Source organism: Acomys minous (assembly GCF_964271855.1).
Source record: "Acomys minous genome assembly, chromosome: 6".
In the NCBI taxonomy this organism is placed as follows: Eukaryota; Metazoa; Chordata; class Mammalia; order Rodentia; family Muridae; genus Acomys; species Acomys minous.
Genome location: NC_140487.1, coordinates 82,588,260 through 82,725,331, shown reverse-complemented (window position 1 = coordinate 82,725,331; position 137,072 = coordinate 82,588,260). Strand labels below are relative to the sequence as shown.

General features: G+C 44.0%; 2 protein-coding genes and 1 pseudogene across 9 annotated transcripts; all 3 read left to right on the top strand.

The window, feature by feature from the left end:
• Positions 1-16,461: 16,461 nt before the first annotated feature.
• On the top strand, positions 16,462-75,373 carry LOC311599893 (uncharacterized protein C1orf141 homolog). Of its 5 annotated transcripts, none has more exons than XM_084785985.1 (10): positions 16,489-16,592; positions 19,488-19,626; positions 25,088-25,179; positions 31,297-31,454; positions 36,513-36,622; positions 49,229-49,293; positions 62,526-62,667; positions 70,634-70,703; positions 71,839-71,998; positions 74,467-75,373. In XM_084785985.1, exons 3-10 carry the CDS (start codon positions 25,105-25,107, stop codon positions 75,022-75,024), a joined length of 1,338 nt encoding a protein of 445 aa, XP_084642111.1. In that variant the 5' UTR covers positions 16,489-16,592; positions 19,488-19,626; positions 25,088-25,104; the 3' UTR covers positions 75,025-75,373. The 5 variants fall into 5 exon arrangements, with proteins under 5 accessions (XP_084642112.1, XP_084642111.1, XP_084642110.1 ...); XM_084785984.1 differs by lacking the exon at positions 16,489-16,592 and adding an exon at positions 19,162-19,352; XM_084785986.1 differs by lacking the exon at positions 19,488-19,626 and having other exon boundaries at positions 16,462-16,592.
• LOC311599069 (dnaJ homolog subfamily B member 6-like) lies at positions 25,282-26,500 on the top strand (annotated as a pseudogene). Its single transcript has 2 exons — positions 25,282-25,289; positions 25,816-26,500. The product of its transcript is annotated as a dnaJ homolog subfamily B member 6-like (transcript).
• A 13,250-nt stretch (positions 75,374-88,623) lies between the features above and the next one.
• Positions 88,624-134,121, top strand: SLC35D1 (solute carrier family 35 member D1). Of its 3 annotated transcripts, XM_084785982.1 has the most exons (13): positions 88,624-88,842; positions 88,900-89,209; positions 89,800-89,833; positions 89,937-90,023; positions 90,582-90,649; positions 92,682-92,753; positions 93,706-93,774; positions 96,673-96,775; positions 100,069-100,161; positions 117,265-117,332; positions 118,434-118,512; positions 123,745-123,827; positions 133,870-134,121. In XM_084785982.1, the coding sequence occupies exons 2-13, from the start codon at positions 89,007-89,009 to the stop codon at positions 133,976-133,978; spliced, it is 1,068 nt and encodes a 355-aa protein (XP_084642108.1). In that variant the 5' UTR covers positions 88,624-88,842; positions 88,900-89,006; the 3' UTR covers positions 133,979-134,121. The 3 variants fall into 3 exon arrangements, with proteins under 3 accessions (XP_084642108.1, XP_084642107.1, XP_084642106.1); XM_084785981.1 differs by having other exon boundaries at positions 88,624-89,209; XM_084785980.1 differs by lacking the exons at positions 88,624-88,842; positions 133,870-134,121 and adding an exon at positions 132,664-133,050 and having other exon boundaries at positions 88,876-89,209.
• The last annotated feature ends 2,951 nt before the right edge of the window (positions 134,122-137,072 follow it).

Here is a 137,072-nt window from a genome sequence, read left to right as displayed (position 1 = left end):
GGTCACTGCAATGAAGACATGATGAAGTAATGCTTGAAAAAGGTGAGCAGGGAGCATGGCAACACTGGAGGTTCAAGCTTAATCAACTTGCCACATCTTCTAGATGCGCTGTGGAAATATTTATAAGCAGGCAAGGAAATGGCTCTACAACTCAGTGGGAGGTGGACACCAGCGAGGAGGAGATGACTCAGACTTTGGGTCAGTAAAGAAAGGGGTAGATGGGTTGAGAGAAAACAGATGCTGAGGAAGAGAGCCCTGGGAGAACTTCAAGGATTTAAAATTCAAAAGAGGGCACAGTGGCTCAGATCTTCAGTCCCAACACTTAGACTGAGACAGGAAGATCGCTTTGAATTCAAAACCAGGTTGCCAGATTACACAGTCAACCCCAGGTCAGCCTGGCCTATAGAGTGAGACCGTACCTCAAAAACTAAAAAACACAACAAAAGTAATAAAATAAAATAAAATCAAAATAAGGAGCTTAGATAGATAGGCCAAGCTAAAAGGAAGGAAAGGGGATTGAGCCAAGTATTCACCATATTATAATTAATAGTAATTTATCAATACTTAATTTTGAATTCATTTAAAGATAGTGCTATTTTATGGGTATAGTGGCACACCCTTCTAATCTCAGCACATGGGAGACTAGGGCTGCAAGTTCAAGGTCCAGCAAGGATACATAGCAAATTCAAAGCCAGGCATAGCTACATAGCAAGTCCCAGGCAAGCTAGGACTACTATAAACCATGTCTCAAAACAAAGAAACAAAGATGGTTAGCCCTTAGCATTTTAGGTTTACCTTGAACCAAGTTTACTTAATATGGTATCGCCTGGGTTTTCCTGAGGTGCTTCCTCATGGATGATGAGGGCCATCACAGACCAACAAAATGAGTCCACTCAAGTCACCCATTGTGGGCCGGTGCTTGCAGGGTTACTTGCAGGACATAAATGGCTGTGGCACGTTACACCATGGTCAGCCCTGAGAACAGGACGCCAGAGATCGCGTGCTGAGATTTCTAGGTCCATCTGTCCCAGAACAAAGAACTGAACCAGAAACACATGGAGAGTAGGAGAAACGGGCGATTTGTTGAGGAGAGAACTTGTGAACAGGACAGAAGGGCCAGAGATCCAGAAAGGTCAGCAGCTCGATGATGCCTGGTTGTGACACATGACGGGCCATGCTCATAGTGCCTACCAACCCCCTCAATTATGTGTTGGATATACTCTGTCTCTTACATGTAGATCTTGGTCCAGAATGGACAGGGGGTTCCAGTGTTTCTCTGACACTGGAGGTATTCTGTCCTCAAGTAAGTCTGCACACCGGAAGAAGGCATCAGATTGTGAGTTACCAGGTGGCCCCTGGGAACTGAACTCATGACCTCTGGAAGAACAGCCAGTGCTTTTAACCACTGAGCTATCTCTCCAGCCCCCAACAATGGTCAATTTCATATGCTTCTCTTGCTTTAAAGAACTTCGTTTTTGTTGGTTTTGCTTTTTTATAAGGTTTTTATTTATTATTTGAGAATTTTGTACATGCATATAATGTATTTTTATTATATTCACCTCCACTTTCCCCTAATTCATCCAAGATCCACCCCATACTCCCTTCGCAATTTCACACCCTTTTTTTTTTCAACAACACGCTGAGTTAAATAGTGTGCCCCATATATGCATGTGGGAGCTAATCCAATGAGCAATTGACCTACCAGAGAACACCCTTCACCCCCCATGGTGGGGGGACTGTCGCTCCCTCCTCTACAGCCATCAATAGCTCCCATGCGGTCAATGGGTCTTCATCGGGGCCCCTCCCACTCCATGCTGGAACGTTGACTGGCTTGGCCTTGTGTGGGTCTTACTCGGGCTTCCACAGCTGCTGTGAGTGCATGGTCCTGTCATATTTAGATAACACTGTTCCTCCTGTCTCCCCTAACCTCTGGCTCTTACAATCTCCCCCACCTGATGATGATATTCCTGGTGATATTCTCTGAACCTTAGGAGGAGGGGTTATGGTATAGAAGTACCATTCGTGTCTGAGCAAATCACAGTCACTTGGTCTCTGCACTCCGAACAGAACACAGGTGATAGGGAGGGGCTGATAGGTAGGTGGGGAGTGGGGTGGGAAGATAAGAAAGAGGACGATGTGGCAGAATGGATAATTAACATTGGAATGTTTGCAAAATTTATATCTGGAAACCGGGATAGACTTCTTAAATATGAGCATAAATGGAGTTACCCAACAGCATGGAAATTGTTCTTTCAGGGAGCCACAAACTGCCAAATAAGCTGCCTAGTGTCAAGTATTGGATACTCCTCTTGAAGACTAGGGATTCCAAGAGACCCCTCAAACACAAGCTATTAACATTTCTCTTGGTTGCCCACCAGAACTTGATGATAAGACCCTATTGCTGAAGATGCCACAGATTTTTGAACACTGAACTCAGAGAAATCAAACAGTGCTGGCCTAGAAATTCCTCTGTTAATTAGCTTTCATAGTTCTGGGCTGCTGGGGGAGAAAAGTCATCAACAGTCTTATCCAGGTGTGTGTTCTGCAAGCCATAAAAACAACCAAGCAGGCAAGCTATGTCCATGGGTTCAATAGTGGCAGGGATATTATGGGAGCAATCAATTGCTTTCTGATTAGATTTAAGGCCTATTGTACAGCAAGAAAAATCATGTCCAGTACTCTAAATCCAGCTAAGAAACTGGCTGAAGAGCTCATAGGCTCTAAGGGTGACCTACTATTACATTGTTAAATTGACATGTTATCAAATTGCCTTCTAACTACATTTCTTTAAACCTATAGGTTAGGACATCTATCACTTCTCATCAGAGGTGTGTATATGAAGTTGGTTAAGACAGAGACTCAGTCTTGTTGCCTTTCTCTTCATTGCTCACTGAGAGCTTTTGTTGAAGCTTAAAAATGGTGGTTAATTGTCTATAATTTCTTCCATTCTGATAAGGGCCATAGTCTCTGGCTAAGAAAGACCACAAAACATTTTATTCCCCAGTGGAAGAGGAGACTTTGGATGAGACATCGCTGGGATATCTGCATCAGAGGAATTTAGTTTCCAACTTTCATATCCTAAAAGACACACATACCACAAAAATGTTTAAAGGTCTAAGAAGCAGTTCCATTGAGGTTTTTAATCCAAGTACTTGAGTTTTGTACATGGTGACAGATATGGGTCTAATTGCATTTTTCTACATGTAGACATCCAGTTAAACCAGCACCATTTATTGAAGATGCTATCCTTTTTCCATTGAATAGATTTGGCTTCTTTGTCAAAAATCAAGTGACCATATGTGTGAGGATTCATTTCTGGGTCTTCGATTTGATTCCATTGATCAACCAGCCTATTGCTGTGCCAGTACCATGCTGTTTTAATTACTGTTGCTCTATAGTACTGCTTGAGATGGAATATGGAGATTCCTCTGGAGGATCTTTTACTGTATAGGATAGTTTTAGCTATTCTGGGTTTTTTGTTTTACCATATGAAGTTGAGAATTTATCTTTCTTTTTTTTTAATTTTTTTCCTTTATTAATTTATTCTTGTTACATCTCAATGGTTATCCCATCCCTTGTATCCTCCCATTCTTCCCTCCCTCCCATTTTCCCCTTATTCCCCTCCCCTATGACTGTTCCTGAGGGGGATTACCTCCCCCTGTATATGCTCATAGGGTATCAAGTCTCTTCTTGGTAACCTGCTGTCCTTCCTCTGAGTGCCACCAGGTCTCCCCCTCCAGGGGACATGGTCAAAGGTGAGGCACCAGAGTATGTGAGAAAGTAATATCCCACTCTCCACTCTACTGTGGAGAATGTTCTGTCCATTGGCTAGATCTGGGTAGGGGTTTAAGGTTTACCGTCTGTATTGTCCTTGGCTGGTGCCTTAGTTTGAGGAGAATTTATCTTTCAATGTCTTTAAAATATTGTGTATGTATTTTGATAGGGATGACATTGAATCTGTAAATTGTTTTTGGTAAGATGGCCATTTTTACTATGTTAATTCTCCCAATCCAGGAACAAGGGAGATCCCTCCATCTTTGATGTCATCTTCAAACTCTTTCTTCAGAGATTTAAAGTTTTTCTCAAACAAGTCCTTCACTTGCTTGGTTAGAGTTATTCCTAGATATTTTATATTACTTGTGGCTATTGTGAAGGGTGTCGTTTTCCTAATTTCTTCCTCTGCAAGCTTGTCATCTGTGTATAGGAAGGCTACAGACATTTTGGAGTTAATTTTGTATCCAGCCAATTTGCTGAAGGTATTTATCAGCTGTAGGAGTTCTCTGGTGGAATTTTGGGGGTCATTTATATACACTAGCATATCATCTGCAAATAGGGATAATTTGACTTCCTCCTTTCCCATTTGGATTCCCTTGATCCCCTGTTGTTGTCGTATTGCTCTGACTAGAACTTCAAGAACTATATTGAAGAGATACGGGGAAAGTGGACAGCCTTGTCTGGTCCCTGATTTTTGAGGAATTTCCTTGAGTATCTCTCCATTTAACTTGATGTTGGTTATTGGCTTGCTGTATATAGCCTTTATTGTGTTTAGGTACATGCCTTGTATTCCCAGTCTCTCCAAAACTTTAAACATGAATGAGTGTTGGATTTTGTCAAATGCTTTTCTGTATCTAAGGAGATGATCATGTGAGGTTTTTTTTTCAGTTTGTTTATATGGTGGATTACATTGACAGATTTCTGTACATTAAGCCATCCTTGCATGCCTGGAATGAAGCCTACTTGGTCATGGTGAATGATATCTTTGATATGTTCTTGTATTCATTTTGCGAGTGTTTTTTGTTGTTGTTGTTGTTGTTGTTGTTGTTGTTTTGTTTTGTTTTTAGCATTTTTGCATCAATGTTCATAAGAGAAAGTACTATGAAATTCTCTTTTTTTGTTGTGTCTTTGTGGGGTTTAGGTATCAACATGACTGTGGCCTCATAGAATGAATTGGGTAATGTTCCATCTGTTTCTATCTTTTGGAGTAGCTTGAAGAGTATCTGTATCAGCTCTCTTTGAAGGTCTGGTAGAATTCTGCTCTGAAACCATCTGGCCCTGGGCTTTTTTGATTGGGAGACTATCAATGATTGCTTCTATTTCAATAGGAGAAACAGGATTATTTAATTTGTTTATCTGATCTTGATTCAATTTTGGCAAGTAGAACCGATCAAGAAAATTGTCCATTCCCCTTAGATGTTTATGGCATACATGCCATTAAAGTAAGATCTTCTGATTCTTTTTATTTCTTCAGTGTCTGTTGTTATGTCTCTGTTTTCATTTCTGATTTTGTTGATTTGGATAGTGTCTCTCTGCCTTTTAGTTAGTCTGGCTAACAGTTTGCCTATCTTGTTGATTTTCTCAAAAAACCAGCCCCTGGTTTTGTTGATTCTTTGAATTGTTCTTTTTGTTTCTAATTTATTGATTTCAGCCCTGTGTTTGATTATTTCCAGACATCTACTCCTCTTGGGTGTTTCTGCTTCTTTTTTTTTCCCTAGGGCTTCCAGATGTGTCCTTAAGTTACTTACATGGGATGTTTCCAATTTCTTTATAAAGGCACTTAGTACTATAAATTTTTGTTTAGCACCGCTTTCCATGTGTCCCACAAATTTGGGTATGTTGTTCCTTCATTTTCATTGAATTTCAGGAAGTCCTTAATTTCTTTCTTTATTTCTTCCTTGACTTAGGTGTCATTAAGTAGAGAGATGTTTAGTTTCTGTGTGGGCAGGCTTTTTGTTATTTCTGTTGTTGTTGAAGCCCAGCCTTAGACCATGGTGATCTGATAGGATACAAGGTATTATTTCAGTCCTCTTGTATCTGTTGAGGCTTGCTTTGTGACCTACTCTGTGATCAATTTTGGAGAAGGTTCCATGGGGTGCTGAGAAGAAGATATAATCCTTTGTGTTTAGGTGAAAAGTTCTATAAATACTGTTAGATCCATTTGATTCATGACATTGATTAATGATGTTATTTCTCGGCTTAGTTTCTGTTTGTCCTTCAGTGAAAGTGGGGTGTTGAAGTCTCTCACTATTAATGTGTGGAGATCAATGTGTGATTTAAGCTTTGTTAATAGTTCTTTTACAAATGTAGGTGCCCTTATATTTGGAGCATAGATGTTGAGGATTGTGATATCCTTTTGGTTTTTACCTTTGATGAGTATGAAGTGTCCTTCCTCATCCTTTTTGATTAATTTTGGTTGAAAGTCTGTATTATTAGATATCAAAATGGCTACACCAGCTTGCTTCTTGTGACCATTTGCTTGGAAAATTTTTTCCAGCCTTTTACCCTGAGGTAATGCCTATCTTTACGGGTGAGATGTGTTTCTTGAATGCAGACGAATGTTGGATCTTCTTTATGCAGCCATTCAGTTAGTCTGTGTCTTTTTATTGGAGAATTGAGACCATTGATGTTGAGAGATATTAATGACCAGTGACTGTTAAGTCCCTTAATTTTTGATGTTGGTTACAGTAGAGAGTTTGTGTGGTTGTGTTTTTTGTGATAGTGTAGTTATCTATTTCCTGTGTTGTTTTGGTTGTGGCTTGTTCCTTTGGGGTGGAGTTTTCCTTCTAGTAATTTCCATAAAGCCTGATTTGGGATAGATACTGTTTGAATTTGTTTTTGTCGTGGAATATTTTTTTCTCCATCATGGTTATTGATAGTTTTGCTGAGTATAGTAGTCTGGCCTGCCATCTGTGGTCTCTTAGGGTTTACAGGACCTCCGTCCAGGCCCTTCTGTCTTTTATGGTCTCTGCTGAGAAGTTGGGTATAATTCTGATAAATTTGCCATTAAATGTTATTTGGCCCTTTTCCCTTGCAGCTTTTAATATTTTTCTTTGTTCTGGATATTTTGTGTTTTTATTATTATGTGGCAGGAAGATTTTCTTTTCTAGCCTTATTCTATTTGTTGTTCTGTAGGCCTCTTGTATGTTTATATGCATCTCCTTCAAATTGGGGAAATTTTCTTCTATGATTTTGTCAAAGATATTTTCTGGGCATTGGAGTCGGGCATCTTCTCTTTCCTCAATGCCTATTATTCTCAGGTTTCGTCTTTTCATGGTGTCCTTGATTTCTTGAATGTTTTGTGTCAGGAATTTTTCAGATTTAGCATTTTCTGTGATGGTTGTTTCAAGTTCTACGATTGTATCTTCAAGTCCCAAGATTCATTCCTCCATTTCTTGGATTCTGTTAAAGAAGGTCACCTCTGTGCTGCTTGGTTTTTTCTCTAAGGACTCTCGATCCTGTTTTCTTCTGTGTGTGCCTTTAACACCATTTCAATTTTCATCTTCAGATCTTGAACTTTTTTATTGATTTCCTTCATCTGGTTTGTTGTATTTTCCTGAATTTTTTCCAGTGCCTCTCTATAGCCTTTTTTATGTCTTCTACCTGTTTGGCTGCATCTTCTGCATTTGATTATGGATTTTATTCGTTCCCTCCATTATCATCTTCATTACTAAGGATTTGAGGTCATTTTCCTGTATTTTGATTGTGCTTTCTTTCGGATAGCTGGGATCTAGAGATGCCGAATTGTTTTGATGTTTGTTGGTTGCATTCTTACGCTGTCCTTTAGTCATCTTGCTATCTCTGATGTTGGGTGGTAGCTTCTGGTGTCCTTAACTGGTTGATAAGAGTGGATAGTTGGTGAGTGATTATAGGTTACCAGCCCTTGCCTGTGGGGATCAGGGAGTTCTTCCCTGGTACCAGCAGGTGACCTGGTTTCTGCTCCAGGAGACTTTGCTCTACAACCTTAAGCTCCTGGCTGGGTCAGCAGAGGTAGGCTTCTCCCCGATCCTGTTCAGGCTACTGAGGGGATTCAGACCAGCTGTGTTGGGGGCTGCTGTTTAATTTTCTGTGCTGACCCTTTGGGGCAGTCCAGCCTCTCCCAAGCATGTGGGAGACCCCACCCGGCCATGGGGACTGGCCAGGCTAGGTTTTAACTGCCCAGTTGTCCAGGCCCAAACTGCTGTGTCCTGCAGTCAAGTTCCTGTCCAGATCAGTCTAGATAGCGGACCAATCTAGACTGTGCACCTTTGGCAGTTCAGTCCCACTGAGTTGTGGCTGCAATTCAGACCCTCTTCTAGGCCCCTCAAGGCAGTCCAGCTTCTCCCACGAACATGGGAGTCCCTGCCAGGCTATGGGGACTGACCTGGCCAGATTCTATCAGCCCAATTTTGCAGGCTCTGTCTGCTGAGGCCAGATGCCTGGCTCCAGCCTGGACCACACACGCTGTTGCTGGGCACTGTGTTCACCATCACCTGGGCTTCTCTGTGGTCTTGGGAGCTCTCAGTGGACTGGCATGGGGCGGGTGGGGGTGTCCAAGGATAGATTCACCTGTTTTCCTGAGACTTCCCCAGGTCAGGAGTTCCAGTGTTCCACCATCCCACACACTGCGCCTGGGCTATTGAGGCCAGCTACAGCCACAGGTGGGTTCCATTCTAAAGTCTGGGGAGTGGGTTCAGGACCTCCGTGGGCTGTTGTCTGACCTGGAACCAGGCCTGCCTGTGATCTGCACTGTACAGGACCCTCACTCACCTAGTGTTCTCCAGTTCTTTCAGTCTGTGGTTCTCAGTCTGGTCCCTGGTCTCCGTGCTGTAGATCAGATACAGTGCGTGATAGGCATCGCCGTCTTGGAACTCCAAATCTCTCTATTTTCTACCCCTTTCATGACCACATCGATTACATTTATTTCTCTCTCCCTCATTGTTGTATCTTTAATTGGCATATTGGGACTGATGGTCATACTTGACCAATGGAGCTGCCAGGGATTGGAACTTTTGTTCTATAATTCCAGGTCCATTATTTGGAATTTGGCCTGAGTAGTTTTATGTGACTTGTAAGTGTGAGCACATATGGACAACGCACACAAACACATGCCCATGTGTCTTGGTTAGGCTTTCTATTGCTGTCAAGAGACACCATGACTGTGACAACTCTTATAAAGAAAAGCATTTATTTGGGGTTTGCTTACAGTTCAGAGGTTTGGTCCATTATCATCATGGCAGTGCACAAGCAGACACGGTGCTGAAGAGGTAGCAGAGAATTCTACATCTGGATAGGCAGACAGCAGAAAGAAAGAGTGAGCCACTAGACCTGGCGTGAGCTTCTGAAACCTTAAAGCCTACCCCCACCCCTCAGAGACACACTTTCTCCAATAATGCACTCCCTAAAAGTCTAGGAAGGTCCTTTTAAGTCAGACCACCATGCCATGCATAAGGACAGACTTAAAAACCAAAGACGTCAGTACTCAGGAGGCAGAGCTAGACAGATCTCTGTGAGTTTGAGGCCAGCCTGGTCTAGAAAGCAAGTCCAGGACAGCCAAGGCTACAAAGAGAAGCCTTGTCTTGAAAAAAACAAAAACAAAACAAAAAACCAACAAGAAAAACAAAGACTTTGAAGCTTTTATTCACATCTATCATTTGTCAGGGTATTTTTTAATCTTTTTTTTTATATGTGTATCAGCATTGTGCCTACCTGTATGTATATCTACCACGTACATGCCTGGTTCCTGCAGACAGATCCCCTAGAACTGAGGTTACAGACAGTTGTGAGCCACCATGTGAGTATTAGGAATTGAACCTAGGTCCTCTGAAAGAGCAGCCAGTGCTCTCAACTGTTGAGCCATCTCTGCAGCATCTCATTTGTCAGTGTTAAGTTGACTGTTATCTGATTACTTCCTCAATATTGTTACATAATCCTTAATCCAATATCTGGACTTCCAAAGACAGAACTCTTCACATAAATAAAGTAGAAGGCTTTATGTCACAAAGACACAGTGCCTAACCTCATCACTGCTAGTGCTTAAGCTGGTGAACAGGTGTCAACAGCTCAACATTAAAACAACTATATTTTCCTCTAGTTCTAAATTAGACAAGAGAAGATCATTGAAAACCTTGAGCCTTTGTTGAAATAGGAGAGCACAGGCAGATTGGCAATAAATCTCATACCTTTGTGTGTGTGTGTGTGTGTGTGTGTGTGTGTGTGTGTGTGTGTGTGTGTGTGTAGGGTGCGGGGTTTGAGACAGGGTTTCTTTGTAATAGCACTGACTATTTGCAGTTGTGATCTCTTTTTCTTTTCTTTTCTTTTCTTTCATTCCTTCTTTTCTTTCTTCCTTTTTTCTGAGATAGAGTTTCTCTGTGTAGCCTTGGCTGTCCTGCACTTGTTTTGTAGACCAGGCTGGCCTTGAACTCATAGAGTTCTACCTGCCTTTGCCTCCCAGAGTGCTGGGATTACAGGTGTGTGCCACCATGCCTGGTGCAATTGTAATTTTAAGGTATGACGTTCCCAGCACTCGGTTGGCTGGGGCAGGTGGATCTCTGTGAATTTGAGGCCAGCCTGGTTTACAAAGTGAGTCTAGGACAGCTAAGGCTACACAGAGAAACGCTGTCTCCAGGAGAGAGAGAGAGAGAGAGAGAGAGAGAGAGAGAGAGAGAGAGAGAGAGAGAAGAAAAGAAAGCTTATTTAATAGACCCTGCAATACCATTTAACTAAGTTTTTGAAAATTAAATGTACCTAAGTTTATAAAAACATTTTCAGGGCTTTTACTATATCCCTCAAGTACTTTCATCCATACATACGCATGCGTGCGCGCGCGCTCGCACACACACACATACATACACATACACACACATACACACACATTTTAATCAAGCACGACAAAAATAGTAATTTTATTAAACAATTTAAAAATGAAGTGGTCATGGGATTTGCTAGTTGGTTATTTTAAGAAATTTTACAAACAGTCGAAGTTTTATCCATGTTGTCTTAGGCACAGAGTGACACACAATTACATGAAAACAGTTACCATGAACACACATGACAGAATTTCATTAAATCAGAGTATATTTTGTCAAACAAAGAAGAAATATTTTATCTCTATTGTCTGGGGAGCGGTGGAGGACAAGGTTAAATCTTGGGGAATCTGTAAATCTTCCTTCATTTTCCTGTCACCCTATTTCCTTGGGTACCCTCAGGTGGTGGTGGCCCCTTCCTGCTCTGCATCCTTACCTACAGGATACAGGCATAAGGCTGTTTGCTTCGTTCACAGTGCCCTGGCCTTTGCATTTGAGCAGGTGTGGCCTCTATCCTTCAACTTCTGAGCCTTATCAGAGGTTGTTTTTTGTTTGTTTGTTTGTTTTTAGTAGATGGTTCATGGCACCTACAATGACAAATACAATCATTTGGACCCCTTTCTCTGTTCCTTTTTTTCCCCCTTTCTTTCTTCAGATCTCAGCTGTTGAACACTTCTGAGGCCCCACCTGTAGCCCCTGAAGCTTTCTATGGATGCCAGGCAGGGGCTGACGGATGGATGAAATTTTATCTCGGGGGAGCCTGACCCTTAGTGGATGGGCTTCAGGCTGGTGAGTTTTGTGAAATTTTGAGAAATAGGGCAGGATTTTCTTTCCTCATTTGTGTGACTTTCCTGGCTTTATCATTGTCAGCAGGTTTCTAAGTATAACTTCTTATCCCTGTGATGAGATTCTCCTTCATCACCCTTTATCTGTGCATCCCTGCATCCCTGTGCATCCCTGTGCATCTCACATCCCTGTGCATCCCTGTGCATCTCACATCCCTGTGCATCCCTGCATCCCTGTGCATCTCACATCCCTGTGCATCCCTGTATCCCTGTGCATCTCACATCCCTGTGCATCCCTGCATCCCTGTGCATCTCACATCCCTGTGCATCCCTGCATCCCTGCATCCCTGTGCATCTCACATCCCTGTGCATCCCTGCATCCCTGTGCATCTCACATCCCTGATGTGAGAATCCCAGTCAGGTAGTCTCTGGCCTGGAAGAGCCCGCAGGGCAGGCAAATGGTCATAGAGACTTGGACCAAATAGAGTATTCACACGTCTTCTAGCTTCCTCCTGGATCTTCTGCTATCCCCCAGGGGTACAGAAAACAGTGGTAGGGGAGTGCTGAGCAAAGTTATTCAAGAAGAGTGAGAGGGCTGAGAATCCATTGCCCTGCCTGGCCTGTGCCCCTCACTCCCCAGCGGTGGACTCAGGCATCCAGACCCTGAACAGTACTTGGGCGAGCCTACCAGAAAATATTGCTATTTGTCTTTCATTTTTGTCTCTGGGGCCATTAGAGCTAGGCTCTGAATTCTTGTTTCTGCCTGGGGATGGCCCTGAAGAGCCGATCAAGGCTCATGGACCTGGTGGAAGCAACATAAGAAACTGCTAAGTGTCCATCCAGGTCCAGGCACTGCAAGCAATGGACTCAGCGTTCACAATACACTTGCATCCTCCCCACCCTGCGTGCAGCCTGATTCCCAGAAGACGAATGGTTCTCTATGGCATCATCTGGGTGTAAAGAGTATATGAGCACTGGCATGGCTATTCTTGGATGTCAACTTGAGTACCGTTCAAATTAACTAAAACCCAAGTGGCTGGGTATACCTATAAGGAGTTTCTTCTTCTTCTTCTTCTTCTTCTTCTTCTTCTTCTTCTTCTTCTTCTTCTTCTTCTTCTTCTCCTTCTTCTTCTTAATTAAATTGATGTGGGAAGGTCATTTATATAAAGGACATGGAAGAAGGAAGCTTTCTTTGCCTGTTTGCTCTTGATGGCAAGCTCGTTCCTTCATTGGCATTAGAGCCTACATCTCCAGGATTCTGGCATATACTGAAGACCAGCTGAGACATCCAGCCTCGTGGACTGAACAACTATTGGATTCTTGAATCGGCCATTGGCCGACAGCCATTGTTAGACTAGCTGGACCACAGCCTGTGAGAGACTCTAACAAACCCCTTCCTATATAAAGATTCATGCTATTGGTTCTGTTTTTCTAAAGAACCCTGGCCAATAGAGACATGAACTGCAGCAACTACCATCGCCATCCACATGCCCAAGCTGGGTCATCAAGGCCATCCTAGAAAAAAATGACAACAGGGAGTGGAGATGGGCAGAATCCTGACAGTTTAAGAATATGTGGGGTGAAAAAAAAGAATATGTGAGGTGTTGATAGTGTTAGAGAGCCCAGCAGTTAGGCATCTGGAGACTCTTCACCCCTCACTAACACTGTAGCATCATAAGCTGTGAAGGAAGTTGCATTTGGTAGCCCCAGCTGGTCAGGTCTCCTTTCACACCTGTTCCAGCACTGAACCCATAATCTCCACAGCTGGGTCCCTGGGGTTTATGTGGTTTGGAGGGAAAATATAAGGCGAAGATGAAGAAAGACAGGCAGGAAGGAAGGAAAGAAGGAAGAAGGGAAGGAAGAAGGGAAGGAAGGAAGTCAGGAGGCAGCCAGGCACAAGCACCCTAGCCTCCTTTGAGGACACTAAAAGATTACAGACATAAATACTATCTCCTGTTTGATGACTTACCAACTGCTATAGGCTGATATAAGTGTCCAAAGGCTGATATAAATGTCCAAAGGGCACTGATGAGAGTTCCAGATTACTGTGTCCCACAACAAGGAGATGGACCAGGGATGCACGGATAGCGGTACAAGCAGAAATGATGTATCAAGAAAAAGAAGAGTTCTGAGTAAGAAAGCAGGCCAGTGAGATGGAAAAACATTAAGATCGCAGTGGCACTGGCTCCCTTCAGCCTTTTATGTGTAGACATTGCCCCTGCCACTAAATACATCAGCACCCCTGGAGGCCATGTGTACCTGGGACAGGATTACATGCAGTGGGGTGGGGGAGTGGCTGGGATCACCGGCAAGTGTCTGATGACCGTCCCCACAGTCTTCCACCATGGAGCATTAACAGAAGCAACCTTGTTGAGTGTCTTCTGGGGTTATCACCACTGCTCTGACTTCAGGATGCTAGTGACCACACCGTGCCTGAAGGATGGCGCTCCGCCTTAGAGTTTGTAAATAAATTACGTAAGTAACATAAGAATGGCTGTGAGTGTCACACAAGATGGATAAGAAGAATGATTGTAGCTATTCTCACTTCTGTTTCTTGTGGACATTCAAGAGACCAGAACTTTTGCAGCCACATTCATGTGTGTGCACCTGCATATATGTGCATATGCGTACATGTGGAATCCAGAGAACAGCCTTGGGTGCTGGTCCTTGGGGTGGAGTGGGGTGGGGTGGGGTGGAGTGGGGTGGGGTTCTTTTGTTTTGTTTGTAGTGGGATCTCTGATTTACCTAGAGTTTGTCCACGTAGGCCCCAGGGACCCATTTGTTTCTACCTCCCCAGTGCAGTGAGTCAAGAGGACGCCCCTGCCCTCGGCCTTTTTCACAAGGGCATGGGTGACACAGCTCTGGTCTTTATTTTTGCAAAGTGAGCACTTTCTTACCTGCACCATCGCCCTAGCCCTAAGTGAGAAGAGCTCCCCCAAAGGTCCTGAGTTCAATTCCCAGCAACCACATGCTAGCTCACAACCATCTATAATGAGATCTGGTGCCTTCTTATGGCACACAGGTATCCAAGAAGGCAGAGCACTGTATACATAATAAATAAATAAATCTTGAAAGAAAGAAAGAAAGAAAGAAAGAAAGAAAGAAAGAAAGAAAGAAAGAGCGCGCTGAGCTTGGAACATGCCTGTAATCCCAGACCTGCGAGTCTGTGGCAGGAAGACTAAAAATTTGAGACTCACCTGGTCTAGAGTATCAATGAGAGGAAGAAGAGAGGAAAGGAGAGAAGGAGAGAGGTGTTCCTATTTCTATAAGGAACCCCAACATAAAAGGTATAAATCAGGTCTCAGCAGCAACAAAAAGACAGATATCTGAAATAAGAGAGTGGTGTAAGCATTGGTTTAGTCATTTCTCCTGCGGTGTAGAAGTAATTTCACAGATCTATAACGAGAGTCAAGATGGGCAGAATTAAAGGAAAACCAACATGTTTGCACTAGAGAAACTGTTGTTGACTGTGAAGCCCTTATGCATGCGAGGGGAACACTGCGCTGAGCCAATCTCCCCACCTCAGGAGAGGGTGCATCCGAAGCCTGCAGCGCCAGCAACAGCAGCCGGACTTCCATCCAGGAAGGGAGCACGTGGGGGATGATTTTGCAGCTGTGGTCAGGAGATGTTTGGTATCATTTCAAGTCACATTTTGTTTTTAATTTTTTAACCATCTAAACTTGAGTGTGCTGCCACCAAGTGGTGGGATTGTCTCTAAAAGAACACATGTCTCAGCTTTTTGTTTTGTTTTGTTTTGTTTTTAATTTATTCACTTTACATTCCTGATTGTAACTCCCCTCCCTCATCTCCTCCAGCCCCCAGCCCATGTCTCTGATGCTATATCTTTTAAAACTTTATTTGACTGCATTCAAGACATATACAGAAAAGGGAGGGAGATGGGAGATGGGGAGACAGAGAAATAACACACATTGGCTTATTCTGGGATCCTGTGGGCAAATCTGCCAAAGCCCCACCTATACTCCCTCAATCTACTCCTTGAGGACACCTGCAGCTTTGCTGAAAATTCCTTTACATGCAGCAGCATCTTGAAAATCATCACTATCAACTACACTTGGGCTACTGATTCCAATCAAGCCGTTGCTCTTCAGTGTACGTAGTTTAACGAATAATAGAGCCAAACCACCTTATCTGGTTTATTATCGTATTTCCTGTACGATAAGGATGTAGAACAAGTTGAGTTCGTGATGCCTGTGCGTCGGCTGTGAGTGTGACTAGCAATCTCTAGCTTTTTTTTTTCTTTCCTTTCTCTTATTTTTAGGGTGGCTTTTAAAGATTATTATCTGGCCAGTGGGTGATTGAAGCCGGGGCTTCGCCACCACTGAGCAGGTGCCCTGTCACTGCACACTTTGCCAACCTAACAACCATTTACAGTGTTGAAGAAATTCGTTTCAGAGTGCAGGCCCCTGACATGGTCCCATCATTAGCCCTAGTTGTTTTAAGTTTTCCTTTTGCCTATTCTGATGCATTGATACATTCTCAAAATGTTTACTGAAAGAACTCTTGACTGAAAATTTAATCCATTTTTATATAAAATTATCACCATTCCTGACCAAATGCAATCTGTTTGCAAGGTAGTCACCTTTAGACTGTAATTCTGTGAGACATGTGAATGGTGTGTGTGTGTGTGTGTGTGTGTGTGTGTGTGTGTGTGTGTGTGTGTGTACAAGGCTGATCTTACTATATACATCAGATGCTTCTTGGCCTTGTAGGTAAGAATGGATCTTTTTAATGACATAAGTAATGAAAAGAATTTCCCATTAAATACCCAAATACAGGCTGCCAATTTCCATTCAAATCTGCAAGCTGCATATGAGTTTTAGGCTTCTTATTTAAATTTTCCCCATTTCTGGGAGAAACACAAAAGGAAGAAGGAATTGCAGTAGCAGGCGCAAAGTGACTGCCCTTAGTTCCTTTCTCTAGGACATCATCTCAAGTTAGGCTCCCTCCCTCCATTGCTTCAGCACAGGGAGTACTTGGTAAGCCACGTTGGCTTTGAGTGACAAGAGCTTATGGGTGAAATGCCTTGGCGAGTAAGAATACTAGTCTCAGAATGGAAAAGCTCTGGAGGTGGTTGCTATGGCTACAAGATGCATTGTGATCTTAGCAATGTGAGGAAAAGCAAGCAAGCAAGCCAGAAGACAAAGGTGGATAGACCTCAGTGATTGGAGGAGGAGCTAACAGTCGAGAAGCTCAGAGTCATGAGAGAGCTTTTCTGTGGCCCTTACAGGTGAGACATCTCAAGATTAAATTGTACTGTTCAGGTTGCATTTGAATGTAAAATACTGGCTATGGAATTCGGAGGGGAGTAGCTCAAGTCCTCCTGCAAATGAACTTACAGGTGGGTCTGGGTGAGGACCACCTCACGTTTGTGAAGTAATGGAAGAGCATGCTCCGAGTGAATGAGACTGAAGTGCTAGTGCAGCCAACAAGCTTGTCTGGGTTCTTTGAAAACCCCCCTTTTGTTCTTTCTGTCTTGAAGCTCAGGGAGTTTTATCAACTTTGTTTCTGGTTTTGGCTTCTTGCTAACACACTATAGGCAGAGTGTTTGAGGTGGCTTCCTTGCTTGCCTTTGCAGGGAACAGGAGGCAGGTGACATGGTCAGGACAGCATTTACGGTTAGACTTCCAACTTGCTGAGGGGAAGCAACCTGGACTGGCTAGAAAGAGTTCTATCAAGTCTTGTGGTAAGTGTAGTGTGATTTCACAGCGGCTGTTCTCTGACTGGTTACTCCCCCGTGTTACTCAGTGGTCAGAGGACATGTCCAGGTCTTGCGCTCTTACTCAGAGAATTGAAATACAGGTTCACATAGACTCATGAAAGGAGCTAGGGACCTTTAGTCAAAGCAGACCTATAGAACTGAGGGAGCTGGCCAGCTATCCCACCAGCAAGTGGAAGTAAAAGTAGTTGACAAATGAAGGGCCAGCTCACTGTAATCCCAGCAGCATTGAGTAGAATGTGCCAGACCAAAAAAAAAAATCAAAATATGTCCAGCCTTGTCTGTCACTGGGCTTTCTCCCAGGGACAAATGTTTGAGCTGATGAAGGAAAACAAAAGAAGTCAATTTTTATTTAAGTCTCTGCTTTCTTGGTAGTTGCTTGGTTCTGCTGTTTAAGAGTTTACATATTCTTGGTTTTCCTGAACTCCCTCAACATGCATTTGGAACTTCCTGAAGAAACCTTTCCAGGGAGCCTAGAATGGTGATAAGACTGGGGTTTGCTTTTACTTTTAGTCTCAGGGTCAGGAGCGCATTGTTAAAATGAAATTGTGTCCCTAAAAAATCTGTGTGTGTGTGTGTGTGTGTGTGTGTGTGTGTGTGTGTGTGTGTCTTATGCTTGTAAGTCCCAGCAAGGCTGAGGCAGAAGGACTGACATGAGTTCAAGTCCAGATTGGACTAGAAAATTCCAGATTAGGCTATAATAGCTATAATATAAGAACATGTCTTCTCTCTGTCTCTCTCTCTGTGTCTCTCTCTATCTCTGTCTCTCTTGTCTCTCTTTGCCTGTCTCTGTCTCTCTCTCTGTCTCTCTGTCTGTCTGTCTGTCTCTCTCTCTCTCTCTCTCTCTCTCTCTCTCTCTCTCTCTCACACACACACACACACACACATACACACACACTAAAGAAAAAATCAATAAGCTTGAAACCCAAAATCCAAGTTACCTTTAAAAACTATTTTACCAAGTTTAATCTGGCAAAAGCTGTATTTTTATAACAATCCACCCCACTTGATAGTTCACCCTCCAGAAAGACACTCATCACAAAATAATAGTAGCTGTGGTGGATGCACTGGGTGCTCACCCATAAGCCTTTCTACTTGGAGACATCTCAAGATTAAATTGTACTGTTCAGGTTGCATTTGAATGTAAAATACTGGCCATGGAATCCGGAGGGAAGTAGCTCAAGTTCCTCCTGCAAATGAACTTCAACACAGTGGAAGGGGTGATTCCACGAGTGGATCTTTGTGGTAGGATCTCTGAAGTAGTATGGCATAGTGCTCCACACAAAAGAAAGTGATGTCACCAAGACAGAGAGAGGCGGCCAAGGGAAGGCTGGCAAAGGAAAGCAGCGTTGCACTGGGAGTTGACAGGCACTCTCAATTTGAGGACACTTAAAAAGAGATCAGAGTGGAAGGAATAGTTAAGGGCAAGAACATAGGCAGGAATGGATGGGATGCGCCTGGCAGGAAATGAAGAGGGTATCGGAGGGAGTAAACGGGAAAGGTAGATGGAGCTGCATCTTGCGTTGTCTTTTCTTGGGTATCATCTGAAAACCTGGGGCCCATTCTGCAGATAAGGTGGAGCAAGTCATGGCTTGTGGGCTAGAGCAGGACCTGACCGTTGCTCTATAAGACAGGCTGCCCGAATGGCATTGTGAGTGACCAACATTCGAAGGGCAGGGGACATGGCTAGAGGTAGGAAATCAGTGGGCTAGGAGTGCTGCAGCGACCTGGGGAGGGAAAGCAGAGACCCGAAGGGCTGAAGGGAGACAACGGAGTCAAAACAAGGAGGAAATCAGAGCCCCGATGCTCAAGGAGCAGTGGGACAGCCTTGAGGTGTGTTCTAACCCCAAGCATCTGGAAGGTTGCCTTTGTGACATCTAAGAACCATATATTCCAGAAGAGATCACTGTCCCCAAAGTGTAAGAGCATGAGAGAGCGTTAGACAGAGCTCTGTGGATTTTAGAAGTGACTGCATCTCTCCCACCCCAAGTTATTATCCATCAAAAGGAGCATGCCAACTGCTGACCACAATACTGTTGTTCACTGCTGAGACCCCAGAATGGAGACACAGGCATGCTGAACATGGTGTTCTTCCTTGGCAGTTGTAGGGCATTGTGGGTCTCGTAACACAGAGCTTTAGTTTCATCTCACAGAGGTAAAAAGATAAACAAGAATCTGACCTAAAATTCAGCATAAGACCGTGAGGAAGATAGGGGCAGTAAGGAAGCAAGATCAAGGGAAGCCATTGTACAGAAGACACGGGGTTGCTAGGTGAGGGGAAAAAAAACCAATGACTGTGAGAATCTCATCACTTGCTGAGTTCTGAGGAAGTCAGCGTAAGTGTAGCTGAAGTAAACAGGTGGACCAGGGGACAAACACAGATCTCATTGGTCACATCGTAAACAGGTGGACGGGGGACAAACGCAGATCTCTGTTGGTCACATCGTGGCAGGAATGGCAAAGATGAGGTGCTGTGCAGCCCAAAAAGACGTTTTCTGCTACAGTTATAAAAAGGAGACAGACACACACACCTAGCTTCTAAGTAGTAAGTCTTGTTGTTGTTATTGTTGTTGTTGTTGTTGTTGGGTTGGGGGGGTTGGGTTGGCCTGCCTTCCTGATGAGGTGGGAAGGTGTCCAGGAAACCCACAACTCTGAGGCCTGGGAAGGTACCCCAACTCTGAGGTGGAGCAGTGTCCCAAGGGAAGGGTATTCGAGTCAAGACACCAAGTGCTGTTGTTTGGTTTGCCTTCCTGGTACACGGAAAGAATGGTATCCTGGGACTCGGAAGCTCAGGGAACCACACAGCTCTGAGAAGAGGCTTCCTCTGCAGAGATGTTGAAGCTCCCAGGGAGGAGCTGAGGAGCCAAGAGCATCTTCTCTTCTCCTTTTCTTCTCCTCTTCTGATGAGAGAGTCACACCAGGCATTAAAATCTCTTTAGAGATAAGTAAATCTAGATTTACTGGAGGGACAAATCCAGGAGTGACTGCCTCTGCTCCCAGAAGAAGCAGCAGGGAACTGGGCAGAAACCGCCTTTATATAGGGTTTCTTGGGGGTGGGGGTTGGAGCTTTCTAGGGCAGGACTGGTGGGATTTCAAGTCCTGAGTTTGGGGAGCGTAGGGATTAATGGGCTTTCCTATTCAGGGATTGGTTGATTCTCTTGATTAAGTATTAGTGGGGTTTTGTCCAGACTTTTCACCTCAAATTAGCATAATCTGGAATGAGTCCTTCTGAGGGACTGGAGATGACAGGTACAGAAGTCCGGGGGAGGAGCTGGCATGCTGGAGCATCCTCAAGCAGGAGTCTGGCCACTTTTCTGTGGTGAGGGGCTATAAAGTATACAAAGAGTGCAAAATTTCCCCTGTGAAGGCAGTAGGCTGAAGCAGGAAAGGCACCGTCATGGTGGATAGCTCCCATGGTAGCAGTAAGGCGTCTGAGGCAGGAAAAGTGTCTGCTCCCTCAGCAATAGACTAAGGCAGGAATAGCCACCATGGACAGCTCTCCACAGCCTGGGGCAGGAAGGAGGGGCTGACTGCCTTGCTGAAAAGAAGTAGGTCATCTGGTGCTGTGGTGGGTCACTGAGGCTCTCTCCATTGTGTCGCCTCTCTTCTGCAGCTGGTGGCTTTGATCCCCGCCACTGCAGAATTGAAAGCCCTGCACTGTTATTATGTAGTTTTACTTATCTAACAATTACCCGCCCACTTATAACTGCACAGTTAAGCTTGATAACAACTCCATGGGTTCTATCATCTATACGTTTATTGTTTCAGCTTTTTAAATGGGCCACACCAAAAGGTTAAGTAGCAAGCTCACCACCACACAGCTGTCATGTGATGGAGCTAGGTGTTTAAGCACAGTCAGTCTGACGAGAGTCCATGTTCCCAAGCAGGACACTGATGCTCTTGTACATTTGAAGGTGGGGAGAAAAGAGGAATTGTTTGGTAGTTTGGTGGATTTGTTAGTCCCATTTTGTTTGCTTCAGTTGTTTAAGGTTGGTTTTTTTGTTTTGTTTTGTTTGTTTTGTTTTTGAGAAATTTTGTGCAGGAGTACTGTAGTTACATAATTTCTAACAGCCCTTCCAACTCCTCCCAGGACCCACAACTACCCTCTTGCACCTCCTCCTCAAATCCGCACCTTCTTTTATTATTACTGGTGTGTGTGTGTGTGTGTGTGTGTGTGTGTGTGTGTGTGTGTGTGTGTATACTACAATCTTTTGGGTTCATTTCGTGCTGCTCATAAATACATGTGTTCAGTGTTTGCCAGTGTACACTCTTCCTCTCACTGTCCCTCGAGTCTTCTTTCTCATTTTCTCTTTCAGTGGTTCTCAACCTGTGGATTGTGACTGTTTGGGGGGTTGTATATCAGATATCCTCCATATCAGATATTTACGCTACAATTCATAAGGGCAAAACTACAGTTATGAAATAATTTTGTGGCTGGAGTCAGCACAACATGAGGAACTGTATTAAAGGGTCACAGCGTTAGGAAGGTTGAGAACCACTGGTCTTTTTCATTTGAAGTTTTGGCCCTGAAGAATCTCGTGAGCACACTGTTAAAGGCAACAGCCTTGGGAAGGCCAAAGGCAGTCACAGAATTCACAGCTGTCCATTTTCTCTCTGGTAATTAACCACTTAATCAAGCTGTAAGGGTGCTAGAGACTCAGAGATGGATTCGGTGTGGTTCCTGCCTTCAAGAACTGCATAGTGCGAAGAAGGGAGCCACCAGGCTTTCTTCTGCACACAGACATTGCTATTCAAATCGTGGTGTACAGGGACACCCAGCGGAGGGATTGCTTGATGAAAAGAACTTAGGAATCCAGGGAGGGGAAGACTGGCCCCATAAAGAGAGAATATTAAAGTGAAGTAACCAGTAATAGAAGATGAACACCCATGAGGAGTCACAGTTGCTCCTAGCCACAGTTGTGGCTAGGGAATTGAGTGTGTATGATCACGTGATGCTCAATTCACAGAAACACACTATGAGCCTTACATAACACACCAAAGAGTTTGGTGGTGTTTACTGTGTCTTTTAAGGCCTTGAAGCTTTAAATAGGAAGACAAATCATATTTTTCTTGGGGAAAAAAAACCAATTCAAGCTTATGAAGAATAGATTGGATTCATCAAATATATAGAGGAAATGCCAAACTATCGTAGTAATCTGAACAAGTCGTAAACTTAGGCTACTTGGATAATATAGGAAGAGCTAAGAAGAAAGCTAACATGGAGCCTATGGCAAAGTGCTTGTGCGTGTTTACCTGAGAGGTGAGGGGCTTCTCCAGTAAAGTAGAAAGCAAACCCAGATTTGAAGAAGACCTGCATCAGAGGAACACTTAAAAAAGATGACCAGGGCCTGGAGAGATGGCTCAGTGATTAAGAGCACTGCCTGCTCTTCCAGAGGACCTGAGTTCAAGTCCCCAACAATACATGGTGGCTCACAACCATCTATAATGAGATCTGGTGCCCTCTTCTGGGTGTGTGTGAAGATAGCGTACTCATAAACATTAAAACAAATAAATATATTTTTTTAAAAAATAGATGACCAGAGTCCAGGACTCAATAATGTATGCAGTTGTATGCTGAAAATGCTTGACACCAGCACATCCCACGCACCCCAGTAGATCCCCACACTGGAGACTCGGCAGTCAAGTCCTTGCCAAGCACATCTCAGTCCCCAGGAAAAGAGAGGATTCCCAATCTTCAGTCCCTAGTTTTGACTTTGGAGTTCTGAGGGGATCCCAGTTTTTATTTTTACTCATTCTGTAGCATGGCTGAGGAGGAGGACTGCTATGAGGCCCCCATGTGTGAGCCAGAAGCCTGAGAGATGCTAATGAGATCCCATTGGTTAGAGGAGAGTCTTGGCTGTGGAGATGAACAAATGAAACACCCACATCTTAGACTTCAGCTCCAAAACTATGGCGTAGATAGATAACTCTCTCTTCTTCATAAAGTATTCAGTCTGAGGTTTTTTGTTACAGCACCATAAAGGTGTCTAATGTCCACTAGGTGGCATGGGGTCTTCTGAGATAGAAATGGGGAGGAACTAAAGGAAGCATCAACAATTCATATTTGTAAAGTATCTGAATGCAGGGCAGCAATTGATGTAAAGAGAAGGGCTGGGTGTGTGCGTGTCATCGAGAAAACGGAGTTGAATTAAAAACCCCCTCTTGGGTGGAACATCCACATGAGGCCCAGAGGCTCAACATTTAAAAATCAAGTTTGGAGGCTGGAAAGGTAGCTCAATCGGCGGCAAGAACGCTTGCTGTGCAGGTGTGAGAGCCTGAGTTCAAATCTCCAGCACCTAAAAAGTCCAGCATGGCTGTACTCAGCATTGGGGCATGGGGAGAGACAGGGTCACTGTCAAGCTCTGTGTGGGGGGAATAGTGCAGTGAGTGGCAGAGCAGGACACGTCACATCCTCCTTCAGCACACATGCACATATTGTGCATATATCACACACACACACACACACACACACACACACACACACACACACACACAGAGCCACACCTTCAACATTTTTAGATCTTATCCCAACAGGGTAAGAGGCATCCTTCCCAGCCTACTGGCTGCACTCAGAATGCCTCAACGCTAGTGTCCACTACAGAACTGGGTAATTATCAGAGTCCACCCACACAGAGGTGAATTTGGTCTCAAAAGATCCGAATTTATCTCATTCAGTTCATATAGACAGAATTCAGAGTAGGAGCAGTAGTTGGAGAAGGAAAAGAGCAGATGAGAGTTAATGAAGTAGCAAACAATGTGAGTCCAAAGCCTTGCCTTTCCGGCATGACCCTGTCCCTTGTAATATTAACTGGATAGTGTCCAGGATAATACGGGAGGAATATGGAAAAGCTCTTTGAACTGGAAGGAAGCTCAGTAATGACATTAACTGGTGTTCATTAAGAACACTGGTGAGTTCAGTACTTCCAGTGAGCCGTGGTTGTTTTTACACTTAAGTGCCACCAGGTCCCGTTCAATTTACTGAGCAAACACATGCACTCATTTGCCCAAAATTTTGAAAATAAATGTAAGAGCAAGTACTGGGTTACCAATTCTGCATTCATTTTTTTTCCATTTTTCGTATGTGTGTGTGTGTGTGTGTGTGTGTGTGTGTGTGTGTGTGTGTGTGTTAGCATGTTCACTTGTGTATGAATGCATGTTGGGTCAGGACACCTGTGTGGATATATGTGTGGAAGCTGGAGATGGATGCCAGGAACCAACCATCTGCCTTATTTCTTGAGAAAATATCTCCCAGACAAGGCCAGGACCTCACCAACAGGGCTACTCTCATTGGCCAGCTCGCTGGAAGGATTACCTGTTTTCATCTTCCTGGTGTAGAATTACAGGTGATTAGCTTTGCCCACACAGCATCACCTAGGGGTCTGAACTCAGTCCCTCGGACTTGTGTGGCAAGTGCTTTAGCCACTGAGCCATCTTGCCAGCCTCCACTACACCTGTACTCTTGCTGAGATTCTACTGGTAAGCATTTGCACTGAACGGATAAAATTCTGTGTGACTTTCAACTTACTCGTCTGAAAATGGAGACAAATTAGACCAGATCTTGATGTGCACCCAGCTCATATGCATTACTTGACCCTCAATGAGGACTTTCCGATTATCTGCTTCTAGGTGTCTGCTAAGTGCTATGCACCAATGGGCCAATTTAAATTTAGTTAACCACACGAAGGTGAGGTCTTTGCTTTCCTTTCATTAAAATTACAACATGACAGGAGAGAACAGATGTTCAGTCACGCAGCCTTACTTCCAGGAGGAGCCCGCATCTGGCTCTCATGTTACAAGCTTGGAATTCTGGGGTCTTTCCCTATTAAAAAAACAAAAAACAAAACAATTGAGTACATTTGAAATTCTGCAACTGATTCCATGGCAAACACAGCTCTGAATGTACCTGGGACAATAACAGAAAGAGATTCTCCCCTTATGCCTACATAATCACCACGTGCTGTGCCCTGAATTGAATTGGATATTTCTTCTTCCTCCCTTTTAAACAGAAATCTATTGACAGAGGATGACAGAAAAAGCCCTGGAGAAGTTAGATATCCTGGACAAGAATGAAAAGATTCTTGAAGCCATCAGAGCAAAGGTGTGTGACGTAGAAGCTAAGGGCAATGTGCTCATTAAAAAGTTAACATTTCAGATAACATTTTTACTTTGTAATTAATGATGCATTGACATAAAATTTTAAATGAGCTTGTAAGAAGCAAATATGTAATTAGTTAAAAGTCATCTAGCTAAGTAGATAATAAAAAAGATTCATTAAGTCATCAAGTGTGGAACTCAGTGGTAGAGAGCTGACCTAGTATAATGGTGACCCCAGCACTACAAAAACAGCAACAAAAAAGCAAAAACAAAAAACCGCAGCTAAAAATTAACTATTCGAGAGCTGCAAGGAGATAGGCCGCCCGACTTCCCAGCTCGCGTCCTCGGATATGCTCCAACACTCTGTTAAAACGGGGTGGATTACTAAGAAGTTCTGGGCCTGCAGAGACATGCCTCACCCAAGGACGTTTAAAAGGCATAAAGGCGGGCTGGAGAGATGGCTCAGAGGATAAGGGCACCGACTGTTCCTCCACAGGTCCTGAGTTCAATTCCCAGAAACCACATGGTGGCTCACAACCATCTATAACGTGACCTGATGCCCTCTTCTGGCCTGCAGGTGTGCATGCAGGCAGAACACTATACATAATAATAAAAGACTTTTTTTTTTTAAGGTATAAAGGAAACAGGCGCTTAAATGGCACCCAGACAAAAATCCTGAAAAGAAGTAGTGATAGAACAGGAATTCAAACAAGCAGTTGAGGCATACGAGTCCTACCAGATGCAAAAAAGGGGACACTGAGGACAAACACAGCAAAGAAGGATTAAACGATGTGGTGGAGGAGGAGGCGGAAGTCATTTTGACAGTCCGTTTGAGTTTGGCTTCGCATTTTGGAACCCAGATGATGTCTTTGGGGAATTTTTTAGAGGAAGGGACTCATTTTCATTTGTCTTCTTTGAAAAACCCATTTGATGACTTTTTGGGGAACTGGGGTGTCCCCGAGTTACTAGAAGCCGAGGTACGGGCTCATTTTTCTCTGCCTTCGGTGGATTGTTTCCTGCTTTTGGAGGTGCTGTTTCCTGCGTTTGGTACAGGCTTCCTTCGTTTGGGCCCCTAGGTCACGGGGGTCTCACGTCATTCTCTTCCACGTCGTTTGCTGGCAGTAAAATGGGCAACTTCAAATGAATATCAACCTCAACTAAGATAGTTAATGGCAAAAAAAAAAAAACCACTACAAAGAGTTTTGGAGAACGGTCAGGAAAGAGTAGAAGTTGAAGAAGACGGACAGTTAAAGTCCTTGACAGTAAGTGGTCAGGAGCAGCTGCTACGCTGCATAACAAGTAATTCAACACACACATTTAACTGAAATGTTAAACCACAACAGTGACGAGTAATAGGAACTTATTTTTTTGTGAAGATTTCAAAGGAACTCAGCTTTCTGTATAACTGTACCTAATCTAAAGTACTTATAAAACAGCTCCTTGGAGCCCCTATTTGTCACAGACCTTTGAGTTTTTTGTTGGGACCACAAAACAGGACAGGTTTTCTTTTTCTTTAAAATTGTTGTAATCTCTGTATGCACTTTGCTTTAAACAAAACAAAACCTAAACTGAGGTTGAGCCCTGTGGCAGGACAGGATTGTTTGTAACACCAGCATGGACTGAAATATGAGTGAGCAGTGTCAGCCTGCGGTGAAGTTAACATCGCCAGGTGAACCTTCTACAGAAGCGCTTCAACTTTATTTCAGTATTTAATGACAAAATCTATTACTGCATCAATGGTCATACATTTCCATGTAAATTAAGGATGTTTTCTAGTTGTGCATGGCTGATGGCAACATCGTCAATTCTGACAAATGTTGAAATATGTCATGTTAAGCTTAGGTTTAAAAACTGATCATTTGGGTCTTTTGTCATTTGCTTTAAAAAAAATAAATGCAAATGTGTTTGGTACAAGAAAAAGTTAGCTATACAAGATCATTTCTAGGTAGCTGCTATGTGCTAGGTCACATACGTATCAAACCTGCTTTAAAAAGTACTACCTCCCAAACACTAAATAAGGCAATCCGTATTTGTCAACAATATGCTAAGTATATACAAATTAGGCTAGCCATATTTGTTAGCAATATATTAAGCATATACAAATTACTTTAGTAGATATATGAACAGCACTAAGTCCCATCCCTAACCAATTAGCTGTTAGTAACTGGCTGCTGAAAGAGGAAAAAAATCTCCAATGGAGTGACACGGGGTATAACAGTCACACTCCACGCAGACCTCACACTCAGTGACCCTGGGTATAACAGTCACACTCCATGCAGGTCTCACATTCAGAAGAAGTAGGGGAGGAAGGGAGCAGATCTGGGAGGAGTTAGATAAGGGAAAAGAATACGATCAAAATATAACAAAAATTCTCAAAAAAAAAACCTTAAAAAGAGGAAAGTAACATTTGGCATTGTTGGTACATTACAAATAATATACAGAAACAAAATAAACAAAAATAGTCAAGACTTAGAATTCAAGACAAAACAGTAATAAAGATAATAGTTCCCAAACACTAGAGTGTTAGTATAGATGAGCAAGTTGATTTCTGTTCCCTGGAAGGTGTTTTTAAATTACACACCACAGGCTCACAACTACCTGTAGCTCCAACAGCCAACCAGCAGGAAGGACACCTCCAGTTTAGTCTCAGTGTGATTATTCCATGTCCTGCAACCAAAGTATGTGACATCTCCTGCAAGAGTCTACCCTAATTCAGTTCTAATAAACAGTCAACAGGACTGGCAATAGCCTTGTAGTTTTAGTGACCTCAGGGACCTCCATTAGCAATAACTCACAAGAAGGCAACCCATCACTTACACCGGGGCAATCCCCTAACAGCCTTCTCATTCTTGGAAGTGGCTTTTCAACTCACAAAGAGTGTCTTCTTCCAAATCTTTCTTATTTCTACTGTTCTTCCACAATGTGTTTCAAATCTGTAAAACTCTCAATAATTAGCATTATATAATTAGAAAGGCTTCCCCTCACCCCCTGCATTCATTCTAATTAAGTGGTAACTAGTCTTGGAATTTAAAAACCAAGGGGATTCTTTTTTTTTTTAAGTTAGCAGGTCTAATACAGCGAGAAAAGAGTCCATCACTTGAACCAATTGTATTATCAAAAAGGCAATGCTGATGACAGCGGTGTGGGGTAGAGACGCTACCTCATCTAGCTTTCCCTAATCCACTGTCATCTTCCATGAGACATCTGGTCTCTTCATCGTGGAGTGCTGCCACTGCTGTAGATCCACTACACACACACACACACACACACACACACACACACACACACACATATGTTCACACACACTCATAGACACACACACCTCACACACACTCACATTCACACACACACACACACACACACACACACACACACACACATACCCCACCTGCAAAGGTTCCATGAAGCCAGAGCAAGCTGATTTCCATGGTTCAAGGCCAAAGGCATGCATGCACTGGCCATGCATTCCCACCACTTGAACTCAGCTGGCTTCCTGCGTGAGGGTGACAAGCTCCAAGAAGGAACTGAGGCCTCACCTCTGCATCCATGAAACCAAACTGGTTAAAGAGCTACAGACTAAGTGAAAAATCTCCATCCAGTGTACTTGCTTTCAGGGAAAAAAATACAAACATACTCTATAAAAAATAAATGCCCACTCCCAGGACATGTGCCATCATTTCTACTCATGCTGTTCCAATCCCCATATCTATCCACTGGGGGCCATTGTCCCTGTTACTTTGGGGAGATCTCACGACTTTAAGTACACTCAGCTCCAATATCCACCGAAGCACAAGTGTTATGCATATTAGTCAGAAAACCAACAACTCTTCCAGTTCAATGTGGAACCTGAAATCACTATTTTCCAGTAACCTTGGGAACCTTATCAAAGGAAATTTGCCTCCTCCGCATAAGGAGTTAAAGGGGAAAATACCTGGTACCTCTCTGTATTTTACTACTCTCACACTGGTGACTTGACATCCAGTCTTTAAACCCTCCAAAGTTCAAAGCCCACACTCAGGTCTGAGTGGGAACACAGAAAGAGGAAAACCCACAGTTAAGCATGTTCTTTAATGTTTATACCTCCCTTCCAACCCAAAAGACCTAGATAGAGAAAAGAGGTTAATGGGAACAGGAGAAGTAGATCTTTTTAGACACAGTTCCTTGGAGCGATTCCACTGGTGCCTTGGACAGGATTCCAGCAGGCCTGTTAAACAGCAACCCAGCAATTCAGCGAAGGTGAGGCCAGAAACTCAAAGCATTCTCTGGAGCTGTTCTCTCTAGGAGCATCTCAACCTGGAGTAAAGAACAGCCAAGACCAAAAAGCCCCACCTCTTGTTTTTGGGCTCATATATATATATATATCTTCTGAGAGTCTGTACTAGGGTGTTTATCAGTTGGCAAAGACCATGCCCTCACAAGAGGAAGTTCCTTTTCCTGTGGACAAACATCGTCTGTTCTCTCATAAGTCTGTTTTCAGCAGAAAAACACTGCACACCCTTACACAAGTCTGTTTCACATCCCACACTTTGGATCAAAACAAAACCAGGTTTACATCCACTACACCTGAGGGCTGTCTTCTCTCTCTTGTACACTACTGTCTTCTCACTCTCTAAGCTTTCCTCCTAAGTTTTAAGCCTTTGGTTCCCAGGAAGGATGCTACAACAGATCTAGCTTCTACTCCCTTCCCACGGAATCCTCCAACTGTGAGAAGGACCAAGTCCAACCCCTCATCTTTTTATTTCACTCTTTCTTCCAAATCAGAGGCTAGTGTGAAGGTTCACATCTGCACAACCTTTTCCCATGGGAATTATTTCCTTACATGGGCAAGTTCTTTCTGGGAAGTCAGGTGAACCTCAGATTAAAAAAAAATAATGGGACCATGTGAAGACCATGCAACTGATGCCATAGCCTGCCTACCATCGTGTTCATGCCATTTCCAGGGGTTGCAATGTATTGTCTGGCCCATTACCTAGTTGGAGAGCATCTCCTTGCTCATGTCCTATTCTTCAGTCATCCAAAAGGAATACCAACAAATTCTGTATAGAGGAAGGGGTTCACCCTGGGATGTCTTGGAAGGATGCTGAACTCGCGGGTGCCTCAATCTTGGTTGCATCACCCATAACGGGAAGCATGCTAGTGCATCTAGAGAAAGGAAGCATAATATCCCATACCACATGGGGAAAGAAAGCCATGTCAGGACCGTATGGGTCAGAATCTTATTATCCATCACAAAAGCATGTAAATGCACCTCCCTAGATCATATTTGATACTGTTGGTCCCTGTACAGATGCAAAGATGACTCTTTCTAGGGAGACAAAAGCAAGCGTCTGCTCCCCTCAGATGGAGCAACAACAACAGCAACAAAACTGATGAACCAGTGGTTTTATTGGGGTTACTTCTGAGAGCATGCCTAACTCAGAGGCAGCTACATCACCTAACAGCCCACCCCAGCGTAAGTGACAAGTCATAGAAGCCACACCCCTGGAGTCCCTTCCCAACTTGCAGGTGGCTCCATAGGGGGAAAAATCTTTTCTATAACTTGAGGAGGGACCTTGAGAAATCTTAATTCTCTCAACTTCCTAAGTCTTATACGTTTCATGGGCTTCCTGGCTCATGACTGTCTCTCCCTACTCCAGGCAGGAAAGTTTCAACTCAGAGGAAATGAGTCTGCAGCAATTATAAATTCTAAAAATTTAGTTAGAAGGACTCCTGAACAATTGTCAGCATTGTTTATTATCTTTATTAAATAGATGGGAAAGAGTCATATAGGTCACACAGCAAAGGTACAAGGCTTTTCTAGTTTAAATGCTTAAATGTTTTCACTTTAATTTTAAATCTGGACTATTTTTCATTATTGTCTTACACATGAATTCTCTTTCTTCTCTCTGTCTCTCTGTCTCTCTGTCTCTCTCTCTTTTTCTCTCTCAGTGTGTGTGTGTGTGTGTGTGTGTGTGTGTGTGTAGACAGAGAGAGAGAGAGAGAGAGAGAGAGAGAGAGAGAGAGAGAGAGAGAGAAGAGAGAAGAGAGAGGAGTGAGAGGAGAGAAATCAATTTTGGTCCTTAATCTATAGAATCCTGCCTGTAGAAGGAGCACTTACTTTTTCATTTTGACTTAACTGCAGAAAACCAACACTCAGCTTAAACAAAGAAAAAAGTCTTTGATCACACCCATGCTGTCTGATGAGCATATGGAATTTGGAGACACATTTATCCCGTCTACATCTGAGATGGTGACAGAGATCACAGAAGATAAATCACATGACCTTAAGAAGCCAAAAACGTAACTATCATAACTCAGCTGAAAGTTTAAAAGTACTGTATTTGCCTTAGATTGCCTGATAATATAAGAAATTAAAATTAGCCCAGCATACTGGTGCACACCTTTAGTTCCAGCACTCAGGAGGCAGAGGCAGGGGGTCTTCTGTGAGTTCAAGGCCAACTTGGTCCACTTAGCAAGCCTCAGTCCATCCAGGACTACACAGTGAGGCCCTGTCTCAAAAGAAATATGAAAGTAATATTAGTTTGTAACATACTTGTAGGTTAAAATATACTAGATGACTATTCTGAGTATCCCAATTTAGAAAAGAGATATTTTTGCAAGTGTTGATGATAATTGTAGTTCCGAACTTTTAAAGAAAGTCTTTGAGTCAGGTGGTTAGAAGGGCTCCTAACTGGCTATTAAGTGTATTATCTGAGAGGGTATCAGGAGGCAGAGGCAGGAAGATCACTGTGAATTCGAGGCAAGCCTGGCCTACAGAATGAGCTCCAGGACAGCCAAGGCTACACAGAGTAACCCTGTCTCTAAAAAATAAAAAATAAAAATAAAAGACCTTTCTTAAAATCAGTTTGACTGCTCCAATTTGTTAGATTTTTTTTAAATATAATTTTATATAAAATTTTAGAATTTATCAGGATGATTGAATCCTTGAGCTCAGCACCTAGGAACAGTGTAGCTGTAACACTTTATACTTAAGTGAGAACAAGGGTAGTAGGAGGGCTAGGCATAATAGGGGGTTACAGTGAGAAAAGCCGGGGTGTATCAGGGTTGTTTTAAGGTCCTGTGTGTTATTCTTGCACAGGTATGTAGAAGGGAAGTGGACAAGCAGGCCCACGTCTAAAGTTAAACAGTATTTGAATCATTGTTTTGCTTGTGTACACTCTGATTGTGTTACAAATATCACTCTCTCGGACTCTTGTTATCAGAGATTTACCGAGATAATCAAAATCTGTTTCCATTGCGGAACTGTGAGGTAAGGAGAGAGCTCGTGAGCGAGCGTGGAGACACGTGCCTGTAGTCTGAGCATTTGGGAGGCAGGAGCAGATGCACTAAGAGTTTGAGGTAAAACCATTTGTTTGGCCTGAATCTTCAAAATAAATGCCCTTCGGCCTGCATTAACTTTGCCTCTTATGTTACACAGCTGGGCTTGATGTTTTTAGCCAGAGACAAAGTTAATCTTGGTTTCCAGAGAATAGACATTAGGAGGAGGTAGAAGCCTTTGAAAGAAGGGCCTTTAGGGACAGCCTTAGGTCACTGAGGGACATGCTTAAGAAAGGCCGCTATGCCCCCTGGCCCTCCACTGCCTGCCTCCCCGCTTTGCAGTATGACTCTCACTGTAGCCCAGGCTGTTCTGGAACTCTATGTAGCCCAGGCTACACTCAAACTCACTGTAATCCTCCTGACTTACCCTCAGAGATGCTGGACTACAGCAGTGAGCCTATATGGCCTACAAAATTTTTTGTGTATGTGTGGAATATTGGGAATATTGTGTAAGTGTGGGATATGTGTTATAAGCAGTTTGTTCTGACATACAATCCTACCGTGGTAAACTGCTTTGCTATGAGTCCAAAAGTAATGGGTCCAGTAAGCCAGGGACTGAAACTTCCAGTGCTGTGAGCCAAAATAAATATTTTTTAATCCCTTTAATGTTTATCAAGTAATAGAAAACTAATACAAAATCACTACTACATAAATAAATCTTAACATCCCTATGACTAAGTGGGGAGAATCTTAGAAATCGTGGGATACTCAGTGGCTAAAGGAGAGATTTAAGAGGGTTTTATTAGGAGATTTGACTCATGAGACTGGGAGCCCGAAATAGGCCCTCTACAGGCTGAAAACCTTGGCACCACATATAAGAAGGGAAGCCTTGGTGTCATTTACCCAAGAACGAGCCTGATGTATCCCGAAGAGCTCTGTGCTCTCCTCCTGAGCCAAGGCCGCCCTTTCTCTGTAATGAGCAGCAAAGTAAGTATGGCATTGAAAATGGGTGAGGAGTTTCTGTCTTAATAATTTTTGCAACGACTTCATAAAGGAAGATATTGTTTTTCTGACTCTTTTGACCCAGAATAGCACACAAAGACATGAGCAAATAATGTCGAGTATTACCACTTTCATATAGAAAAATAAGATGATGATAGATTCAAGGTACCCGATATTATGTTATACAGAGTTTATTAAATGAGCATGGAGGGGAGAAGGAAAGGGGGTGGGGTACCCCAGAGAGAGACAGAGACAGGAAGAGAGAGAAAAGAGGAAGGAGAGGGAGAGGTAAGAGAAAGGGTAGAAAGAGGAAAAGTAAGAGAGAGGGATGAGGTAGTGTTGGACCCTGGAGTCCAATTCAGGAAGGGGGTCGCCGCAAGAGACCACTCAAGTCACACAGGCTGGAGGTATATGTAAAGTTTATTACTGACACATCAGAAGTCCCAATTGTCGATGTGTCAGGGTCCCTCAGCACTCGGGAGGTGAAGGACCCCAAGTAGCTGTTACAGGCTAGCTTTAAAGGCTAACACCGCAAAGCAGGTGGGGTTGCTTATCAAGTTAGACCATATGGACATTAGGACATCTGGCATTGGGAAGCTCCTTGTGGGGGCTTGGGTGTGGGTCTCTAGAGCGGTTACTGAACGCCGTATGGGGACATCTGATATTTGGAAACTTACATGTAACTATTCTGGGAACTAGGGTGGAACTTTTAAAGTTAGCAATAACGAGAACAGGGAGAGGCGAGCAAAGCTGGACAAGTGAACAAGCATCTTGTATTTTACAATTTTACAGTTTCTCAGTAGGACTGTCCTTTTATACAGCCATGGGCAGGGCCACGCCCTCTCCCCCCACCTCATCCCCCCACCCCCCACCCCCCCACCCCACCCCCGTGGCAGGTAAGCAATTGATATCACAGGTAGGCAGACTGAAGCAGAATCCTAGCAACCACTCTCTACCCACATGCTGTTGTCATGTGGGGGAGGTGGAGGCATTGCTTCAGCAAATGGTCTTAGGTCTAGTCACCATAACCTTGTTCTACGTCAGGTCCTTGAATGACGATGAAAGAGAAACAAGGAAAATGACACTCAGGGGAGACCAAAGCATAGGAAGATTGATTGCAGTGCTTTTGTTTTTGCTTTCTAAAGGTCGATTGATCGTGGACAGGTTGGGTACACCATATGTAAGCAGAATGGGTGCACTGCTATAAACGATCTCAAAACACATGTTAATTTGGTTACAGGTTGGTTGAGAGTTTGATTTGTAAAAGCAAGCTTCAAACAGCATTTCTCGGGAAAACCATCCCCACAGTAGCATATAAGGGAGGTTGGTGGTCCAACTTTCAGTCTGAGGTTGAAGGCTTGAGAACCTGGGGAAAGGTTTTAGATCCCAAAGGTCAAGGGGGCTAGAATCCTACTTTTCAAGTACAGGCAGGATGAGTGTATTCTTCTGGGAAGAGGGGAAGTTGATTTTTCTATTTAGACTGCTGGAAAATTGAATGGTACCTGACTACACTGCAGACAGATCCACCTCAGTCCTGTAATTCTTATACCTAGCTAGTCTAGAAACACTCTCACAGACCACCTGGAAATAATTATTTGCCAGTTCTTTAGGTAGCCCTGGATCCCGTCAAGGTAGCATCTAACATTAATGACATACTGTCACCAGGTTTGTTAGGGTCAGAACTCAGTTCCAACCGGGCGTGGTGGTGCATGCCTTTAATCCCAGCACTCGGGAGGCAGAGGCAGGTGGATCGCTGTGAGTTCGAGGCCAGCCTGGTCTACAAAGCGAGTCCAGGACAGCCAAGGCTACACAGAGAAACCCTGTCTCGAAAAAACAAACAAACAAACAGAACTCGGTCCCACTAACCCTGACAAGCTTGCATCAGCTATGACTACTGGATGCCCCACACAAAGAATAACAGTAAAAGTCAAAGAAAGCAGAGATACTCACTGTGGCCACATTGAACAGATTCAGAAACAAATAGATGGTCCAGAGGCATGTAGTGTCCTTGAGGCGCATAGTGTCCCTGAAACACATACACACACAGAGAGAGGGGGTGGAGTTTCAGGGCCGTGACATAGGGTTTAAGTTTAAATAGAGGGCAAGAGGTATGCATAGCTAAGTATCTGTGGCCAAGGCGTGGTCATGGGCATCCTCATTGCCTCAGCTCCACTGTGTCCTGGAAGGTTGTGTGACAACATGCCAGCACCGTCTCTTCCTAAAACACCAGCCCTCACCCTTGCTCAGCATGGGACTGTTTGAGAAATTTTGATTCCTTGGAATACATCATTAGTCTGGTACACGTTTCCCTCCTTACAATACCTCCAGGCCTTCGGGGACAATGACAATACCTACAAGAAAGAGGTAGAGTGAATCTCCGTGAATTCATAGATGTTGTCATCCTAGCTGACATATGCGCTGTTCCTGAGTCTATAGCTCACCATTTTCCATTCAGATCTGTCCCAGATATTCCATAGAAGCAGGTCCTGATGTATGCTCAGGTCGGCTTGTGAATACTGGCACTCCATGTGTACTGTGTTCTGGTCAGCTTGTGAATACTGGCATTCCATGTGCACTGGCTCAGATCAGCTTGTGAATACTGGCACTCCATGTGCACTGTGCTCAGGTCAGCTTGTGAATACTGGCACTCCATGTGCACTGTGCTCAGGTCAGCTTGTGAATACTGGCACTCCATGTGCACTGTGCTCAGGTCAGCTTGTGAATACTGGCACTCTATGTGCACTGGCTCAGATCAGCTTGTGAATACTGGCACTCCATGTGCACTGTGCTCAGGTCAGCTTGTGAATACTGGCACTCCATGTGCACTGGCTCCAGTCAGCTTGTGAATACGGGCACTCCATGTGCACTGTGTCTGAGTCACAGGCTCCTTCCCTGGCAGCTCGTTTCTCTTGCTCCTTTTGCCTCCCCCATGACTCTCAGAAACACCTTGGGTTCCTTCTCTGCTCAGGTACCAGTCTTCTGCCTTCATGTTTATATGTCTCCAAAATTGTATTTTGAATCTCCTTTGTAAATTAATGTTCTGATTATTTTCATTTAGAAAAACTTTCATTTTTCCAGGTATATACCTTTTAAATATAAGCCTGAATCCAGAAGTGATTTTGAAGAGTCAGAGTTGAGACCACCTGCTCTTGCAACAAATGGAAACTATGAAGAAAGTAAATCAATGGGTAAGGCGGTGTGTTATAGAATCACTTTTCCCTTTATTTATTAAGGAGTGATATTAAGTAATGATTTATTAGTAATTCACTTACTCCTCGTACTCCTCCTTCTGTTATCTAAACAGTTTTTTATTTCTGTTAAAATAATTTTTAACAGAACAAATAATAATTATTTTAACAGAAATAAAGTAATCTTCATAACACATAAATATTGTTTTACAATTTTCTATGTATAGACATACAGACACACATGTCCGTGTGCGCGTGCACACGCATGCACACACACACTGCATTTAAATGTAATGTCACCTTATCTCCCAGACTGAACTTGAACTCTTAGACTCAAGAGATCCCTCTGGCTCGTCTTTTCAGGTAATGGAGACTCCAGGTTGTTTAATTTCTTTTTCCTGAGGAGACATAAAGGAGTACCAAGTCTCCCAGACAGATAGGGCACCAACAGACCAAGAAAGAAGACTCCATCCAAGTCTAGGCTGATGAATCAAAAAGTCATTCAGGTTACATCATGAGTGTACGTGAGTGAGAGGTTACTTACAGGAGAGTGAGGGACTCTTGCTAGGGTACCCCTAGGAAGTCTCTCCCCCAGCAGCTACACTATTGAAGAGCTCTAACCCTCAGGCAACCCTTCCATGGTCTGTATTTGCTGGTATCCCTTGTTTCCAGACCATGTCCACAGGGGCAAAATTATGTGCATCCTGAGGCAGGGATGGTGGAGGTGAGGGTGGTGACCAGACTCTTACATGAGACCGTACTGACCCCCTCCTCTCCTAGGAAGGAATATTGATAGCTTTTCCTTATAGAGCTTACTCTCACTGCATTGTCCTTACTTCCTTATGTGCAGAGGTCAAGTCATTCCGTGTGTCACCACAGCACTCCCTGAGTCGTGATGGGCAGTGGTCACGTCATGCCTGGAGGAAATAGTTCCACTAGAGAACTATTTTTTTCCTTCCAGAAGGAAATACTAATTTTTATTTTGACTCAATCCTAAGACTTTCACTGACATTTTAAGATGAATTGCTTGTTTAATAGAAACACACTTATAGAATTTGAAGTTTTAGGAACCTGTGGCACGGAACCCCGCATTTGATAGATCTTCAGAGGACTTGAGTATTGTCTGTTACTTTCGTTTTTCTGTCATTGTCAACCAGGTGATTACATTCTGTCACCAACCTCTTTGACTGAACACTCTGCCCCATATTGCCTTATGTCTCTGTTGTACTCTCTAAGTTCTCAAAAGGTGAACTTCTACACATCTGTGGCCTTTACTCTCTCCATTTCTGTTTCAATGTCAGCCCACTGCAATCACGATCCCTCCCTCCCCTTCCTGCTGCAAGCACACTGGCCAGAACTACCAGTAGCCCTGGTGTCACTTCCATTTTCTTCTACCTCTCCAGACTCAGTCAGCTTCTAAAAACTAACTTTTGGGGGACTGTTGACACCAAACACACCTCTTACTCAAAAGAAATAACAAGTAGTTTAGTTTTGACCCAAACATGAGTGTCCCTGGTCGAAGAACATGGATTCAGATCGCCCCAAGTAACATGTTCCAATGCAGAAAAAATTGAAGTTAACATAGCTAAGGAACAAAAGGAGTCATAAACTGAGGTGTTTTCCAAGTGTGTTGGTGGGAACGTCAGGTGAGTATTTTAAACCCAAGTGTGGGAACCTCAGCTGGGGCTTTCACGTGCTATCTGATAACGTCTTTACCTTTGGGGAGGCAGGAATCTTGTGGTTGGCTATGTTAACCCATTCAGAAGGTTTTACCAAGGATTTTCGGGCAAACACAGACATGAGCAATGAATGGCTATCGAACATCTAACCAAAATATCAGAGACTGCGTGTCTGTCGCTATAGAAATTGAAGAACAGGGACTTGAATCCTGAAAGTTCATTTTCTATAGGGAGCCGGCAATCTCAGAAGACACAGGAACTCTGCCTTGCGCCAGCTCCTGCTAAGGGTATTGTCTAGGGAACTGGAGCAGAGGCCATTAATCATTTCAAAGGTTTGTCTTGAGCTCCAGGTCGGGAAGCCAGCCTTGGCCACGAGATTCATGATCGCGCTTCTCTTTATCGCTCTCCGCACCTTTCCCTCGTTGGAGCTCTCTGTAGTGAGGAGCTTACATACGCCTACAGCTCCCAAGCCCTGATTTTTCCTCCTGACTCGCTACCCAGTTTATATCTGCGTTAAAGGTTAACTTGGAACAAACAAAGCATTAGCAATGTGCACGGCTGGGCTGCTTTCAATGCATAGCATATGAAGTAAAAATGTGATCTCATACCACAGAATATACAGCACCGCCATCTGTCTCCTATTCTTTCCTGCTGCTCATAATAACTCATACTGGTTTCCCATGAAATATGACATGTGCAGGTGGGCACATAGTTGTTAGTTCAGCATCTGGCCGGCAAGGGAGACTGTAAGTCAGAGTACATCAATAGCAGCGGTCAAATGTGCAGAGGAGCAGAAACAATGGGAAAAGTAAGAAGGCTGCTGTGAGGCCAGGAAGGCTCGAGAGCCAGGAGGCACAGGAGGACAGGTCAACATGAAATCCTCCCTCCAATCTTTATGTCTCCCCCTCTATTTTTTTTTTTTTTTGTCAGAGACAGTTTCATCAACTCCTTTATCTTTTTGTTCAGCCAACTAAGCTTTGCCTGTCAAGTTAAAACAGCATTCTTTCACATTCTTTATGGTTAAAATATCAGTAAGAAATGATCTGCTGGAACCCATTTCCCAGGACTGCTTTTCTAACTTAACCTGAGTTCTGTTCTGTAGCCCCAGCAGGCTTTTACCATAGATGGAGTCAGATGCTTAACTTCTGTGTAAGCTTCCTGAAGTTGCATGACAAGACGTCAAAGAGGTAGACCTCATGAGGAATGCTTTGCACTCAGAAGATAGTGTGTGGAAAATATCTCTTTTTTTTTCCTTACCCGGTGAGTTAGTTACTTTTTCTGTTGCTGTGATAAAACAGTCTGACAAGAACAACTTTAAAAAGGAAGAGTTTATTTCACCTCACAGTTCCAGGGTTACAATCCATGGTGGCGGAGAAACTATAGTGGCAGGAGCTTAAGGCATCTAGTCACATTGTGGGAGACGAGAGAGAGATGACGCAGCTCGGTTCCTGTCTCTCAGTGGATGTGCTTCAGGGTCCCAGCCCAGGGCATGGTGATGCCAGTTCATAGGGTGGGTTTTCCTACCTCAGTTACCCTCACCTAGAAAATTACACACATCCATGCTTAGAGGCACATCTCCCATGTGTCTCTAAATCCTATTAAGTTGACAACTGGTGTCAGTCATCACACCCGGAAGTCAGGTGGGCCTTCTGGGACAGCGATCCCATGAATCTTCCTAGCCTTTGACCCTGTTCATGGGCACAGAATAGTAAGACTTTTTTACAAGCTTGCAGGAGCCCTTCCTCTAGTACAAAACTTGGCTCCTGGCACAGGACCTGGTGAAGGTGTCACTACACATCATAGGCTTGCCCTCTGCATGCTGTCTATGAAAATGACACAAGTTTTAGCAGGAGAGATGGGTTAACACTCACACAGTTCCTCATCCTTTCAGTCACCACAGGTCCTCAGGTACGTTCAATATTTCTAAGTATAATTTTGGTGGGCCCGAGAGGTGTGTAAACACCCCTAAAGGATGAAGAAACTGTCTGTTCCACATTTAGTTTTGCCAGGTACCCCCCATAGGCCTTCATCTCAGCTGTCTCCTGATGGGGGAAGGGCTAGCCATTAGTAAGAATGCAAAACAGTATTGCTCTCTTAGAGTTCACTTCAGATTTCCTGCTTGTTTGGATGTCAGGGTTGGTCTTTGATGTCTTGTTCGCCTGGTGTTGTACATCCAAGGGGTAACCTCCAGCAAGCTTCATTGCTGTCAGGGTCACGAGAACCACATCTCAGTCAGTCTTTCAGAGAGCCTGTGTTTCTGATTTTCAACAGAACCCGGCCAGCAAGGGCAGAATCTTGAACAGAAGCATCCACTCTGGATAGGTTTAAAACCTGTCCTGGATAGCATACATGATTCTGAACTTTCCATTCCCGGTCTTTTACCTAGTCACCCAGTGTAAGCATGGTCTGGAGTGGCTGTATATAAACAATGTCTTGAGACCTCGAGTGAGGCTTAGGGAAGCGAGTCTTACTGCCCAGGGGCAGGAGGGAGGACTTGGTCCCAGGGCCGGTGCATCATGGCACAACTTCAAGGTTGTCCTTCCTAAGGCAAGATTCATTCTTTCTGCCTTATCTGAGGTTTGGGGCCACCAGGATAAACGAGGTCTCCATTTGATTCGTGCTTGATTGCATGCTTGCTTGTTATCTCAAAGACAAAGATAGGACAGTTAGTATTATGCATGCTATTAAACAATCCAAAATGAGGGATAATCTCCCTTGGCAAGGCTCTGATAACCTCCATAGCTATGTCAGTCTATGTAAGAAACATTTAAACTGACCTTGAAAAAGTGTCAATACAAGTCAGCATGTATTTGAACTCCCTTGACTTTGGCATTTGAGTACGAGTTGACTTGCCAATCCTGGCTTAGGTCTTGACCTTGACTGTGTAAAACCTTTGTTTTGTTGAGGTCGGTCTTCACATCACTTCAGATAACCCCAGTCCTGTAATCCACAATTTATTGTAATTAACCAGAGCATTTTTTCCAAAAATAGACTCATGCAATTGCTTAACAATTGGTCCCACCAAGTAGGCCAGAAGGAATATTGTTTCCTTCTTGTTTCTTGTCCAGTTGTTCTATACAGATTTGGTAAATCTCCAGTGTTCTTGTTAGCCTGAATTGTCAACTTGACACAGTCATCCTAGAGAATCCTCCATTGAGAAACTGCTTAGCTCAGGCTGGGGTTTCTGTGGATATGTCTGTATTGGCTTGATTGCTGACTGATGCACAAGGGTCCAGCCCACTGCAGGCAGCACCATTCCTTAAGCTAGGTGAGCATAATCATGTGACCAAGTCAGAGAGTGAGTAAACAGCATACTCCCCTGCTTCCTGCTTGAGTTACTGCCTGACTTTTTCAGTGATTCCCAGTGGCCTGGAAATATAAGCCAAATAAAACCTTCCCTCCTCAAATTGTATTTGGTCAGAGTGTTTTATCACAGCAACAAACCAAACCAGGACAAACAGCCAATAGCCTTTTCTACGACAGAAGCAGAACACTGGGGCTCCAATTCAGAGGAGTCAAACTTGGGAATAAGTGTCCTCACGTGATGAGCTTTAGCAACTTCATAACCTGCATATGTTTTGTCTGCCAAACATTTGCTCTGCACCCCTTGGGGAGTGGTTGTCAAAAGACCTATTGTCAAAAGGCCTTTTCACAAGGCTCACAGATCAGACATCCTGTGTGTCAGATATTCACATTATGACTGATAAACAGTAGCCATACTACAGTTATGAAGTAGCAATGAAAATCATATTATGATGGGGGCGGTCAGCACAACCTGAGGAACTGTATTAAAAGGTCTCAGCATTAGGAAGGTTGACTACCACTGTTCCAAAGGAACCCATAGGTAGAACTGTTGGCTTTCTAGAAAAAGAAAGTTACCCATGCTTGCTACTTAGTTAAAGATCTCTTCCCTAAAGAAGAAATCTGTGCACCAAACTGAGTCTCTTAAACCAGGCATGGTGGTCCATACCTGGAATTCTATTGCTTGAGAGGTAGAGGCAGCAGGATCCAGAATTCAGGGCCAGCCTTAGCAGAAGAGCAAGACTGAGGCCATATTCATATTGGACCACATCTCTCTCTGTCTGTCTCTGTCTCTGTCTCTGTGTCTCTGTCTCTGTCTCTGTCTCTGTCTCTCTCTCTCTCTCTCTCTCTCTCTCTCTCTCTCTCTCTCTCTCTCTCTCTCTCTCTCACACACACACACACACACACACACACACACACACACACCCCTACCAGGAAGCTACAGCTAGTTTTTGTGGTTTGACCGGAAGCAGCAGGGTTGCTTTGCACACCTGAGTATATTTTTTCTGCGGGTGGAGCTGGCCAGTCAGGTTAAAACTAAGCCATTCTTTATGGCTAGGGGCTATTGTCCCACACGGCCTGACTCAATTTCTCCTGTCCTGAGGCTACTACCCAACTCTCTAGACCCCCTGCTCTATCCTCATTGACATTACAATTAGGTTTAGCACCTGGGACGTCTCATGAAAGGAAAGCTTCATTTGGATTGTCCTGAACTGCTTTTCCTGCTTCCTCCCTAGTCTTAAGCCTTATGAGCCCTCTAATCAGCCATCAGAAGGATAGTGAGCTACTGAGCTGGGAGTGGGGGGAGGGGCAGCGCTAGAGACCAAACCAACCACCCTGTCAGGCTCATGCCAACAGGATTGCTCTGTACAATTCCAATTCAGAATGTCTAATGTGAAAAGGGGGATTTGAGTAGCACGCAATAGGAGTAGTGTGCAGGGTCCAGGACACCACTCTAGACACACTCTCGTTTACTTCCCTGTCTTCCTTAGTTTTCCCTGGGTGTAGGAAAGCAGGTTCTGAGGCTGAGGGTCATCATATCCCTGGTCACCCACTCGTGTCTGCCGCCACCGCCTCATCTTCATTCTGGCTGTAGCTTCCCAAAACAACTTCTGGCATTTCTATTTGTATCACCGATTTTCCTTCAGTCAGGACTGAATCCTGATTGTGCATTGTCAACAAAGACCTGAACACCAGGAATTCCTGCTCCCTCACAAAAACAATTCTAAAGTAGGTATAAAATAGTTACATAATTTAGAGATCTATCGATGAACACATTTCCCCAGAACCAAATGTGCAGTGGCCCGAATTATATGCTAATAATTTATAATAATATGCCACTTTTTCTTTTTTTATATAATCATAAACGTAGCTGGAGAAATTTGCTAGAACAGACCCCAAAAGGCTGTCACCAGGAATGGAGGCTGTCCTACGCAGTCTACTAGTCCAAGTTCTGAAATACCCAGACAGAACAGAGTAGAAAAGAACTGTAAGTGGAGAAACATGCCATAAGCCAGGATGGACAGGAAGCACGTTTAAGACAGAGGCCAGAGCCGGGCGTGGTGGCTCACGCCTTTAATCCCAGCATTCGGGAGGCAGAGGTGGGCGGACCGCTGTGAGTTCGAGGCCAGCCTGGTCTACAAAGTGAGTCCAGGACAGCCAAGGCTAACACAGAGAGACCCTGTCTCGAAAAACAAAAAAAAAAAAAAAAGACAGAGGCCAGGCCAGCCTGAAGCTAAAAACCAAAGCAGAGCGCACCACTATTTAATTGTCTACAAGAAGGTGACAGAAGGTACCAGGGCCAGGAAAGGGGAAGTAAATTCCCAAATAGAACTGATTGGTGGGTACTTGGGGGTTTTTTCCACCACAGACTCCAGGACCTTCTAGGCTTAGGCAGGCTTTGGGCTCTCTGAGGCAACTGAAATACTTACCTCGAGAGTCCTGAAGCTTTCTTTACCTCTGAGAGCCAAAACGGTTAGGTTGTCTATCAAATCAGAAGCCAACGCACAGAGACAGGATATATATATATTGTAGTTTTACAAGACAGGGTTTCTCTGTGTTACCTTGGCTGGCCCGGACTCGCTTTGTAGACCAGGCTGACCTCAAACTCATAGTATCTGCCTGCCTCTGCCTCCTGAGTGCTGGGATTACAGGCATGTGCCACTATTTATTTATTTATTTATTTATTTATTTATTTATTTATTTGGGTTTTCCAGATAGTGTTTCTCTGTGTAGGCTTGGCTGTCCTGGACTCACTCTGTAGACAGGCGCTATCCTCAAACTCACAGAGATCTGCCTGCCTCTGCCTCTTGAGTGCTGGGATTAAAGGTTACAGGAATTTAATTCTTAAAGTGCTCTTTGCTTAGAGAGCTGGCAATATGGTAAACCAGAAAATCTCCTGCTAACTCATTTTACTGAGAACCACAACAGAGGCAACGGATCTTTTCAGTTAGCATCCGGGACTGTAGAGATGGATCAAAGCGCTTCCTGCTCCTTCCAAGAACCCAGGTTTGGCTCCCAAAACCCATGTGGCAGTGCACAACCATCTGTAACGCCAGTTGTAGGATAATCAGTGCCATCTTCTGGCCTCTGCTGGCACTGGGCACACACATGGTGCACACATAGTGAAATACTCAGTCAGTCATATGAGGTAAAAATAAATATGCGAACTTTAGGTCTGTCCGTCTGGTGACGTGGTCAGCCTTATCTCTGAGGTCCATGGTAGTGATGCTTCTTGCTTTTCTCCCAGTCACGCCTCCTGCACTTTCCCCTCAACTCTTTCCCTCCTTCCCTCCCCCCACCTCATCTTTCATCTCCCTAACAGGAAGTTCATCCGCAGTCAAGGACTCAAGGTTTACTCAGAGGAAACCACTGGCAGTGTGTACTGCTGGACTGCTGTTGTAGTTTGAATGAAAACGGCCCCGGTAGGCTAATGTATTGGAACACTTGGTCTCCAGTTGGTGGAACTGTTTGGGGAAAATTGTGAGATGTGGCCTTGTTGGAGGAGGTGTATCACTGTGGGTAGACTGTGAGATTTCAAAGACCATGGGGATCCAGTTTGCGGCCTCTCCTCTCCCCTCCCCTCCTTCTCTCCCCGCCCACTACTACTTTTGGAGAAGGATGTAAGCTTCACTGCTCCAGTGCCATGCCGCCTGCCTACATGCTATCATCATGCTGCCTGCCTACATGCTATCATCGTGCTGCCTGCCTACATGCTATCATCATGCTGCCTGCCTACATGCTATCATCATGCTGCCTGCCTACATGCTATCATCATGCTGCCTGCCTACATGCTATCATCATGCTGCCTGCCTACATGCTATCATCGTGCTGCCTGCCTACATGCTATCATCGTGCCTCCTGCCTACATGCTATCATCATGCCTCCTGCCTACATGCTATCATCGTGCCTCCTGCCTACATGCTATCATCGTGCTGCCTGCCTACATGCTATCATCGTGCTGCCTGTCTACATGCTATCATCGTGCCTCCTGCCTACATGCTATCATCGTGCCTCCTGCCTACATGCTATCATCATGCTGCCTGCCTACATGCTATCATCATGCTGCCTGCCTACATGCTATCATCATGCCGCCTGCCTACATGCTATCATCATGCTGCCTGCCTACATGCTATCATCATGCTGCCTGCCTACATGCTATCATCATGCTGCCTGCCTACATGCTATCATCATGCTGCCTGCCTACATGCTATCATCATGCTGCCTGCCTACATGCTATCGTGCTCCCCATCAAGATGGTCATGGACTCTAACCCCCTGAATCTATAAGCCCAATAAAATGCTTTCTTTTATAATTTGTCTTGGTCATGGTGTCTTATCACAGAACTTATTAAAAACAAAAACAAAAAACCAGAAAATTAACTGACAGCTACTTACAATGTGTAGTTCTTCCTACAATATTAAGTAGAAATGTGCTCTTATAGAATTTACCGTACCGTCTGTTCCCTCTCAAAAGGATTCAAATTAGCTCAAGATACTTCTGTCTTTGGATTCACAATATTCCAGGCTCCACACCTGAAGTTCTAATGAGTCAGTCAGATGAGTCAGTTATAACACAGGTGTGCTATTTCTGGGAAGTTTGTTTATAGAATTCATAGCTCCTGTTTTTTTGTTTTGTTTTTTTCTTTTTCTTTTCTTAATTTTTTTTTTCAAGATTGGTCTCTCTGTGTAGCCCTGGCTGTTCTGGACTCACTCTGTAGACCAGGCTGGCCTCAAACTCACAGAGATCCACCTACCTCTGCCTCCCGAGTGGTGGGATTAAAGGTGTGTGCCACCTCACCCCATTTTGTTTGTTTTTAACTGCTTCTTAGTCTGTTAAATGTCTGTTCTCACCCTTAAAATACATTTGCTCAGATCTAATCCTAAACCTGCCTGTTCTGCACCCTATCTTTGGTTAGGCTTATCCCATCTTGTGGTGTCAAATATCATTTAAAACGAAAACAACAATAACAACAACAACCAGGGCTGGTGAGGACGGCTCGATGGGCAAGGGCACTTTCCACACAAGCTTGGCAAGCTGGGTTTGATCCTGGGACCCACAGAAAGGTAAAAGCAGAAAAACAACTCAATATAGTTGTCCCCTGACCTCCATGTGAATGAGGGGACACATGTTACAGCGCGCGTGCGCTCGCGCGCGCACACACACACACACACACACACACACACACACACTTCAGAAGTAGCATAGAAATTCTATTATATCCTTTCTATCCTCAGTACCTAAGAGTCTCCGAATGTCAGATAGTTCTCTTGAATTGCATACTGATGATATAAGACCTCACCCAGGCATCTTAAATCCAGCGCCTAAACCAAGACCCACGCTTCCCTATCCCCACCATAAGTGTAGCCGTTCTTTCCCACTGTCTTCCTCCAGCATCCTCAGCACAGCACACTGAATACTGAACTCAGAATGAGTTAGCACAGAGAGGACCTGTTGAGAGGCTGCACATGTGAAGGTTTAAGAGTCACCTCTGGTTTCCTGGGTTGCTTAGTTTCAAAGCACGTCCTCACCATGCTAATTCATCTCAAGTTCAGTATAGTCCCCATTCCTGCTGTCACCTGGATCTGAGCAGCAGCATCTTTTGTTTAGACAAACACTAGCTTCCTTCCTGGTATGACTTCTTGGTTCTCTCCATCTTCCCAAATGCAAATGGCACTTAAAGTCTTCCAGATAATAGCTACCCTTTCTGATCCTAGGCATCCTGGGTTGCTTTCTGAGGCTGTGATAAAATGCCATGAATAAAAGCATTCTGGGAAGGTGTGCTGGTTTGAAGGAGCATGTCCCCTGCAGCACATTGGTGGCACTGTTTGGGGGCTGTTTAGGAGGTGCACCCTTGTTGGAGGAAGTATATCGCTAGAGGTGGGCTTTGAAAGGTTAAAGATTTACGCCATTTCAAGTTCACTCTCCCTGCTTTGTGCTTGTGGTCCAAGAAGTGAGCTTGCCTTTCTGATCTTGCCGCCATATTTAATGCTTACTGCCATGCCTTTGCGCAGCGTCGTGGACTCTGAGGCCTCTGGAGCTGTAAGCGCAGATAAAGCGTGTTTTCTCTAAGTTGCCTTGCCTTGGTCTTGGCGTATTATCAAAGCAACAGAAGAGTAACTAAAAAAGGGAGAAGACTGTCCACTTAGCTTGTGCTTCCACGTCACAGCCCATCACTGGGCATTGGGGCAGGAACCTGAAGGCAGGGACTAGGGCAGAGGTCATGGAAGAATATGGCCTACTGGCCTGCTCCTTGTGCTCAATGAACTCATCAAAGAACAAAATTTATCAATAAAAAATTTTTCTATTTTTGTCATAAAAGTATTTCATTCTAAAATTTTAGTTACCTTCTCAAAGAGAGCTACTACTACCTGCCTGACCTTCCATTATGGCAGCAGGGGTTTCTAAGCCTTTGCTTTTGTACAGTGTTTAGTTCTCTTTGAAAAGGTGGCTGGTCTCCTTGGTAAAGCCTCTTCACTATCTTCTCAAGCCCACTTACTATGAAATGTGCTCTCTCTGCGAAGACACTGGATGTTCTGAACTTTGCCAATAGATTGAGAGTCATTCACTGCTTCTTAAACTGCCTTTTTGTCACTAAAACTACCTCTTCACCAGGCTCCTTTCAACACAACTTCCAGACTTCCTCTCTGCCTAGATAACTACACGTTGCATCCACTCTTTCTGTTTCCGTTCTGTGTTGTTCACTAAATGTGTGTATTACTAGAAAGTGATTCCAGTCAGGGGCTGGCACCAGCGCCTACTGTATCAACTGAACAAATACCAGACTCCATATTGTTTGCTGTATCTATTGTATTATTCTGTCTCAAAGCACCCATATGTGACAATTAATAATATTTGAAACTAACAGATAGGGCAGAAAGGTCAGGGAGGTTGACATTTTAAGGCAATATAACTCATAAAAATTAGTTTAGTTTGAGTGCAGAGTTGTCTAAACCCTAAATTGGGACACTTGGCCCATACATTTTGTTTATATTAAGAAAATATATTATATAATCATCTGAATGAATAACACACATAGTTAGAAAAAAAGAAATGTGGGTTGGGGAGAATACATCTCTTTTCCAAGAATTATTAAAGATTATTTTACAACTTAAAGAATACTCTGAATAATGTGTGTTTCTGTGTTTTAGAAATTGCTTTTCTAAGAAACTAAAATTGTACTGTATAATAATAAATACTTGAAAATTATATTCTATCTTTTAAGCTATCAGCTGTAAAGGAAATAATTTCAAAGGTTGGTGACATGAGATGATTCAGTTGGTAAAGGCGCTTGCTGCCAAGCCTGATGACCCGAGTTCAATCCCTGGAACTCACAGGGTGGAAAAGGACAACAGAGTCCCACAGCTTGTCCTCCGATGTCCACACATGCCTTGTACCATGCATGCACCTGCACATGCACACATGTACAAGAATAAAATAAATGTGATGAAGACATTTAAGAGAGTCATTTTAGAATAGATTTCTCTCTACAAATGTAAAAATATTGCACATGTAAGCAAATGGAATTATTTAAGTATACATCTAAAAACTGTACCAGTAGTAGGGAAATTGCAGGCGTTATTTCTTTTTAATCATTTTGTGTATGTGTGTGTTTGGATTTCCTTAGAATCCAAAGAAGAAAATCTAAAATCGAGTCCTACGTCTCTTCGTTTTCTTAAGGATAAACCTGAGGTAAGTATAATTCACATATTTGTGCTACTTAAAAGTTATTTAGCTAGTTCAATAACTTTATGTCTCTATGTATCACAATTCCAATAATGTTAGAATCCAAAAGTATAAAGATGTAAAGCAACTACATCTGATATTTATAAAACCTTATGTATGAAGACATTAAATTATGTATAAGATATAGATGTGCATATCTAATTGAAACATTTACTACATTTATAATATAAGCACATGAACCCGTCAATCTTTTCATGTGCAGCTCAGGCAGTTTTTTGAGCTGTGGTTAGGTTATGCAGTTATAGTCACTACCTCCGGCTAGGTTAGAACCGACCGTTCACTGAGGGGACTTCCGCTGCATTCTGAAACCTGTCTTCAGAGCTTGTACCTGACCACTGTTCTGCAGGCCATGCATAGGGACGAGAGAGATAAATTACCCCCGAGAATCAGCGAGGGTAAACTACTTTAGAGTCTTTTTTTGGTATGTACTGATTTGTTATTAACTGATTATTACTGTTGTGGGGAAAGAAACATGAAGCTATGCATGTTTAATGATGATCATTAGTAACTATTTTTATCCTTTTGGGGGGCAGTACCGGAGATTGAGCCTAGGGCCTCGTGTGTTCTCAGCAAGTCTTTAATCACTGACCTATTCCCCCAAATCATATGCCTATTTTTTTTTTTTTTTTTTGCTTTTTTGAGACAGGGTTTCTCTGTGTAGCCTTGACTGCCCTGGACTCACTTTGTAGACCAGGCTGGCCTCGAACTCACAGTGATCCACCTGCCTCTGCCTCCTGAGTGCTGGGATTAAAGGCGTGCGCCACCACGCCCGGCCATGCTTATTATTTTTGTTCCATACTCCTAAATTAAAAAAAAAAAAAAGCATTAACAGGATCTGCTCCCCAGAGTATGGATTTATTCTTTTTTTTTTTAACATTTATTTATTTATCAAGCATCCAGTGCTCTGCCTGCATGTACACCTGCCGGCCAGAAGAGGGCATCAGATCTCATTATAGATGGTTGTGAGCCAACATGTGGTTGCTGGGAATTGAACTCAGGACCTCTGGAAGATCAGACAGTGTTCTTTAACCTCTGAGCCATCTCTCCAGCTCCTATGGATTTATTCTCATCTGCATGTTTAAGTCCCTGATTAATAATAATAATAATAATAATAATAATAATAATAATAATAATAATAATAATAATAATAATAACAACAACAATAATAATAATAATAACAACAATAATAATAATAATAATAAAATAAAATAAAATAATCCTCCCAAGAAATGTATAACATCCCAGTTTGTTCATCATAATAATTTACTAGCATGTCAGCAAAAATATGCAAAATTTTAATTATTAAAATTATCCAGGACCAGCCGGGCGTGGTGACACATGCCTTTAATTTCAGCACTCAGAAGGCAGAGGCAGACAGATCACTGTGAGTTCAAGGTCAGGTCTACAAAGCGAGTCCAGGACAGCCAAGGCTACACAGAGAAACCCTGTCTCAAAAAAAAAAAAATCCAAGACCTTCTCTACATGCACATGAGGATGCACCTAGTGTTTTAGTGTCTTTTCCTATTGCGACCATAAAACAAAACCAACGAGGGAAAGGGTTTATTCTGGCTTACATCTGGTGTGTCACTGTGGGGAAAACAAGGCAGGGAAGACATGGTACGGTACGGGAGGCTGGCTGCTCACACTGATCTGCTTTCGAGAAGCAGAGCATGGGCATGAAGCCCCCGCCTCCTCCGGTGAAGCACAGGCTCCTGACGTTTCCACAGATCTCCCAAATAGTACCAGCCGCTGAGGTTAAGTGTGCGCCCATGGGACTATTTCCCATCCAAATCACAACAACAAGGCATGGCAATTTTACCTCAGACAGTTCTATTTCATGCTCACTGGACTATGTCTTAAACAGAAGCTCACGCATGTGGGTCCCCACAGACTCCAGAAGAGGCTGTCTGGTTCCCTGCAGATGGAGTTACACACATCCAGCGGTGACCCACCAAACATGGGTGCTGGAAACTAAGGTCCCCTGCAAGAACAGGGGCCATCTCCCTAGGCCCCCGAGGGGCTTTAAAGTGGTTCGGTGTGTTCAGAATAATTCCCCAGGCTTTTTATTTAGGTAAATAATGGTGACATTGAGTAAAATTACAATAATTCTAAGTATTATATTTTTATTGTCATTCACTTTAAAGAGAATGTTTTATTTTCTCCTATTATTTCTTAGTTGAGATGCATTATAGAACTTCTAAATACTTGAAAAACGTCAAGGTATATAACAATGTTTGATTTAGTTCTGTTTTTAAGCAGAGAACATATTCTGTGGCATCTTAAACCTTCCAAACTATTAAGACTTGTTGAGGTTGCCTACTTAAGAATATGTCTATAAAATGCAACCTTATATAAGTACTTAATATCTGAGGCTTTTCACAAGCACATGATATTTTCAATGTCAGAATGTTTGTAAAGCCCTTCAACACGCTACTACCCAGTCTGAGTTCCTGCCCCGACTTCCCTCAGTGATAGACGAACTGTGCTGTAATCTGAAATAAGCCCTTCCTTCCCCAAAATGCTTTTGGTCATAGTGTTTTTATCAGAGAAATAAAAAGCCCCAACTGAGACAGTATTGCTTTTTATTTACCTAAGAGTTGCTTTTAGCTAGAGTGATTACTAAAATTTAATATATAATTATTGCAATGAGCAGTGGTTCAGCCTATTGTTTTATTTTTGTCAGTCTCCTGGTTAGCTGTATTTCTTGTTGCTGAAATAAGGGAATTAAGGAAGGAATGGTTTGCTTGTGTTTGTGGTTTGAGTCGATCCATGAGGAGGTCATGGCAGGGGAGACTTGCTCAGATATGGGCAAATCAGAAAGCAGAGCAAATGCTGCAAGCCTGGGGTCTTCACACTACAGTGGTTCTGTTCATTCAAATAGGCCTCACCTTTTAAAGGCTCTACAACCTCCCCAGAAAAGCACCACTAATTGGAAGCCAAATTTGAGAGCCCATAGAGAAGATTCTACTGTGTTCCATCCAGCCTCCAACACTCCAGAGTCTTACAACTCTAATAACACTGTCCAAAAGTCCAAAGTTTCTTTGGTGACTCAAGGCAGCTCCTTAAGTAGGGCTCCCAACATGCAATGGCGTAGGGTAAAACTTCCTGTCCCAAACACAACAGGAGGATAGGAAGAAATTGCTATCAAAGTAAGACTAACAGTAGAGTTAGCAGCAAACTCTGTAGCTCTTTGTCGGCCATCTGGAGCTCTCCTAGTCTCCATCAAGCTTTGGGTAGACTCACCTTTGGCTCTATTGCCTGTGGCACATATGGCCTCTCTCTTTGGCCAGTCAGTGCCCATAGCGTTCTTCAGTAAGCATCTTATGTGTCTGGTATCTCCAATATCCCAGGGATACAGTCAGCCCCCTCAGGAGCTCCATGAAGGGAGTCCTACTGTGCTACATGTTAGCTAGGCTCGGTGACTCCTTGGAACCTTGGTGCAAGCTTCCATGATCACTCTCCTCCTGCCACTCCTTAACCTTTCACGACTGAAAAAGCAATACCAAGAGGATGATTCTGAGTTCTGCTGTCAACTAAAGGTGAACTCTTGCCCCCTTTCAAAGTTGCAGTGGCCTTTGAGCATATGCCTGGCTGACCTGGGAAAACATTTTCCTAAGGGGCCCTGCTTGAGTAGCAGTCCTGGCAGCTTCTCTTTGCACTCTGTTCTCAAGTGAGATCATGTCAAATGTATTTGTGTTGCTGTATACTGGAACTCTTGATGAACTGGGTCTTATTCTTAAGGCACTTTATCTATTGTCTTTGTACAAAGTAAGACTTTTTAAAACTCTATAATTATGCTAAATCTTTAGAATTATAAACCTTTGGTTTGTGTACACCTTTGTCCCATTTTAACAATGCCTATGTCCCATTCCTCATCAAATTGCACGCTGTTCCTATTCCTCTGCTACAGTTTTAAATGTATTTTCTGTTAATTTTACTCATTTATGACATCTGCCCACTCATTCCCACCCCCACTCTTCCCAGTTAACCCCCAACATATCACCTCCCAACTTCATGGTCTTTTCTGTTTTTTTAAACCACTAATTCCAATTAGGTCTTTCCCAGTTGTGCACAGTATAGGCCATCCACTAGGGTATGTGAAACCTCCTCGGGGCCATAATCTCCCCCCCAAAGAATGATTTTCCTTCCCCCCTCACAACTGGAAACTGCCAATAGATCCTTGGTTAGGGATAGAGCCTTTGCGCTCTTCTCCAACCCACACTAGAACTTGGCTGGCCTGTCTTGTGCAGGCAACCACAGATGTGTGGGTTTACAAGCACAATAGCCATGAATGTCTGTGTTGTGTCTAGAAGACAGCATGTCATAGCTCTCTATATCCCACAGCTCTTAGATTCTTTCCACTTCCTCTTTCGTGAGGAAAGAGCCTTGGTGGGGGAGTTGAAACAGATTTCTTGTCTGGTGCTAAGCCCTTAGTCCTTTATTCTCAGTAGTGTGACCAGTTATGCATCCCTACGTTGGTTACTTCACACTGCAAAAAAAAGCATCTCTGACCAAGGTTGAGGACAGAATGGGTCTATGTATATAAACACAAATACTAGGAGGCCGTGTTGGCATGTTGACATGATCGTTTAGCTTCTGCTCTTCTCTCTGTTCTGAAGTCTCTTTGCAGCCCTTAACAGACACAGTGCGCAGTAGCTATGCCACAGCCTAAATGCTGTGAGGGTTTGAAATCTGTTCCACCAAACACTTTAGTCCACCCATTTTGAATATAGCCATCCTAGCTGCTTTCACAGTCCACGTCACATGGCACAGCCTAGAGCAACTGAGCCACCACTCAATTGCATGTCTGTGAGGCAGTCTTTGGTTATTACCTAATATAGGAGGGTCCTCCCCACTATAGGTGGTATCCTTTCTCAGGCAGATGGTTCTGGGCTACATGTGAAAGTTATCCAAGTATGTCTGTGAGCTATCCAGCTAGCAGCATTCCCCCCATGACTTCTGCTTTAAGTTCCTGTCTGGATTCCTGCTTTGACTTTCCTCAGTGATGTGCTATTTAACTTGTAAGCTCAAACAAACCTTTTCTTCCCCTAAGTTTCTTTTAATTATAGTTATCTCAGCAATAGAATTCAAACAAGACTAATAGCTTATTTGGATTTTAATATCGCAGGAGAGTACAGCCAAATTAATTGTCTGAATGTAACATGAATTTCCTCTAGCCCAGTTCCTAATGGAGCTTTGCTCAATTAAGACTATGCCGTCCACAGTACCATCAATAGTCAACAGTCATAGTTTAGCCTTCAGCATTTCAATCAACTAAGCTTTTTTATTATTAATTATTCTCTAGCCTGAAGCACCGGACTTTTCCTCATTCTTTCTACACATCAGTTCTCAATGCCTAAAACCTATATAGTCAGGTTTATCTTTGCAAAGACCTCAGCTGTCTGAACTGGTTTTCTGCTTTCATTCTTCTCTCATTACTGTGACTGTGCACCTAACAAAAGCAACTGTAGAGAGGAAGGACTTATTTGGGTCACGGCCCATCATGGTAAGGATGGTGACAGTTAGCAACATGGTGACCAGCAGCATGTTGACCCCCTTATACCTCAGCAGAGCAGGAAGCAGAGCGAGTACTGAAAGTAGGGCCAGGCCATGTAGACCTCAAGGCATATCTGCCAGGAACCTGCTTTCTCCAACTGCATCCCCTTCCTAAGACAGAACCATCAGCTGGGGACCAACTGCTCAAACGCATAAGTCTATGGAACATTTCACACTCAGACCTAGTATTTCTTCTGCTTTATTGTTCTTCTGTTCCTTTTTCCCTGCCACCGTTGAGATTATTTGAATCTATATTGTTTTAACTACTTTTTTATTGTTGTGAAGAGACACCATGACCAAGGCAACTTATGAAGAAAAGCATTTAATTGGGGACTTGCTTACAGGTCCACGGGGTTTTTCCATGACTATCATGGCAAGGAGCATGGCAGCAGGAAGGCAGGCAGGCATGGGAGCAGTAGCTGAGAATTTCCATCTGATTCAGAAGCAGGAGGCGCGCGCACACACAGACACAGAGAGAGAGAGGGGCGGGGGGAGAGACAGAAAGAGAGTGGTGAGGGACATAGACAGAAAGAGAGAGAGACAGACAGAGAGAGAGACAGACAGACAGAGAGAGAGGCATAGACAGAGAGACTGAGAGAGACAGAGACAGAGAGAGAGTGAGGAGAGGGACATAGAGAGAGAGACATAAACAGACTGAGAAAAAGAGAGCGAAGGGAGGGGAAAAGAGAGCGCTAATCAGCAATGGTATAGGATTTTTGAAACCTCAAAGCCTGCCTCCATTGACACAACTTCTCAAACAAGGCCACACCTCCCAATCCTTCCCAAACAGTTCTACAAATTAGGGACCAAGCATTCAAATACATGAGCCCATGAAGGCCATTCTCATTCAAACATAGATTAAAATCTTTATTTTATTTACCTGTTGTGCTTGTTTGGGGTTTTGGCATTTCCTACACATGTAAAAACATCACCGTTTTATACTTTGTTTGAGGCAGTGAGTGGTTCTCAACCTGTGGGGTCACAACCCCTTAGGAATCACATACCAGATATTTATAACTCAAAATAGTAGCAAAATTACAGTTACGAAGTAGCTACAAAACAATTTTATTGTACTCTCCACAACTCGAGGAACTGTATTAAAGGGTCGCAGCATTAAGGTTGAAGACCATTGCTTTAGAGTAAAATCATACAAGTGATGCAGAAAGTTTTGTATGGGGCTGTGCAAGGGTGGGACATGCCTTTAATCCCAGCACTCAGGGGAAAAAGGAAGGAAGGAAAGGAAAGGAAAGGAAAGGAAAGGAAAGAAGGGAGGGAGGGAGGTTTGAATTGTATAGTCTATTACCGTATTAGTTGTACTGTTATATATAGTCACAAATTTTTTATAGAAAAATATTGTATTTTTTGCCTTTGACACCATTTATATTTGAGAGAAAGAATCCTATATATAAAACTGAATACTTTACCAGATCTGATTTATTTTTTCTGTTGTCCCTGAAGCTAAGTTTCTGGTATTTTCTTTTTGCTTGACACATTTCCATCAGAGCACTTTGTAGTAGAGGTCTGAAGGAACCAAGTCCTTAGTTATTCTTTAAAGATGTTTCTGAAGGCAATTTTTACTTGATACAAGACTCTGACTGAAGAATATGCACATGAGTGATATTTCCCCCTTTCATGCGGCAGCATCCTTCAGCTCACAGCGCCTGACTTTCACGCTCTCTGCTGAGACGTCACAGGTTTGAGTTGTTGCTCCTGGATCTTAGGTTCATGCTACTTTCAGTCCTTGTCTTGATGTCTGGGTCTCAGCAGTTGACTCTGTACCTATTGCCCTTTCCATATGAATTCTTCATGGAGTTAAGTAAGCTTCCAGAATTCAGTAGTTACGTGTTTTGCCAAACTAAAAAAAAAAAAAAAAAAAAAAAATCCCAGTCTCATCTCTTCAAGTATTTTTCTAGTCCACTCTCCATCTCCTCAACTTCTGTTACTCAGTTATGTGTGTAGTTATTGTTCCTCAGATTTCTGAATCCATGTGTGTGTACGTGTGTGTGTGTGTGTGTGTGTGTGTATTTGTACATACAATATATATGTTTCAGTATTCTATTGGTAAGTTCATGAACTTTTCCTTTTATATCTCTGTTTCTACCAGAGATTATTCTTAAATTCAAATATTATATTTATTTTTAGTTCTAGAATTTCCATTTTTTAAGATTTGGGGGAAGATCAATGAAAGGAGAACAGTATGGGCAAGGGAGGGCAATAGAGGGATTAATGGGTCAAAAGACAATGTTATACACGTATGAAAATATTAAAATGACGGGTGGTGTAGCACACGCCTTTAATCCCAGCAGTCGGGAGGCAGAGGCAGGTGGATCTGCCTGGTTTACAGAGTGAGTTGCTAGACAGCAAGAGCTGTTACACAGAGAAACCCTGTCTTGAAAAACCAAAAACCAAAACAAACCGGAACAAAAAATAATCAATCAAACAAACAAAAAAGATTAAAATAAAACCCATTATCTTACAAGAAAATTAATCTTAGGAGTCTATTTGAACATCTGGGTTACCTCACTTGGATTTTTTTTTCTTTTTTCTTCTTTTGGCTTTTTGAGACAGGGTTTCTCTGTGTAGCCTTGGCTGTCCTGGACTCACTTTGTAGACCAGGCTGGCCCGGAATTCACAGAGATCCTCCTGCCTCTGCCGCCTGAGTGCTGCGATTACACGCATATTTAGGACACTCAATTCTCATCCTTTAAACACCATTGTCTTAGCAGCCTACTCAACTTGTTGAAAAGACAAAGTTTCTCTTGAAGAGCAGCTCATATTTTAGCTTAGTTGTTTCCACAGTCTTTAAATGGCATGCATCTGGGTGAAAGGAAGAGTTAGACAGAAAGCGCCCTGTCGGCTCGCTGCTTCCTAGCCTTCCTCTCTCACCTGCCAGCGGCTTTGGCTGCCCTCAATGTTGTCCAGCCTTTACGTGGCCAGGTGTGTGCCCCATGCAGTGCCAGCTGCAGATCAGTCACTCCAAATTTTAGTGGTTTCTCTTTGTCACTACTTTCTTTCACTCTCCTGGATGAGAGAGAGGAGTGGTGGGGGGGGGAGAGAGGAAAGACAGAGGAGAGAGACAGAAGGAGAGGGAGGAGAGGGAGAGAGAGGAGGAGAGGGGGGGAGAGAGAAAGGGGGGAGAGGAGGAGAGAGAGAGGAGAGAGAGGAGAAAGAAGAGAGGAGAGTGTTTCCAGGGTAGTTCTGATAAGATTGCTTACTCAGGCTGAGTCAGAATTTCCAAAGGCATTTTCAGATTGTTGTGTTTGGGTGGTTTCTTTTCTCTTTCATGAGAGAGAGAGAGAGAGAGAGAGAGAGAGAGAGAGAGAGAGAGAGAGGGAGAGGGAGAGAGAGAGTGTGTGTGTTTACAGGCTCTATATTTCTAGTTCATTATTTCATGCTTCCTAAATATTCAGAAACAATGGTGGTGTGTTTTTTCTTTTCTGTTTTTTCTTTCAGTATTTTTTCTTTGTTAGTATGGAGTCAGGGACTGAATTTGCAGCCTTGCTCATGCTAGGCAGTGATCTGCCACTGGTCTAGACTCTCAGCCCTCTTTTCACTTTTTGTTTTGAGGCTAATAAAATAAATAAAATACTGCCCCTGCAGCTAGCTTCAAAATCATAATCCTCCAACCTCAGTCTCTTCAGGAGCTGGGATTACAGGCCTGTACCCTCAGCTCCAGCTGGGTGTCAGTTCACTCTTACCAGTTCATAGACTAGTGGATTGATTATCTTAGCTATGATAGCAGTTGTTGGTTTTACACTCATAAACTTCAGAATTGTGCTAAAATAGTTATTTTTATGGATTTATTATGGTTTTATTCATAATAATTGTTACATGTATCAAATATATTTATTTATTGTTGCTACTAAGTATACTATGTCTAGTGTGTCGGGTCTGGCATGCTGGCACATTCCTGTCATCCCAGCACTAGAGAGGCTGAGGCAAGAGGATTGCAGCATCAAGGCCCTAGGCCACATAGGAAGACCCTTTCTCAAACATGCAAGCAAGCAAACACAGAAGCAGTAACAAAAAAATTATATTGTTTTCCCTCCACTTTAGCTCACTGGATTATAACTGCATATCTCTTAGAGACCTTGCATTCATATAACTTCACTGGAAATATTCATTTGTAAGTGCTAATTAGCATCTCCTTTAGCCTTCTATTTTCATATGTTTAAAAAATCCTAACATTGTGAGATTAGCATGTAGGTTTTTACATTCTTTTCAGGCTTTGATGTTAAGATTATGCCAGATCATTTAAACAACTGAAAAGTTTTTTCCTTTTTGTTTTTTTAAAGTTAATTGACATGAGCTTTTTTTTTTAATTTATTTTTTGTTTGTTTTGTTTTGTTTAACTGCATGAACATTTGAAAGAACTTATCCACCAACCTATTTGGGTCTGGTTCTCTGAAAAGGTCTGAATTGGTCCGTGATAATTACATTCAGGTATATTTTGATGCACACATACCATGTGTAATTATCAAATCAGGATAATTAGTACCTCCATCACCTCCAAGACTTACTTCTGTATGTTGAGAAACATTCCAAATGCACTCAGCTAGTTATTTGGAAATGTGAGCTGCAGGCATCTTGCTGCGCTGTAGAACAACAGAGCTTAGTCCTTCCTTTCTGGGTTGCTGGGCAGGGAGCCCAGGCCTGGTCCTCACTGAGTCACCCTTCTGTATGGAGTTGCACCATAGCTCTAATTCTTTTATTTTTAAAACAGATGGTCTCTGTGTAGCCCAATCTAGGCTCAACTTGCTCAAACATCAACCCCCAAAGTTCTGGGGTTGTATAAGTGCCGCCATGGCATGATTAGTGGTATGTTTGAACTTAGGTATTTTGTTCTTTTCAGCTTTTTCTCTTCCTCTTGGGTTTCTTTAGCTGTTTGGGTACTTTGCTGATACTATCAAGTTTTGGGGTTTTTAAACATAGCTATGGAGGACACGACTGGAAGCTAAATAAGGTCAGTCTATAGGTTGCTCTGGATAGTATGTACTGTAAGCTCAATTTTCTTAACAACTATACTTTATTATGCACTCACTAACAGAGCGCATCTCACTTACAACCTGACTAACCCAAACAATAGGAAAAGGAGATTAAAGAACACAATAATGAAACCCCTTAAGGAGATCAGCTCCGAGGAACGATTCTCCTGGTGTAGTCAGCAGGACCTCAGCAAACCCTCAATTCAACCAAGGTTGCTGCTGGAACCTGGAACAGCAGCTGAGGCCCAGAGCCTCAGCCGGAGCCCAAAGCCTTGAAGCCTTCCCTGGAGCAGTTCTCTCTAGGAGCGTCTCTCAAGTGCAGGGATGAACAGCCAAAACAATCCCAAGTCCTCTCTCTCAAGCCTATATATCTTCTCTCATAGTCTCTACTAGGATGTTTTCAGCTGGGAATATCCAAGCTCCCCCATGAAGTGGTTTGACTTTTAAGTGGAAAAACATCCTGCTCTCTCGCAAGTCTGTTCCCCATCCCATACTTGGGATCAATACAAAAACATGTTTATCTTCTCTTCAATATACAGTTTAACATTTGTAAAATTTCCAAACCAGGTACATAGTATATTTTTCCTGTCAAGGGTGTGTGTGTTTGTGTGTGTGTGTGTGTGTGTGTGTGTGTGTGTGTGTGTGTGTATTTTCTTTCATTTCCTTGATTAAATTTGCTAGGGTTTTTCTTTTTCTTTTTACAACTATCATAAATACAATGGCTTTCTTGATTTGTCTCTCAGCTTTACTGGCTAGTTTTTGTACGTGGATTTTGTATCATCTACTTTGCTGAATTCATTCACCAAGTCTAATGGATTTTTTTTGAAATATTTGCATTTTTCTATAAATAAGATCTGGCTTTGTGTACACAAAAACAATGTGACTACCCCCCTTCCAATGGGGACACTCTTAGTTCCCTTCCATTGCCTGGTAGCTCTGGGCTGGTGACCCGGCCCGCGGGGTCTTCAAACGGTACCTAGGAGGGGGTGCAGGACTAAAAAAGAGACAGGACAGGGAGACACGAAGAAATGAGGGTAAGTCTGGATTCTGATCAAACCCCGTTTATTGAAAAATTTCCACAGGGTTTTTATAGGGTCTCAGAGAGGCAAGGGCAGGGTTGCTATGGAACCTAATGGCAGCTATTCTGCTCTCTAGCCTGGTAGTAAAACTTTCAAGCTAAGGGGGTAAACTTTGAGAGAATGTAGCTGCAGAGGTGATAAGCAAGCGGGTTCCTAGGAGCTAATGGGGATGTTCTGGTATATATCTCAGTAGTAAAAACTTCAAGGACAGGAAGATAGGTTCTGAGGAAAGCAGCTGCAGAGATAAGGTAAACAAGCAGCTTCTCAGACCAGGCTGACCCTCAGCTTGCTACGTGCCAAACAGAGGTGTAGAAAATGGAGTCTACAGGCAAGGTGGAATTGCCTATGTTTTAGGCCAAGAGCCACTAAGAGTGGCCCTCTCCAGGCTGGGACTTCTAGTCCTGTGCTCACTAAAACTGGTGAACATGGAGACCCTTTTCTTCGTCATAAGCATAGAGCAAAAGTTTTCAACTATTCCTGACTGAGTAGAGTACAATGTCAGCTGTGGGCTTGTCATGTTACATGTATTCCAGTATCAGCTGTGGGCTTGTCATGTTACATGTATTCCAGTATCAGCTGTGGGCTTGTCATGTTACATGTATTCCAGTATCAGCTGTGGGCTTGTCATGTTACATGTATTCCAGGCCTCTCTGTGTTTTGTAGTTGTGTTTGTTTGCTTGTTGGTTTGTAGCTTTCTTTTTTTTTTTTTTTTTTTTTTTTTTGGTTTTTCGAGACAGGGTCTCTCTATGTGTAGCCTTGGCTGTCCTGGACTCACTTTGTAGACCAGGCTGGCCTTGAACTCACAGTGATCCACCTGCCTCTGCCTCCCGAGTGCTGGGACTAAAGGCGTGGGCCACCACGCCCGGCTGGTTTGTAGCTTTGTGTGCCGGCTAGTCTTATGCTAACTTGACACCAGCTAAAATTATGTGAAAGGAAGGAACGTTAATTGAGAAAATGCCTCCATAAGATCCAGCTGTAGGGCAGTTTTGTTTTTTTTCTTTCTTTTTCGAGACAGGGTTTCTCTGTGTAACCCTGGCTGTCCTGGAACTCACATTTTCTTAATTAGTGATTGATAGGGAGGGCCCAGCCCATTTTGGGTGGTGCCATCCCTGGGCTGATGGTCCTGGGTTTTATAAGAAAGCAGACTTAGCAAGCCATGGGGAACAAGCCAGTAAGCAGAACCCCTCCACGGCCTGTAAATCCCAGCACTAAAGAGCTGGAGTCCGGAGGATCAAAACCAGTGGTCAGGGGCTGGCAAGTTGGCTCAGCGGTTAAGAGCACAGTCTGCTCTTCCAAAGGTCCTGAGTTCAATTCCCAGCAACCACATTGTGGCTCACAACCATCTATACTGAGATCTGGCGCCTTCTTCTGGTGTGCAGGTGTACATGTAAGCAGAACATTGTATATGTAATAAATAAATCTTGAAAAACAAAACAAAACAACAACAACAAAAAACGAGTGGTCAGCCTGGAATCCAAGAGACCAGACTTGGGGTGGGGAGATGGTACAGATACAAAGAAACAATTGATAAGAGGTCTCCATTTTTCCTGCTGTTTAGGCAGAAGATGCAAAGCCCTTGCCGTTTCTACGGTCTTATTCTAGACACCTGTGCAAAAAAACAGCAGAGCCTTTAATCCTGTCTCCTAAAGTCACCGATGAATCCAATGCTAGTAAGAAAGAAGTCTCACCACCATTTACAGGTACACAAATTATATGTTTATATCAAAAAGCTAAAAGTAACAGCATCTAATCTACATTATAAACATCAAGAAAATATATGTTCAAGGAATAGACTTATTTGGATGGACAGACATTATATGTCATTTCTTTGTAACTATTACTACGAGAAAAAAAGGCAAAGTCTGGATTCTTTAGTCTTCTGCTTATAAATATTTTATGAGTTCCAGTCTGGTATTACTGGCCAGAACAGAACCCGAGACATTTGTTTCTGACCAAAGACAAGAATTAAAACTGTTTGCTTTCAAGGTCCTTGTTCCCAATATGCTTAACCCTGTTTCCATTTCCTGTCCTCATCACTGTTTAGTAATCAAAGTTTACAAAAGACTGGTCAGATAGAATTTTCCCTAGGGAGCACAAACACAGTAAAAACTTAATTAAATATTTTATTTTTTATTTATTTTTTGGGTTTTCAAGACAGGGTTTCCCTGTGTAGCCTTGGCTGTCCTGGACCCGCTTTGTAGACCAGGCTGGCCTCGAACTCACAGCGATCTACCTGCCTCTGCCTCCAGAGTGCTGAGATTATAGGCGTGCGCCACCACGCCTGGCCTAAATATTTTAATTACACTTATTTTTTATGTTGTGTGAGTATGCGTATATGTAGGCACATGCATCGTACTTGATTCTCTCCTTTTATCATGTAGATTCTGGGTATCAAACTTAGGTCAAGGAGCCATCTTACATACCCAAACACATTATTTGTCATTACACAAACCATGGTAGACACCTCCTCAGAACCCTTGTTTCTTTGTCTTTTTTTTTTTTTTTTTTTTTGGTGTTTTGAGACAGGGTCTCTCTGTGTAGCCTTGGCTGCCCTGGACTTACTTTGTAGACCAGGCTGGCCTCGAACTCACAGCGATCCGCCTGCCTCTGCCTCCCAAGTGCTGGGATGAAAGGCGTGCGCCACCACGCCCGGCCTTGTTTCTTTGTCTTAAATGGTTCAACAGAACCCCAATGGCACAGCCCAGCCTCAAAAGCTTTTCAAGTTGACAATGCCTGTCATACAAGGGGCATGTAGCCCAACAGGCCAATGGAATTACAAGAGCTCAGAAGAATCCAGAAAAACAAAACCAGTCATCAAAATGACTCAGAGAGCTCAGTGGAACCAAAACTAAAGTGAAGGCAATGCTAAGGGTACTGATAGCGGGGAGAAAGTTACTAAAGGACAAACTCTGTCAAGTCTAAAAGAAAAGTCCAATTTCTCTGCTTTGTCAAAGAGAAGTGAAAAACATCTGCTGCTGGTTGATGTGGGAATATATGAAAAAAATCTCTGGATCAAACAGCTACATGGAATCCTTTGATCTTTCTTGTCCATCTGTGGCCACCAAAAATGCAGAGAATGAGTGGCTACCCCCCAAAATACAGAGAAATAAGATATATCCAGTGTGGCCACATTGGGAAGAAGAACAAATAATGAGGTCTGGTGACTCCTCCCCCCCCTCCCCTCCCCAGAGTCCATCTTTGGAGTCTTGATATGAGGTTTAGTTTTAAATGAATATGTTGTCACAATTCACCATCCTATATACTTAAGATGTGAACATTTTTTGTTTGTTTGTTTGTTTGTTTGTTTGTTTTTTTCGAGACAGGGTCTCTCTGTGTTAGCCTTGGCTGTCCTGGACTCACTTTGTAGACCAGGCTGGCCTCGAACTCACAGCGATCCGCCTGCCTCTGCCTCCCGAGTGCTGGGATTAAAGGCGTGCGCCACCACGCCCAGCTGATGTGAACATTTTACTGCATATAAATTATACCTTAAGAAAGCAAAGTTACAAAGACAGTTACAAGGAAACAGTGTCTTCTAGACACAGGAGGGCAGCTGCACATGTGACGTCACAGTGTTTGTGACAGCATGCACAAGACCTGTGGAAGCCCAAGTTAGACCAAACTCAGCCTCTGGCCAAGTAGCTATTGTCAGCTGAATGCTTCTGGGAGAAGGAGGGCCAGTTTTCTCTAAGAGTGTAGACCCTGATAAGCCGACCACAGGGAATACCACATCCAAGAATAGTTGGGAGGCACTACTTGGTCTTTATGAGTTCCCCCGACAAAAAGAGGGGGGGGGGGAACGGATCTGGAAAGTGCTAGAGGAGGGGTGAGTTGGATCAGAACATGCTGTATGAAAGTCTCAAAAATCTAACATAAAATTAGTTGTTGTTGTTGTTGTTGTTTTTAATTAAAGTTAAGGGACTAAGGAGATGGCTCAGTAGTTAAGACTACAGGCTGCTCTTCCAAAGGACCCAGGTTCAATTCCCAGCATCCACATGGCAGCTTACCACTGTCTGTCAGTCCCAGGGGATCCTATGCCCTCTTCTGGCCTCCATTGGCACCAGGCACGAGCATAATGCACTGACATATGTGCAGGCAAAATACCCATACACATAAAAATAAACATTTTTTAAAATTAAAAAGAAAACAAAAAACTCAACACTGCAGGAATCTAAGATACCAAAATATAATTGTCAAAACAACTGAGGAAAGTGCTTGTACCAATACAATAAATACCAATAAATTTAATTTAAAATTTAAAAGACTAGTTTTTTGGGGGGGGTGTGTGTGAGTGTATGTGTGTACACATTTGATAGCCTGAAATTCATGTCAGGAGTGTTCGCTGATCATTCTCCAGTTTACTCATTACGATGACCTTTTTGTTGAATGCTGAGCTTATCAAAAAGCTGGTTCAGCTAGCCAGCTTGCTCTGGGCATCCGTCCCCACCTTCCTAGTGATGGAATTACAGACAGTGTTTCTGAACTACTGTCCTTAAGCTTGCATGGCTGGTGCTATATATTCATGACGTCATCTATCCAGCACCTCCAGATGCTAGTTTAAAGAGGCAGTAATAATTGGACATATAACCTGACTTCTCAAAGTGTGTATTCACCATTAGCTCCTGAACACAGCCATCTGTGTTCACATTTATTTTCCTCAGTTGACAACCAAAACAAACCTAATATGGATAAATTTCTCAGCAGGCCCCCCCAGGTATGTCTGGGAATTGATTTTAGACCTAGTGGTACCCATTTTCCCAGCATGTGTTAAAGACCTGAAGACTTAGTGCATGGCATTCTGCATGGTAGCTTGGGACTGTACAGTTATGGGGGTAGCCTTGCGTCAGACATCTCTAGATCCCAAAGCTTCCCAGAACAAAGACTGTGTTTGTACTGGAGTGGGCTTTCACTGGCTCTTCTGCAGCTTGGCAGGGTATCCTGGGGTCATAGGCCCGGAAGAAGTACCCAGTACTTCTAGGCAATGGCTGGGAAATGAATACTCACTGAGGCCAAAGTCGAAAGTGTCAGGTCGAAAGAAAGATAGAGGGAAAGGAGCAGCCCCCCGCCCCTCCGTTCCCATGTGGCCAAGAAGGGTTTGGCCCACCAGGCCTGGGGCTCAGGTCTTCCTGGGTTTTGGCACCAAGATAATAGGTTTTCTCCATCAATGAAATAAACCAATTGAAGCTGATTTAAAAGTATAAAGGTAGGTTTATTGGTGGCAGCTCTTGAGCAGGTTCACTAGTTCCGGGGAACGGAGCCAGGCAAATCACCATGCAGACATGGAGATGGGGGGGGGGGGAGGGGGGAAGCAGAGGGAGAGAAAGAGAGAGCATGCACACTCAAGGAGAAATGCAGAGGGAGGGAGGGAAGGAGAGAGAGAGAGAGAGAGAGAGAGAGAGAGAGAGGAGAAAGGAGGAGGAGGAGGAGGGAGGAGGGAGGGAGAAGAGAGAGAGAGAGAGAGAGAAGCACACTAGTGACCAAATGTCTGAATTATATAGGGCAGAACCTCTGGGGTGGGGAAGCACAGCCCCTCAGCTGAAAACTTCAAGGTAGAGGGTGGGGTGTGCCGGCCATACCCTGTAACAGATAGGGACTGAGGGATGCTGGGAGAACCTGAAGGCCAGGTCGGCTTTGATATGTTAAATAGATACCCCAGCCCTTGTCCTGAGTCTGAAACCCAACAACCTTTAGTGATTCTTGAAGTGATGCTTTTTTCACCCTTCTGTTTTTCCAAAACGTCTTTATTTTACTGTCACTCTTGAGTACTCTACAAATAGTATTAATTGTGATGTTTGCTAGGATATGGAAAAGAGTCTAAAGCAATACACTGAAATAAAACTGCCTGGGGACAAGAACAAGCAGAATGTCTCACTGATATTAGGTGATGCGGTGTGAACGAGAGTGGCCGCTGCAGGCCATGTGCGTGCTCAGTCCCAGTTACGAACTATCTGGAAAGGACCAGAAAGTGTGGAGGAGGTCTGCCACTGGAGGTGGGCTTTAAGGTTCCAAAAGCCCATTAGGTGCCCTGCTACCTGTGGGCTGGGATGTAAGGCTGTCAGCTACTGTTCCAGCGCCATGTCTGTATGTTTCCTGTTTTCACTATGAACTAGCCCTCTGACACTGTAAGCAAACCCCCAGTTACACAATTTCATTGGTAAGAGCTGCCTCGGTCATGGCAACTCTTCATAGTAATAGAATAAGACAGGAGTGGTACCGGCGAGTGCCATATTGCTGTGAAAAGCCTGAGCATGCTGCTGTTTGGAGGAATCTAGAAGACTTTGGGACTCTGGACTAGAAAAAGTTGAACACTTTAAGCAGGGCTGTAACTGCATGGTCTGGTGCTTTGTATCAGATTGTTACTTACTCTGCTTCCTGAGGTCAGCTTGCTGTCTTTTATGAGCACACACTCACTATCCCAAAAGGATGTTTGTTAACTTGCCTTATATATTATCCCCGATTGGCTGAATAAAAGGCCTACACCTGGGCAGGGCAGAAGTGAGGGGCAGCAGAGCTAAGGTTCTTGGACTTTGAGGGACAGAAGGAAAGAGAGTGGGAGCGAGAGGAGGAGGAGATCTGCCAAGGGATAGGGGAGGAGTGAACTCTGAGAACGGCGTGGAGAGCAGTGGCCCAGTTAAGAGCAGGTGCCAAGTATTTATGGGGATAGTAGATGGAAAGTAGCCCAGATGGGAATGACTAAAGCAGCTGGCATGGGATGTGGAGCTGAGAGATAACAAGGTAGATTAGGATGTAATGTCTGCCCAGCCCCAGATGAAACAAGGCTTATTTAAATACAACAGGTGTCTGGGTCTTTTATTGTTTGATAGCGGGTTAAGTAAAACCTCTGTTAACAATTATGAGCTTTTAATAATAAACATTATAGCCGGGCGGTGGTGGCGCACGTCTTTCCCAGCACTCGGGAGGCAGAGACAGGAGGATCGCTGTGAGTTCGAGGCCAGCCTGGTCTACAAAGTGAGTCCAGGATGGCCAAGGCTACAGAGAGAAACCCTGTCTCGAAAAACCTAAAAAAAAAAAAAATAATAATAATAATAATAATAATAATAAACATTATTAGCCATCATATGTATTTTCTGCAACACAGGGCTCAATGGGCCATCCTAGAAGGAGCAAGGAAGAAGTAGTGCTGAGAGATATGTGGCAGCCCATCTCAAGAGCTTTCAGAAGGGAATAATAATATTAGAGACTTTGAAATTTTGGCAAACAATGTGACTAGTATTTGCCCTTGACCAAAGCATTTGCTGAAGGCTAAAATGAAGAGTTTTGGTCTAATGGCACTGACAGAGGAGGTGCGAAGAGAGCCCATGCATTGACTGTATCACACGGTTAATCGTGAGCACTCTTAAGTAGACCATAGTGAAAAGGAGCAAGCTGAGCAAAAAGAAATACAAAATGTACAGAGTGAGGGGGAAAAAAAGAACTCCAGGAAATGTAATGTGGGAGCCAAGTTCTGTGCTCAAGGAGATAAAGTTTTAAGAAAGGTCTGATTCAAAAAAAGAATAAAGGGCAAGACACCACCCAGCTAATCCTGCAATTGTGAAAGGAATAAACCTGAGGGATTTCCTTGGCCTAGAAACCATCCACAAATCAAAGTTTATGCAAATGTCAACCCTATTGGGTGGGTGGGGGAAGGCTGCCCAGCTTTCAGTCCCAGCAAGCAGAAGAATTTGGCAGCTTCAGCCCTTAAAAGCCAAGGGTTAAGGAATCTTCCTCCACTGTTAAGGAAATCCACTGAAGCTGGGAGTTTGACAGGACGGTCCCTGCATGGAGGCCTGGAAGGCCATTGCATGAAGGCATGAAGGTAAAGCCTGGCTTGTGTTGGAGACCCTAAGATGTTGGAGCTGCCCAAGGAGAACTGCAGACTGTGTGTGGACCCAGCCCAAGAGAAAGAGTTGTGTTACCATCAACAAAGCTGAAGGAGTTGGAGATTTGAAGAGGGCTTTGACATCAGACATGGAGATGCAGCGTTTGGAGTCTGCCTCACTGGATTTTGCTGTTTCTTTGGCTCAGTGTTTTCTCACTATGCTCTCTTTCCTTCATTTTGGAATGGTCATATATATTCTCTGCCACTGTGTGCTGGAAGTATGTGAGCGGCTTTTTATTTTAATGTTCCAAGGGGTTACACAGTTAAAAGAATGCGTTGGGTCTCAGGAGAGATTTTGGACTTTAAGCAGTCTTGACACTGAAAGACTTGGGGGACTTTTGAAATTGGACCCGATGCATTAAGTATTAGGATCTGGCTATAAGCCTATGGGGGCCGGGGAGTGGAAAGTCGTGGTTTGAATGAGAACAGCCCCCATAGGCTAATGTGTTCTGGAGCTTAGTCCTCAGTTGATGAACTATTTGGAAAAGATTGGGAGGTGTGGCTTTGTTGGAGCTGGTGCATCCCTGAGGGGTAGGTTTTGAAGATTCAAAAGCCCACACTAATCCTGGCCTCTCTGTCTGCTGCCTGAGAGTCAGGGTGTAAAGCTCTCAGCGGCAGTGCCAGAGTCAAGTCTGTGTACTTCCTGCCTTCATAAGGGAGCAGCCCTCTGAATTTACATACGCTTACAGGCTTTCTCTTATGAGGTGTCTTGGTCATGGTGTCTCTTCACAGCAACAGAACAATAACTAAGACAGTATGTGGCTGGGGTCACTTAAAAAGACAAGACAACTCTAGAGTGGCCGCTAGATCCACCTGGAAGACGACGTGAGGAAGACTTCCTCATGTCAGGTGGCATCTGCTAGCTGACTTCTTTCCATACCAACAATGATGGATTACCTGAGGCTTCCCACTGCCTAACAGTGACTTGATATAGTAGAAATATTTAAAAACTTAAAGATATCCTTTTGCAGCTGGGAGTGGTGGCGCACACCCTTAATCCCAGCACTCGGGAGGCAGAGGCAGGTGGATGGCTCTGAGTTCGAAGCCAGCCTGGTCTACAAAGAGAGTCTAGGAGAGCCAAGGCTACACACAGAAACCCTGTCTCAGAAAAAAAAACCAATAAAATAAAATAAAATAGATATCCTTTTGCTAGGCTGGAGAGAGATCTCACTTAGTCAAGCCTTTGCCTAGGCTGCATGAAGCCTTGGGCTCCACCCCCTCCACTGTGTAAAGCTAGGCATGTAAGTGCAGGTCTGTGATTCTACCACTTGAAAGCAGAAGCCAAATGATGAGAAGTTCAAGGCCAGCCTCAAGTATATAGGGAATTCAGGACCACCTTTGGCCACATAAGACCCTGATCCAAAACAAATAAACAAAAACCTTTTGTTCATGAAAACTCCTTAAGGCTACTTTTATGTTTGTACTGTCCTTGTTGAACACGGAAGTCTTGATCTGTCTTTTCTTCTTCTACCTTATTCACTCAAGAAGTATGAATGGCAAAACGGCTCAGTGGTTAAGAGCAATTACTGCTCTTATGGAATTTGATTTTGACTCCCAGCACCCACAACAGAGAGCTCAAACTACCTGTAACTCCAGCTCAAAGGGGCTCTCACATTTCTGGCGTCCATGGGCACCTACACTCACATGACACACACAGACAAAAAGATGTGCCAACAAGCTATTGTGGGTTTGCTACTGTAGCAGAGTTTTCTATGATATTTTAAGCTGTAAGATATTTCATACAGAAAAAAAAGATTTCACTTGTCTTTTATAAAAATCTATAATTGCAGATGAAAATGAAAGCAGAGCTAAGAAGTTCATGTATTCTACAGACCACTCCGAAGATTCTATTAAAAAAGGGTAATTTGTTTTTAAAGCGTTAATATTTTACACCGTTCAATGACTACGCTGTAGAACAAGTTCTGTCTTGTGTAATATAGAAGAAATTTCTGTTTTTTATTAACATTGACTCTCATAGTATCATCAAAGGGGGAGGGCCAGCTAGTGGGTACCCCATCCTGAGTGCAGTCAAACGAAGACTGAGAATATAAATATGTTTTTGTAGTAGGTACAAATATATTTATACTTTCCAAAGGAGGTTAAAAAAAAAAGTGTTTTTTGTTTTTTTGTTTTTGCATGACACCAAGGTCCTTCTCATCAGTATCTCTGCATAATGGAGCAAGAGACCTATTTTCCGCATTGGAGCGATGATGAATGGGCTCTTTAGGCGTGTCTGTTCTCTCCAAAACAGTTATCTGAAGAGTATGCATGAATAAGGGCCTTGATGAGCTTTGAAACGGAGATCTAGGTACCAGATGAGGATCAGAGCCAGATCTCTGTGTGTCACTGTCAGGACTGGTGGTCATGAGGTTCCTCCCTGGGTACCCTGTGGCTGCTAATTACCTGTGGCTCCTGATCTCTCTTCTCTCTTCTCTCTTCTCCACTGAGTTGGTCAGGGTCCACTCTTGGGACTCACCGATAGGACAGGCTTTCTGAGGCTCCACCATCTCCTCCATCCTTACCTTCTGTGAGTGAGACTGTTTGCCTCCTCTTTGCCAAATCTGTGCTACAGGTTACCTCAAAAGCCTGCAAGGACAAGCCCGCTTCCCACATAAACCAAAGGACACCCAAGATGAAAACCCTTTTTCTATTTGTGCCTGTGCACCCCGTTGCATGCTTGTAACTACAGTGTTATAAAGCCCCAGCACAGACTGCGTCACAAACCTCTCTGCCCATGGTGCTCTGCTCCGCCTCCACGGCATGCTCCCCACTCAAAAAACAGCAAGTAACTGCCTGGCTCCCACCTGTGCTGCTGCTGCTTCTCCCACAAAGCAGGCAGGGAACGATGGCCTTGTCAGACTGATTGATCTCTATTGGATCAATGAGGTTGTTGGCAGTAACTTCTACAGAGAGAAGTGTAGGGAGAGAGCTGATTAGATGAAATTCTCTAACTATAAACTGTTCACTAAACTTTGTTCATTTTTTTTTTTTTCAGAAGAAAATCCCCTCCAGAGGGGAATGCTTTCATTACAAAAGAAAGTGAGTCAAGCAGAATTGACCAAGCAAGGACGCCTCTACACTTCGAGGATATACTCAAAAACTCAAATATCAAGACAATTGGCATTGGTCCACCAGGGACAGCACTTTATTCCACGGTAAACTCTACTACTATTTAGGAAAAATGAATCCCACAAGCCTCTGGGAAGGCTAAAGCTACAATGTGACTTGAAATCTATACTGTTAAGAATCAGCCCACTAAGCCGGGCGTGGTGGTGCACGCCTGTAATCCCAGCACTCGGGAGGCAGAGGCAGGTGGATTGCTGTGAGTTCGAGGCCAGCCTGGTCTACAAAGTGACTCCAGGACAGCCAAGGCTAACACAGAGAGACCTTGTCTCAAAAAACCAAAACCAAAAAAAAAAAAAAAAAAAAAAAAGACTCAGCCCACTGTGTTTTGTTGAGTCTATGCTACCATCTCAGGTCACAGTCAACAACTTTGATGCTGGGGAGGAGGGACACTTTCTAAGACCTTTATAGCTTCTGCAATCCTAAGTAGACTAGGGTTTTTGTTTTTTGTTTTTGTTTTTCCCACAATCCCTACCTTTTCATGGCAGCTCCTACAGACTCTTATAGGTGTTCTGATGGGCAGAGCCTAAGTCCAGGAAGGCTGGTGAAGACAGTGTCTGTGTCTACCTAACAGCACATAGGCTCAGAGCAGCTGTTCTCAACCTCTGGGTCTAGACTCCTTTGGGGTCGAATGTCAGATATTTACATTATGATGCATAACAGTACAACAGTTATGAAGCAGCAACAAAATCATGTTATGGCTGGGGGTCACTACAATGTGAGGAACTGTATTAAACCGTCACGGCATTAGGAAGTTTGAGAACCACTGACTTACAGGGATTAAGTTCCCTATTGTGTTAGATAAACCAAAACTAATGTGAAGGCCACTATTGTGGCTAAGTTGGTAATATTTTTCTCGCCAAAGAATAGTAAAACTCGGTTGTTGTTGATGTTGTTGCTGTTTCTGGTCATCTTATGGGGAGTCATAGCCATTGGGATACATCTCATGCTAAGAGCACGTGCCATCATCTAATTTCTGATTTTATCCTAGAAAGACCACTCCTGGCTTATTGCCCAGGGCCCATTCAACCCCTCTACCCTTGGCTCCCGCTCTGCTTCTGTCTTGGTTTATATTGCCTAGAGGCCTCCCAGCTTAGGTAGCACAGGACACTGAGGAACCAGCAGGAGCTCCACTCATTCAGCTAAATTTTGCAGCTCTAGGCCCAAGACAGAGCAAAGGTCAGGGCTTAATATGGATGGGAAAAGCTCTGCCTCAGCTGGACCCTCTTGGGTCCATCACAGTCCAGACACCCTGTAATGGTACCTAACCAATCCTTTCTGCCAGTGAAAGAGCTAGTGTAATAGTCACAAGAAGAGAGGCATGTATGAGGTGATTACACCAGCTCTCAGGAACGGGATCAGTACCCTTGCAAAGGACTCCAGGGGATGGATGGGGCTGTTTTTGCCTTCATATCCTCTGTCGTACAAGGCCACTGAGACAGTGCCAACTGTAAAGGACAGACCAGATACCAAATCCATTCCACCCTTAAGTTTGGACTTCCCAGCCTCAAAACCTGTCAGAAATGAATCTCTATTATTTATTTTTTGAACATAATAGCACTTATTGACTTAATATTTGAAGCAAATACTGGTAAAGTACATATCTTCCTAGTTTACATGGAAATATTATTATTTTAATCTAGAGAAAGAATTAGGGATTGCAAAAAGAATTATGCAAGTATAGGGGGTGTTAATTTAAAAAAAGTTTATAGAGTTTGTTATTACTATAATAAAGCATATTCTATTTTTATATCTAGTACTTTGACTACTTTATTCAAATACATATTAAACATTTTTACCAAGTATTGTAGCAAGTCCTAAGATACAATTGTAGACACCCCAATAATAGACATAGTTCAAATGTTTTGAATTAGCATAGCCATATGTGGCCATTTGGGTTTATATTCACTAATGTCCCTTACGATCTTTGGCTCAACCCATTTGGGGGCGGTGTTTATTTCTACAGCATGGGCTTCTAAGAAATGCCCACAGTGCTCCTTCTTTCTAACTCTATTCTCTCCATTCTCAATTCCCTGAGCAGTTAAGAAGTGTACTTATGCCGGGCGTGGTGGCACACGCCTTTAATCCCAGCACTTGGGAGGCAGAGGTAGGCGGATCGCTGTGAGTTCGAGGCCAGCCTGGTCTACAAAGTGAGTCCAGGACAGCCAAGGCTACACAGAGAGACCCTGTCTCGAAAAACCAAAAAAAAAAAAAAAAAAAAAAGTGTACTTATTTCTATATACCTCACCTTATTTTGGAAAGGATTTAAGGAGGCCAGGGCTTCAAATTAGTGTCTAATAAAGCTATTGGCACTTGAGAAGGGAGCACCTGCTTTTTAAAAAATGTTTTTGAATGTTATTGCTGATACCGTGTACCTCTGTTAGTCATTTACAATATTTTACAAATTTACTTCCATGTTTAAAACACATATATAGCTTTGCTTCAATAGGCTTATGACTCAGTGTTTTGTCTTTTCTTTCTTTCTTTCTTTAATCTACAGGAACAAAGCCTTACAAATCTGATAAATTTCCATGACACAGCATATGTACAAATGTGGCTCCTGTCAAAAATGTTTATTCCCTATGTTATGACACATACAAAAAAGAATGTTGTTCTAAAAAAGAATTATGAAATGCACAAAGCTTTATATGATAACCCCAAGGCTGTTTCAAAACTTCACAGAAGTAAGCCTGTGGTACAGCAGAAAGACTTGCGAGCCATCTCTTCTGAACAGGCCCAAAGGAGTACAAAGGAGAGACAAAGGAAGAGACATGATAGTCTGGCTTCATCGAAAAGACCTCCCAACACACTTTATCATTTTTCCCGAACTTTTTCTGGCTTAACCAAAAAATTATCTGGTTACTTTGATAAAGATGCTACTCAAAAAAAGAGTGCTAAGGCAGACAGATTTCAAAGAACATTTTACAAAGCAAAGCCAAAATCCACCCGTAAATTCACTGCCTTTGCTATCAAGTACAACTCTAAGCCCCTGAAAAATATCCTCGAGATACGTAAGATGAACAACATAACCCCACTGGATAACCTGCTCGCCTGGTGAGTGAGTGACTGATAACGAATCATTCATGTAGCAATGTTTAGGAAGAAGACGAACCAAGTTCCAAGGTCATAGAAGGAATCCTTACCTGATTATTAATGTTCAGATGGATGAAGCACTCAATGGGCCGCGGTCTGTTCAAGATTGATCAACACTGTTAGCTAACGCAAGGATGGAATTAGAAGATTATCAACATTAATTCATGACTTCTCAGTTGTGAGCCCAGCTTGTCAGGGTTGGGCCATCTGTCTAGCCTATGCATGGCTTATCTCAGTTATACTTAGCAGACATTCCTGTTGGCTGCAGCATATTTTTTATTCAGTACCAACTATGGTGTAGATTGATGAGAAAGTTCCTGTCAGAAGCCAAAAAAGCATCAACAGTCTTGTCCCATGATTGACTATCAAGACAGATATACCATTATTTTACTGAATACTGAGTTCACTGTAGATCAGCATTTTAGAGACTCCCAGGAAAACAGTGTCCCTTGAGCAATGTATGTGATTAAAAAGGCTTGAACAAACCTGTTAGAGCTGTTTGGAACTCCACTATCATGTTTCCCAAGCAACACGTAGCTTTCTTTCTGGGCTGTGGAATAACTTAAGTGACTGAGGACCCTAAATGAGTAATTGCCTTGGCAAATCCTACGAAACGTTGAGTATTCTAAAATACATTCTTTCTCATTGCTCTTTGACTCAAACAGCACAAAGATTTAACTCTTAGAGAAATTGGCAAGCTACTCCCAGGTTCATTTTGCATGCATTTCTTTCAGATCCTACATATTTTTCACTTAAAAATAGTCTTTGAAGGCAAGTGGCAAGGTGTTTGACCTACAACATTTTTCTAGAATGCACAAAACCCTTGGCTCAATTCTCAGAACAGGAAAAAAAAGAGTGAAAAATTCCAAGATTAACCCGCAAAAGACTATTTAACTTATAATTTTACTGCATAGAATTTAATGTGAAAATAAGTAACAACTTATTATTTCCAATAATTTAAAAAAAAAGTGCTGAGTAAGAAAAGAATCTTCCAGTGTTAACTGGAACCTGAGGACAAGCAGGTTGGATTCTAGAAGCTTCTAATCACAGGCAGTGGGAGGCCGGAGGCTCAGCCGTAGAACCAGGCAGGGCAGGAACCTGGTGGAGGTGGCCTTGCTACAGCACCAAGACACTCAAGTCGCCTCCCTCACCCAACACCGCCAGGCATTTCTCAATGTCTCCACTCTGCCATTTTGTTTGCTTTCCAGTTTGCCACAAATCCTGCACTGGGTCAGAAGAGAAAACATACCTAGTAAGAGCACAGGTGACAGTGGGATGCTTCCCTCTTCCCCATTCTCTGATAAGACAAAGACATGTGGCCTTAGCACAGAGAGCAATGAGGGTGGGAAAGTACCTAAGTCTCAGTTTATTGTTTTCCCAGTCATTGTCATAATCAGCAGGGGTCATGACAGGGTTACTCTCTGGATTACAATGCCCAGGATGTTGAGCGGTTGTAGCAGTCGATGAAATTCTCCTTCTATTCCACTCCCCCTTATGTTTGCTCATGATAGAACTTTTAAAAAGATGTCCTCAGAAATCACTCATTTTTCTCAAGTTAAATGCTAACCCCAACTACACTATTCTTGCTAAAGAAGTGGGGCGTTGGGTGGGGAGTGAGTCGTTGGTTTTGGTAGTTCCTACGGGTGCTTGTGAGTGTTATCCTTTAGGAAGACACTATATAACTCAGTCCTAGAGCCCATAGCTAGCACAAATGAGACCTAGGTTCAATATCAGTATTGGAAAAAAAAATGAAACTTGACATAAGGTCAAAACCATATCAGTTTTCTGTTGCTGTAAAAAAAACACCATGGCCACCCTAGTGTCTACTGCTGTGACAAACACATGTTCAAAACAACTAAGGGAACAAAGAGTTATTTCAGCTTACAGTTGTAGCCCACCATGAAGGGCACTCACAGAAGCCTAGAGACAGGATCTGACGCAGAGACCATGGAGGCGCCATGCTTCCTGGCTTTCTCCTCATGCCTTGCTCATCCTGCTTTACAACTGAGGTCCATCTTCCCAGGGATGACACCATTCACTATGGTCTGAGCCCTTCCACATTAACCATTAATTAAGAAAATACCTCACAGACTTGCCTATGGGCCAATCTAAAGGAGGCATTTTCTCTATTGAAGTTTCTCTTCCAACGGCCCAGGCTTGTGTACAGTTGACCCAACATATCTAACTAGGACTGTAAGACCCCCTACCCTGTGCACCCGCCATAGCAAGCATAACAGCAGTAACGCTATCTTGCAAGGCAAGACTAGAATAGGTTCCCGGGATAAGATGAGGCCTGGGGCCCAGAGGAGAAAGATAAAAGCAGGCTGAGATAACAAAAACAATTGTCCTTGTCAAACAAGATATTTATGGTCGGCCACCTGGCCCAGAGAACGGGTAAACTCCCCTGTTCCTAGAGCCCATCTGATAACCGGGCCATAACCTCGCCTCATTTAAATTTACCAATCAGAGCCCTGTAACTATGCTTCTCGCTTCTGTACCCGCGCTTCCCGCTAAAATCCCTATAAAAGGCCCCCGAAAGACTCTCTCGGCGCGCCAGCCTCTCCAGAGACTGAGACGCCCGGGTACCGGTCCCCCTGCAATAAAGCCTCTTGCGTGTTGCAACCGAAACCTTGGTCTCGCTGGTTCTTGGTGGGGGTCTCCACGTTAAGACCACCGTGCTGGGGGTCTTACAGGACAATGACCAAGAACAACTTACGGAAAGTTTATGTGTGCTTCCGCTTCAGAGGGATAGGAGTCTGTCATGGAGGAAACCATGCCAGCAAGTGGGGGGCATGGAGGCAGCATCAGGAAACTGATTGCGAGCCACCACAAACACTAAGCTGAGAGCAAAATAGAAGCAGCCATGCCTTTTTATTCTCAAAACCTTCCTTCAATGACATACTTCCTCCCACAAGGCCACAGCACTCAAGCCTCCGCAATCAGAGCCATTGACTGGGGAACCAAGGGTTCAAATGCCCAAGACTAAAGGGGACATTTCTCTTTCAAACCACTACACACAGTGAGTAAAAGGCTAGTCCAGAAGACATCAGAACTCATCTTAACATCCCCACCCCTTAAAAGAAAAAGGTACTAAATATAAAAACATTTTTGCATGTGTGCTGATGTACTCCTTTAATGCTAGCTAGCCCTTGGTAGGCTAAGGAAGGATGATCATGAGTTCAAGACCAGCCTGGGCTACAGAGTAAGATCCTAGCTCAAAAACAAAACTCCAAACATACATGTGTTCAGTTAAAGCAACTTCCTAGCTGGGAGAGCTGGGCACTAGGAGGTGGGATTTAAACTCTGCTTCATTGTCTTCCTACTTCATTTGAAATCTACCATCCCTTAAACCACCAGCTGCAGGGGCAGAGCCAGACCTGGCTTTTATTCTCATTCTAGGGTGTAAGCACAACCTTCAAGGCCAGCCTGCATTGAGGGTGATGGTATGGCCTGTGCTGGTAAACTAGCTGGCTGCTGTGGTCTGTGAGCCACTCCCATGGGGAGCAGCACTCATTTTTATAGAATTAATTCTGATCTCATTGTGTCCTAGGAGGTCTTGAAGTGGGACCACTAGGTCTACACAGAGAATTTTCTTTGGATACCTCATCAATGGATGCATTTGCTTATTTTATTTTAAATTATTATTATTACATGTGTACATAGATGTGTGCACACTGTCATATGTATATCCTATGAAGCATGTATAGAGATCAGTGGACAACTTTGTGAAGTCAGTTATGTCTTTCCACTTTCACATGTATTCTGGGGGGTCAGACTCAGGTAAGTAGGCCTGCGTGACCAGAGCTTTTACATGTTCAGCCATCTCACAAGTCCCTGAATATTTGTTTTAATTAAACAAGGAAGAGATTGTTAGCTTCAGACTTTCTCCAGATTTTTAGTTTCTACATAACAAATGATAGGTTAGCTTATATATAAATAAGCCATAGCCTAATTGGGGAATACAATGCGGCTAAGCTTCAGCCAGTTATAAGCAGCCGTTTTAAGCAATCAGAAGCACAGAACTAATAGCCAAATTAGACAATGCTCCACAATGCCATGGCCCCCAGAGTCAGATGCCTAGCAGCAGCCAGTCACGTGACTTCTCTACTTCACTTCTGCCTTCAACCTATAAAAAAATCCACTGCTCACAGTGCCAGGTAAAATTATCTGAGCCTTTTCTGGTTTGGCGTACTGCCACTGAATGGTCAAAGAAATCAATTGTTTCTAAATCCAGCCTGCATGCCTCCTAACATTGCCACAGCACCAGCTACGGCTAGCAAGACCTTCACCTTGTCCACCTTGACCTTGGTCACCTTGACCACCTCCGTGGTCACTAAGGACCATGACAAGGTTTCCATAAACCACCTAAGAAAATAACATCCCGTCCTGACACATCATGATCTTGGGTTAGTGTTGGCTCTGTTTTTTTTTTTAATAATTAAACTTTATTATACAACCCAACTAGCTTACACAAGAGGGAAAAAAGGTTAAAGGGAAAAAAGAGTGAACCTTCCCGTATCCGTTCCACAGGACGGGTCCCTAGGTGTCTCTGGCCTGGTCCGGCCTGTTCACTGATCCTCTTCCCTATCCACATGGGCTCAAGCCCGGTCTGAACCTGTTGCCCCTCTCGCCGTCCTCTCTGCCTGCCAGTCTCTCACGCGCAAGGGCTGGTCTGCTCCTCCCATCGAGGGTCGATTAGAAACACAATAGTCCAGGTGCAGTCCCCCAGGTGGCTTCCTGAATTCCAGGCCCAGGATGGCTCCACCCAGTCTATCTCAAGGTTAATCTCAGGGAGTATCCGTGCTGTGTCCAAGCACAAAGCCCGCCAAGATTGCTTTCACCTGTGACCAAGCTTACAATCCTTCCCACAGGTTAGTTTAATTAATGTAATGATAAGGTATGTTTTGTGTCTTTCGAAGGTAACATGTATACAGTAAACAACACAGCCTAAGAAAAGTGAAAAAGACGCAACTGAAACAGTTTCTTAAAAACAAGTGAATTTTCTTGAGGACCTCAATCCTTGGGGGTGGGGGACAGTGATAAAGACAGCCATGTATCAATCACTTTGGCACAGCTGTGCCAAAATTGTTAGTTTGAAGGGGGGAGGGGTTATTTCAGCTTGTTGATCACTTGCCCCACACTTTTGAGCAGCACATCACAGCAGCAGTACTGTGTGGCAGAGGAACCAAAAGTATTAGTTTGGGACAACATGAAGCCCAAGGATCCATCTCTGTGACCTAATTTATACAAGTAGGCTTCATCTCATAAGTTTCTGCAACCTCCTTTCTAAGACAGTGAAATTGGCTAGGGACCAAATCTTTAAAACATGACCCTGTTGGGGACATTTTATATTTAAACTGTAACAGACTATGAACAATGATTGTAGAAAAAAAAAAAACCAGTAATGAAAATGTCCTCTTTCATAATTTTCTTTTTTATTTATTTATTTATTTATTGCATATGAGTGCTTTATCTGCAGAAGACGGTATCAGATTACATTATAGATGGTTGTGAGCCACCATGTGGTTGCTGGGAATTGAACTCAGGACCTCTGGAAGAGCAGGCGGTGCTCTTAACCACTGAGCCATCTCTCCAGCCCCTCATAATTTTCTTGTGGAGATACTCTGTTGTAGTAGCATCCATGGTCTCTCTCCTGCTCCAGACTCAGTCTGAAAGTTTGGTGATTGTAGTAATTAAGTCCGTCCTCCCTTCTTTCCTCCCTTCCTCCTTACATGTCTCCCCGCCCCCACACCCCCATCTTTTTCTTGTGCCACAGTGTCACGTAGCTCAAGCTAGCCTGGAACTTACTGTGCAGCTGAGGGTAACCTTGAACTCTCGATTCTCCTGCCTCCCACTTTTCAAGTTCTGGGATTAGAGGCATGCACCACCATGCCTCGCTTTATCCTTCATTACTTGATTGGGATAACACTAATCTCACAGAAGACTAAAAACAATCAGTTTGTGGTGGCACACATCCCTGTAATCCACTTAGAGGTGGAAGCAAGGAGGCACAGGGGCCTGAGACAATAGGCTATAAAACAAGTTCAAATCCAGCTTGGGCTGTCATGGCACCTGTCTCACAAGCAAACAAGCAAATGAAATTCAACAAATAGAAAATTTAGAAGACTATAAGCATCAGAGAGTAGATTCTTTTCTCTGTCCCAACTCAAATGATGCAGAAGTCCTTGGTGAGCCTATAGATTCTATAGATTCTGCATTCTATAGACTCACTTGTTCTGTAGATATGCAATCCAACATTTGGAAACATGGTGGCAGAACAAACCCCATTTCCCTCCCAAACCTACCCTGTGCCATGCTGCCCAAACAGCTCCGGCTGTTATGATTGTCACAACCTTATTGCCTCATCGTATGTTCTAGCCGCCTCAGGCCTCATACTAGGGTCTTTGGGGGAACAGAACCAGTGCGATGTCTGTAGGAACAGGGGTTTTATCCAACAGTTTACAAGATCAGAGGCTGAAGATTCCCACAGTGACCACCCCCAGCCTGGAAACCTAGGAAATATGGTGGCTTCTCATTCCAAAAAACCTGGAAGCTTCTTAAGAGAGATCAATGATGCAGGGCCAGCCTGAGGCTGAAGGCCTTCTCATACCAGAGTCCCATCCATACAGTTCTGGGTTAAAAGGCTGAAGAATCTGGAGCGTGATATTTACATGTACCAGCAGCAACAGAAAAAACCATTCCTGACCAGGTAGCTTCCCAAATGTGTTCACAAATGAACTGCCTTTTTTCACTTGTTCAGTCTAAGGCCCCCCCCCAGTTTTGGATGGTGTTACTCATGTCCAGGTGGGTTTTCCCAATCTCCTGATCCATATTCCTATAATCTTTGCAAACAACCTAACAGACACTTTAGGAGTATGTTTCCCCAACTTCCCAGTCATCGCTCAACAACCTATATTAATATATTCACTCAAAAACCAATATTAATACTCATCACAAATGGTAACATACACTTCCAATACATTTTCTTCAAGGGCTGCTTGTCAAAGGTTCTGATTCTGCCACCTGACATTTCAATGGCCACTCAGGTGTGGAGGCTCTGAGTGTGAGGCATCACTCAGTAATGCCGTATGGCATAACCCCAATGTTCTTGGTGTGTGGTTCAAGCGTTAGGTGTGAGTTGACTGTAGAGCTGCAGGAAATGCTCATGTGAGTGTGGAAGTCCTGTGAGAGCAGACACAAGCCATCAGTCTTCCCCCACCTTTTGAGCCACACTCCCATGGAACTCAGATCCCTTATCCCATGCCAGCCTTACCCATGTCTACATCTACCCCAGCTCCTTAAACCTTTGGATCATCCTTGTTCAAGCACAGCACCAGACATTTAGTGTGGGTGTCTAGCCATAAAGAGTGCGTTTTTTGAAAATATCAGTTTCATCTGAGGTGATGCTTCACCGACTTTATTACATTGCAAGCAACAGCCCTGAAAACATTTCTTCCAGTTGCATACAAACTCAGCATATGCAAGTTAAGTCTCCACTTAATTTTTCCTTTTTCTTGGAGCCCATAGTTTTGTAGGTACATTTAATTTTTTTTAAATATTCTTTTTAAAATTTTAATTAATTCATTCATTATTTATTTATTTCTTATGTATACAGTGCTCTGCTTACATGTACACCTGCAGGCCAGAAGAGGACATCAGATCACATTATAGATGGTTGTGAGCCACCATGTGGTTGCTGGGAATTGAACTCAGGACCTTTGGAAGAACAGCCAATTAATTGCTCTTAACCTCTGAGCCATCTCTCCAGCCCACATTTAATTTTTTAATATTTATTTTATGTGCACGAGTGTCTTGCTTGCATACATGTGTATGTGTACACCACAGACAGAGATCATAAGATGGCATTGGGTCGCCTGGAACTGGAGATAGGGATAACTTGTGAACCATCGTGTGGGGTCCGGGAGCTGAACCTAGGTCCTCTTTATCACGGAACTATCTCTCTAGACCAAGCAGGAACACTTTTTAAAAAGCACTTTGTTCTGATGCTTCACACAAGCACACTGTTTTAACAAGGACACTCTTTGCAGTTGTCACTAACAACCTCCCCTCACTACACATATGGTAACAAGGCAATGCATTTCCCTCTTGACTTTTTCCCCCACCTCTGCTGCTCCTACATATGTGATCACACCCTCTCATGGACAGTATAGCTTTTTGTGGAACTGGGCAGCCTCTGCATTTAGGAATCACGGTCAATCTGGCCTTTTCATGGCGTGAAGGACTATACAGAACGACTCAACCAGCAGAGAGCTGAGCACATCTGGAATAGTGCAGCCACTGTACTGAAAGCAGCTCATTTCACTTCCGGGCCTTGCTGGTGTATCAGCTAGACACTAGACAGGAAGTGGGTGGTATAGTCAAAGTGTCATTTGAGGCTACTGTACAGAGAAACTACATGGGTTAATATGCCCCAGAGATAGCAACTAGGCCACCACAACAGACATGTAGGGCTGACAGTAAGGGGGAAATTTGGGAAAAGCAAATTTAATGAGCGTGTAGTGCCAGTCCATAGGAACATGTCAAGGAGGAAGCTCGGCTAGCAGTCTCTGAGCCCCATTTTCCTCTGCCTCTTTGGCCCTATAGTGTTGTCTTATTGGCTGATGTCAACCACTTATCAAATCCCAAGGTCTGAATAGCACTGCTGCACATACAATTTGAGGAGAGAGTGATTGTCAGGTCTGCGTAGCTGTAGGATCAACACTGAGAGAGGGGGTAGGACGGAGACATTGAAAGAGAGACAGAGAATCCTTTTAAAAAATATCTGTATTTATGTGTATGTATATATGCCATATGTGAGTGCATGCTCTCAAAGGTGTAAAAAGGGAGTCAGATCCTTTGGAGTTGGAGTTACAGGCTTGTGAGCTGCCAGATGTGGGTGCTGGAATTTGGATGTGGATCTGGAGGGAGGTAGGGAGGAACTGGGAGAAGCAGGGGGAGGAAAAATCATAATCAGAGCATATTGTATGAAAAAGTCTATTTTAAATAAAGGAAAAACCAAAGTGATTCTCTCTCTCTCTCTCTCTCTCTCTCTCTCTCTCTCTCTCTCTCTCTCTCTCTCTCACACACACACACACACACACACAAACCTACCTTTGGTTTTATTTAACCCACTTTGGTTTTATTTAACCCACCACTGACTAAATAGGTTAAGAATAAGATGCTGGAATTTGTTTGAAAGAAAATATGAAGGCTGGCCAGGCATGGTGGTGCACGCCTTTATCCCAGCACTCGGGAGGCAGAGGTAGGCGGATCGCTGTGAATTCGAGGCCAGCCTGGTCTACAAAGTGAGTCCAGGATGGCCAAGGCTACACAGAGAAACCCTGTCTCGAAAAACAAACAAACAAACAAACAAACAAACAAAAAAACCAAAAAAAAAAAAAAAAAACCCAAAACCCCCAGAAAATATGAAGGCTGACTTATACCATACATAGTCCAAAAACTGCTGAACTGAATGAATACCCCATAAGGCCATAAGGAGAGACCCTGAAGTTGTGTTTTCTACATAGGAAAATCAGTGTTTCTGTCATGAGTGAATTCCATTTGTATTAACACTGGTTCTCTACAAGCTGAACAAGGTGCGCATCCCTGCCAGCTTAGTGTGTCAAGCCTTCACCTGGTAGTGAGTTCACGCCATGGAAAGAACACGCTGTAATCACTGCTCCTGTTTCTAAGGCTTGGGAATGTTTTGTTGTGCTTTGTTCTGTTTCTAACACCGCTCTTCCACCTGGAGGCCTTTCATATCTTTAAAGCTCAGGGACAGCTCCTTTTCCTCTTGGCGTCAAGTGCCCAGATTAGATGCAGGTGCAATAGGAACAGAAAGGTATTTTATTTCATCAACAAAGGGGAGAATTAAACTTGGGTATCCTTAAAGTCCAGGGGACAATATTTACTGCAAATCCTATTTACTGCCCATGTTACTCTAAAGAAAACCTTTACTGTGGATTGTCTTTGCTCAGAGAAAAAGGTAGAGCTATACATATACCTCTACAGCAATGAGCTAGCAAGAATTAAAAAGGGGGCCACTAAGCAAGTGCAATGCAAGGGTAGGCTGTGATGCATCACTGTGTCAACACTAGAGACAGCACGTTCCCTTGGTCCAGAGACTCTACCCTTTGGCGTGAACAGTAAGTCCAGCATCAGCATGTGACTCCAGATAGTCCAGACAGGGGCTATCTGTGTCTAGTGGCTTTAATTGATATCTAGTGACGTTGAAGTGGGTCCTGCTTTATGACCAGCATTGTCTAGAATAAGAGCTCAAAGTATGTGCTGGCCAGACCTGAGCCAAACATCTGCACAGTCACTGCAGGTTAGGGGCGGGGCCACCTGACACTCCCTCTCAACCTATGCTTTCCTGGTGCTAGGTTGTACCACCCTGCCTGTCTCCTGGAGTTGCTAGGAGGGATCTGGGTATGACTTACAGTAGTACATTTCCAGGTCCTCCATGAGGAACCATTGAGCTTAGCCTTCTGGCCCAACTGGAGCAGTGCAAAGCATTGCACAGAAGTGCCACAAAGCATTGTTCAGAGGGCACACTTTGGTGACGTTTGTTTACTGACTCTAAGGTAGGCTGATCCAGCAGGTCACTGATGGAAGCTCACAGCAAAACAAGAAACTGGTAAATAGAAGTGAGATGGAAAAGAGGCCTAAAAGGGGACTGGAGAGGTAGCTCCCACTTAGGGCCACTTGCTGCTCTTCTAAGAGGACCTGAGTTTCACTTCCAGACCCCACATGGTGGCTTACAATCATGTGTAACTCCAGGCCCAGGGAATCCAGTGCCTCTCTCTGGCCTCCCAAGGCACCAGGCAGGCACACAGCACACAGACATACAGGCATACACAGAAAAAAAAAAAAAAGCTTTTTTTTTTCTTTTTATAAAAGAGGCCTAAAGATAGGAAGAGCCAGGGAAAGAAAGAAGTATGGGGAAAACAAGTGAGTTACACTTAAAAAAAATCTTTATTTTTTTTCTTTGATGGAAAAACAGCAGGGCTGACAGCAATGTTTTCATTTTTAAAAAGTGATTTAACTGCCGAGATCTGGGGCTGGGGAGATAGGCCATCTGTTAAGAGCACTTGTTGCTTTTGTAGAGGAGTGGATTTTGATTTCCAGGACTCACACCAGGAGGCTCACACCTACTTGTAACTCCAGCTCTGTGTGTGCCTGCACACGTGGTCATGCACACAAACACATGCACACACATGAATAATAAGAAATCTTAACTAAGAATAATTACAAAGATTTTTCTACCCAGAAAGATCTAAAATTTCTCAACCCAAAAATTAGTCTTTCAAAATAGAGCAGATTCATATCTCAATGAAAGTATCCAATGTAGCCTTTACGATCCTATATATCTCCTTCACATATTTTACCCTCGAGATTGTTGAATCAAATAATGTACAAATATCCCATATACAGTTCTGTAATTAATATTGCTGAGGTTAAGAAATGGGCCCAAGTACTTGAAATACCCCCAAATTACCCTAATTCTAACTACACATGCTTTATGAGAGAAAGCCTGCCTGAGTATGGCCACACTTTACCTCTCTGGGTACCAAGTGAGAATGTTTTGACTCATTGGACGCGGTCTTTTCTGGAAGGCCCATTGTAGCCTAGTCATTACCAGTAGTATGAAAACCCAGGTCAGACCTTGGCCTGGGATAGGCCTAACTAAATACTTGATAATTTTTGTAAATATGATTAGGCAGAGAAAAACAGTGTTGCTAAGTACCATACTTTTACATTTCTTTTCATTTTGGGCAACTGCCATACGTGGGAACTGGCAATGTGACTGGATGAGTAAGACAGGCCGTTAGGAGATAATTAAGTCATGAAGGCTCTGTCCTCAGGAATATGGCCAGGCTGTAGACAATACTTAGCATTCAATCTCTGTCCAGCCGTCTCTTCTGCGCCCATGGACAGTATTTTTCACCTTCAGAGGAGCAGTGATCAAGGCACCATCTTAGGGAGCTGGCTCTCAACAGATGCTTTAATTTTGGATTTCTTATCCTCCAAAAGCATCAGGAGTGTGTTTATTCTCTATTAATGGCCCAGTCACGGGTAATATGGTATGGTAGCATGGACAGAGTAAGGCGTTTTCTAAAGGCCGTGTAGGAGCTGGGAAGGGCGGAGGGAGAGGTTTTTGGAAGGCAGGAAGGGTACCTCTGGAGACAGGCTCCCCACAAGACAGGTAACGTTTTGGCCAAATATAGAAGGAAAAGTAATACTTCTAGAGGCAGGAGAAGGGCATTGAAAAATGTAAGTAAAGAAAGAGAGGTGTGAACAGCTCGGGGCATCTGAAGGTGTGGGCAGAAGAGGTTGCCAACAGTTAAGCACGCCATGCTGGTTGCCAGCATTTCCAGTTCTGACAGGTGGTACAGCGTGGATACACCTGGAACATGTTATGTAACCGGCATAAACCAGTCACGGAAGGGCAAATATTCACAAATGAGGTGCACAGAATAGTCAAGTTCGCAGAGACTGAGTGCACAACAGAGGCCGCTTGGTTTCGGTGTAGAGGGTAGAATAGGAAATGATTGCTTAGTTCCGAAAAGAGTTTCCATCTGGGATGGTTAAGTGTTCTGGGGAGGGATCTGGGTGATTGCAGATCCAAAGATTAAAACCATAACCTTATTATTATTATTATTATTAATTATTATTATTTTACCACAGTTAAAAAAAAGTTAGCAGATGCAAAATTTGGGGAAATAATTAAAAACTTTCTAAAAAATAGGAATGACATTTCTTTCCTTAAACAGGTATTCTCAGGTCGTGTGGTGGCACCGTGCGAAGGAAACAGTGGTGGCCTTACAGAACAGAGGCGTGAGATGAAGATGCAAGGACACAGGGAATGTTTCAACGAATCCTAGAAGTGGACCATGCCTTTTAGGTTCCAAATACCTTGCTTTTTTTAAAAAACCAGTCACTAGCGGCTTCCTGCAATACTTCCCCTTACACCTACCCTTGCCTTTTCTGGATATATCAACAACAACCAACAAGCAAACAACACCAACACCAACAAAAGAGTCTCCTCCTTTACCTGCAAAGGGTTCTGTGTTCAAATTGTGACAAGAATCAGACTTTGCAGAATGAAATATTTGTTTACTGTTGAACCACACTTGATACTCTGTGTGTACTTTGACCCTCTGCAAGAAGAGGCCAAAAAGAGTATTCAAGATAACTGAGGATGCAACAGGGCATCCCTTCTCTGCCAGCCGCACGGTCGAGGGCAGGGAGGGACCTCTGGGTCAGCAGCAGGGGCTCCCGCAGCAATCCAGGGCTCCCCGCAGGGGGTTGGAGGTGGGGTGGGGGAGAGAGGAACCAGAGCTCACTCGTGCGCAGGCGCAGCATTGTGCTCACCAGCCCTGGCTCAGTGGTCCCCGGGTGGTGTCCCGGCTGCTCCCGGAGCCGCTCCCGGGTCCCCCCCTCCTACCCAGCGCCTCTCCAGCCCCAGCCCCGCCGAGCCAGGCGCGGCCCTTCCCTGACCCCACTAGGCACCATGCCAGGGCAAAGTCCCCGAGGGTGTGAACCCCAGTGTCCCAACCCCTGGGCGGGGACCGGCGGCGGCCGCGGTGCGGGGAGCTGTGGCCAGCAGCACAACCCGCGAAGCGCTGCCGCGAGCCGCCCAGTGCCCCCGGAGCCTCCGCCGCCACGCTAGGCCCCCGCGCCGCGGAGCCCCGGCGCCCAGGGTCGGCACCCGCAGCAGCCCGCGCTCCTCCGAGGCCCGCGCCCCGCCGCGCCCCGCAGCCCGCGCTCTTCCTCCTCCGAGGCCCGCGCTCCTCCGCGCCCCGCAGCGCCCCGCAGCCCGCGCTCTTCCTCCTCCGAGGCCCGCGCTCCTCCGCGCCCCGCAGCGCCAGGCCCGGACCCCAGCCTCCCAGCCGCCCCGCTCGCTCCCAGGCCCGCGCCGCCGCCGCCGCCGCCGCCGCTGCCGCCATGGCGGAAGTCCACAGACGTCAGCATGCTCGGGTTAAAGGAGAAGCCCCCGCGAAATCCTCCACACACAGAGATGAGGAGGAGCTGGGGATGGCGCCGGCCGAAACGCTGACGGTGTTCCTGAAGCTGCTGGCCGCCGCTTTCTACGGCGTGAGCTCCTTCCTCATCGTAGTGGTCAACAAGAGCGTGCTCACCAACTACAGGTGGCCGGGGCTGGCGGGCGGGGGCTGAGGCGCGGCGGATGGGCTGGGGACGGGGGTTCGAGCCCACCCGGGGATGTCCCTGGGCCGCGCTCCCCTTTCGCCCCGGCGGCGGGCTGCTGGGGGGACACAGTAAGGGTCGTGCCCAGGGACGAGGGACCCGTGCGGCTGACATCCGGGGGACCAGCGCGGCCGCACACCCAACGCACCACCCTGCTGTCAGTGGGACTGTGGGACAGAAGTTTGTGTGTGTGTGTGTGTGTGTGTGTGTGTGTGTGCGTTTCCCCTAGATTAATTTAAAAGATTTAAAAACCGTTGACGACATCACTGCCTTAACTTTCTGGAAAAATCCGTTGTAGGAAGCGGAGGGAAATTGTAAACCTGGACAAGACGAGACAAGTGGTCGCCCTAGGCTACAAAATCTTAAGATGTTTTGGGAGGTTGGGGGGTGAATGAAGGGCAGGCATTGCTGTGGCTTGAATCAGAATGCATTTTAAGATTGTCAGTGTGGAAGTTGAATTCATTGTGCTGTGAGGGCTTTTTGGCCGTTTTTTAACCCCTCGCCTTTTCTTTACCGTTTTTTCTTTTTGTAGATTTCCGTCCTCGCTATGTGTTGGACTTGGCCAGGTTAGTTGGAATCTTGGGCATTCCGTGGTCAGTGTTGTCAGAACTTCTGTGTGTGTGTCTTTCTATGCAGAACAGTGCATCTGTGTGTGCTCTCTGTTTGCAGATGGTGGCCACCGTAGCAGTTCTCTGGGTGGGAAAGACACTCAGAGTAGTCAAGTTTCCTGACTTTGACAGAAATGTACCTCGAAAGGTAAAAGCGAGAAAGAAGGGATGCTTTATTTTATAAAAAGGAGCCATTCTATGGCTGAAGGGGAAAAAAAAATATCAGCGCCTTGCATATTTAAAAATCCAGTCTAGCCTTAACTCTAGCCAAAAGTGCATATAGTAAAGCTAAAGCATACAGGTTAAGAGAGCATTCAAGAGAAGGGCTAACATCTAATGAAAATGAAGCGAGAAAATCCTTCTGTTTTGATTAAGGAGTTTCTGGTAACAGATCTACACACCTTAGTTGCGAAATTCCGCTTTCATTACTCTGTGTTTTTTTTTGGGGGGGGGGAATGGGAGTATTTTCACATTCTCTATGCTTCAGTGCCTTTTCTTCTGCCACCCCGTCTTCCTGCCAGAAGTGCTGTGTATGGAGGGAAAGTGTTGTTTGGGTGTTTCATAGGGAGCAACACTGTTTCTTAGACTTACTCTTATGTTTCAAGTGGAAAGAATTTGACTATATAAACAGAACTGTTTCTGTTTGAAAGGACTTTGTTGTCAATGGCCTCATTATTGAGATGCGTTACCCTTTCCGTTTTTCCAGACGTTTCCACTACCTCTACTATATTTTGGGAACCAAATCACTGGACTGTTCAGCACAAAGAAACTGAAGTATGGATACCTTTATTTTTTCTAGTGGGGTTAAAATAATATGCTCTTAGACACAAATGTCATATTAATGCATCTTTTTTTTTTCTGGTGGGAGGTGGGCTGGGGAGGAAGTGACATAAAAACACCAGGAAGCTTCCACTATCAAATGATGAAGACTGAACTCATAGTTTTGGTTTAAAAGTTGTTTATTTGAAGTTAAGGGTTGGATTTTGTTTTGTTTCCCTTCTTACTTTTATGTTAGAAGTATTCAAATATTGTCAGTGGTGCAGCAGACTTTTATTATTTTTGCGGGCCTGACATGGAGAAAGATTTGTGGCAGGTTTATAGGATTTTAATATATATATATATATATATATATATATATATATATATATATATATATATATATATAGCCACAGATGACTTGGAATACACCATGTAACCCAGACTGGCCTTGAATTTGTGACACCCCTCTTGCCTCTGCCTCCAGAATGCTGCCCTTGTGTCTGGTTTAGGATTTTGCTTCTATACTATAGTTCATAAAAAACTCTATTTTAAGTGTATTCCATACAGCAAATCAGATGCTTCCTTTTCCACGGGCTTTCTTTTAACATGACATGGTTAAAGTCAGATGGAATCTTGACATAAACACGATTACCATGTCAACCGTGACGGGGTAACTGGAGAGCCGTTCCCCTCAGAAAGAAGCAATGGCTCTACTCCATGGCGATGCTACACATGACCCTTTGACCTCCTAGTTCTTGGCTTCTGACTTTGCGGTGTTGCATGTGCGGTACATGCACAGGGAAAATAGTTTAGCTGAAAGTTCCATGAGCTGACTGGAGCCCTGGCATATTAAATGATTATAAGCAGTATTAAGGACAGGGCTGGAGAGATGGCTCAGCAGTTAAGAGCACTGTCTGCTCTTCCAGAGGACCTAGGTTCATTTCTTAGCATTCGGATCAGGCAGCTCACTGGAGATCCAACACTCTTTTCTGGCCTCTTCAGACACCTTCACTAGCATGTACATACCAACACATGTGCATGTAAAATTAGAAATAAAATGTTTAAAAATCATAGTATGGAGATCTGTGAGGATCCGAGGCAAAGAAGTTTTTGTTTTCTCTTTTTTTTTTCTGCTATTTGATTATTTTCTTTAAAAAAAATACTTATTTATTATGTTTACCGTGTTATGCCTGTTTATATGCCTGAAGGCCAGAAGAGGGAATCGATCTCATTTTCGATAGTTGTGAGCTACCAAGTGGTTGCTGGGAATTGAGCTCAGGACCTCTGGAAGAGCAGTCAGTGCTCTTAACCTCTGAGCCATCTCTCCAGCCTTTGACTTTTTTTTTTTTTTCTTAAAGCAAGAACCCGGACAGAATGGCCACAGTATCTCTCAGGAGAGTTCCTAGGAAGTCAGATTTGTCACAGGGAGAGAACCCTTTGCCATCTCATTATGCACTTGGAAGGCGACACAGGCCTGCTGCACAGCGCTGCGCATATAAAATTTGCTGTCCATTGTCATCCATCCATGCGTTCACACTCTGCCTCTGGTTGCCCAGACAAGTAGAAAGCATTTTAGAGTGAGATACATTCAGAAATTCTTACGTTGTAAGAGGACGGATGTTTGAGCAGTGGGAGCATACTGTGCCAGGAGTTTAGAGGAACATCCATAACACAGCACGTCATGGGCAAGATTCTCACGGGCATCGTTTTAGTGGCCTAGAGGCTAAGAAGGGAAGTCAGTCCCATGAAGAAGAAAGAAAGAGACTTAGGTGGCTATTGTCAGGAAATTTGCATAATTATCAGAGTGAACCCTAAAAGCATATGTCATTAGCCTGTGGTAGTAGATAGGGGTTGACCATGTTGTAGTTAATGTTTTAAAGGCTTTTAAATAAAAAAGGTGTTTCTCCAGGGAAGTAAGGTTAATCAGTGTGGAACTTGCTTGCAGTCAGAAAGAGATTGGCATTGTTTAAAACTGCCCATCCGAGAGTCTTTCCTTACAGTGACATGCTTCTGAGCTTTATTTTGCCTACCTGTTTTTCTCTTGCAGCTTGCCCATGTTTACAGTTCTGAGAAGGTTCTCTATTCTGTTTACAATGTTTGCTGAAGGAGCTCTACTCAAGTGAGTGGTACTGTCATAGATAGTCCTTGTTTATACGACCGATAACATTGTTGACGTGCATGTGTTTGGGTGGGTGTATGCCCTGTGAGTGTTGTCTGAGGCCAGAAGAAAGTGTAGGATTTCCCCATAGCCGAAGTTACAGGCAGTTGTGAGTAGGCTGATGTGGGTGCTGGGAATCCAATGCATGAGCTGTCTCTCTGGCTCCGTATACTCCGTAAACACCTTGAAAAGATACCCAACATATGTGAGCTATTAATTTATCTGTCTCTCTTCTACTTTTAAGCTTTGAAAAGCTTAAGCAGGCTGGTTGCCTTGCTATCAGAACAGTGTAATTGGGAAGGCTCCAGACCACAGTTAGGACATATCTTGAGCATTAGATGTGCCGTCTGGAGTCCTTGTGCCTATTGCTACGGCTGGGCAAAGCCAGGCCACAGTCCCAGATGTAGGCTTTAAATAGTGTTCATTTCTTGCCTACTTTTACTGCAAACATGTATGACCTTTTTCTGCTTAATTAATCTTGACATAAAAATTCCAACTCAGTAATAATAAACAAATGATAAGAATAAGAGAAAAATGGATATAGTTATTTCTGTAATGAAAGGTGTTTTTACTCCATCTTTTAAATATCTAGACCCTTGGAAATATTTGATATTTATTTATTTATTATATATACAGTGTTCTGCCTTCATGTATGTCTGCACACCAGAGGAGGGCACCAGATCTCACTATAGATAATTGTGAGCCACCATGTGGTTGCTGGGAATTGAACTCAGGACCTCTGGAGGAGCAGCCAGTGCTCTTAACCACTGAGCTATCTCTCCAGCCCCTTGAAAATATTTGAAATGTGACATGTTGTCTTTTTTAGAGAAAACATTCTATTCTTTTGTCATTGATAGAAAATGAGTTTACATGGATAAAGTCATGTGTGTGTATGTTTTAAATTATTTTGCAGGAAGACTTTCTCCTGGGGTATTAAGATGACTGTATTTGCAATGATTATTGGAGCCTTTGTAGCTGCCAGGTAAGATGTGGGCCTATAGAGTCCGTGTTTTAATTATCAATAGTTATTAATACTAAATCTTGAGCATTTGAAAACTACTGAAAAGACTTCAAACGTTAAATCTTTTGGGCCATATTAGATCAAAGCCAGTGAAATGTAGATTGGGGGATTCCTAAAGTCAATTTATGTAATTTAGGATATGATATTGTCTTCTGCTTGCTGACCACATACCACATCTGCATGGTATATTCAGCATTCACACACACACACACACACACACACACACACACACACACATCTATATATCTATATATATCCTTTTCAGTTCTGAGGGCTTTGATTTTCCTGTTTGATAGTTGACGAAACCCAACCTTATCTAAGTCTCAAGGGTTAGAACTAGTAAGCAGCAGGGTTAGAAACCAGGTCTATGATTTTTTTTTTCTATTTAAGTAATTTATTCAGATTACATCTTATTTGTTATCCCCTTTGACAGAAGGGGACCTTGTTCCCCCACTATAAGATAACAGACTATCAGGTCTCTTCCTGGTAGCCTGCCCACTCTTCCTCTGAGTATCACCAAGCCTCCCCACCAAGGGGAAGTGGTCTAATAGGGGACCCCAGAGTTCATGTCCGAGTCAGTCCCTGCTCTCTACACAATTGTGGAGAATGTGCTGTCCATTGGCTAGATCTGGACAGGGGTTCTGCGTGCGTTGCCTTTGGTTGGTACCGTAGTTTGAGCTGACCCACCTGGGTCCAGCTCTGCCAGCCTTAATGGATTTCTTGTAGGTTTCTAGGACCCTCTGGATCTTTCTATTTCCCCATTCGGGCCTGTGATTTTATAACATTGTTAATTCTTTCACTTTGCATGCCATTGAGAAAGTAGTGGCAGCCCACGTGTGGGACGAGGAGAATGGCAATGAATCTTTTTCCCTTGTGAAAAAAAATAGAAGCATAGCTTCACTTGGGCTTTCTTTTGTTTGTTTGTTTGTTTTTGTTTGTTTGTTTGTTTTTGTTTTTGAGACAGGGTTTCTCTGTGTAGCCTTGGCTGTCCTGGACTTGCTTTGTAGACCAGGCTGGCCTCAAACTCACAGCGGTCCACCTGCCTCTGCCTCCCGAGTGCTGGGATTAAAGGCGAGAGCCACCACCGCCCGGCCACTTGGGCTTTTTTAGGACACATAAATGTCACAACATGGTTACTCTATTAGATTGCTGAAGCTTTTCCCATATGGAGGAAGACACAGAGCAATGATACAACTTTAAGGGGAGAAAAATACCATTACCCCAACTTGATTATTACATATTTTATACACATGTAGACAGGAAGAGGGGAAGGCAGGCAGGCAGGCATGGGAAAACATATGCCCAAAGACTGGAAGTTGAATGGCTTTCTAGAAGCCTTCCAGATATATTTGCTAAAGCTGAAGACCTATTTTCCTTTGGGAACCACTATACTTATTTGGCCCATTAATTATACCTTTGGTATAAGGGTATATAGTGGGGATGTGCACATCAAATCTATTTTACATTAAATAGCCAAGTGAATTTTTATTATTTAAAAAAATATTGTTGCATTTATTTATTGTGTGTGCGCCTGTGTGCCATAGGCTGCATGAATGGAGGTCAGAGGACAACTCGTGGCAGTCTGTTTGCTCCTTTCACCATGTGGGTCCTTGGAACAGGACTCAGATTATCAGGCTGGGTGGCAAGTGCCTGTACCAATGAGCCATCCTGCTTTACCCCAAAATTCCATTCTGAGGGCGAGGGGAGGCAGCATCACTGGGTACTGGAATTTGGCTATGTAGCTGACTGCTTTTCCCTTTATGTTGCCTTGCCTCCTTTGAGAATAATTCAGTATTAGCCACCTACCTTTCTTCTTAGACATGTCATCCTAAAATCTGTGTGTTTTAAAGTATTTCCTCGATGCCAGTGAGAACCAAAATTGTACTAAACAGCAGGGCCTCCTTGCATCTCCCTCTGGCATCGCCTGAACTTGCCGTGGCCTGGAAGGCTTCCTTTACTACTTGAGACACGGGAATGTATTGTCTTTGCAGAGGGTGTCAGTATACACTGTAGGTATATTCTGTCAAGTTTTCATTCATGTTTTTTATTTGGTGTATTCTTTGGTAATAAGGCTACTACGTTGTAGGAACTTTGTTTTCTTGATCCCACTGGTTGTACCTTGTCACTTCGTTGAGCAATTATTTAACTTCTTAAGTTCCTAGTTCTTGCCTATATATACACTCTTGTGGTTTGGTATCAGAACTGTCATCCATGATTCAGAAATTCCACCCTGTGACAAGTTAGTCCTATCTTTTATGTGAATCTTTGAAGAAGAAGAAGAAGAAGAAGAAGAAGAAGAAGAAGAAGAAGAAGAAGAAGAAGAAGAAGAAGAAGAAGAAGAAACCCAACTTATCCATAGCCTCATCCTTTGGCTTCCTTCCTTTGGAGACCAAGGGCTTTTGCTGTCACAGATGTCAGCCGTTAACCTGGCTACTTGTTATCTGATGTCCACTTCAGAGCAGTGTACAGTGAACCGAAGTAGTTATTTTGTGCATGTGCGTTAGGGTTGTTTTGAGGGAGAGTCTCAGTGGTGTAGTCCAAGCTGTCCCAGAGCTTGACCTATAGCCCTACTGCCTTAGGTCACTAACCCTCTGCTTCTGCCTCCTAAGAGCTGCTGTGACAGATGTGTGCCATGATGTTGGGCTGCATGCCTGACTCTTTGTGGCAACATGTATAAGCACAGATGTTTCTCATAAAAGTGCCAAACGTGGCCAGGTCTCAGGAGTTGCTGGTAGCTGATAAAATGCATAAGAGCCTACCTGGGCAAGAACATGTTCCTGCAAGTACTTTAGCCCAGACCTGTTTAAAATCCACTGCATATTCTTAAGGTTATCTTACCGTGCTGCTTATGTCCTGCAGCTCTGACTTGGCATTTGATCTGGAAGGATATGTCTTTATTTTGATCAACGATGTTCTGACAGCAGCCAATGGTGCATACGTGAAACAGAAGTTAGACTCGAAAGTAAGTAGCACTCTACAACTTCCTCGTCGGAAGCTAACGGACGGCGGGAGACGTGTGGGATAAAGAAACCTACCTGGGGGGGTGGGGTGGGGAAGTACATAGGAGCTCTCTGAAGGAAATGTGTATACGTGTCCATGCTGACAATAAATTTATGTTTGCAAGGCACTGTGGCTCATGCCTGTAATCTCAGCTCCCAGGTAAGGCAGGAGGATAGCCTCATGTTCAAAGCCTGCCTGGGCTTTAGAGTAAAATGCTATCTCAAAAAAAAAAAAAAAAAAGGATGATGAAATTTCTCTTAAGAAATGTTCAGAGGAAAATGTCTTCATGATTGCCATTTTATTCTAGAAGACTTGGTGAGGAACTTGTTTGTGCAGCTGTGAGGGGAAGTGAGTGCTGGAGGAGGATGGGAACCAGGGTGCCTGTGAATGCTAGGGAGTACGCATGGGGCTTGCCCTCAGAGAGCGCTGCATTCCTGGCCCCGGACCTTAGCTCTGTACTCAGCTTTGTGCTTCCCATTGGAAGTGTGCACACAAGTGCTTTCCACCATACTGTCTGCTTGCTCACTACCTACTCTACATATAGACACACTTAATTGTGAGTTACATCAACTGAGACCCTCAGAAATGGAGTATTTGAGCCCTGTTTTGTTTGCTGCATTTTAGGGTTCAGTTCAGTCAGAAAACAGCTATCTGGGTTTCAGCTTTCTCTGTCATGGAGCTCTTCATGAGGGGGCTGTCCTAAGTTTCCTAGTGGGCCTTGCAAGGACTCACACCGATATTCATCTCAGATGTCACCATCGTTTTCCTGAGCACTTGATATGTGTTTCTCTCATAACCGACTCTGGTAGCCGACGTGTATTCCTGCTCTTCTCACCCACTTGGTTCCTTGTGTGCTTCATGTTGTGTAGAGTATTTCTGAAAGCACTTCAAGTACATTTTGAGCTCAGATGACAAGTAAGAATAAATGTCCCATTCAAGGGTGGTGATCCCAGTAGATCCTGGGAGATGTCATTTTGAGGATCTTTCCTGTTGGCCAGGACTTTGCCTCATCCCCCAAAAAAGAAGAGTATAGACCATGTGGCTGTGTGGTGATCTGTGCAGGTTTTCCTTATTCTTAGAGATGCTTTTCCTCCACCGAGGATAATATGAAGTTGTTGCTAACACTTTCTTTACAATGCCTGCTATTCCTCCTTCACTTACTCTCTTTGATGTCTGTGTGATGATTATATTTTTTGTTTTGTTTTTGGAGACAGAGTTTCTCTGGATAGCCTTGGCTGTCCTGGACTTGCTTTATAGACCAGGCTGCCCTCAAACTTATAGAAATCCACCTGCCTCTGTCTCTCTGGGTGTAATCTCTGGATTACAGGCGTGTGCCACTGTGTCTGGCTGATGATTGCAATTTAATTGAAGATACTAGTGACATTTATTTTTTAAATCCTTTTTAAAAAGAGGAAAGAGGCTAGCAGTTTGGCATTACAGTGACTTTACCTTTAGCTCTTCTGCTGTTTCACAAAGGAGATACTAAGGCCAGCTCTGCACTAAGCCCGCAGCCTCAAATCTCTGAAGCAGACGGCCGCACAGAGGCTTCTGTGGGATGGACATTGCCTCTGCTGTCACTACAGACATGGCTTCTAGGAATGGGAAATGTGACTGGTGTATCTGAGAAGCTCAGTTAGTGGCTTTGTGTAATTATAATTGAATTAGCTACATATGGCGAATGACTACTATTTTGGACAGCACTGTCTAGAATATATCCCAAAATATAGAAAGAAAATAAAAGTTTCAATATTTTAGCCTTAGAAGAGAGCTCTTCAGTTCCATAGTTGGAAACAGCTTGTGACTTACTTGTATTAATACTCTAAAACTTATTTATGGGTCTGGGGTATAGCTAAGTTGATTTCTTTAGAGATGGTTTTTAAAAATTAATTAATTAAATTTGAAGCTGGGCGTGGTGGTGCACACACACTCCTAGCATTCGGTGAGATAGAATCAGGTGGATCTCTGTGAGTTCAAGGCCAGTCTAGTCTACAAATCGAGTCTAGGACAGCCAGGGCTGTTCCACAGAGAAACCCTGTCTCAAAAACCCTTTAAAAAAATAATTTTGAGACTTAGTCTCACTATGCAGCCCTGGCTGGTCTGGAACTTGCTATGTAGAACAGTCTGGCTTTGAACTCACAGAGATCTGTTTGTCTCAGCCTCCCTGAGTGCTGGAATCAAAGGCATGTGCTATCATGCCCCAATGTAGCTTGGTTGGTGTAGTGCTTGCCAAACATGCATGAAAGCCTTGGCTCAGTCTCCAGTACCACGTGAGTCAGCTGAGACCCAGAACTCTAGAGCTGGAGGCGAAAGGATCAGAAGTAACGTCATCCTTAGCTATTTAGTGAGTTTGAAACTAGCCTGAGACATATGAGAATCTGCCTTAATCAATCAATCAATCAATGAGATGAGCAAATAAATGAATCTGGGTGGTGCCTGTAATTCCAGCACTCAGGAGGCTGAGCCAAGATGATTGTGAGTTCAAGTCCAGCCCGTGCTATGTAGTGAGTGGTGGTTTTAAATCAACCTGTAGAATCATAAGGGAGAATGACATTTAAAGTCACTAGAATGTTAAGGGAGAAGACAAGAGTGTGGACGTTCTTGTCACTTGTCATCTATGTGGATGGTATCTGTGGCTGTGCATCCTGCGCAGTCTCTGCTCCAGGCTAGTTCGTGCTTTGAGTCATGGGCACCTGTTGCTAAGGGTCATATGGTCTCACTGTTGATCTTTCCTGGTACTGGATGAAGAGGCACACCTTTCCATTGGTACTTACAGTCTTAACTCAGCCATGATTGGTTTAACCTAGGGCCAGTATGACCACACTGAGATGGTTTTAGTAAATCAGGACTGTAACTTTGGGACCACTCCCCCCCACCCCCCCTTTTTTTTTCCGCCCTGAAACAAGGTTTCTCTGTGTAGCCTTGGATATCCTGGACTCACTTTGTGGACCAGGCTGGCCTAGAACTCACAGAGATCTGCTTGCCTCTGCCTCCCTGAGTGCTGGGGTTACGGGTGTGCACCAGCATGCCCAGCATCAGGGCTGCTTATAATCATGGGCCACTAGTCAGCTTGTGCCCTATGACGTAAAGACTGGAGCCTGCATTTCAGACTTGAACGCGATTATTCAAATTAAGACACTTTTTAACCTTAAAGGCATCCAACACAATGGACATATGTAACTGAAATAGTAATCTCTTTACATTTAAGTAGACCTATCTGCAGGAACTGACTGTAATACCCAACTGTTTTCTCCCTAGGAGCTGGGAAAGTATGGTCTGCTCTATTACAATGCACTGTTGATGATTCTGCCCACCCTGGCCATTGCGTATTTCACAGGAGAGGCACAAAAGGTACGATTTGTAATTGCAGGTTATTTGCTCACTGTTTATGACCAAAACATAGACTTTTGAGTTGTTAGGCAGAGGTGTGCTTATTAAGTGACCACAATTTGAGAATTTGCTCTTTAGGTCTTTAGCCTGCTGATGTCAACGCTAACCCGCCTTCTTGGCATAAGCATTTTAAATATTAAAGTGGGTTGCAGTTATTTTACCAGTTAGTAATGTTTATAATTAGGCCTATAATTATTATTATGGCAGTATTTTCTAACCTGCTAGCAATCAATCAAGACACAGACACCAGTTATATTTTAAAATAGCTTTACTTAACCTGGGGCAGGGCAGATATTAATCCCCTAAGCTACTTCCGATAGTGGGGTAAGAATGGAATCCCTGTTCCAGTCTCATGTCATCTGCTTCTAACAATTTCTATCAAGCTACCTCCCATCCATAATCCCAAATACTTGTTAATGGTCTTCATCTGAACCAAATCCTCCATCCACGCCAGCCATGTGCTTCTCCTCCACCTAACCCATGATGGCACAGCCTCCTCCTCTCCTCTCCCCTCCTCTCCTCTCCCCTCCTCTCCTCTCCCCTCCTCTCCTCTCCCTCCTCTCCTCTCCCCTCCTCTCCCTCCTCTCCCCTCCCCTCCTCTCCTCTCCTCTCCTCCTCTCCTCTCCCCTCCTCTCCTCTCCTCTCCCCTCCCCTCCTCTCCTCTCCTCTCCTCTCCCCTCCCCTCCTCTCCCCTCCTCTCCCCTCCCCTCCTCTCCCCTCCTCTCCTCTCCTCTCCCCTCCCCTCCTCTCCCCTCCTCTCCCCTCCCCTCCTCTCCCCTCCTCTCCCCTCCCCTCCTCTCCTCTCCTCTCCTCTCCTCTCCTCTCCTCTCCCTCCTCTCCCCTCCTCTCCCCTCCCCTCCTCTCCCCTCCTCTCCTCTCCCCTCCCCTCCTCTCCCCTCCCCTCCTCTCCCCTCCTCTCCTCTCCCCTCCTCTCCTCTCCCCTCCTCTCCTCTCCCCTCCCCTCCCCTCCTCTCCCCTCCTCTCCCCTCCCCTCCTCTCCTCTCCTCTCCTCTCCTCTCCCCTCCTCTCCCCTCCTCTCCCCTCCCCTCCTCTCCCCTCCCCTCCTCTCCCCTCCCCTCCTCTCCCCTCCTCTCCTCTCCCCTCCTCTCCTCTCCCCTCCTCTCCTCTCCCCTCCCCTCCTCTCCCCTCCTCTCCTCTCCCCTCCTCTCCTCTCCCCTCCTCTCCCCTCCCCTCCCCTCCTCTCCCCTCCTCTCCTCTCCTCTCCCCTCCCCTCCCCTCCCCTCCCCTCCCCTCCCCTCCTCTCCTCTCCTCTCCTCTCCTCAGGTCTCTCCTCTTCTCAAGATCATCTCTGTCTCCCAAGCCCTGGAACCTTAGCCATGCCTCTCCCATTTGCTCTGCCCAGGTGTGGTGGCTCTTAGGCAAGGTACAGGTGGGTCACAGAGACAGCAAGCAGTGATTAACATCGAAATACATTAGACCAACCTCCAACAAAAGTGGCTTAGAATAGCTGCTCTCTGTGCTAGTACAGAGAAAGAAAAGTTTACATTAAGAACAATTTGATTGATTGATTGTGTGTGTGTGTGTGTGTGTGTGTGTGTGTGTGTGTTTCCGTCATAGGCATCCTCCCACTATCCTCTCCCATCCCTCCCCACTCCTGCCTAACCCCTTCTTTCCAACAAGATCCCCTCCTACTTTGATATCTGTGTGTTCATATTCCGTTGAGATTCTGTAGGTGTCCTTGCAGGAGTAGGGGCTAGGGGTTATTTATGGGACCATGGGTAATTAGCCTGTGGCTACACTTCTAAAGGAAATGAGCCCCTTCCTGTAGCTGTTAGCTGCTGCTGCGCACTCTGGGAGACGGATGGCGGGGGAGGGGGAGCAGGGGAGGGCTCTAAAACTCCTTCCTCATCCACAGTGGACGGTTGAAGGGTCCGACTTTGAGCACGCAGATAGGCACGCCTGCCGTGGTTGACAGTCACGTTGGCCGTAAGCTCTGAAGTGCTTCACCGCCCTCCTTCCCACCCTCTGGCTCTTAAGTTTTATCCACCCATCTCTCACAGTACTCCCTGAGGCTTGGAGGGGGAAGCTTTTGCATTTTTATTAAGCTGTAAAATGGGAATGGGAGCTAACTATCCCTGAAAAATAAAAGATCCTGAAGGGACTGGAGAGATGGCTCAGTAGTTAAGAATCCTGTCTGCTCTTCCAAAGGACCTGGGTTCGGTTCCCAGCACCCGCATGGCAGCTCACAACTGTCCGTAACTCTAGTTCTAGGGGATCTGACACCCCACACCAGTACACATAAAATTAAAAAAAAAAAAAGATTCTGAAGTAGTGAAACCCTTTGAGACTCTAGCTGTGTTTTTTGATAGGTGTCATCCTTGCTTCAATCCCACCTTTGTTCCCATCACTGGGAGGAGGTACTTAGTATCGAATGGTGCCTTGACCAGATAAATAGCAGCTCATATAGTCATTTACTAATTTTATGCAAAATTTTCATTAAGTAAATATAGAATAAAATAGCAAAATCAATCCTAGAGAATTTTTCTGCAGAATAGGCCAATATTTATATAAAAACTGGTATTATATTGTTAGAATCACAAAATTTTACAAACTAAATGGAAATGCAAAATTCTGCCAATGATACCTCTTCCAAGATTTTGTCTTTGAACCCAGGCTTCAGAATAAGTATGTTGGCTACACTTTCTGAGGACAGCAGACTATTTTGATTTTTTATTTTATTTTATTTATTTATTTATTTATTTATTTATTTATTTATTGGCTTTTCGAGACAGGGTTTCTCTGTGTAGCCTTGGCTGTCCTGGACTTTCCTCGTAGACCAGGCTGGCCTCGAACTCACAGCGATCCACCTGCCTCTGCCTCTGCCTCCCAAGTGTATGCGCTACCACAACCAGCTCGAATAGAAGGTTTTGAAATTAGACTATTGATACATTCTTGGAGCTGAGTAAGGATCTTGACAACTTATGAAGCTTTTTGTTTTGATATACTTTTCAATACCATTCTTTCAAAGAGTTCTCCAGATCTTTCTGAACATATGAACAGATGTTCTAGTAAACTGTAGCCTGGCTGCCAGCAAGCCTAAACAGGACCCCAAAGTAGAAATTGCTGTTGCTTTGACTAACAGTGGTAAAGTATCTAATTGTTCTCTGGCTTTGGAGAAAGTGAAATGAGAAACTAATATTTCCTGAATCCTTCTTATGTATGTGCTGGTCACTTAACTGACATATAATCTAGTTTTCTTAATAGCTGTAGGAAGCTTGAATTTCCATATTTTGTTAATGTGGAAGGAAATTCAGAAACATTAAAAAACTTGCGTAAGGTCACACTGTTGGGAGAAGCCATGGTCTGCAGAGGTCTGCTTCTCTCTAGCAGACTCTGGTGGAAGCAGCTTTTACTCTTGAGACTGCAGAGGTCTGCTTCTCTCTAGCAGACTCTGGTGGAAGCAGCTTTTACTCTTGAGATGTAGAACAAAGGTGTGAAAGAAGACAATCTGCCCCTCGGGACAGGACAGGACAGGACAGGACAGATGGCTCCAAGTCCCAAGGCCAGTATGCTCATGAGACATGCTTTAAGAATGCTGTAAGCATCATCACGCGTATGCACTGGAAGGACCTAGCAAAGAGAGGCGTTCCATCAGGTCTGGACTAGTATCACGTAGCTGCTTGAAACTCTCAGCCAAAGCAGGCATGTCTTCATTCCAAAATGATGACAGTTTATATAGAAGTTGTAGCACAACTTGTGCATATTTCAAAGTTCAGCAGCACTTCAGTCCCAGCTCTCAGGAGGCAGAGTCAGGCACATCTTTGAGTTTGAGGCCAGCCTGTTCTGTAGAGCCAATTCCAGGACAGGCAAGGATACACAGAGAAACCCTGAAGAGACGGGGGCAGGGAACAGAGACAGAGGCAGAGACAGAGAGAATAGTTTGAATGTTCCAGTATGGCTAAGCATGTGTATTCATGGCATGAAAAGGTACTTTGCCATCTACAGTAGGGTTAGATTTGTTTCCCTCTTACTCTTCTGTTTTCAGTTAGGAAGTGCATTTGTTTTCTCCTTGTTTTACTTTTCTAATGACACTGTCAGATACAGGTCAAGAACATATTTTACCACACTGATTTTGAGGAGTGTCAGTACACTTAAATATTTTCAAATTGGGATGATAAAGTTGAGTATAAAAGCTGAAGTCACAGCTGGGCAGTGTTGGCGTACGCCTTTAATCCCAGTACTTGGGAGGCAGAGGCAGGTGGATCGCTGTGAGTTCAAGGCCAGCCTGGTCTACAGAGCTAGTTCCAAGACAGCCAGAGGTGTTACACAGAGAAACCCTGTCTCGGGGAAAAAAAAATCTGAAGTCACTATTTTGGGTCACATCCCTACTGTGTTTTTCATTTCACATGTTTGTTTAGTTTTACTATTAATTGCAGCACATTTATTGAGGTACAAGTAGACGCTGGTCATACTGTCTTCTGTAACACTCTCTGCTTCTTTGTGGGGAGCCTACCCACTGGTAGAAGGTCCCAGAGAGTTTTGAGGGCATCTTGGGGTTGAAGGAGGTCTCTCCAGTCTTGTTGCTGGGGTTAAGGATACATTGCTCCATGTATAATTAGCCTTGAATGAAATAGAAACATAGATGATGTAAGTATGATGTTGTGGTGTGAATTAAATTTGGAGCTTAGAATGTGATCCTAACTCTGTCTTCTTAAATTCCCAGGTATTTATAAGATAAGACATTATTTCATTTATTCCTGAGTGTCTTTGCTGTGTTAAGAAAGTTCTGTGGTAACTTCTGATAAAAGTGTGAGGCTTAACATTTCCCACACAGGGCTCTAGGTGGTGTAGGACTGAGTGCCAAAATGCATCCCTGTCAGAAAATCTCATATGTGTTCAGGTTAGGAGGAATTGCTGGGAGCTGCATAGCACTATTTACTGTTCAGATAAAGCTAGTTCCTAGCTTACCTCCCTCAACAGCTACATCCCCTCCTCATTTTGATAGGTAGCTTTGGATAGCCTAGAATGCAGTATGTACGCCATGCTGTGCACTTAGAGCCCTTCTCTTGCCACTACCTCCTAAGTACTGGGGTTGTAAGTGTGTAACACCACACCTGGCTGCTTCTTGGTTTTCCTATCCACCAAACACAACAAGAAATGTTCACCCATTTGGAGGCTTGTTTTAGAGTCATGACTCAGAGCAGTGACTTAGAACAGCGATTGGTGGTGGAGCCAAGCTGACGTTAGGACCCGTAGTATACTACAAGATGTTTACTGTCATGTTGTCAATCACGTTCGTCTCAAAGGGGTCCACAATAAAGTCTGGGACATGTGGCAGATTTTAGGTGTCTAGTAAGTTGGGTTCATTGTCAGATTGTGTCTTTTGTTTGTGTGCTTTCTTATATGTGTGTGTGTGTGTGTGTGTGTGTGAACAAACATGTATATGTATGCTCACTTTCTATAGAATGAATCCTTCATGGATAAGGCACTTTATTTTTAAGCCTGTTTGCAAATGAACAGTTTGAGCCTCTTCTGGCTGGAAGTCATACTTTCTCTGCAGGTGTGATGCGCTTTACCTGACAAGATATTTGAACATGAATAGTGTTTCTTGAGCTTAGCTATATACCCCGAGAAGGTTTGTTACGCTGTTTACAGAAGTTGGGTGTCCTCGAGGTTCCACAGTGCTGGGATGTAGAGTAGCCACCTCTCTGATGCCTGCGGAGCCCCTGCTTCTGTGTCTGGCTGCGTCTGTCTCCCATAGCCATCTGCTGCACCCAGCGTGGTTTCTGCTCCACTTGGGATTTCCATGCAGGGCTTTACTATGGGACCTTGGGAGAAACATCTGAGTGCTGGCAAAAGAGTGAAGTAGAGCATCAGGGCTTTGCCCTCCTTTGTTCACAGTCATAGCACTGTCATTTTATGACGACTCAGTGCTTCTATGGAAAGAAAGACCACGCTGCTGCTGAAATGGAGCTTGGATTCGGTAGGTAAGTCAGATTGTACACGGGTCATATAGTAAGAGCTGTGAAGACAAATGGATCAAAGAGGGAATGATGGGGAATTGCTATTTTGAAAAATGCAGCTGGCGAAAGTAACTAAGGCTTTCTGAGCTTTCTAAGGCTTATCTGAGCAGACTCTGAAGTGAATGGACTGAGAAACAATTTGTATGTTTTTGGAGAGTAATCCAATTAGAAGCAAAAGCAGGTTCTGAGCCTTGAGGAGAAAGTGCTTAGCACTGTCCAAATGAGTGAAAACAAGAAAAGGTGAGGTGGGCCCTTAGTAACACGTGCGTGTGCATCTGTGTGCATGTATGGTTGTGTGTGCATGTGTGGTTGCATGTGTTTGCATGTGTGTGTGTGTGTGTGTGTGTGTGTGTGTGTGTGTGTGTAGGGGGCTTGAAGATGTATTCCAGGTAGGACTCACCATGAACCCAGGATGGCTGCAGTAGTAGATCCATGGCTGGAACATGGACAGCCGGGAAGCCGGAGACCGGAGAAAGCTCTACTTTCCATGAACAAGGACACTAGGGCCAGAGAGGATCGGGCGTCCATTCGAAGACTAGTGCTCTCCTTCTCCCCGCCGTCCTCCTCCCTCCTCCCATCTAAATTAGGCTTAGATCTAGATACAGCCATTTGGAGGCTTCTTTGCTGATAGGAAGAGGTTGTTAGAGTTTGTTATGAGAAGTAGGAAGATTGGCAGCCTCTGGTTCCACTGATGATCACGGCCCCTCTTTGCTCTCAACTCTGCTTTGACACACATAAAATAAATCAGGCAAATACAATGTCCACTAGGTAAAATGCTTTCTGGAGCAAAGGCATGCAGGTGTGCACAGTAGGCTCTGTTCGCTCAGCTGCTGTGAGCCAATGTCTTTGATAGTCAGGGCTGATAAGCTGCTCTCAGCACTAGACTCCAGAGCCACACAGTGCAGGGACATTCACATATTCTTCGGCTATTTAAACAAAGAAACTCTAGAAAAATAGGAGGCAATAAAGTAACCAAAAATTTTTTATGCATTTGCACGGGGTATGGGAACAGGTCAAATATATATATATGTATATATTTACTGTGCAACCATGCAAAAGTACTTAAAAACTATTCTTTATAAATTAAACAGTAAGAAAAAGATAAAGTATTCTGTGATGGAGCCTCAATTTAAACAACTAGGGCAGGTGGGACAAACCAAATAACACATTAATGTTATTATTCAAACTTAAAAGGTTTTGACCTAGGATGTAAACTGAAGCAAACTCAGATGAAGCAGAGAAATTACTTTTTTTATTAGGAAATCTAGCAAGAGGCTCTGAAAGGTCAGTTCCCCAGAGGCGCAGGTGTGCTGTGAGCATAGAATCTTAAGTAAGAATTGGAGGCTCAGACACTCTAAAGTTCTGTATAATTACAAGGCAAAATCGAACTGAGACTCACACCAGGGAGCACTAGTACCAGCACTGAGCAGAGCGTCCTGAGAGCTCAGGCTCCTTTTTGTGTGGCTCTGCCTCTCCTTCCCTCCCTTTCTCCCTCCTCCTTTCTTATCTGCAGACTCTTAGGATTACTAGAGAGGAAAGGACCAATATACTTAGCACTTAGTTTTAGAAAAGATGCACCTTAAAATACTCTTTTAAGAAAACATAGGCTTGGTTTGCACTTGTAATCTCAGAATTTGGGAGGCTGAGGCTGGCGGATGGGCCTGAGTTTGGGGCCAGCCTGGCCAGCAGTATGACACTGTCTCAAAACGAGCCAACAAAACCCCCGTTGTGGAAACAGGAGGACCAGGAGTTCAAGGCCATCCTTGTTACATACTGAATTTGAGACTACTCTGGATTATATGAGACCCTGTCTCAAAACACTAAAAGTCTGTGCATTGTACAGAAATCATCTTCCTGTTAATAATAAAAAACAACATATAATAACATAGGTGAAAACAGAATGGGTATCATTTCACTAGTGACTTTCCAAAGTGTCAGGATAGATATGTTTATGCTTTGAGCTGCTGCCTCCAAAATGGAATGCTGCAGCAAGGGCTGGCCTTGGCTTCTTGGCAGCACACCCTGCTGGGTGTTCTCAGGTACCTATGGAAGAATAGTCCCCTACTGTAGTCCTCACAAGGCCACTACCATAGTGGCATGGCTCCGAAGAGCTCAAGGAAAAGTTGCTGTCCAGGTCTAGGTAATTACTAATCATTACGTCCATTTCTAAGTAATGAAGCCTTTTATGCTCCTTACTTAGCCTGTTAAGAGTTACTGATTTTTTTTTCAGGATCACCCTGTGGACCACACAGCTTGGTTATTTATTTATTTATTTATTTATTTATTTATTTATTTAGATCTTGTAGTATTTTCTCCACATAGAGACACATCTTTTATTTCTAGGCTTTGGCATTCTCCTTGTGAAACAAGTATGTTGGATCAGGAATTCTTTACATACATATGGATGGGTTTTTCTGAGTTTGAATACTCTTTAGCTATTCTTGTCTTTGAGGCCATGCTTTTTAAAAATAGGAGCAGTGACTCAGTAGGTAAGAGAGGGTGTGTACTGTTCCCATACATAGGTGTTAGAGCCCTGAGGGCAGAGAGAAAGTAGTGAAGCTGTCTGGGCTCTGATTTCCTATCTAAGGCAGGAGTGGGGTGCAGAGGGAGAGAGGTCGCACGAGATGGCTAGAGTGTGGTGTGGAAGGGAGTGAGTGGGTGGCGGGAGCACTGCCTGCGGCCCAGCTCTCCTCGGGTTGGGAGAGAAGCGTGGAGATCATCAGTTGTGCTGTTATCCTCCTGCAAGATCCCTGGTACTTACGCTGGGTAAGGACTCAGGCTTTTTTCTCAGTACTTTTCAAAGTGGCATGGCATTGTTCTCACTCATGTTCCTTAAATATATTGTGCTTACTTATATATTTTATCTATTCTATGGCAGTTTCAAAATGTATACAGTGCATACTGATTATATCTATCCTTTTCTTCCCTGCTCCCTCCCTATGAACATCCCCTAGCATGTCCGCGTCCCACTGTCATGTTGTCGCCTTCTTTTTTAATTAGTACCTCCTGCTGGAACAGCAGCTGCTCATGTTGGCTTGACCTAGTGCAGGTCGTTGTACTGCAGTGAGCTCATGATCATGAGTACAGCCTTCACAGACGCTCCCTCCTTTATCCCCGGGTTAGTTAACCCAAGCAACAAAAGAACAAAGATTTTGCAGATATTTTTATTGAACCAAAAATCTATTCACACCAAGTGTTTTGATTTCCAGAAGTGGTTGGTTTGTTTGCCCTTTGACTGTGTGATATTCTTGATGCTGGTAGTCTGTAGGGCCCATGGTTGTGCAATGGGCTAACAACACCTGGGAACTTCCTTCAAAACAGAAGGCCGCTTAAGGAACCATCATGTGTAATCTATAATCACAGCCACCACTAAGCAGATTGAAGACTGCAGGCCTGTGGCATAGCTCCCAGTCAGCTCTGTGCCACACACAGCGTGACCAGGCAGGCTCCATCTTCAATATGCTCTTTATCAGTTTTCTCAAGAGGTAGAAGTTGTGTTTTGTTTAAAACACCTTTACCCCTGATTGGACAAAGTTCATAGTTGCTGTGTCTTCTGTATTTCCTATTTTAGAAAGAATAAAAGTTTGCAAATAAAGCAACCACTGAGAGATAATAGTGGAAGAAGTACAGAAAATAACACCTGTCTATACATTCTGTACACACTTAAAGTGTTTCATTTCATTCTCTCACTTGGTCCTCACAAAAGGCAGCTGGATTGAACTTTTCCTCCCTCTGTGGTGCAGCTGGAGGCCCACAGAAGTCCAGCCGCGTTTCCATGGCCTCACAGAAAGACAATTGCAGAGTGAGAAGCAGAATTCCTACTTTTTGTTTTTTGATGGGTGGTGGCAAACGGGGCTTGAATTCGTGATCCCCTGATTGCTAGGCAAGTGCTGTGCCGTTGAGGCGCCCCTCAGCCTGAGCTGCTTTTGACTTGTTGATCTAGTAAGCATTGCTGTATAGAGGCAGAAAGGGGGAAAAAAGGATATGTCATTTCCCAATAACACGTTAGTACAGAAGGGAGGTTCCGCCCAATGCTTGTCTGGAAAGTTCCATCCTTAGGGACCTCCATTTAGGTAAAGACTGTAAACAAAAAAGAAAAGGGGGGAAAAAAGAAAGAAAGAAAAAAGAATTTCAGAATGAGGAAGGAGCAAAGTTAGTGTTCGTCGTATATACCATCTGGACAGTATCTATTGTAGTGTTTTCAGTTTTGAATGAGTGAGTTTATAAAGTAAAAGCAAAAGTAAAAGAATAAATAGTGAATAGCAGCTAGAAGAAGCAGTAGAAAGCAAAACACTGAATCAGGTCCCCTCAGTGTTCAGCGGGAACCATTGGAGTAGCCCGACTGAGAGAGTGAACAAGCAACATCATCAAAGTGAGGGTTTACAAACATGAGCAGAATCTGACTGGGGAAGTTGAGGCAGTCAACTGGAGTTCCCGATTGAGCTTTTTTTCTGGGGATGTGTTACTGTTTAGACTTCTTGATGGGATTAGTTTTCTCTGCCAGTTAAAGAATTAAAGGCAGAAAAACCTCAAAAGCAGCAAGTAGCAGCGGGGATAATCTCAGACTCAGCAGACAGCACCAGTAGGTGAAGAAAGGCTTTGTGAGGGCTGAGGACACACAGCAAGGCACAGAGAGAGAGAGAGAGAGAGAGAGAGAGAGAGAGAGAGAGAGAGAGAGAGAGAGAGAGACCCTCGACAAAGCAGCAAGAGGAGTCTGGCTAGGGAAATCCAGTCTTTCACGAGGCTGGAGTTTTTAAGGATCTTTGAGGGGGTCTTTTTTTTCCCATTTTAGGATTGATTAGTTTGAACAAAAGGTGGCTGAGAGGCCCACAACCTTGGTGGAAACTTGACCTGACCCAGACTTGAATGGGTCAGAAATTCATCATCACGGGACCTGACTGGCTTTTGTTCTGTGCTGCCAGGCTAGCCATCTGAGAGAGGAAGAAGCCAGCCATCTTGGAAATGCATCATCTCTATTACCCAATGTGGCCCCTCTCCCCATCCATCTGCATGTTAGGCAATCTGTATAACAGATGAGCTTCCAATCAGAGCAGCATCTCCATGAGCTTCCCATTGAATCAGAGCAGCGTCTTCATAGCTTCCCATCCAATCAGAGCAGCGTCTCCATAGATGAGCTTCCAATCAGAGCAGCTTCTCCATAGATGAGCTTCCCATTCCCATTACAGACTTTTTGACATCATGGGATAAACTTTACTGACCTCTGTGGGAAATGTTTCACTTTTTAGCTGTTTGCAAGGACACAGTGTTTTTACCCTTGGCTGTTTCACTGTTCTTTCCTCTCTGGGTTACAGAGCCAGGGGCCAGCCTGTCTCCGGACAAGAGTCCCTGGAGGACACTTGAAGTAAACATGCTCAAGTTTGGCATAAGAAAGCCTTCTTGGCTTCTAGTGGCTACTTTTTAACAAGCTTACACACACAGCACATGACAATTTATCAGTATCATGTGTTACAATTATTGAGTTTATAAAGAGAACCCGGGCGGGGCGGGTGGAGAGGGAGGAGCTATTAACAGCAGGTATCTATATGGTTTTGTGGCTCTTTTAAAAAATTAATTTATTCATATTACATCTAAATTGTTATCCCATCCCTTGTATCCTTCCATTCCTCCCTCCCTCCCGCTTTCCCCCTACTCCCCTCCCCTATGACTGTGACTGAGGGGGTCCTCCTCCCCCTGTATATGCTCATAGAGTATCAAGTCTCTCTTGAAGTTAACATTTCTCAAAGGATGTAGTTTACCAGGTTTGAATGTTGTTTGGTGAAAAAATAAGCTCTAGCATTAAAGTACATAAAAGGTATTTTATTCTAGAGCTAAATTTCAGTGACCATGGCCCAGCAACACATATTTGTTACTTCAAATCAAATGTTCCAGTGTGAAGGTAGTGTCATGAAGCATTATTATTATCATTATTATTATTATTATTATTATTATTGTTTTATTTTTTGGTTTTTCGAGACAGGGTTTCTCTGCGTAGCCTTGGCTGTCCTGGACTCACTTTGTAGACTAGGCTGGCCTCGAACTCACAGTGATCCACCAGCCTCTGCCTCCCTAGTTCTGGGATTAAAGGCATGCACCACCACGCCTGGCAAAGCTTTATTATTTTATAGGACAGTGGAAATCATAAACTAAAAAAAAGGTTAAAATATCTTGGTGGGAAGGAGGGGGTGGGGCTGGAGAGATGGGTCAGTGGTTAAGAGCATCGCCTGCTCTTCCAGTGGTCCTGAGTTCAATTCCCAGCAACCACATGATGGCCTCACAACCATCTATTATGTGATCTGATGCCCTCTTCTGCTGGTAAAGTACTCATATACAATAAAAATATATATCTTGGTGGGTCCATCGGGGAGGCGGTTACGAGAAGATGGAAGCTTTTTTTATAGGCTTCCCGTTCTCTCTGATGATACTGTTAGCTTTTGGGTTGGTGGAAGCTGGTGCTTGGCTACATTAGTAGATTCCAAAATGTTGTTATTTAGAAGTCACGTGATGTTAGTTCATACATAGAGGTGAACACAGAATGGCTATTCAAGGCTTAAAGCTAGGCTGAGATAAGGTAACGAGCCTCTGGACCTGCACCATCCCAACCTCTCCATATCATGGAAATTCTAATTAGTATCAGACTTTCCAGACAGTTTCCTTCCAGGAATTCTCTTTGACAAGATTAAGAAGTTTTTACAAATTAATTTTTAAAATTAAGGAAGAAATTAGCTGAGAGTGATGATATCTGCCCTTAATCCCACCACTTGGGAAGCAGAGAAAGGCATATTTCTGTGAATTCAAGACCAACCTGATCTACATAGAGTTCAAGGCTAGCCAGGGATACATAGTAAGACCCTGTCAATATATCTATCTATCTATCTATCTATCTATCTATCTATCTATCTATCTATAGAGAGAACGCACTAGCTTACTTCTCTTGAATTACCTTTTATAAACAAAAGTATAAAGAGGTTTGGAGGGGCCTTGTTGGGCAACCCCAAAGATTACATGCATTCTGGCCCAAAACAAGCATAATCCATTTGTTGTTTTAAAAACCTGTGTTTGATGCTGGGGTGGTGGCACACACCTTTAATTCCAGCACTCGCGAGGCAGAAGCAGATGGATTGCTGTGAGTTCAGGGCCAGCCTGGTCTATAAAGCGATTCCAGGACAGCCAAGGCTACACAGAGAAACCCTGTCTCGAAAAGCCAAAACAAAAAACAAAACAAAACAAAACAAAAACAAAAATCGCCTGTGTTTGAGATAAGAGGGTTTTAGCATCTTAGCAGCTGTTTTGAAAGCTTTGACTCTTAAACCAGCAGGAAATGCACAGCAGACTGTACGAGCATCTTTCCCTTTCAGTCTTTCAGTTTCCCAGGTTTTCTTTCTTGCTCAGTGTGGATGGAATGACTAGGCTGCAGAGCAGGACGTGTACTTATGAGCAGCATAACCGTGTGCTTTACATTTTTCAGTTTGGTGTGCAGCTGAGGCACTTAGTAAGGAGTAGCTTTTATTAGCTGCCTTCCTTCTTCCTTCCTTCCTTCCTTCCTTCCTTCCTTCCTTCCTTCCTTCTTCCTTCCTTGTGGCAGAGGGAGCAGGCCCTTATATGTTGTAGGGACTGATTGGGTCATATTTATCCTGCAGCTGTGTTTTCAAGTGGCTGCTTCTTGCCATAGTCCCAGCCAAAGATCTATTCCTGTGCTAAAGCCCAAATACAGCAGGCTGACTAGCTCTCCAGAGGCAAGCCAAATACTTAGGGGAGGGAGCTCGGATCCCAGGAGAATTGTTTGTCTTCTCTTGAATATTCATTACTGGAATAAAATCTAGTGTTCCATATAAGGAGAGCCTTAAGGCCTGGAGTTTGCAGATTCAGAGTTGTCTGTATTAGCTCTGTGACCTCCTGTTAGTTGAGTGTTGTCCCCTGGGGATAACACGACCTTTACTTTTCATCTCACACAAGTGTTGTGGGAGCCGAATAGCATGATCTGTGCAGAGGACCCCCGTCCTCACCCTCCAAATATCAGGCAATACTTTGGCTGTGTTGGTTTGCTTTTTATCAGTGGCAAACATGAATAAACCATCCTTAACACAGTGACCCAGGGTGTCAAATTACACACTCAATATTGAGAGCTAAAAGAGGAGTGTGGGGATATAATACAGATTACATTTCACTCATAGGTGGCTCATGTGCTTATGTGTGACTTATGTATAAGTAATGATATTTATTAGAATGTTCCTAAAACCTTATAGAAATCAGCCATTGGAAGACAAGATTTTGGAGGGGTCAGAAAGATGGCTTCAAGGGTAAAGGTACTTGCCACCAAACCCAATGACCTGAGTTCAATCCCTGGAACCCACGTAGTGGAATTAGAGGACCAATTTTCCTAAATTTTCTTCTGATCCCAATACATGGCATGTTCTTTCTCCCTGCCCCCAAAATAAGTAAATGTAAGTTTTGGAAAAGCTGGTGATATGGCTCAGTGGGTAAGCATGTCTGCTCTGCAAGCGCGAGAACCTGAGGATGGATCCCCAGCATCCACAAAAACAAGACAAATAGGCAAGGCTATGTACACTAAACCCCCAGTGTAGTGGGTAGAGACATGTGCACCTCACTGGCTAGGCAGCCTGCCCCAAATGGAGCATCCATGGTTAAGTGAGAGACCCCATTTCAAAGCAATAAGATGGAGAGTGAGAATATGGCATCTGACGTCTTGTTCTGGCCTCAGCATGGCCACATGTGCATGTAACAGGCTTGTGCAGCTATGCACTTGGGTACCCACATGTCTCTCATACACAGAGCGGAATATTTGGGCAGATGTTTCACAAAAGAAGAAATACTAATATTAAGTGTGTTAAAAATATTCACTTGTTAGTTAATAGAAAAATGTAAATTAAGATTACAAGAGACCACTTACTGCTTGGTAGATTGGCCCCAAAACAGCTCTAAATGTGGGTCAGAATGCAGAGCAGTGAGAATCCCAAACAGGGCTAGCAGGGACCTAAAACTGTGTAGCTACTTTGGAAAACAATTTGGCAGTTTTTTATAAAGTAAAGATAAAGTCAGTAAAAGAACCACTGATCTCACAGTCCAAGTTTTATATAAGATAAATGAAAATATGGCCACAGAGGTTTGTTGCAGCTTTATTTTTAAGAACAAATTATGTGGGACAGTGCAAAAGGAAGTCCCTTGAGTAGTGATATTCTCAGGGTGGGATGCTGTTATAGCTCACAGCACAGAGGAGTGCATGACAATGTTTGTGTTATATAACTGCTCTACCTAAAGTTCTTGGACAGCAAAGATGCCCTAGTGGAACTGAACTCTAGCCAGAAGAGGGTATTAGATCCCTTGGGACTGGAGTTACAGGCAGCTGTGAGCCGCTGCCTGTGGGTGCTGGGAATCAGACCCAGCATGAGATTCTTGGGAAAATTTCAATGTCTTGGGGGCTCATTGTTTCAATAGTCTAATAGTCAGAGTGAGAGACACAAGGTGCCTTTACAATGTCATCATTTCTGCCAGGCATGTCACGCTAGCAGAAGTACTTCAGAGGTCTCCAGGGCTAGAAATAAGGGCCCTTATTTGATTGCGGTGAGCAGGGGATGTTTAGGTTGGGTGCAGAGCTGTCTTTATCTTGCCTGTTACAGTGATTATGTACTGTACATCTGTCTATTAGTGCTATTATTAGTACTATTTCATACTGCTGGCTTTTATTTCTATATGATATACCTCAAAGAGAAAGAATCATGAACAAGCTGGGTAACTGCTGTGCTAGAGTATGATTACATAAAAAGTGGGTCTTCCCTGCGGTAGCTCACAGTCTGTAGATACAGTGAAGAAAAGCAGTTGATCGGTAAGAGCGTAGAGAAGTGCTGAGGGCCGCTGAAGTGCTTGATCAGCTGCAGCCGCATGAAGGAGCCTTGGGTTTAGCCTGATGGGTGAACAAGAGAGTCCGTGTGGACAGGGAGGGCATTCCTAGGCCACGGCTGGCAGAGAGGAAGCTTCATCTCCTGTTTTGTGAACAGGAGGAGCCTGGTATTGTGGCAGCCACGAACTGGGGTTTAGTTGGATACAGGGCAAGTGGGAGCTGGACAGGTGGGCACAGAGATAAAAGCTGAAATGTTGTTTTTATTTCCGTACCCCTCCTCTGATGGGAGATGGTCTTGCATTCCTTTTTGGGTTCTTTATAGTTTGTCTTAAAACAAACAAGCAACAAGAACAAGAGAACAGCAGTTTCCAAGGAGGAGAAACTGTTTGAGTAGTTTTCTTCAGAACGGCTTCTGCTACACATGTAACTTAAGGCTGCGCTTGAACTTCTGTGCACTGCAGGGGGATCAGCAAAGCTTTTGATGGACAGCAGCCTGCAAACATGGCACATTTAGGCAGGAGGGACTCGTATCTTTAAGGAAAGAACAGTTTCTTAGTGCCAGGATGGGGAAGTTCAAAGTCTCTACATTTCAGTTTGGAAAGGGGCAGACCTGAAAATTGGTTCAGGCATACATATCTGCAAGTCTGTTTTATACTACAGTATTTTAATTAATTCTTTGAGAATTTCATATATATATATATATATATGATTTATTTTGATTATTTTCCCCCCACTGTAACCCTTCCACCCCATTCCTAACTTATTTTTTACAAATGTATTTAGTTTTATTTGTGGGTATGTGTGTGTGTGTGTGTGTGTATGTATGTGTGTGTGTATGCCATGTGGTTGTGCACACTGGCTGGAAGAGTGTCGGATTTCCTGGAGGAGTATTGGGTCCTCTAGAAGACTCAGGTCCTCTAGAAGGCCAGCAAATGTTTGTAATCATTAAACCATCTCTCCAGCCCCCCTCCCAACCTCATATTCCCTGACCCTTTAAAAAATAACTGATAAAGTCCAGTTTGTCTTGCCCATATACTTTTGGGTATGGGACCATCCACCAGGGGCCACACCCTTAAAGAGAAAGGACTCTCTGTCCCCCAACATTTGACACTCGAGTTTCACTCAGTGCTTGAGGGGTGTAGTAGGGAGCTGACAGTGAGCAGAAGGACTTCAGCTGGTGGTTGGAGGTGTGCTCTGAAATCCATGCTGTTTTGTGTGTTACAGGCAATGGAGTTTGAGGGCTGGGCGGACACCCTGTTCCTGCTGCAATTCGCCCTCTCCTGTGTCATGGGGTAAGCCTTTAATCCGTGCTTAGCAGATCATTTCCTAGAGAAGTAGGTTTCAAACATGTGTTCTAGACTTCTTCTCCCTTTTTTCTGAGTATCTTATTCACCTAGATCCTGGTGGCTTCACATCCCCTGGGAATACACTAAACTCATCCCAAGCCACTCATAGATGGATGGAGAAATGAAATGGACATTTGCCCACCATTTCACTCTTTGATCACAGCCATTATATTTTCATTTGCATCATTTCATTTTTCTCAACACTGACGTCTAACGTATGTCCTTGGCCATCACCAATGAGAAAGCAGGCCCAGAACTTAATTATCTAAATTTGCACAGTTAGTGGCTAGCAGTGGTAGCATTGTAATTTGGGGCTCCTTAACTTCTGTGTAGAGGCAGGAGGGTCTCTGCGTTTCCCCGGTGTGCTCTCCTTAGCTGGGCAGTTTGATTGCAGTTCGTGACTGAACATGCTCACAGCGAGTGCTTCAGAAGCCTCAGTGATCTGGGTGTCACAGTTGCTGTTGGCTAGTTGTTGAGCAGACTTGTCATCCCCTCTTAAGTGCTCATTTGCTGTTGTTTTCGTTTTACATTTTGTTTTGTTTTTGTTTTTTGAGACAGGGTTTCTCTGTATAACCCTAGCTGTTCTAGACTCAGTTTGTAGACCAGGCTGGCCTTAAACTCACAGAGATCCACCTGCCTCTGCCTCCCGAGTGCTGGGATTAGAGGCGCACATCACCGCACCCAGCTTCTCATTTTTTCCCCATCATTGAGAAGCTCTCTTGCTTTCATCCTGGCCGTGGGGTCACTTTATCCTAGTGGCAAGTGCCCAGATGACAGAGGCCTGTGAGCCCTGAGCACTCTCACTTGCACAAATTAGCAGGAAGGATATTCTCTAAAGAGCCTATGACATCATGAATGAAGTGCCCATGGTTTTCGTACCAGGAAAAACACCCAGTCAGAAAAAGACACATGTTTTTCTTGAGTACAATTTCAAACTGTGGAGAGGCACGGAAAGCTCTCAGTGCTCATTCCTGGTTGTTTCTCTTAGTGAGGGATTGTGGGAACTTGAGCTCTAGCCTCTAACAGACCCTTTCTTCTCTGCCCTAGGTTTATTTTGATGTATGCTACAGTCCTCTGTACTCAGTATAATTCTGCTCTTACCACAACGATAGTTGGCTGCATTAAGGTGAGAAGAAATAACAATGCTATTTCTTTTTGGAATCTACTATATTTTAAACTTGGTCTTCTAATTTAAAAATCTGGGGGCCAGTGAGGTGGCTTAGCTGGTGAAGATGCCTGCTGCCAAGTCTGAAGACGCGAGTTCAGTCTCTAGAACTCACACAGTACAAGGTGAGAATTGACTCTTTCAAGTAGTCCTCTGACCACCATTTGCATACCATGGGATGAATGCCTCCCAATATAAGTAAGTAAAAACTGTTAAAAAAAAATAAAATTTGGCTTATGGGGCCAAGAAGATGGTTCAGCAGGTTAAAGGCACTTGCTGTCTGTGCCTGATGACTTGAATTTGATTCTTAGAATTCGTGTAAAATTCTACATGAGAGCGCTGGTGCCACAAGACTGTCCTCTAACTGTACATCTCTCCCACCACATATGCACAGCAATAATGATTCAACAACACATTTAAAAAGAATCTGTCAGTAGCCTTAAGTCTCCTAACCTTATTCATGTGTGCTGGCTTATTAGCTGGTGGAGGTAATTTCTAAGTCAGCTTATGAGAGGTTAGAAAAAGCATAGCCTCTACTTGGAGGTGACTTAGCTCTGAGGAGCATGGGACAAGGTCGGCACATTAGCTACCGTAGAGGAAGAAAGAGAAGGAGACTGCTTCCGGGTGGAGGCATAGCCCCCTCCCTTTAGCCCCTGCTGAAAGCTGCCTTTCTTGGTGAGGTGGAGCCTGCTAGAAACTCAGCAATGTGAATTTCCTGTGTTGGAGCCACCTTCAAGTGGCCTGCTTTTAAAAGTTGTGACTGGTCACCGGGCATGGTGGTGCACGTCTTTAATCCCAGCAGTTGGATGCTGTAAATTTGAGGCCTACAAAGTGAGGTCTACAAAGCAAGTCCAGGACAGTCAAGGCTAACAGAGAAACCCTGTATTGAAGAAACCAAACCAAATGAAACCAAACCAAAAAAAGCTGTGCCTGACAGTTTAGTGATTTCTCTCCTTCTGATCCATTTTATTTAAAGAAGAGTAATTTGTCTTCAGGCAGAAAAGCCAAGTTACCCTGAGTATTGAGCTAATGCTCATTGGAATTTGGGACCTCTTTGATCAGATCAAGTGGTTCTAGCTTTTCAGTTATAAGAATGCTCCAGATGCGCAGATTCCTCAGCAATTAGCAAAGGGGCTTGCCTTCTGAAAGAGGCCAGAGCGCGAAAGGCAAGGTTGTAAAAAAGGAAGGTTATGAAAAAGGCAAGGTTTTGAAAAAGGAAGGCAGTGGCAGTCCCCCTTCCCGTGCCCTTGTCAGTCAGCAGTGAGGGAGAGGAGGCAGAGGGACGGCCGTAGCTATCTTTACATTTTTCTCTGTACCCACAATAGAGCAGGACTCACTGAGCTTATGAGGAACTACACTGGGTTAAAACTCCGGAGAATCTGTAGCTCCCCATCGTGCAGTCAGAGTTTGACAGGAGTGGAACTGCACATGTAACAAGGCACATGAAATCTCCCAGAAAGCTTGTTTAGTAGCAAGCTGTCCTCAGGGGGTTGGAGTGGCCCAGTTTAGTCCCCTAAATTCCCTCTCAGCTGTGTTTTGTTTTGTAAATACATACTTCCAGAGCAAAGTGCATGATAGCAAGAACACAATAAAGTAAGAATTGGACCATTTTCAGCCTAGGAGAAGGATGCTGGGAAAGCCCACAGTTTATTGAAACTACTTGGCCTATTTGCTTAGATCCCTGGGAGCACTGTGCCGTGGTCAGCATCAGGCACCGCTGCCATGATGGTCACATGACTTCATGCTTAGATCTCTGGGAGCACTGTGCTGTGGTCAGCGTCAGGCACCGCTGCCATCATGGTCACAACACCATGCTTTCTACTTGCTGCCTACACCCTGTTGGCTTCAGTTTCAACTAGAGAGAGGGAGTAAATGATTGTCAGCAAACTAACTGTTGCTTTTGCTCCTGTCTGCCTTATGACTGAAAGATGACAGTCTTCCAAAGCCATAGCTGGCCACAGTCCTGTGAGCCACAGCGGAGCTTCTGAAATAGTGCTGGTCACAGCTTTTAGAGGCCAGCTGCAGTTTTCCTGAGTGGCTTTAAGCTTCCATCTAAGAATCTCAGCTTCACAAACCCTTAGATTGGATTCCTTGTTCCCCTCAATATAGTGGGAAAGTCACTTAGAGTAGCTAGTTAGAAATAGAAGTTCCTATCCCTGCCCTGGGAATACCACATCACATCCTGTTAGCAGAGGCTGGAGTCTTAGCTGCATAAAGATTGGGGGATTTAGTCTTAGTTTTGAGTAAATCCAGTGCTCTTCTGTACTTTCTAATGATTTCTGTGTGGCAGAGGTTGCTTGGTGTACTCTACCGTGTCCTAACGTGTGGTTTTGAGCACTGCAGTTGGGTTCCCTGCCCCCTCCTGTTCCCTGCACACTTGATGTATATCATCATCCAACTTCCTCCGACGAGAAGTCCATCACACTCCTTTCTAAGAGTCCTGATGCCCTCGGTTACTCTATACTTTGTTTTGTCTTTCTACTCAAACAATAGGAAAGTCGGCTGTACAAAGCCATCATTAGCTCTAGAAAATGCTGACTATTTCTGAGTGCTGTCCCAAGGGGCATTTCATTATAAAGACAGTTTTGAAATTTGGGTTAATGTGTTTTGCACCCACCCCATGCTAGGGATCAAACTCAGGGGTCTGCACCGGCCAGGCAAGTGCTCTCACACTGAGCTGCACCCCAATCCTGGCCTTGAACACATAGCCTCAATTCTGTCTCACGGGCTTATCTAGGAGAGTCCAGGTGCTAAGAATGTGACAGTCACAGCTCGTGGGAGTTCACTTGCCAAGAAGGAGGGAGAGCGGGGAGATTGGCTTATGGATGAGAAAGGAAGGAGACCGGGGAGGCATCACACAATAGTTTAAGCTGTAGAAAGCTGTATTCTGCTTTTGTAGTCTGAGGACAATTAAGGAACCAAAATATAATTGTAGTTGGGAGTCAGAAAGGGATTAAAAAAAATTTAAATCTTTGCTTTTATTTATTTTTTCTTTGCTTTTATTTTTAAATGTTTTGAAATTAAAGTATAATTTATCATTTTTCTACTTCCCTTTCTTCCCTCAGCCCCTTCCTTCCACCTTGCACCCTCTCAAACTAATGGACCGATGGCTTCTTTTTCTTTGTTATTGTTTTATACACATGTGCTCACCCGCATGCGTACGCACGCATGCACACACATACATACAACTTTATCGGCCCATTTAATGTTACTTGTATGTATGACCCTAGGGCTGACTGCTTGGTATTGGATAACAATTGGGGGATACTATTTCTCTTGGTTGCCTTTAGTTCTTTGTCTAGGGATGGGGCCCATGAGGTTTCCCCCTTGTACGTTACCATATTCACTGTTGTTGTCCTTGCTTCCCTGCCGTGTCCAGGAGACACAGTCCCACAGAGGATTTGCTGATTCTCTGTCTCTTACATTCTTTTCCCCTTCCCACAGTGTTCCCTGAGACTTAAGTGTAGGAATCATGTTGGAGATTTATCGAGTGGGGCTAGTCACCCCACAGTCAGTTGGTCTCTGCATTTTCATTGTTTGTGCTGTCCTGCTATGGTCTTCCTTGGTTGCAAAGAGAAGTTTCTTTGAAGAGGAGTGAAACCTACCTTTATCTGTGGGTATAAAGCTAAGCATGTACAGTGTAGTTAGGAATTGCGCTGGTCTAAAAGAGTGGAGGCAGTAGGGTCTCTACGACTCATTGCTTCACAAGGCCTGGGTAGTCAGCTAGGTGTCCAGTACCAGGCATGACTTTCTCTCCTATTTAGCGGGCCTTCAGTCCACTTAGCTGTTGGTTACTGCCAAGATGTGCATGCCACTGTTGCAGCCTCCGAGATCTTGCCGTGCTGGTCATCGCAGTTTGTGTGTTTCACAATTGTGTAGGATAATTTGTTTCCTTCCTTCCCTTGGATGCTGGCACAGCACCTTCTGATACTATGAACGCTAGTCCTCAGCAAGAAGGTTTTCAAGTTGGATCCGGCTCAGATCCTCCAAGTCCTTTTTTCTAAGTGCATGGTGTCTTTGTCAATAGAGACTACCTAGCAGAAGGGACTTTTAAATTTTTCCTTGTGTGCATCTGTGTCTGTGTGTGTGTGTGTGTGTGTGTGTGTGTGTGTGTGTGTGCACGCGCGCACGCACGCTACAAGGCATCTGAGCAGGTCAGAGGACAACATTTGGAAAGTCAGATCTTTCCTTTTGGCTTCTGAAGATTGGACTTAGGCTGTGAATTACCTGCTGAGCCATTTCATTGGTCCAGCAGAAATGGTTTAACTTTTTGAAATGACTTCTTCTTTTTTTTTTTTTTTTTTTTTGAGACAGGGTTTCTCTGTGTAGCCTTGGCCATCCTGGACTCACTTTGTAGACTAGGCTGGCCTCGAACTCACAGCGATCCGAGTGCTGGGATTAAAGGCGTGCGCCACCATGCCCGGCCCTGAAATGACTTCTTATGTGTTTTGTTTTTTGAGACAGGATCTCTCTGTGTAGTCCTGTCTGTCCTGAAGCTACCTATGTAAACCAGGCTGGCTTCAAACTCACAGAGATCTTTCTGCCTCTGTCTCCTGAGTGCTGGCATTAAAGGTATGCACCACAATGCCTGGCCCTATTAAGATATTGAGAAAGTGTCCTCAAAAAGGACTATATTGGTCAGGTCTTCATTTTCCTTTTTCTTTTTCTTTTTTTTTTTTTTTTTGGCAGGGGCGTTCAAGACATTGTTTCTCTGTTTCTCTGTGTGTCCTGAAACTCGCTCTGTAGATTAGGCTGGCCTCACACACACGGACATCCACCTCCTTCTGCCTTATTCATGCTGGGATTAAAAGCATGTGCCACTGCCATTTGGCCTTCCTTCCCATTTTTAAAATAAGGAAAATGCTTCTTCTTTACTCTCTACTCACAAGTCAACAGTTATCCCAATGGGAGAGAAAAAAATCCCGTCGGCCACACGAGGAGGCAGAGTCAGTTTGATGATGTGTCGTATTCTCCGTGTAGAAGAGAGTGCTTGTCCTTTTGAGAAGCAGGTTGGGAAGACTCATGTTAGACATCCCTTATGGCTGCTTGTGCTCTTGCCACACTCAGTCCCTTAGTGGGTACTGTGCTGTGTGCTTATTCGTTTTGAACTTGACTCTCATGAGCATGCTTACATGTACATTTCAAAAGCTCATTAGACTTACATAATAATATATCATCATTTTTCTTTTTTAGAATATATTAATAACTTATATTGGAATGGTCTTTGGTGGAGATTATATTTTCACATGGACAAATTTTATTGGCCTAAATATCAGGTAAGTAAAAATATTGAATTAAATATAACTACACTGATAAGTGAGGTTTAGGTACTCAAATAGTGTCACAGCATAGGATTGGGCTATTCATTCAACCGGGAACCTGTTCACTTATAAGATAAGTTTATGGAGTGCCTACAATGCAGTTAATATATTTTAATGTCTCTAGCTATGATTTTTAAGAAACAGAAGGAAATGGTTCATATTCAATACATAAGATTCAAAGTTGAGCTCCCTCTCCTCTGGGCCAAAGACCAGTCATTTGCTTATTAAACTTGATGGTAGGTAATGCTTGCAAGAAATTCAGGGCTAAAGCCCACCACTTTTATTATAGTTGTGAGTCTCTGACCGTAGATATGTCACTGCTTTTGGGGAGCAGGGTAGATGGCTCAGCAGTTAAGAGTACTGGCTACTTTTCCACAGGACATAGGTTCAATTTCCAGCACCCACATGGTAGCTAGCTCTATCTGTAACTCCACTTCCAGGAGATCTAATGTCTTCTGGACTCCACAGGCCCCAGACACAAACACGGTAATAGACATAGGCAAACCATCCATACACACAAAATAATAAATAATGTTTGGAAGTTAATTTTGTTATTTGAAAGTTTCTTACAAGAATATAATATGTGCTGACTTCTCTGTCCTCACGCCTTTGCTAACTCCCATTCCTGTCAGCTCCCCGCCTCTACCATCCCCTTTCCCAGATCATGACTTTTGTTCCCGATTTAATGTAACCAGTGCCATCTCTGACCATTGGCCTAGAACTAGCCATCGTGCATATCCGGGGTTTCCCACTATCCTGGTGGGTTGTTAATGGGTACACACGTGAAGGCAGTGCTTCCCCACTCCCCAGTCTATCCATAGTAAACGGTTCAACAATGAAGGGGGGGGACCCTGTGGGCTCCATCCGTGCCTGATGTTCAGGTCTGTTCCTGTCCTGACCCGGTACAGTTATGCATAGCTGCCTGTGCGTTCATGATGGTCTTGCCCAGGAGAGATGACACGTCATAGCCTTTTTACCTTCCAGCTCTTTTATTCTTTTTACTTTTTTTTTTTTTTTAACTGCAGTGTTCCCGAGCCTTAGGGGGAATAATATCAATATCTTGTTTAGAGCTTGGCGCTCCTCAGGTGGTTATTCTCTACTTCAGTGTCGTTCACTGGAAGCAGGCCTCTCTGATGAAGGCACGATGTTTACCTATGAGTATAAACTTAAATAGTTAGAAGGCAGCTTGACGCTGTGTTCATTTGTTAAACGACAGTGTTCAGCACCTCCTGCCCTGTGATTTTGCTTGCCATGAGTTTTTGACCAGGTTTACAATACCAACATGAAACCCCGCCTGTGGAGTGGGGTTCAAATCCAACCAGAGAGGGCAGTTAACAGAAGTTAACCCCTGTTTAACAAAGTGCCACTGCTGTGCAGGTGAGCACACTCATGGCCGGATGTCTAGGAGATTGTAGGACTCACAGCTTGGTAAGAAGGCTGGTACCTCTTCTCGCCCAGTGGCCTACTCATGGTGCGCTCTGGGACTATGGAAGCGAGCCAGCAGAGCGATCTTCCTGCTCAGTCCCTGCTGCATTTGTTTGTATCTTGTACCCAGAGTGGTGTCTTCAGCAATATGATCTTATTGTTTGTTCTGGTGGCCAGTAAGGGGGGATGGCAAGGGCCTGTGGTTTTGGAGGCATCTCTGTGGTGTCCATGTCCAGCTGTTTCTAAGGAGGTATCACATATCTGGCATAGGGGTTTTGTTTAGTACCTCTTGGCTTCTGGGAGAATCTTTTTCCAGGCATACAGAAAATTCTCCCTCCAAACGCTCTCTTTTAATAAGTACATATTAAGATTTGGCTACAAAATAGTAAGTTTCCATATAGATTTTTTTCATACACCCAACAGTTTGTTTAACTCCTCTTCCCACCCCCTCCCTCTTTAAACTTTCCTTTTTTTTTTCTTTTTTCTTTCTTTCTTTCCTTTTTGTTTTTGTTTTTTTGAGACAGGGCTTCTCCTTGGCTGTCCTGGACTTGCTTTGTAGGCCAATCTGGCCTCGAACTCACAGTGACCCGCCTGCCTCTGCTTCCCAAGTGCTGGGATTAAAGGCTTTTGCCACCACCGCCCGGCTCACATTTAAGCTTTTCTATACTCAGGATTCCCACTCTGTTCTTTCATGTTACTGTTTTGCACCCCCTCACTTAAGGCTTCCCTCTCACAATGGCCTCTTTCTACAGAGACTCCAAGTTGAACACCAAAACAAGAGATTGAAGCTAGAATCCGCACACTAAGGAGAATGTGCAGTGTTTGGTTTTCTGTGTCTGGTTGCATCACTGAATATGTTGTTTCCAATTTCATCCCTTTAACTGCATATTTCATAACTTCATTCTTCTTTATAGCTGACTAAGACTCCATTGTGTATATGTACCACAGTTGCACTACTCACTCATCAGCTGAGACATCTAAGCTGATTCCAGGTCCTCGCCATTGTGAACAGCGTGGCAGTGAACATGAGTGAGCAAGTATCTCTGTAGTAGGATGTTGGTGTATGTGGCCCAGGAGCCGCTGAGTCATTTGGTAGATCAAGCTGTGGCTCTTGCAGGAATTGCACACTGATTTCCACAGTGGCAGCGTCAGTTTGCTTCCCACCAATGTCACTGCCTCTCATTCAAGTCTGTTTGCCAACATCAGTGAAGGGTTGATTGGCACTGTATGAAAGACTCCTTTCAGTTCTAGAGTTTCAATTTTGTGGTTTTTAGTATTATTTATAGGCCCATACTTTATCCAGTTTATTTTTGGGCCACACCTCTGTCCTGGTGTTAGTGCTGGCTCTGTAGGAGCTTACTTGCCACCTCTAGATGACTGATCCCAACCCCAGCTCCTTTCATTTCCTCCTAGTCAACTCTGCCCACAGTTCTGGCCATCTTAATTGCTGGAAACTCTACCCTTCTTGGTGAAAAACCAGTCTCTATTGTATGGGGGAGTTATTTTAGGATTTATCTTTACTCTTACGTGTGTGTGCCTGCGTCTGTGAGCGTGTACATGCCCGAGTAGGCCTGCAGAGTCTGTCCTTTCCTTCTACCTGTACATGGGCCTGGGGCTAGCGCTGGTACTGACTGAACCATCTCAGCAGCCCCTCTTCTTTTTAATTAGAAGCAAGCAATGTAACTTTCCTAACCTTTCACTTCTTCAAATATAAAAGAAGACAATTCTTATTTGCTTTATGAATAAATATGGATATTGATACTACTAATAGCTTAATAATTCTCCTTTGGCTTTCCTCTGTTTATTTGCTGTCTTCTTGGGGTGGAGTTGGCAGAGAGAATTAGTAGACGATGTGTTGTCTTAGTCACTGTTCTACGGCTGTGAAGAAACACCACTCAATTGTGGACGTGTTTATAGTTTCACAGGTTTAATCCGTTAATCACTATGGCAGGGCACTTAGCTGCCTGCAGGCAGCCATGGTGCTGGAGAAGTGGCTTAGAGTTTTATATCCTGATCCACAGAGAGAGACAGAGGCACAGACAGACAGACAGACAGACTGACTGACTGATTGGAGAAGTAGCTTAGAGCTTTATATCCTGATCCACAGGCAGAGAGAGTCAGAGACACAGACAGACAGACAGACAGACTGATTGACTGACTGACTGACTGGAAAAGTAGCTTAGAGCTTTATATCCTGATCCACAGGTAGAGAAAGACAGAGCACAGACAGACAGACAGACAGACAGACAGACAGACAGACAGACGGACGGACGGACGGACTGACTGACTGTCTGACTGATTGGGCCTGGCACCACCTTTTGAAACCTCAAAGCCCACCTCCACCCCTGCAACACACCTCCTCTAACAAGGACACACGTGCTCCAATGAGAGCACACCTCCCAGGCCTTCCCAACAGTCCACCAGCTAGGAAGCAAGCATTCAAGTATACGAACCGACTGGGGGTCATGTTCTCAAACCACCACAGAGTGCAACCTGGAGGTTGCCTCTTGAGTGGCAGGCTCTGTCTGGACTTAGAGTGGATGCTGGCTTCTGTTTGTTTTGAGTAAGTTGTTGATACGTCTGAGTTTCCATTTTCTTTTTATGTGGGATGAAAATAACTTACTGTTGAATTAGAATGACAGGACCTGACAGGTTCAAATCCAGGCATTTCAACTCCTGTTCAGATGCTATTTTCCTTACAGCTTTTGCAAGGAAAGCATATTGTTTAGTTTTCTTTTTCTTTAAAAACAAAGTTGTCTTTATTATCTCTAATAATAGAGATTTTTTTGTTGCTGTTCTTTTTGACTAGTTAGTATGCAAAGGCAGAAGTTGTGGGTACTAATTGTTTTAATGTAAAAGCCAAACTACAGGGATATTTAATAGATTCCGTTTGCTTGGAAATGGTTTCAGTTCTTAACAGACTGCACTGAAAAGAAAACCACTAAATGAACTATATCCCTGATTAACCCTGACAAATCTGCCTGTGCCCTGTCTCACTTCTTTATTGTATTAAGAAAGGCTTAGCTGGGCAGTAGTGGCACACGCCTTTAATCTCAGCACTCAGGAGGCAGAGGCAGGTGGATCTCTGTGAGTTTGTAGCCAGTCTGGTCTACAGAGAGAGTTCCAGGACAGCAAGGGCTGTACAGAGAAACCCTGTCTTGAAAAACCATTCCCCTGTCCCCTGAAAAAAAAGAAAGGAAGAAAAAGAAAAAGAAAGGCTTGAGAGCCAGGCAAGCTAGCTCACATTTGTAATCTCAGCAGCTGGGAGGATGGAGGCATTTGAAACAGGAGTTCAAGACCACCCTCAGCTACATACAGCGTCACTGCTAGCCTTAGACACATGATATCCTATCTCAAATACCAACCAAAAAGAAAGGTTGAACGCCCCCCTCCCTGGCCTGGTTTAAGTGTAGGGAGCATGGGGCATGCTTGGTAGCTTTTCAGATGCCGCCGAGCTTGAATTCTGTGATTTAAGGAGGAGTTCATGTTTTCCTTAGGGTACAATTGAGAGCCTGTTTGTGCCTTCCATAAATGCTTTTTCCAGTGTCCACCTCCTCAATGTTCGGCCAAGGGTCCCCTGCCCCAAAAGAAGCAGCAGAGAGGCAGGGGAACGAGCACTGAAGCCAGAGCTTGCTCCAGTGTGTCAAAGGGCTCTGGCCCATGGCTCAGGCCTGGCGGATGTTGCCTTCTGGAGAAAGATGCCATTCTCTCACAGATACCCAGGCTAGAATTCCTAGACTCTCTGGAACGTGTCGTTTTCTATCATTAAAAAAATTAATAGCATGCCTGTAATCTCAGTATTTGGTAGGCAGGGACAGGCGAATCTCTGTGAGTTTGAGGCTACCCTGGTATATAAAGTGAGTCAGGTAGCTGAGCGTGGTGGCACACGCCTTTAATCCCAGCACTCGGGAGGCAGAGGCAGGCGGATCGCTGTGAGTTCAAGGCCAGCCTGGTCTACAAACTAAGTCCAGGACAGCCAAGGCTACACAGAGAAACCCTGTTTTGAAAAACAAAACAAAACAAAAATGAGTCAGGCAAAGCCAAAGTTATACAGAGAAACTGTCTCAGAAAACCAAAGTAACTAACTTAATAAATAAAAATAAAAATAACATGTAAATAATTAAATGTAATAATTAACTCTTTGTAGTGTCTAGTGCTGCAAGTTTTGACAAGTACCTGTTTGTATTTGGCTGTCTCTACTCTCAAATCCTGACAGAGATCTTTCTGTCCCCAGAGCTTCTAGAATGTTACAATGTCACATGGATGGTGTGTGTTGGGCTTCACCGTTGAGTCTGGCTCTTTCACATGCTTTTCGGCTGTTTTTTTGCCTGTGTTGGTGCTTTATACACCTTTATTGCTGAGCACACCCTTGAATGGCTGTGTTACAGCCTTCACCGTTTGGAAGCAGTTGGGCCATATCCAACTTAAAGCTAGTATGCTATTATGCGTTATCTGTCATAAATACTGCTTACAAGTCTGCGTATGAACATAGGTTTTCATTGCACTTGGATAAATATTAGAAAGAGATTTCCTACGTTGTATAGTAACGTTAAGAGGTGGGGTGTGACTTGTTGATAGAGTGCATTTCTAACATATGGGAGGATCTCCTAGGTGGGGGAAGGAGGGAGGGAAGAGAAATTGCCAAATTGCCATCCTGGTTTTTGTTTTGTTTTGTTTTTTCTCTTTTTTTCTAAAATGTTGGGTCTGCTTTGCATAGGCACCGACAGTGTGTGGAGTTTGGTGTTTTTGCGTCCTGGCCTTAAGAGCTGCCGAGGTTGCCTTGAATTTAGCCCCTCTTCCGGCTCTGTTATGTGGTTGTATTGTGAGCTTGTTTCTCTCGGGGTTAATGATCGGAGCATCTTTTCAGTACTGACATGCCATCAGCATATTATATTTAGTAAAGTGGCAAGTCAGATATTTGCCCACTTGAAAAACTTGATCATTTTTTCTCATGCTTTTAGAGTTATGAAAATACAGCATATTCTAATTTGGGGCTTGTGTTTTTATTAATAGTATGTTCTGAAGAACAACATTTTTTGATTTTGATGAAGACCAAGTTAGCAATGTTTTCTTTTGTATGTGGTGCTTTCATTGTTGTATCCAAGAAGTCTTTGCCTGACGCAAGTCCAAAAACATTTTTCTCTTGTGTCCCAGGTGTTTGTTTTAGGCTTCATAGTTGTTCACAAAGCCTGTTTTGAATTAACTTTTAACTATAATAAAGTCAGAATTAAGGTGCTTTTTAATGCTTTGTGTTTATAAACATAATCAATTGCTTCCATGCTTTTAATAAAAATTAAGTCCTTTCTGTCATTTGCCTATGTTCTTCTCAAAACTCTATTTTATAGGTCGGTTTTGCTGTGGTTGTTTTCTTCTTTATATCAGCTCTGTAAGGGAGGCAGGCTGAAAGCTAGAGAAAGAAGCCTGATACATTTTGAACAGGTAATGAGCCTGTTTCTCTATGCCAGGCATTCTGCTGAGCCACAGTGGGTTGCCTCACAGAAGAGGGGTCTACAGTGCGTCAGTGCTGTACACGTGAGCCATGGCTAGAGGACTGTAATCCAGAGGGCTGCATCCCAGAGTCCAAGTTGCATGTTCAGTTAACGAGTGAATATCTTTGTGTAGCTAGCCTTGGGAGTCACGTGTGTGCTGGTTTCACCCAGATTACCAGCTTCTGAGGACAGAAAATGGCTTAATTATATCAGTGTATATTGCTCCTAGTCCATAAGAGGCATCCAGCCAGAGTGATAACAGCAAAACCCTGCCAGTAATTTCTGTATGATTGTGCCGCTGTGGAGGGCCATCCCTTGCAATGGCTCCTGTGAATAACCCACTTCACAGAGGCTAAGGAGACTGCTGAGTGGCTGCATTGCTCTATCCAGATTCTTAACCTCAGGACTGTTTATTTAATGAAAATCAGTTGATGAATATCTTAACTCTCTATAGCGTTTCATAGTATCTTCTGGTTGTGTAAGCCTGGAACCATTTTTGGGGGTCAGCGGTAATAAAAGCTGTTCTACTAGAGCCTGTGTGGCCAGACCAGACTCTGCGATCTGTAGAATTGCGTCCCAGAACATCTCTCTAGTGACCTTTGCCCAGCACGGGAATCTTTCATGCTCACATTTAGATCCTTTGCTCGTTAGCTCCTTTTTCTAAATTGTGTGTGGGTTTTTGGTGCCAGGCTGTTTCTCCTAAGTAGTTCCCTTCTTATAGATTCTTCTTGTCCAGACTTCTGAAGTAAGTGCCTGAGCTTTCCTTTGGCTGGTTCTCATTTGGTGGTTCTCATTTGCAAAGAGAAGGACATGTTTGTATTCCTTAAGTGGCTGCTGAGGGCACACCTGCCAGGCTGTTTATAGTTATACACTGGCTTCTCACTAGAGTAGCTCGTTCCCCTGAGTAAGCTGCAGGGAAGCCAGGTAGCTCTTTGATAATATCTCAGTGGGAAGAGGGTGAGCTGAACTGAAATGTAGCAAATCCTATCTGTGTTTTGTTGTCGCTGCTGCCACCAGCTACCTACCATTTCCTCTTGGTGACCTTACCTTCTCGTCTTTATGCTGCCCTGCTTGCTTCTGCTCCTCAGTGACTTCAGTCAGCCTAGAATGCCCCATGACTGAGGTCCCCTTTGTAGGGAACTTGGGAATTTGAAGGAATTTCCCACAGTTTGGAAAACTCACAAAGTGTGCTCTCCTAGTTCTCACGGACGTCTACTCATATTTAGGTGTTCTTGAACAGAGAAAGAAGGAAAAGGGGGCAGCTACAAGAGAGAAAGTGATGGAGGTGTTGTCTTAAGTATCAAAGTTACTTAAGGAACACAGAAGCAAGCACTCTCCCTCAGTGACCTAGAAACCTCTGCATAGACAGTAGTCCTGAGTGGTAGGCCTAGGAGAAATGCCTAACAGGTATTCAGGCTTGCCTCCTTTCTCCCATAACTCTTCTGTTCAAAACCCATAGACGCACATTCTGATCTGGGAGAAGTTATTTGTCTGCCATGCTAGTTAACAAAGCTACCAATATCCTTGTGGAGGTGGTGGGTGCCATAAACATCTTAACAGGGCTTGGGAATCTTCTAGGTGTATTTTTTTTCCTTCTAAATTTATTCCTGGGCAGTCACCCAAAGCTCCTAGGCAGATGGAATGGTTCATTCCCTAGCCAGACTTCTATGACTAATGCACTTCTATTTTTGAAGTGTGTGCAAGGACCAGCTCTGACTTTAGTATAGGTAGGACATAAACAGATACCTGGGAAGGCGGCGGCCGCTAGCGCTGGGCACCTCGTTCTCCTTGCCCGCCTGCAGTCACGCTGTTCTTTGCTCACCTAACCTCCTTAGTAGGGAAGGTAGAGTCAGCTGTTGAATTCATTTGTTCCTTAGACTAAAGCAAGTGCTCACTTGGACAAGGCAAAACCAGAGGGATGTTCCTCTTCAGGGGTGTATACTCTGGCCAAGGTGACTGAATTATTTATAAACAAGCAGATGCACGGAGCCTGGCTGAGGCAGCTGGGTAAGCTTCTGTAAGGAACTGGAAGCCTTATCTTTGTGGAGCTTTCCTCACTGTAGAGATGCTCGCTCTGCTGGCTGGAGAGACAGAGTCACGGAGAAAACAAAGTGGGAGCAGCTGGCTGGGAAGGGTCGTGGGCTACATTCCATGTTGAGCCTGGGATGAAGTGAGATTCTGTGCACTGAGAATTACACTCATGGGCTGGGGTTGTAGCTCAGTGGCAGAACGCTTGTCCAGCCAGAGCAAGACTTTCTATTTGATCCTGATGCAAAAAAAGTAGAAATAAAAATACATCATGGCGCAGGGGAGCACACTATAACACAGTAGCCACAAGGAGACATGGAGTGGGTTTGGAGCAGAGGGAATTGACTGTCATGAGGAGATGTTCATGTGCTTTAGACACAAAGGCTTGGTCCTAGCCAAGCTGTGAGGGACTCTTCTGCTAGCACATTGGAAGACAGAATATGTTTCCAGGAGAGGCAGACCAGGTTCAACAACAGAACGGAAGAGCCATCATGTGAAGGGAAGGGAGGCTCAAGAGGCTCTGGCTGGGAGTCGGTGATAAAGGGCGGGAAACTGGTTTCTCATGAGCACAGAGTGCAATGCAAGCTCCTGTGCAGGGGACTCTGGAGCTTGGGAAACTCACACGCTGATGAGGACAGTGAAGGCCAGGAGCCGCAGTGTCAAGTGCAGTGGGACCCAAGGCGGGGCAGCTGCTGCAGTACAGACAGGCCTGGCACCCTGATGCTGAGCACGCCTCTTACAGCTTTGGACTCCATTTCCTCTTCTGTAAAATGGGCATCTTGCTGGGATGGAGCACCTTGGAGGAGTATTGAGTGGCAGGAGATGAGTGAAAATGCTAACGCAGTGGTGGTGGAGCACAACACTGATCGGTGGGAATCCTGCTAGGAAGGTTAGATTAGAGGAAGTGAGTGTAGCGTGGATGGGAGGGAGGGAGGGAGGGCGGGAGGGAGGGAGGGAGGGCGGGCGGGCTCAGAGAGTGGGTGGTGGTATACTGTCCCCGATACTCAGTCCTTCCTTCACTCGCCCCTCCCTCATGATGGCTTTCTGTTTTACAGTATTGCTGGAAGCTTGGTGTATTCTTACATCACTTTCACTGAAGAGCAGCTGAGCAAACAGTCAGAGGCCAGTAACAAGCTGGACACTAAGGGGAAAGGGGCAGTATGACCTAACAGCTCCTCTCCTGAAGACACCAAGGGAGTACTGTTCCTCTGCAACTGTGTGCCCCTAGGATTGATTGCTGCCTTTGAAAATGTATTGACTGTATGTGAACTATGTTTGAATTAATTTATAGCAGACTGGAAAAATGTTCTGGGTGGGTTTTAATTTATTTTTCTTCTCTGACAGTGAAGCATCAGTGTTTTTGAAGTCTTTCATTCCATAGCTTGCTATCCAGGAGGCCCTAGCAGTATCTACAATGTGTTCCAGCTAGGGCTGCCTTCCAGTGGGCTGTCTCTGTGGAGTTTAGTGGAAATGCAGCTGCGGACTGAAACAACTTCTCCTCCTCCTCCTCTTCCTCCTTCTTTTCTCTTCTTCCTCTTCCTTTTTTATTTTTATTTTTATTTTTTATTGCATTATCTTTATAGCATCACATGTGCCAAAGGTGGCAAACAGCATTGGCACTAAAAACCCACTAGGCTCTGAAGTGTTTTGGTTTCCTAGATTGTGTGGGAGTAAGCAGAGCGTGCTGTCGAGTGTCTGTTTCTTCTCTATTCAGTAGGAGACACGCAAGGGTTGGAGGAAGCCAGGCATTTACTCACTTATTTATTCAACTGTAATGCATTGAATGTAGCTGTTGGGCATTATGCTGAGTTCTGGATGCTGAGTTGAGTTGGTAGTGGTTGGAAAGCCCACTCTTGCTGTAGACTGCATGTAAGATGGAGGTCTCGTTTTTTCTGTCTAACTGGAAAACTCTGTGTGCTGGCTACTTCAGCCTCCTGGAATTGCAGGTCTGTGAGATTAGAAGCACCTGCCCTGCCTACTCCACAGCCAGAGTCCAGAGCCCGCAGTAAGATTGAAGAGCTACTCTGTAAGCCATCACAGTAGTGTGGCTCAGAGGGACAGAGTCAGGGTGGCTACCATCTCCTTCCGCATCCTTCATCATGTCGACATTGTTGCTGCTCTGTCTTCCTGTTTGCAGGTCCTCATGACAAGACAAAGGCCCACATTTCTGAACTGACTGGCGTGAGGGAAGAGCTAGGTGGGCATCTCTGTAGTGTTGGGACTTGATCGTTTGGCAGGATGTAAGTCTCTCCCTATTTCAATGACATGAGGTGAGCTGTCTTCTGCAGCCGCACCCACATAAGCATGTCAGTATGGGTCCCTCCTTCTGAGAGAGCAGCTGTGAGGGGACGTTGTGTGAACAGCCTCAGAGAGGAGTGCTTGCCAGAGCTCAGTGGCATGGCTCAGAGACTTCACTGGCTGTGGACGTGGGAGTGTTTGCTTTGGCCAGCAGAGTAAATTGCTAGGGTTGGGACACTCACTTGCTTCCAGTTTCTTGGTAGGCACCTGACTGCTGGCCTAAACAGCTTGTATTTCTGTATCTCCGTGGGGAATAGAAATGTTTTGATTTTTTTCCTTCTACTTGAAAATTTTCATCTATAGGCTCCATCTTGCATATAAATTTTATAAGCAAGCACATTTGCAAGTTTTTTGTAATCTTGTATCAGAAATCCGTGGAAGGTTTTGGTCAGGAGAGCTGAGGCAGGGTCTCCACAGAGGATTGTGTCTCTATGGGTCGGATCACAGGTCCACTGAGAACCATAGGTCTCGGCTCCTCTGCTTTCCTTACTTGGGGTTCTTAGTGAGTAAAGACTTAGTGACCAGCACTTTGTCAAGCTTGTGGACAAATAAATAGGACACAGTAAGGAACTCTTAGACCTTGTTCAGAGGTCTAAGCTTAGTTGAAATGATAGAAGTCAGTGATTTGTCAGTAAGAACTGCCTGCAGTTTCAGGTGCCACTGATTTTAGCCTCACCCCAAAAGAACAGGGTTTCTATTTCAGAGGACATGATGCCCAGACCAGTCTTCTAGCTCCCGTGAGCAACATAGCTCTTAGAACTGCCTACCCTGAGTCCTCCTCGGACATGGATGCTAGTCCCACATTGGCGTGATGCTGATTTCTTCCACAAACAGGCTGTAATGTAACAGGCTGTTCTTTCCCTGAGGAAAAATACTGAGAATGAGTACAGTGCCCAGTGCATCCAGCACACAGCACAAGTAGGCCTGTCGTCCTTTTCGTGGTGGACTGTGCACCTCAGTGATAGTAACAGGGTAGCACACGCTTCCTGAGAAGCACAAGCCAGTGCCTCGTCTCCAGATGCTTAGCCTACAGTCTGTCCCCTCTTTTTGGATATATATATATATATATATTTTTTCCCTCTGTATAATTATAGCCACTGTGATTCCACTTCTTAAAAAGTTATTTTCACATTATGATGGCAAATGTGGAAAAAGGAAAACTATTTTCCATCTCAGTGGGAGACAGTTGCATTTCAGAATGGTGGTCTAGGGATGACTCTGCTGTCACCCCCTAGGGCCTTCCTCCCTTACCTCAGAGCTAAACACCCTGCAGTCAGCTGCCTCACCCTGGCAGCCCGTGGTAGTCTTTAATGCCGTCACTTTTCTAAGCCTGCCTTCTACTCCTACTTACTGTTCACATCTCATCTTGTGGGACGAGGAGAGACTATAGTGTTTTGTTTTTTAAACTTTACTTTGAAAATATTTTTTAAAAAGAAATCTACTGGTTAGATTTTTATTGTCTTACAAAAATGTTTTTAGAGATAATTTTGTTCACAAATGTTCCCTTTCTCATGCTGACTTTTGCCTACAGGTGTTCACCTCTCACAATGTTTTTCAATATAGATTTTATTTACCAACTTAGTGTTTTTAAGAGGTACTGAGCATTGAGGTATGTAAATCAGGTGACATAAACATGAAAAATCATGTGCCTAAATATTTTTTTAATGATGTCAAATAAATAACTTTTTCTGCAAAATGTTTATTAGGATTCCTTCCTCCCGCATTGAGAACAGTTAAGGTGACATGCATGTGCTTCCAAACCAGGGGTGGGGACCCTATTCAGTGTTAATGCCTTGCATACATAGGCAGTGTCTGACATGCCTGGGGTGAACTGGAAGAAGACTGCTAACCTGTTTTGAGGAGGTGGAGTTTCTTAGTGTTCAGTAGCTTTACTAGGTAATAACCCCCGAATAAAATGCACTCAGCAGGAAAACCACTTTAGTACAGTAGACTCAGTGGA

Excerpts from the sequence above, each read along its gene's own strand:
- LOC311599893 (XM_084785986.1), top strand. The coding sequence starts at position 25,105 with ATGACAGAAAAAGCCCTGGAGAAGTTAGATATCCTGGACAAGAATGAA. Across the intron at positions 25,180-31,296 it reads TTGAAGCCATCAGAGCAAAG|AAAACCAACACTCAGCTTAA; the intron begins GTGTGTGACGTA and ends ACTTAACTGCAG. Across the intron at positions 36,623-49,228 it reads TGAAGAAAGTAAATCAATGG|AATCCAAAGAAGAAAATCTA; the intron begins GTAAGGCGGTGT and ends GGATTTCCTTAG.
- SLC35D1 (XM_084785982.1), top strand. The coding sequence starts at position 89,007 with ATGGCGGAAGTCCACAGACGTCAGCATGCTCGGGTTAAAGGAGAAGCC. Across the intron at positions 89,210-89,799 it reads AGCGTGCTCACCAACTACAG|ATTTCCGTCCTCGCTATGTG; the intron begins GTGGCCGGGGCT and ends TTCTTTTTGTAG. Across the intron at positions 90,024-90,581 it reads ACAGAAATGTACCTCGAAAG|ACGTTTCCACTACCTCTACT; the intron begins GTAAAAGCGAGA and ends CCGTTTTTCCAG.